Source organism: Capsicum annuum, chromosome 3, assembly GCF_002878395.1.
Source record: "Capsicum annuum cultivar UCD-10X-F1 chromosome 3, UCD10Xv1.1, whole genome shotgun sequence".
In the NCBI taxonomy this organism is placed as follows: domain Eukaryota; kingdom Viridiplantae; phylum Streptophyta; class Magnoliopsida; order Solanales; family Solanaceae; genus Capsicum; species Capsicum annuum.
In genome coordinates this window covers 230,029,250-230,156,106 of record NC_061113.1, presented here as the reverse complement: position 1 = coordinate 230,156,106, position 126,857 = coordinate 230,029,250, and the positions used below count along the sequence as shown (strand labels likewise).

At 34.8% G+C, this 126,857-nt stretch overlaps 5 protein-coding genes, 1 long non-coding RNA gene, 1 other non-coding gene and 1 pseudogene across 7 annotated transcripts; 6 read left to right on the top strand and 2 right to left on the bottom strand.

The window, feature by feature from the left end:
• Nucleotides 1–13,910: 13,910 nt before the first annotated feature.
• TRNAQ-CUG lies at nucleotides 13,911–13,982 on the bottom strand. The gene has a single exon. It is a non-coding gene; the product is annotated as a tRNA-Gln (tRNA).
• Nucleotides 13,983–15,196: 1,214 nt separating this feature from the next.
• On the top strand, nucleotides 15,197–34,455 carry LOC107863125. The gene is made up of 13 exons (XM_016708920.2): nucleotides 15,197–18,495; nucleotides 19,373–19,497; nucleotides 19,664–19,763; nucleotides 19,911–20,043; nucleotides 20,136–20,199; nucleotides 20,997–21,756; nucleotides 27,426–27,755; nucleotides 28,651–29,154; nucleotides 29,233–29,305; nucleotides 29,402–29,487; nucleotides 31,279–31,398; nucleotides 32,857–32,927; nucleotides 34,096–34,455. The coding sequence occupies exons 1-13, from the start codon at nucleotides 15,763–15,765 to the stop codon at nucleotides 34,205–34,207; spliced, it is 5,211 nt and encodes a 1,736-aa protein (XP_016564406.1). The 5' UTR covers nucleotides 15,197–15,762; the 3' UTR covers nucleotides 34,208–34,455.
• Nucleotides 34,456–35,625: 1,170 nt separating this feature from the next.
• On the top strand, nucleotides 35,626–43,807 carry LOC107863124 (CLP protease regulatory subunit CLPX1, mitochondrial). Its single transcript, XM_016708919.2, has 15 exons — nucleotides 35,626–36,538; nucleotides 36,858–36,919; nucleotides 37,038–37,138; nucleotides 37,725–37,804; nucleotides 39,111–39,161; nucleotides 39,783–39,857; nucleotides 39,963–40,040; nucleotides 40,884–40,940; nucleotides 41,633–41,703; nucleotides 41,793–41,892; nucleotides 42,563–42,667; nucleotides 42,893–42,955; nucleotides 43,125–43,247; nucleotides 43,387–43,542; nucleotides 43,642–43,807. Exons 1-15 carry the CDS (start codon nucleotides 36,023–36,025, stop codon nucleotides 43,705–43,707), a joined length of 1,704 nt encoding a protein of 567 aa, XP_016564405.1. The 5' UTR covers nucleotides 35,626–36,022; the 3' UTR covers nucleotides 43,708–43,807.
• Nucleotides 43,808–45,528: 1,721 nt separating this feature from the next.
• Nucleotides 45,529–49,909, top strand: LOC107863122 (E3 ubiquitin-protein ligase SINAT5). Its single transcript, XM_016708918.2, has 3 exons — nucleotides 45,529–46,153; nucleotides 48,297–48,683; nucleotides 49,346–49,909. The coding sequence occupies exons 1-3, from the start codon at nucleotides 45,953–45,955 to the stop codon at nucleotides 49,706–49,708; spliced, it is 951 nt and encodes a 316-aa protein (XP_016564404.1). The 5' UTR covers nucleotides 45,529–45,952; the 3' UTR covers nucleotides 49,709–49,909.
• A 1,429-nt stretch (nucleotides 49,910–51,338) lies between these two features.
• Nucleotides 51,339–53,620, bottom strand: LOC107863121 (pentatricopeptide repeat-containing protein At3g49240, mitochondrial). Its single transcript, XM_016708917.2, has one exon. It carries the CDS (start codon nucleotides 53,517–53,519, stop codon nucleotides 51,543–51,545), a length of 1,977 nt encoding a protein of 658 aa, XP_016564403.1. The 5' UTR covers nucleotides 53,520–53,620; the 3' UTR covers nucleotides 51,339–51,542.
• A 24,831-nt stretch (nucleotides 53,621–78,451) lies between these two features.
• On the top strand, nucleotides 78,452–82,056 carry LOC107863120. Its single transcript, XR_001672093.2, has 3 exons — nucleotides 78,452–81,376; nucleotides 81,521–81,612; nucleotides 81,790–82,056. It is a non-coding gene; the product is annotated as an uncharacterized LOC107863120 (long non-coding RNA).
• An 8,735-nt stretch (nucleotides 82,057–90,791) lies between these two features.
• Nucleotides 90,792–92,169, top strand: LOC124897090 (SUMO-activating enzyme subunit 1B-1-like). The gene is made up of 6 exons (XM_047409438.1): nucleotides 90,792–91,105; nucleotides 91,184–91,300; nucleotides 91,382–91,499; nucleotides 91,577–91,680; nucleotides 91,753–91,851; nucleotides 92,035–92,169. The coding sequence occupies exons 3-6, from the start codon at nucleotides 91,412–91,414 to the stop codon at nucleotides 92,134–92,136; spliced, it is 393 nt and encodes a 130-aa protein (XP_047265394.1). The 5' UTR covers nucleotides 90,792–91,105; nucleotides 91,184–91,300; nucleotides 91,382–91,411; the 3' UTR covers nucleotides 92,137–92,169.
• An 882-nt stretch (nucleotides 92,170–93,051) lies between these two features.
• On the top strand, nucleotides 93,052–93,999 carry LOC124896831 (annotated as a pseudogene).
• The last annotated feature ends 32,858 nt before the right edge of the window (nucleotides 94,000–126,857 follow it).

Below are 126,857 nucleotides of genomic sequence, written 5' to 3'. Positions count from 1 at the left end.
TATATATATATATATATATATATATATTTGCGCGTGTTGTGCTGATACAGGTAATTAGACCTTTCTATATGCAACGAAGTGCTGTCCAATTCTTTGGTGACATGTAAGTGAAAGTACAGGTATTTGAACGGGTTCTCCCGGACCTTCTCGGCTTCGGGTGCCAGTCCGGCCCGATGGGATTTTGGGGCGTGACAAAACCCCTGTTGGCGGGAGCGTCATACTCTTTACCAGGGAGTATGACCTAAAAACTGCAATAATCACAATTGGGTTCTCTGGCCAATAATATCATCATCAAACAACCCTACGGTGGCACATAGGTTTGGGGAAATACCAAATTTCCCTCTCGGTGCTAAGTACTACTCCCCGACAAGCTCAGAACGCGCTAGGAAATCCACCACAACATCACAAGGGTCTATCATAAAGACCAAATCAAATCTCTTTCTCATTTATCAAATCATATCAATTTGTGGATTCCTAACTCAACACATTTTAGCTCAAAATATTTTAATCTTTCTCAACATCAACAAGGTATCAATGCATTGAACCATAACCGACTCGACATTTGGACAAGGATATGAAGACTCAATATGTAATATTTTCAACAATTTAACTCATCAAAACCATCTGGAAAATACCAAGACTCATTGTAACTTCGATATCAATATACCCAATAAATCAAATCGTCATAAGGAAGCTCAAAATTTGACACATGGCTCGAAAATACTTGGAAATACCAATAATTCATTCTTGAACTTAAAACGTGGATACATGTTCAAAATATATCAATTCTTGATAGAAACACCAAGAATCCCAATACTAAATCTCAATTCATAGAACGAAAATAGTCAAATACTCATGTGATTCAAAACTTACAATTCAAATCTTTATAAGTTCATAATCGAATTATTTAGACATAATTCAACTTACAGAACCATATGAATCCATTAAATAATCATAATTGGCAAGCTTGAACAATTTTCATATATACATAATCAAAATCTCATGGTAGGATATCTTGGAAATAAATTCATTTGCCAAACTCATAATAATCCATAATAAAAATTAAAGATACGGGCACAAGAATGGAAGAATTATTCTTGTTCAAAGCCCCACATACCTAAAAATGGAAGATGAATATGAACTTCCGACTCCGGAACTTTATTCACGAAATAAAGGGTGATTCTCGAAGCCCTTAACATGATCAACTCGAATCCCAAATCAATTTGAAATTTCTACGGTTCAATCAAGAGACATAGAAGGATGAAATTTGGAGTAGTAGGGTTGGGGTTTGAGCCTTAGGAAATTTTGGAGAAAAATGAGCTATTGAATGCTCTTAATGGACTTAAATCCATGGTTTACCCGGATGGATTGGAGTGGAAATGACCAAAATACCCTTAAAAATCAAATAATGTCAAATCTGTCCTTTGGTGGACTATTTTGATAAGCTGAAGTAGATCGACCATAACTTTTTGCTCTGATGGACAAATTGTATAAAACCAATTTCATTCGAAAGAGGACTCTCAGAGCTTTCTGTTGATATATAGTAGCTCACCCAGATCATTATGTAAAAGGAGTTATGATCGTTTGAAGTTAACCCTAAAATTTGTCTGGCCTCAGTATTTTTTTCCTGCACATTTACTGTTCACCACTATTCACGGTTAGATCAAAATGATCATAACTCATCGCTCGAGTGTTCGTCTTGGATGATCCACATATCGTTGGAAAGATTATTTGATGCTCTACGCGATGACGGGTCGCATATCGAGAAATTCCATACAGAAAAATTATTAATCACGATAAAGAACAGAATTCAACACATTTTCGTCCGAGATCTTAACGAACTCTTGGAAAGATAAAAAGGCTTTAACGACTCGACACATTTGGGACCGAAATATTTAACGGGAAAACTTGGGGTATCACAAGTACACAACGAACCCATCTGTACCATCAGGTAATGCTAAGACAGGGCTGAAGTGAGTCAAGTCTTCAACTCCTGAAAACTCTTCTCATAAGAATCTGACCACTGAAATCTTAACTTTCTTCTGAGTTAATTTTGTCATGGGAGATACAATGGATGCAAACCCCTTAACAAATCATCTATAATAGCCAGTTAAACCCAAGAAATTTCTAATGTCTGATAGAGAAATGGGTCTAGGCCAGTTTTTTACTGCTTCGGTTTTTTGGGGATCAACTCTAATGCCATCACTGGAAATAATATGATCGAGGAAAGCTATTAACCTTAGCCAAAATTCACACTTATTGAATTTGGTAAATAACTGGTGATCTCCAAAAGTTTTCAACATAATTCTAACATGGTCTGCATAATCATTACGGGAATATACAAGGATATCATCGATAAAGACTATGACAAACATATCTAGGTACTATTTGAACACATAGTTCATCAAATCTATGAAGGCTGCTGGGGCATTTGTTAGCCCAAAATACATGACTAGGAATCCAAAGTGACCATAACGGGTTCTGAAGGTTGTCTTCAAGATGTCACATTCCCTTATTCTAAGCTGATAATAGCTGGATCTAAGGTCTATCTTAGAGAAATAACTTACACCTTGGAGTTGGTCAAATAAGTCATCAATTTTGGGGAGAGGATATTTGTTTTTAACTGTGACTTTATTCAGCTGACGATAGTCAATGCACATTCACAGAGAACCATCTTTCTTACGCACGAATAGGACGAAAGCTCCCCATGGAGAAATACTGGGCCTTATGAAACCCTTATCTAAGAGGCCTTTGAGTTTCTCTTTCAACTCTTTAAGCTCGGCGGGAACCATACTACATAGAGGAATGGATATGGGCTGTGTATCTAGAAGAAGATCAATTCTGAATTCTATTTCCCTTTCGAGAGGTACCCCTGGCAACTCTTTAGGAAAGATTTTTGGAAACTCATTTACTTCCCGGACTGACTGAACGTTTGGAGCCTCAAACTTAGCGTCCTTGACTCAAACTAGATGATAGATACACCCTTTTGATATCAACTTTCTAGCTTTAAGATAGGATATAAAATGACTATTGGGAGATACTGAATTACCTTTCCACTCAAAGACTGGCTCATCAGGAAGCTGAAACTTCATCATTCGGGTACGACAATCTATAGATGCATAACAGGAATGGAACCAAACCATACCAAGAATAAGGTCAAAGTCAACTATGTCTAATTCTATTAAATCTACTAATATGATCTTATGAAGGACAGTGATAGAACACTTTCTATAGATTTGTTTGGAGACAACTAACTCGCCTACTGAGGTAGAAATGGAGAAGGGCTTAGAAAGCTTTTCAGGATCTATCCCAAAATTTACCACAACTAACGGAGTCACATAAGAGAAACTTAACCTAGGGTCTAACATCACATAAACATCAAAATAAAAGACACAAAACATACCAATAACAACATCTGGTGAACTCCCCTGCTCCTGGCGGGATAGTAAAGCATAAAATTGATTCTGGCGTTGACCATTATCGGTACTGAAAGATGTGCCCTGAGGAGGGGCAGGGCGACCTACGGGAGCTAGTACACTAGTAGCCTAAGTTTGGGGATGAATATCCCTGCTTCCTTTCTTAGCATACGGACACCCCTTGATATCGTGGCCCAACTTAACACATCCAAAACAACCTTTCTGACCCAAAAAGCACTCACCAGAATAATTCTTACCACATCTAGCATATGTAGGATAACTAGGTCTTCCACCCACATTATTCTAAGATCTGGACATTGAAGTCTTACCCCCACTGCTCCTACTTAGTTCTGGGTGTGGGAGCATTGGCTGAAGATGGCACCGACAAAGGCGGGCGACTCTGAAACTGTGAGCGATTTCCCCCCGCAAATCTTAATTGACCCAACTCAAATTGCCTAGTTCTAGCCTTCTTATTTCCTCTATCTCTTTCCTTCAACTTTGCTGCCTCAATCTGCCGAGCATGAGTCATCAGCCTAGCAAGATCCATATCTCCAATAAGCATGGCAGTCCTACACTCTTTGACTACCAACCAGACACTCCGGTAATAAACTTACTCATACTAGATCTAGTATCAGCTATAAACTCAGGTGCATACTTGGACAACTGATTGAACTTAAGGTAGTACTCCTTCACTGTCATTGAGCCCTGCCTGAGGTTTATGAACTCCTTAATCTTTGCTTCTCACAACTCCCATAGAAATAAACTATCTAGAAATACATCTTGAAATACCTGCTAACTCATGGGAGCTGCATTTTTACCCCTACCTTTCTTCCACATAATAAACCAATCATAAGCAACATCCTTCAACCTATAATAAACTAATTCTACACTTTTCTCTTTAGTAACATGAATGACTTGAGTGATCTTTTTCACCTCATCAAGATACAACTGTGGGTCCTCACCTACCTTTAACCCAAAGAATTCAGGTGGATTCATCCTCATGAAGTCACAAAGTCTGATTGCAGATAAATCACCCTCTTGCTGACGTAGGACTACAGCCTATTGGTTGCCCTGAACATTGGCAGTCTCAGCTTAGACTAATGCTTGAAAGGCAGCCCAAAATTTGGTATGAGACATGTTCTCATTCAGAAGATTAACAGGCTGGGGTGGCTGGTTATTATTTTTGGGGGCATTAGCTCTGTGATGAGGCATGTTCTATCATGAAAGAGTACAAGTTAAAATTAGATAGTGATGGATATAAGCACGATGGATTATGAAAGAAAAGAGATGATTTCCTAAAACGTTCCGTAGCCTCTTGCTCATAAATGTGGTGCGCTTCATACCTATGATCAAGGCTCTACGTAACGCAGCTTGTATGAATTCATAGGACTCTCTAAACCTTAGGCACTGATACCAAGTTTGTAACACCCCAAAAATGGGTCTTGAGACGTCACATGGTGCTCAAGACTACGAGTAGTCTCAAGCTAACCCTGCAAGCCTTCTACTAGATTTGAAACTCATATCAAGGTAACTAATTAAGTAACACTACTGAATTATGTCAAAACTGAACTGAAATCAACTGAATGTACTGTCTAAATAACTAATACTGAAGTCTGAAAAATAACTAGCAGTTCGACAAGCCTCTATTACTAAAGAACTAAAGAGCCGTTGGGACAAACCCCCAACTGACTTGGACTGAATTGAAAGCAACTAATCAAATACTATGAAAGTTAGAAATCTAAATAAATAGGCCCTCGAATCATGATGACTCTCCAACTGTCGGGATGTAGAAAGAGATGCCCAAAATCACTAACGTTGTTGTGACTGAGCACCTGAACCTATATTATTAAAAAATATAGTACATAGACGTATATGTGGATCAGTACTTTGAGGATGTACTGAGCATGTGAGGGTGAATTCATAAGCAAAAATAATATCTCAATATTATCAAAATTCATAAAATATGCATGCTCGAATGTAATGACTTACATGACTTGAATATTTGAAAGCTGAAAATCATAAATCATGGGTAATAAAACATATTGTGTAAATCTGGTGAGCCATCCCATTTAAAGTCTAAAAACTGAACTATTATCTGTTATTCTTTTCTAGTAGGGAATTCTTTTTAAAAACTGTTCTGTAAGGTTTTTAAGTTGTAGGGAAATTCTGTTTTATTATTTTTACTAGTAGGGAGGTTCTTCTAACTGACATACACTATGTGAGTTGTCATAGTGTCCAAAGTCTAGTTCCCCTAAGGGGAAAATTTCATGTTGGGGAGAGGTGGCATACTCTTGTCAAGGAGTATAACCTGAGCTAAGTGATTACATCTGTAACTCTCATCCATATAGAAATGGAAATAATCTAAAATTGTACCTATGTTGGCTCGTATTTCTAGGAAAGTAGGATGCGCTAAACTCACACTTCCCGCTCGGTGCTAAATACTACTCCCTTTAATATGTATGCTCATTTTGTGGGAAATCCACTTTAGAAGTCATAATAATTCATACTGAAATATAATTGTGCTTCTACTTGTTAAAAAATAAAATTTACCTACAAAGTGGATTTCATATCTATGTTATGACCAAAAGGCCAAATCTTTATCAAAATCTGAGAATGAACAAATCACAGGATGCCTAAAGAATAATCATTCTTGAAATATCAATGTTCAAACTAGGGCTTAATAATCCATGCATCAAATTCATGTCAAAATTTCATAAAGTTCATACTTGATAATGAAAGCATTGATAAATCAAATTCTAAATCTGGAAAATAATGTCATACGCATAAAAATACGAAAATAGTCATGCAAATCAACATCTAATTCTCTTGAAACATCATACTCTTCAAATAACAATATTTGGGTATGAACCCTAAATTGAAATTCATGTATATTTATGTAAAATCATAATTAAAATAAGTTTTGGGCACAAGGATGAAAGAATTATCCTTATTCAAAATCCCACATACCTTAATTGATGAACAAAGGAAGAAACTTGAACTTTGGGTTCCTATTTGTGCTCTTGAGGATTGATTCTTGAATATTTGAATTGAAAATCTTGAATTTTGGGTTACTTTGAAAAAAGAATGGTGGAATTTGGATTTCTTAGGGATTGAGTTTTGCAGATCTAAGGTTTCTTTGAGAGTAATTTGATGAAAAATATGCATAAAGTGCTTAGAATGGGTTTAATTCCCTGTTTTTCACGAATTGGGGATTAGGAAAAAGACTAGATTGCCCCTAAAAAAACCAAGTTCGAAACTGAAATCCCGACTTTGGCCGTGCGATGCGGTGGCAATCGCGGTGCCATACTGAATAAGGTATAATCTCGATTTTGACAAACATCACAATGCAGTGTAATTGCGATGGTCTTATTGGATAAGGGACGAGTCCCATTTTGCACTTCACCGCGACACGGTGATTGTCCTATTAAGGATTTTGGCGCGATACAGGCCAGTCGTGGTAAGTTACTGGAAAAGGGACAAACGGGAATTTGGGCTTCACCACGACGCGGTATGGTGCTTCACTGAAAAATGGACAATTGTGAGCTGGAACTTCACCGCAATGCGGTACTATCGCGGTGTTTTACTGTTTTTTACTAAAAGCGTCATAACTTCTCAACCGAGTATCGAATTAAGGAGAAATTGATATCGTTGAAAAGCTAACTCAATTATCTATACATTGGTTGGTTTAGAAATGGAAAATTTTATGTGTATCAAGAATTATACACTTTTGAAGTTGATCCTTGACACACTAGGAGCTAAACAAGACTAAGAAAAGTATAGGGTATTACACTTTACTAGTGACCTGGGGCAAAAGGGTACTGAGGATGATTTCCTTGATGTGTTAGGAATTTCAAGTCCTATTTCTATACAAATCCCTAATGGTGATAGTGGTATCACCTCTATTGAGAGGACCTTAGGTCATGCTTCTGATGCTTTCGAGGTGATGGATCCAACTATCCTCTAAGAATTTAACCTTGCCTCCTTTGTTAACCCTCCAGCTAATACCATTGGTACAGTTAACCCATTCTTTATGGATATTTTTCCAGGTTCTAAAAGCAATTTTCTTGTTATAGGAGGTTTTACCATTGATATGGTATTTGGAGATGATGTCTTAGCCCCAGAGGCTGTTAGGATTTTTAAAAATCCTCTAAGCAAGCCTGGCATGAAGTGTTGTTCTTAAGCTCACTTTTGTGAAGTCCTGACCCCCCTTTGGATTTAGAGGTAGTGAGCATATCCCATCTAAGGAGATGGAGTTTTCTTTTCTCAGCACTACCTTCCTAGATAAAATCCCTCTGAACTTGTTAAACATATCATTGATTTTACTTTTACCAGGGATCTTAAAGTACTGCATAACATGAGTAGGCATACTACTGAGAGCGGGCTTGACTAGGACACCCCACTACTCTACTAGATAACCCCTTTTTTTATTACAATTTAAAATATAGCTTATTCTAGTTGGTCTTCTGCATCAGACACTTGTATAAATTATATTTTTTAGAAGAAAAAGTAAATGTTGTGATACAATACAGCCTAAGAACACAAGAAAACAAACACCAAAACAGTCCACTAGTTCAAGGAACTATGGACCTCTTTTGGTGACCCCTCTTGGATTCAAGAACACAACAAGAACACCATGTATTTAACACCTAATTTCCAGCAGCAAACCAAACTATATTATGACACTAAAAATGAAGAACAACAATGTTACAACCACAATAACCAAACGGCTTGAACAACAACAACACAAACTACAAGATTAGGACAAGAAACAAAGATAGATAGTTAGACAAGTGTTGATGTAGTCTTTAGAACCCAAGAGCATATTCACTCTTGGACCTTTAACACTTCATACAACAAACACCTAACGCTTACAATGACACAAGAGGGGCATCCATTTCTTAAAGCACCAAAGTCTCAAGCTTTGCAACACACAAGAGAATCCACCCTTATGCTATGCCCTAATTTCAGTTTTGAGAACTCTCTCTCACAAGAGTAGTGTCTTTAATATCAAGCATAAAATAAGAAAATAAACCCTACTAGGTTCTATTTATACAACATTACAAATAATAGAGAAATGACAAAAGAGTTCTCTAGTGACTAGTCTTCAAAAATACTCAAAAGTGTCATGATCATGATCATGATCATACTTGTATCATCCTCTCCATCTTGAGAGGAATTTGACCACAAATTCACGGGCTCACCTCTTTTACAAAGGCACTTCACAATCTCCTTCTTCCGTCCACACATCTTCTCTATACTCTTCATTTTGCACTTGGGCTTCTTTTTACTCTCCATCTTGCGGTTTGTCATCATTCTTAACCAATTCAATGCCCACCTTTTCTCCAAGATAGTACAATCTACCCCTTCTTAGGATTATATTCCGCCGGTTTGGGCACTCACTAACCTTGTGCCCCCACCCTTGACACTTGAAGCATTGAAACCCCTTGGGATTGGAAGTAGAATTTAATTTACCTTCATACCTTGGAGGATGTTTTTGGAAACCCTTAGTAGCCTCGGGTTGGGTAGCCATGAATGATTTCTCTTTGAGCTCCCTCTCAACCTCTAAAGTCGCGTGGAAGATGCCATCTACGGTGTCAAATTTGTGAAGCATCGTGCAAGTGGAGATGTCCTTGTTTAACCCAACCTTAAAGTGCACAATGTCATGACTTACTTGCTCGTCTCCGTGGTCAAGTTTCAACACCAATTGTTGAAATTCATCGTAGTAATCCATGACACTCTTACTCCCTTGCCTCAAATTATACAATTTGGCAAGAAGCTCATGGCTATAAGTCTCGAGAAAGTACAGTTGCCGCATAAGGTTCTTCAACCGAAACCAAGGAGGAGGTTGTCCCCCAATCATCTCATTCCCAAACCGTTTAACATACTCTCACCATGTATTAGCATACCCTTCAAAGTGAGCTATAGCATAACAACTTTTCTTTTCTTCGGTGAGATCATTAAGTTGGAAGATCTTGTCACAAGACGACTTCCATGCAAGGTAGGCTTCAGGATCACTCTCACCTTTGAAAATGGGAAGGCTCACTTTGATGGAATTGAGACTTATATCTCGGTTTGGATGGCCATATCTCACCTCTCGATCTGACTCCCCATGTCTACCCCTTATTCTTTCTTCCCTCAAGTAAACATCATCATATACACCATAACCACCATGTTGTTCTCCCCTACCATAGCCCTCAACATGGATGGGTCTATTTGGGTTAAGTGGAGCTTGTAGTGGCGGGATTGGATTTAGATAGTGAGGTCTTTGGTCAAGTAGAGTTTGGATGAGAGGGTTTGGGTTTGGTGATGGTATTTGGGTTCCAAGCCCTTCTTGTTGGACTTGGTGGAGTGGAGGATGGTTTGGTCTATCTTGTTCTTGGCTTCAAGAGTAGATATTGGTTGGATTTGTGGCAATTGGTGGATATAGCATTTGGTGCATGGTCCCGGGAGTATTAGTTGGGGAATTGTTTTAAGGTGTGGAAGGTCGACTCCTTTGGCTTTCCACACGTTCTAATCTCTCACTTATTGATGCCACATCCGTATCTAATTTCTCAAGACCCACATTCAACCTAGCCACATCTCGGGACATAGTTTCAAGGCGAGCCAAAATGAGTTTGATGGCATTATTATCCATTGTTTGAGCATTTGAAGCCTCGGGTTCCATTGTGGTTATACCAAAAATAACCCTTCAAGTTACTATCCAACAAGACACCCAATCAGTCCAAAACGCCACACACAACAATACTATACAAATTCTACAAAATGAAACACACGTGAGTTCAAAACAACCTCCAACAATGAGATCCCACCTTCAGGTTTCTTCAAACTCAAGCTTAACAATGATGGATGGCTCAAATAACCTCCAATTTAGCTCAAATTCTAACCCTATACTCCTATAGTGTTAGAGAACACAAATCTAACACTAAAAACACAATAAAAACACAAAATCAAAAACTCAAAATTTGACCTAGGGTAAAAAACGGGTTTAGTTTTTTTCTTGGGGGGGGGGAGGGGGGATTTTCAATTTTGACACTTCTTTTTTGTTGAGATTTTTAATTTCTAGACTCTAATAGTGTTAGGGAACAAGGATCTAACACTAGAAACACACAAAACACACAAAAATCAAGTTTTTTTTTAAAGACCCTAAAAACGTGAACAGTAACTTTTTTTCTTTTTCTTTCTTTTCACTTTTTTTTTCAAGATAACAATCCCAAGATTGATTTTGTTGGAATGAAATCAAACCTTACTTTGATACCAAATGATACAAGACAGCCCAAGAACACAAGAAAACAAACACCAAAACAGTCCACTAGTTCAAGGAACTATGGACCTCTTTTGGTGACCCCTCTCGGATTCAAGAACACAACAAGAACAACATGTAATGAGGTGTTTAACACCTAATTTCCAGCAGCAAACCAAACTATATTACGATGATAAAAATGAAGAACAACAATGTTACAACCACAATAACCAAACGGCTTGAACAACAACAACACAAACTACAAGATTAGGACAAGAAACAAAGATAGATAGTTAGACAAGTGTTGATGTAGTTTTAACAACCCAAGAGTATATTCACTCTTGGACCTTTAACACTTTATACAACAAACACCTAACTCTTACAATGACATAAGAGGGGCATCCATCACTCAAAGCACCAAAGTCTCAAGCTTTGCAACATACAAGAGAATCCAAGGTTCTATTTATATCAAGCATAATTAAGAAAATAAACCCTACAAGGTTCTATTTATACAACATTACAAATAATAGAGAAATAACAAAAGAGCCCTTTAGTGACTAGTCTTAAAAAATACTCAAAAGTGTCATGATCAAGATCATACTTGTATCATGTGGCTAATTCAATAATTGATGAACAGAGTTATTAGATATTTGTTGTTGGCGGGAGGTGACAAATATCTCATAAATTTAGTTGAAGTGCACAAAAATTGATCCGAATACAACGGTTATTAAAAACGACCAATTCGAGACCTTCGAATTTAAAGTTAAGCTCTTATAAAACCTAATTTCAGACCCTATATCTATTGAAATTGCATTTAAACTCGGTTCAAATTAAGATATGATGTTGAAAATTAACCTTTGACAAAGGCTAAATTCAAAGTCTAACTTGTCTTCAGGCATGTAAAATTTATAAATTGTGTAAATTTTTACTTCTTTTCTAAATGAAGGTCCTAAAAATAATTATTTGTGTGCTTGCTCCCTCCAATTAAAAAAAAGGTAAAATCAGACTTCATTAACTTTTAAAATGACTAGAAAAGAAAAAGTGCTCCATGACAAGAAAATTGAGACTTTATTTACTAGAGTATCTTACATAAATTATTTGATCACTCCGAAAATGAGGATATATGTTACTCTTTTCCTTTTATAATAACTGACGTTTTTAATTTGGTGACACCTCATTTGAAAATTTCACTTAGATTGTAAGAAGTGTTTTCATTTTAATCAAATGTCTTGAAAAAAAAGTACAACATCCGTCTCATACTAGTTGAGCACTATTTTACACATTGATTAAGATATCATTAATAAAATGATCAATTTTACTACTATATATTTTATATATATTAAGACATAAAGATAATCTGTTTAAACTTTCAAATAGTTTAATTGTAGAGGAAAAATGAATTTTTTTTTACTTAATCCCATCTTAATTTAGCCCTTTTTTATTTGTCTTGGTGATGGATGTGTTAACACGACATATTCAGGGAGGGGTGTCTTGGTATATGTTATTTGCCGATGATGTGGTATTGATTGACGAGACTCGGGGAGAAGTTAATGATAAGTTGGAGATTTGGAGACAGACCCTTGATTCTAAAGGTTTTTGACTGAGCAGGACCAAGACAGAATACTTAGAGTGTAAGTTTGGTGATGTGTCGCAGGAGACTGGTGTGGTTGTGAAGCTGGATTCTTAGGCTATTCAAAAGAAGGGGAGTTTAAAGTATCTGGGGTCTATGATTGAGGGTGATGATGAGATTGACGAGGATGTCATACATCGTATTGGGGTAGGATGGTTTAAATGGAGGCTTGCTTCGGGGGGTTTATGTGATAAGAAGGTGCCCCCAAAGCTTAAAGTTAAGTTCTACAGAGTGGCAGTCCAACCGGCTATGTTGTATGGAGCAGATTGTTGGCCAGTTAAGAAATCCAAGTCCAAAATTTAAAAGTGACGGAGATGAGGATGTTGCGGTGGATGTGTGGTCAGACTATGAAGGATAGGGTGAGGAATGAGATTATTCGAAAAAAGGTGGGAGTGTCTTTAGTGGAGGACAAGATGGGAGAAGTGAGGTTACGTTGGTTCGGGCACGTGATGAGGAGGGGTGCTGATGCGCCTGTGCGGAGGTGTGAGACACCGGTTATGGATAATTTTAGATGGGGGAGAGGTAGGCCAAAGAAATATTGGAGAGAGGTGATTAAACATGATATGGAGAAGTTACAGCTTACGGAGGACATGATCCTCGATAGGAAGGTGCGGAGGATGCGGATTAGGGTAGAGGGTTGGGGGGGGGGGGAGAGTGTCAGTGACAGCAGGGGAGTATTCTGTATTTGTGTCTGAAGTTTCTTGTTCGTAGGCGTTGTGTGCTGTCTATGATTTCAGATGTATAGTTTTAGTATTATCTTGTGGCTAGCATTCTTAGTTTATTTTTGCATACTATACAAGTTTATATACATTTATGTATTATGTCTGTTATATTGTTATTGATTCTAAGCCGGGGGTCTATAACCTCTTTACTTTACCTGAGGTAGTGGTATGAACTGCGTACACTTTACCCTCCCCAGACCCCACTAGGTGGGAATACACTGGGTATGTTGTTGTTGACTAACGAATATGAGAAGGAAGATCTCTTTTGTTGTTTCTTTGTTACGTAAAATTTAATTATTTAAATATGGATAAAATTAGAAGAAAAATCTATAAACCTTTTTGATTTTGTGAAACACTATTTATTTTGAAAATAAAAAAAATACTTATTTCAAGAAAAGATGAAAAATAAGAAAATCTGGGTTCATAAAACTTCAAAACAAAATTAAAAAGAATTGGAAGGTTCCACCGAGATTTGAGAGTGTCGGTGACAGCAAGGAAGTATTCTGTATTTGTGTCTGAAGTTTCTTGACATTTATGTATTATATCTGTTATATTGTTATTGATTCTAAGCCGGGGGTCTATATAACCTCTCTACTTCACCTGAGGTAGTGGTATGGACTGCGTACACTCTACCCTCCCTAGACTCCACTAGGTAGGAATACATTGGGTATGTTGTTGTTGACTAGCAAATATTAGACGAAAGATCTCTTTTGTTGTTTCTTTGTTACGTAAAATCTAATTATTTAGATATGGATAAAATTAGAAGAAAATTTTATAAACCTTTTTGATTTTGTGAAACACTATTTATTTTGAAAATAAAAAAAATACTTATTTTAAGAAAAGATGAAAAATAAGAAAATTTGGGTTCATAAAACTTCAAAGCAAAATTAATAAGAATTGGAAGGTTCCACCGAGATTTGAACTCGGGTTACTGGATTCAGAGTCCAATGTCCTAACCACTAGACCATGGAACCACTAGATACTTATTTCAGGCATAAATTTTTATATATTAATAGTTGTGGTGATATTAACATTCAATTTAGCATGAAATAATTGTTACCACTTATTTTGAAATTAATTTTATGATAATATGTTCAAAATATATGACATTTTTTGACCAACCAACTTCAAACTAATTAATTTGACGTGAAGTCGAACATGAAATTATTAAAATTTTCAAATTAAAATTTACACGTGTAGAAGATATCTAAAACTACTATGAATTATAATACTAATTAATAATTATTTTTGTATTAACTCTCTTTGATTCTTTTAAATTTCTTATCAATACTTACTATCCAAGATCAAAGATTTTATCATTTTATCATGTAAATATCCAAATTACAATATTTCAATATATGAAACAACTACACAATTTTGGAGCCACAATGTGTTATCACAAGTCAAATTAAACATGTACTACTATTTTTTTGCAAAGCTAATTAAACATGTACTATTTTTAGCAAAGCTAATTTATATGCTAACTTCTCATTTCATATATCATATAGTATAGTAAAATAAAAATCATTCTGTAATGAATCAATGTCCCACCTTGGAAAAAAGGAGAAATGCTAGGGGTATAAGCCAATGGGTTCTCCCACTTACTAGGTTAGTCTTTTGGGTTGAGCTTTCCCTTTTGGTTTATAACATGCTTTCATTGAGAGTCCCATGCGTGGGGGCCGTGACTCGGAGTGGTGGCTTATGCGCCAGTAGTGGTGGTCTGGACCCGAGGGGTGTCAGCCGTGACCAACAGGACATAGTCGTGACCAATGAAGAGCCCGTGACTCGGAGTGGTGACCTATGTGCCAGTAGTGATGGCCTGGACCCGAGGGGTGCAGCCGTGACCAACTGGGCATAGTCGTAATCAATGAGGAACAAACCACGTGTGGAGCCGCGTCTCGAAGTGGTGGCCTGGACCCAAGAGGGGTGCCGGCCGTGACCAACTGGGTATAGCCGTGACCAATGAGGTCGTTGATTCTCAAGTGGGGCGATTGTAATGAACCAATGTTCCATATTGAAAAAAAAGAAAAATGCTAAGGGAGTATAAGCCAATGGGTTCTCCCACCTTCTAGACTAGTCTTTTGGTTAGACTCTTTTGTTTGGTTTATAACACATTGTCATATTTCTTTACTATGGATGAGTTGAGATCTAATAAATCATAATTATCTATTCACCCTATCACTAAATTAAAACTATATCACATTATCACATTAATTTGATCTGATAAAATCGCAAATGATACTACTACATAATATTATTAGTATTGTTTTAAAAACCAGGGAAAACATGTAAAATGGACAAAAACAAATCAACACAAAATCATGTTCCCAAGTTTTCAGTCAACAACAGCTTCCCTGCTAATCTTCTCCAACAAAACAACAACAAATACATAAAACCAGGTACTCGTCATTAGTCTGTTTTACTGAAAAAGGGTGAAAGAGAAAAAAATAGAAAAGCAAAATAGAAGTCCATTGGAAAGGTGAGTTCTTGGTTTTGTTCCCAAGAAACAGGCAACATTACTCCTCCATGAATACCCCTTGTGGTCCTTTTATTTTTTGTTCTATTTAAAGGTTGCATTTTTATTGGTGGGGTTCTCTTTTCTTGGAAAATTGAGGGGTTTGTTGAGTTTTATTGGTGATTTTTTTTAGGGTTTATGTAAAAAAATCAAGAAAAGGGTGTTCTATGATGAGTTGAGTTTGAGGTTTCTTGATCAGTAGTTCGTAGAATTGTTTTGTTTCTTGTCAAAAATTGGTTATGGAAGATTTGAATCAGAAGGGGGATGTGGTATTAGATTCTGAGTTTCAGAATCAGGGGAATTTTGATGGTCAGCAAGTAGTGGTACCTTTTTTGGAAAATGTAGTAGCTAATGATGTTAGTGTGGTAAGCTCTAAGAAAAGGGGAAGGGCAAAGGTTTTGAAGATAAGGGGAAGACCAAAGGGTTCTAAGAATGTCAGGAGAAGTGAAGAAAAGGTGGGAAATTCAGATACAGTTAGCATGGTGGATTGCAGTGGAGAAGGCGTTGTTAAGAAGAAGAAGATGCAATTAGGCAGGCCGAAGGGTTCTAAGAGTAACAGGAGTGGTGAAGAAAATGTGGGAATTTCAGGTACAGAGAGTGTGATGGATGGCAGTGGAGAAGGGGTTCTTATGAAGAAGAAGAGACTAGTCAGGCCAAAGGGTTCCAAAAATAACATAAGTGGTGAAGAAAATGTGGGAGTTTCAGGTACAGTTAGCATGATGGATGACAGTGGAGAAGGGGATCTCGTGAAGAAGAAGAAGCGACTAGGCAGGCCGAAGGATTCCAAGAATAACAAGAAGAGAAAGGTTGAAGAAAATGGGGAATTTCCATGTGTAGTTGTTGGCTTAGTCCATGGAAGTAGTGAAATGCTTGTGAAGAAGAAGAAGGTTGGAGGAAGGCCCAAGGGTTCTAAGAACAAAAAGAAAAATATAGAACAAATCGGGGAGTATCAAGAAAGGAGAACCAAGAAGGAGCGCACGGAAAGGAAGAAGGATTGTGGAGAAGAAGGGAGTATCAAGAAGCGAGCTATAGGAAGGCCAAAAGGTTCAACGAATGAGGAAAAAACTGTTACTGGTAATGAAATGGTGGTAGTGTTACCAATAGATGATACTTGTGTTGGAAAGATAAATGCAGATGTTATTGTTGAAAAGGAAATGTCTAAAACCGACACTGTTGCAGTTGGTGATTTCGGAATAAGCGCAAATCAAGTTTTTGGACACAATGAGATAGTCAAGAAGAAAATTGGTCGGCCCAAAGGCTCCAAGAATAAGAAGAAAGTCTTGATAGGTCCTCTGACTGTTCCTTGTCGCAATGGAGTTGGAAGCAAGGATATTGATAGCAATGAAGGGGGTTACACAAAACATTTAGTCAAGCGAGGCCTGCCCAAGGGCTCAAAGACTAAGAAGGAAACCACATTAGGCTATTTGAGTAATGCTAATGCTACTGGTGGACATGAAGTAGATCTTATATGCCAGGGCGAGAATGAGAAAAGAATCACATTAGATGGTCAAACTGGAGTAATTCTGAATGAGGAAGAAGGGATGATAGTCAAGAAGAAGGTCGGACGTGGCAGATCGAGAGGTTCAAAAACCAAGGGAAAAGTTATACCAGGCCATTCAAGTGATACTAATAAGAATAATGGAGATGAATACATGGATGCAGTCAGGAAGGAAGATGATGAAAAGAGAAAATTTGTAGCCGGAGAAGGTGGGGGCAATGAAATAGCTATCAGTGATGGAGAGAGGATATTCAAGAAGAGGCGTGGTCGGCCCAAAGGCTCAAAAAATAAGAAGAGAACTACTGGTGGTAATTTCATTGATGCTAATCTCAATAATAGAGGACAAGATGGGGGTACTATGAGAATAAATGAGGCTGAAAAGGGAATGGTTTTAATTGAAGATAATAAGGGAGACCCGAATGAAGTTGCTTTGGTTTCTGCAGTTAGAGTAGTCAGGAGGAAGGGTGTCCTTGGCCGGCCAAAAGGTTCAAAGAATAAAAAGAAAACTGTTATAAGCAGCTCGAGTGATGTTTATTCTGGTCATGGAGTTGGAGCGATGAATATCAGTAACGAACATGAGAATAAAATGGCCAGCCTGGCAATGGATCACATGGTGGGGATTCCAAGCGAAGATACTATTGCTAAGAAGGATAGCTGCAGCCTGCCCCAAAATGAGAATAAGATTGTTGCATTTGATGAGAATCAGCATGCATTTGTCGATGCTGCTGAAGATGGCACCAGCAAGACGGTTAAGAAGAAGAAATGCCGAGAAGGGATGAAAATTTCAGAGAATAGGAAACAAGCAGCAGTTAGGATTGATCAGGACGTCAAAGCTAATACTGATAGCTTCAATCCTTGTGAGAATGGGGTTACTAAGCTGAAGGGTAGGCGAGCGAGACCCAAGGGCTTGAAAAACAAAAAGGATGTAGTATCTGATGCTGTAGAAATTCAGAGAATGACAGGCGAAATTGCTGCCGATACTAATGGGGTAAATTTGAGCATAAAGCGAAAGAATGGATGTGGACGGCCTAAAGGTTCAAAAAATAAGAAAGCAAAGATTAATAGTGAAGAAAATAACAGAACTCTAGGAGCACTTATAGTGCATGATGACGGAGGAGGTAGTCAAGCTGAGCAGAAAGTGAAATACTGTAGCATGGTTCCTGTTGCCACTGAAAATGGGGGAATATCAGGTGAACATGTTTTGTTGGATGCTTTGGGAGGTTATGGCAGTGAGAGGAGAGCTAGCAGAGGGAGACCAAAAGGTTCAAAGAACAAGAAAAAGACAGTCCCTTTCAATATGGGATTTCCTTGTCAAGTTAGTTATCAGAATGCTGTTAGCAGGATGGTTAAGCGCGGAGGGAGGCCAAAGAGTTTAAATGATGAGAAGAGAATTGCTATTGTCTCTGAATCCACAGGAGAGCAGGAACTTGGTGCTAATGCAGAAACAAATGGACTGACAACACAAGGAGTATTGGTCAGGATCTCTTCTTCCCGAACCTACCTGTCTTCTTGTTATGAATTGTATGGAATTTTATTTGTAAATAACTGAAGCTAAAAAGCCAAATATAAATAGAACTTAAGAGCTGCAAACTGATGTTATAGTTTATCAGAATTTGTTGATCATCTCATTGCAATTAAAGACTTGGGGAAGTTTTTGGGGTTACCATAGCCAACTATATTCAACAAATTGTGTCCGTCCATTTATAAAACCTGTGATTTGGATCAGAGGAAAGAGTTCTTATTATTAATGGTCCAAGCTAGCATAGTGAAGCAGACAATGGATACTGCTGGACGCATCAAAACACAGAGGCCAATGTCCTTAGGGAAGTGAAGAATCTTATTTTCTTTTGCATACTCATTAGCGTGCTATCGGTCCTAAGCCAGGGGTTTATCGGAAACAGCCTCTCTACTTCTTCGGAGGTAGTGGTATGGTTTGCGTACACTCAACCCTCCCCAGACCCCACTATGGGGGAATACACTGGGTATGTTGTTGTCGTTGTACTCATTAGAGTGCTGATAGTGATATCTGGCGTATAATTCTCAATCCAACTTTTAGTCATGCTCGTTCTCAAATAAGTGATACCTGACACTGTTCATGGAGTTAATAAAGCTTGAGTTATGACACTATTATGTAGGTCCATTTGCGACAGATGGTCATTTAAATAATTTGAACCTGAGCTTGAACATGAAAGCTTCTCCCATACTTTTGAAGCATAAAATGAGTGTGCTTTTGGAAAGAGGATTCAAGTGCCACTAAAGTTAATTTTCATTGATATTGTAGGGGATATTGTGGCGGACATAACATGTGGCTTAAATTTGAAACTGTGTCCTAATGAGGTATCTATATGTAGGACGCTATCAGTTGGAAGGATCAGCGGAACTTTTTGTGTCATCAGTGCAAAAATTATAAAGCTTCTATTGTCATCTGTTCAAGATGCAAAAGAAAACGCTATTGCAACGATTGCATTTCGAAGTGGTAATGAAATTAATCTCCTTTCTTCACAAACCAAAAGAGAAAGGATTCTCGGTTTGGTCTTTATTTTTTCCCCTCCTTATAGGTGTATTGTTATAAAAGTTCTAACTATGTTAATTCTAATTGAGATTGCTAGTAATGTTTTCTAAGATGTTGAGATACTGAGCAGGTATCCAGATAGAACAAGCGACGAAGTAGGGGACACCTGTCCTTTCTGTTGTGGGAATTGCAATTGCGGAGCTTGCCTTCAAACAGATGTCTTCTTAAAGGTCTGTGAACATGTTAAATTTACCTCTTGTATTGATCAGGTATTTACAGTACATATGCTGATATTACAAATAAGTATCTGCTTTTTCTTTTGATAAATCAACTAGTCCAAGTTGATATGAAAATGACTAGGTTTTTTGGGGTTACAGGACTGCTGCAAAGAAACTGATGAAAATATGAGATTGGAGGGTTCACTTTATTTGCTATTCAACATTCTGCCCCTCCTCAGGCATATTCAGAAGGAGCAGAGGTTTGAGCTAGATGTTGAAGCAAACATTCGTGGTACTATTTAATTTTTTTTGGATAATTTCAAGTTTGCTTGTGGTTGGTGGCTCAGAATGTTCAGTGATGTTTCTGGTCTCTGTTGTTTTCAGGTGTTCAGCTGACAGAAGAAGACATTACCAAATCAGTCATTGATGATGATGATCGAATGTATTGGTATGGTCCCCCAAATAGTAAATTACTTGTTGCACTATGTATGCTCAGAAACCATGTATGATATTTTATTATTATTATTATTTTTTTTGGGTCAAGTAAACATATTCTCATTCATGAACATGGACAAACTGACTAGTTACCAGGGATATACCAAGAGTAAAGAATCTACAAACAGATATGATTCTCTACAAACTCCTCCCAATCAACTATACAATTCGGGACTTTCTGTTTACACCAAAGAAAATAAGAGAGTGAAGACTACTCTGCAACTGAAAGAAACTCGGCTCTGCTCCTTCCAAAGCTCTCGTATTTCTCATGAGTTATTATAAATTCATCTATAGGGACATAAGATGTAAATTGTTTCTTCATGGGAGTAAACAGCGGGATTGATTGTTCAAATATCTACCTGTTGAAGTAAATTTTGTTTCTGATCTGTTCTTTAAAGTTTACTCCAGCAGCCTTTGCATACATGATCTGTTTGTTGAAGCTGCATTGTTCGTTCCTCCTTATTTTTACCTTCTACTTTGATACCAAAGGATTTCTTCAACCTTTTGATTTACGAACACTGATTGTCTATGGTTAATTACATAAAGAAAAGTAGAGTGTCTGTGGATTGTGGTTGCTCAAAGTTTCAGAAATGCTTTTATTAGTTTGAAATGTAGTTTCTGTTGACCGTCTTTATTTGTTTGTTCTGGAAAACAAAAGGATGTAAGCTTACACAAAATGTTTACTATTTCCAAAGCTCAGTTTTATCATGACACAATAGCTGTAATGATGCATGGTTCCTTATTTGGCAGTGATAATTGCAATACATCCATTGTCAATTTCCATAGAAGCTGCCCAAATCCTGATTGCTCGTATGAGATCTGTGTCAATTGTTGTCGGGAACTCAGAGATGGTGCTCCACTCGGAGCTACTGAAGCCAGTTCATCTCTCAGCAAGTCGGCGGAAGCTACTCCCATCGCAGCTTTGAAGGAAAACAATCCTTCAGATGGCTGGAGAAGTCCAGAGACCCTCCTTGCTAATGGCTGTCCAACTCACATGCCCTTTGATGTTGCTGAGTGGAGAGCCAAACCTGATGGCAGTATACCTTGTCCTCCTAAAGAGCGCGGTGGTTGTGGCTCTTCTTTAATGGCTCTAAGGCGCATCTTCAACGCTAATTGGGTAGACCAACTAATTCAAAGTGCTGAGGCCCTAACATGCGACTACCACCTTGCAGATATAGATTTATCACATGGGTGTTCATTTTGTCTTGCTACCACTTCCGTACAAAACGGTGATAACCACTGTCAAGTAAGACAAGCATCTTTTAGGAACAACAGCCACGATAATTTTCTCTACTGTCCTGATGCTGTTCACATTGACGGTAACGAGTTTGAGCATTTTCAAATGCATTGGAGGACTGGTGAACCTGTAATAGTTAGAAATGCACAAGCTCAGGCCACTGGTCTTAGCTGGGAGCCCATGGTAATGTGGAGGGCCTTCAGAAAAGCAAGTAAAAAGCTGAAAGAGGAGCCTTTCTGTGTTAAGTCCATTGATTGCTTGGATTGGTGTCAGGTATGCATTTGATTTGTGTAAATTACCCCTTTGGGGGAAAAGGAGACAGAGTGCCATCATTTGACTTCTCTAGTTCTTATATGCATCCCCAGTTATGGTCCTAACGCGCGCGCGCGCACACACATATATTAGTAATATATATGTATATATATATTTCTACTATATTTTTACTCTATATTATAAGCCAGAATGTGAGCAACTTGAGGTCAGCTGCTTCGGATGGCATTTTCGAAATTTAATGTAAAATACATGGGCCTTGTTTCATGCCTTTTAACAGCTTTATCTTCTCTTTTGTTTTCTCCTTTTGATGGCGATGTGGTCTCTACTTTGATTTTGATTTTGTGCAGATTTTTACTCCCTCAATTTCATACCTACCTTCATTTTAATTGGCCTAATATTAAATATTACATTGTATTTATCTATTTTAATAAATGAAGAGAGTTTTATTAATTATTTTCATACTATTTTTAGTACATAAATAACTGTTGTCAAATTATGAATTTTAAATCATCATTAATAGGTTAGTTTAGTAAATATTTCTTTAGAAACTTCTTAAGGAATGTGTTAGGTCAACAGAGACCAAGTAATATGAAATACAAACAAGAAACAACAACATATCTAGTGTATTCCCACAAAGTGGGGTTGGGGGTTATACACAGTCCATACCACTACCTCAGGTGAAGTAGAGAGGATGTTTTCGATAGCCCTCGTCTCAGGATAGATAACTGTATAACAAACGAAAAACATAAAAACAAACAACAAAAAAAGATATCATACCGCTAGATAATAAAGGAAACAAGACACCCACAAGGTAATACTATAAACTAACTATTCGAATTGATAGACATCACCAAAACGCCACGAGCAATAGACTACCAGAAACTATAGGCACAGATACAAACAAAACACTCTTCCCTACTATTATGGACGCACTTCTACCTACTAATTCTCTACCCTAATCCGCTTCCTTCGTACCTTCCTATCAAAGGTCATGTTCTCCGTAAGCTGTAACTGCTCCATGCCATGCCTAATCACCTCAGTTCAATATTTCTTCGGCCTACCTGTATCCTGCCTAAAACCATCCATAGCCAGCCTCTCACACCTCCGTACTGGAGCATTCGTGCCCCTCCTCATCGCATGTCCGAACCATCACAACCTCACTTCCCGCATCTTGTCCTCCGCCAAAGCCACTTCTACCTTCTCCTGAATAATCTCATTTCGAATCCTATTCCTCCTGGTAAGTCCACACATCCATTGTAATATCCTCATTTCTGTTCAACTTTTGGATGTGGGAGTTCTTAACAACTGACCAACACTTCGCTCCATACAACATAGTCGGTCGGACTGTCACTCTGTAGAACTTTCCTTTAAGCTTAGAATGCAAGGCACCTTCTTATCACACAAGCTCCCAAAGCGAGTCTCCATTTCAACCACCCTGCACCAATACAGTGCGTGACATCTTCGTTAATTTCATCATTCCCCTGAATCATAGACCAAAGATACTTGAAACTCTCCCTTTTCTGAATGGCCTGAGAATCGAGATTCACTACCACGTCAGCCTCATGCGACAAATCACTAAACTTACATTTCAAGTATTCCGTCTTAACTCTGTAGACCAAGTAATATGAAATAGAGAAAGTATTTATTGAAGAATAAGGAACAACATGATAATATAATTAGACCGGCTTAGTCGGGTGTCGACAAAAATTATGAAATTTGAAAATAGTAGTATTTGTTTTTAAATTGAATATTAGGTTTTGACCATTTAAATTTTAATTTTAAAATATTAATTTTATTTTATTCATTTTCGCATTGGTGATTAGTAAAATTGACAAATAAAAGTGAATGGAAGGAATATATAGTAGTAAAGTATAGTAAAGGTACGCATTTGTAGTATTAACAATAATTAAAGGCCTTTTCAATTACTTTTCACGTTAAATCACAATAATTAGCAATTTAAAATATTTTTAAAAATATATAAAAAATTTCATTGAGTCTTGAAATTTTATCGATATCACATAAATTGAAACCGAAAAGTAACTTATATGGGGCCCATGCTTGCATGGGCTAATGTATCTAGTATAAGAAAGGATATCAATTTTTGGTAGTCCTTACAAATGACATTTTAAGTATTTCACTTTTATTTGTCAAGCACACATGACAATTACTGGTGTATTTTTCTGATATATTTCCATTTTTGCACTTATTATTTTTGTTAAGATCATTCCTACTTGGACTTTTGTTATTTGTCCCTTCTTGTCACTTATTAAATTACCTTTTAATTAAATCTCCATTTATCTTTAATGAACGATTACTTTAGCTCAAAAAATTATGCCAAATAACTTTTAATACAAGATTAAAGTTTGCAATGATTTTCAACTACACTCTAATATTTCTTATTAATATTGTACAATTTTGAAAAAAACATATACTCCCTTTGTTTCAAAAAGAACGTACTTTCCTTTTTAGCCAGTTTAAAAAAGAATGACCCTTTCCTTTTCTGACAATACTTTAGTTTCAACTTTCCACATGTCATGTTTAATACCACAAGATTAAAGGGCATTTTGGTATATTTGACACAAGTTTAATTTAAGGGCACAAGATTCAAAATTCTTCTTTATTTTCTTAAACTCCGTGCCAATTCAAAATAGGTCATTCTTTTTGAAACCGAGAGAGTAATAAATAGGGTTACTTAATACCTTGTATTTATTATTTTTCTTAGCAAGCATGGAAAAAGATAAAGCAATAATTAAAATAGGATGGATAAGGTATTCTTTTTGGGTGTGTGTAAAACATAAACATGACAAGTAAATGGACCGAATAGAGTAATCTATTAATGTAGTTTGATTATTATTTAGTATCCTTCCTTATAGATTATTATGAAGTTAATTTGTGTAAAAGCTCTAAAATACGGTTATAATTATTATAATATAAATTTGAAGTAATTGATATATTTTGTTGTATTAGATGATTCTATAAGATGAAAAAAAATGAATTCTGCAAAAACGCTTGCAACATGAAATAAAGAACGAAATTAAAACTCAATAAATATCAAAATAAATTTATTTCTATTTATAAGTAAACAATTAGATACTCACAAATTCATAGAAATATCAATATTTTTCTATGTATGATCTTCGCCAAATCATAATTATTTAACTATTTTAAATCATGGTATGTTACACATTATCGAATTACTTGTGGTCGTTGATATATTCTAATTCTTTGGTAATACTTTCTTCCTCACAAATATTTTTTTCTTAAAAATTATCTCATTACGTGATTAAAAATTTTAATAATCAGGAAAACTTATTAACAAGACATTCAACCCTAAACAATTAACAAGACATGTTTAACATGTCATTACAACAACAAATTCAGTGTGTTCGCACAAAGTGGGTTTGGGGAGGCTAAGCGTATGCAGTCCATACCATTACCTTGGATGAGTTATAGAGTTTGTTTCCGATAGACTCCCAGCTCAGGACATCAAACAGTATAAAGACATAATAAAAACAAAAATGGAATAGCACACCAATAGATAATAACATAAACAAGATAACAAGACATGTTTAACATGTCATTACAATAATATATTCAGTGTGTTCGCACAAAGTGGGTTTGGGGAGGGTAAGTGTACGTAGTCCATACCATTACCTTGGATGAGGTAGAGAGGTTGTTTTCGATAGACTCCCAGCTCAGGACATCAAACAGTAAAAAGACATAATAAAAACAAAAATGGAATAGCACACCAATATATAATAACATAAACAAGATACCCACAAAGTAGTTATAAGACACTAAGAACAGAAAATTACCAGACACACGCATAGCACGCACGACCAATGGCCCAACTACAAACAAAGCACTCCTACCTACTAGTAAGGACATCCAACCTACTAACCCATTACCCTAATACGCGTCCACTTAACTTTTCTATCTAGGGTCATGTCCTCCATAAGCTGTAACTGTTTTATGTCACGTCTAATCAGCTCCCTCCAATATTTCTTTGGTCAACCTTTACCCCGCCTAAAATCATCCATATCCAACCTTCAAACCGAGGCATCCGTACACCTCCTCATCACATGTCTGAATCATCTCAACCTCATTTCCCCTATCTTGTCTCCATCGAAGTCACTCCCACCTTCTCTCGAATAATCTCATTTATAACCCTATCTCTCCTAGTAAGTCCTCACATCCATCGCAACAACCTCATCTCCGCCACCTTCAACTTTGGATATGAGAGTTGTTAATTGACCAACACTCTGCTCCATACAACATAGCCGGTTGGACTACCACTCTATAGAACTTGCCTTTTAGTTTAGGAGGCACCTTCTTTATCACACAAAAACTCCAGAAGCGAGTCTTCGTTTCATTCATCCTATGTCAATATGGTGTGTGACGTCCTCATCAATCTCTCCATTTCTTTGGATCTTAGAGCTATGATACTTGAAACTATCTCCCTTCCGAATGGCTTGGGAATCTAGCTTCACTACCACGTTCGCTTCATGCTTCAACTCACTGAACTTGTACTCCAAGTATTTCGTTTTCGTCCTTCTCAACCTAAACCCTTTATACTCTTGGGTTTGTCTCCCAACGTCCAACTTAACATTAACACCTCCCCGATTCTCATCAATTAGAACTGCATCATTTGCAAATAATATGCACTAAGGCACCTCCCCTTGAATATGTCGCGTCAATACACCTATTACCAAAGCAAATAAGCACATACTAAGAGTCGATGCAACCTTGTCAAAACAAGAAAGTGTTCCGAATCTCCCCCAACCGTTCTCACCGAAGTCTTCGCTCCATCGTACATGTCCTTAATCGACCTAGTGTATGCCATGGTAACTTTGTCAAATGCCTTCTCTAGATTGATAAACACCATGTGAAGGTGCTTCTTCCTCTCCCTATACTTCCTCTCCCTATACTGTTGCACTAATCTCCTCATGAGATGAATGGCCTCGGTAGTCGAGCGACCTGACATGAATCCAAACTGATTCTCTAAAATAGTCACGATCCTCCTCAACCTCAACCTCAACCTCAACTCTAATGTTTAACATGTCATTACATTATATTAATTATAAAGTAAAAAGTATATAACAAATTATATTTTAAATTAAAATTACTGCTTTTATATCTTGAGATTGGGCCCGGACTTAGGATGGGCCTTGTGGAACTAGTGTGTGTGTGTAATATATATATCATGAGTTGCTAGTTTCCTTTCTCTATTTTTTATTCCCGTCAAGTTTCATTGCATTGTTCATCATGGCTACTTTTTAATCTGAACTCCGCTGGCTGAATGCAGTTGAACCTTTTTTCTATCCAAAATGAATTTGAATCTGGGAAATTATCTTTTGCGTGATTTTACCCCAACATCTGCTAGTTGGTCTCTTGTGTCTTTTGCCGTACCTGACAAAACTGCAGTTTTCCATTTTAGAATTGGAAAATTATCCAAAAAAAAAAATTAAATGAAAGAAGTATAGAGTTGGCATTTACATTTCCTCGCAGTTTGGTGCTAATTTAATATTTTGGTTTGTGTATGTTATTTGCACTTTACAAGGATAACGATTTGCTGGTTTACCTAAAATGAATCTTGTTGTGTTGTTATTATTATTATTACTACTATTTTTTTTAATTATTATTATTAACATTATTATTTTATAATGCAGGTTGAGATAAATATTCATCAGTTCTTCAAGGGCTACTTGGAGGGTCGCAGGCATCACAATGGGTGGCCAGAAATTTTGAAACTGAAGGATTGGCCTCCGGCTAATTCTTTTGAAGAATGTTTGCCAAGGCATGGAGCTGACTTTTTTGCTATGCTTCCCTTCAGCGAATACACTCATCCTAGACAGGGTCTTCTAAATTTGGCCACTAAGCTTCCTGATACTGCCCTGAAGCCAGACTTGGGACCGAAAACTTATATTGCTTATGGATATCAAGAAGAGCTTGGGAGAGGTGATTCTGTCTCAAAGCTGCACTGTGATATCTCTGATGCGGTATGCTCATTCCAACAACTATTCGATGAATCTATTCCATGTTCCTGTTTGACTGATTTTATTTTGCTTTTCATGGGGCTTGCATCCCTTTCCCAAATTCTATACTGACATACATTCTAGTGCAAACTTTCCGTTGAGACCAGAATCTGCCGTTGCTTCAATAGGCAAGTGTACGGTTGGACTAGTACTTTTTATTGATTAGGTATAAACCATAGGACATTATTTTCTCTGAAATGTTACTGATAATCATATACTTTAGAAGTTGCAAATGAAGTTACACTGATAAATAATGTGAAATACTGTACCTAAATGAACAGTAGTTGCCTATATGGAAACAAATCCTATCGTTCAATTAATTTAATTAAAAACTTTCAAATCTTTATGATTTTTCAATCTTAGATTGGGAAGACCTAAAATCCAGATTAATTTTTATATTTTGAGAAGTAATAAGCATGCTGGTTGGGGAAATTTTGTTTTTGGGAAATAAATTTTTTGAGGAGCTGGTAAGGGCAGAATTCCATGGAGCTGGTCAGCTCATCATAACACATCACTGTTTTCCTCTCAGCTAAGTTGCTCAGACTCTCCAAAGATGTTGCCGCAACCGTGTCGGATCCTTCAAAAATATACTATTTTTGGAGGATCCGACATGCACCCAACGGCATTTTTGAAGAGTCCGAGCAGCATAGCCTCTCAGTGCTACTTTATCTGATCAACCTTTTGATCACTTCAAGTTTTGTGCGTGTTGTTTTTTCTTTTTTCTTTTTTTTTTTGGGATTGGTAAAATTTTGGCCTTACTTTCAGGTTGTGTAGTGAGCTTAAAAAGCTTAGCCTCTGTGTCATTTGCAATTGTCATGTTACACCAATAAAACAATAAGTTTTTGTGTATGTTCTTCAGGTCAACATCTTGACTCATACGACCAAAGTAAATGTTGATCACAAGCAACATGAAATCATTGAGAAATTAAGGAAGCAACAAGAAGTTGAAGATTCAAAGGAACTTTGTCCAGGCATAGCTGAGGCACCAGATTCTCAAAGATTTGACAGAACTGAAACTATTGATTTTTATTCTGAGGAAAGCACTGTCAATAACAGAAGTTGCTTGATAGAAACTATGGACAAGGGGAAAGATATTAATAAAGGAGAAAATATAATTTCTGATATGGATTACGTTGATACTTCTGGCAGAACTTCTCCACCTAATGAGATAAACCCAAGTAGCAACGCCTTGGCGATAGTAGAAGCGAATGTAGCTCTCGAAACCAAGCAAGATTGTGCAGAAGTTGAATGTGGGGGTGCAGTATGGGACATCTTTCGCAGACAAGATGTACCCAAGTTAATAGAATACTTGCAGAGGCATTGGAGAGAATTTCGCCATTTTAACAATTCTCCCGTGGCTTCAGTAAGTATCTTGCACTCCAAATTTGATGATATCACAAAGTGCTGAATCATTGAATTTACTCCTTGCTTTCACTCCTAGGTTATTCACCCTATCCATGACCAGACGTTCTATTTGAATGAGAAGCACAAAAGACAGCTCAAGGAGGAGTTCAGTAAGAACCCTCTTTTCCTTAGTTGATTCTGAAAACAGTAGGTAATGTCTTTGGAAGGGTATCTAACCCCACCGTTCTCTCTCTTGTGCTCTACAGACGTTGAGCCCTGGACGTTTGAACAGTACCTTGGTGAAGCTGTTTTTATTCCTGCAGGGTGCCCACATCAAGTGAGAAATAGACAGGTGAAAGTCCCAGTCTTTACTATGCATACTTTGTAGTATCAGAGGTTTTGTATTTCATCAGTAGTATGGTCTGTGTTGGTTATGTTTTCCAATGGATTTATCTTGTTAATCCCCCTTACTTTTAGTTCATTGCAGTGCTAGTTGTTTCTATAGAGTAACTATAGATTCCTTCCTGGCATATCTGATCACCTCCAATTTTCCTGCAAAAGACGGTGCAGTCCAGCAATAAATGAAACTATGTATTCAAACCGAGAAGAGCTAAACTTTTTTTTTGAAAAGCTAACATTTGTACTATGTCACAAAATCAAACCTGCTTTAATACTGCAGGTATCCATGGTTACAAAGGGATTACAGGGAAGATCGCCTAATCCTATATCAAAAACCTACAAGGATCCTAAAACATCCATGATTGAGTCTAGATTTTCCATGTATTCCTGTTTACACCAAAAATAGAACAACACCAATCAATTCATTTTCAGCTTCTGAACAGAATAGTACTTGTCCTCAAAACATCTTGGACTCCTTTTTTTCCACGCTGCTCACCAGATACAAGCAGGGATAATTTTCCATCTTTCCTTCTGGCTAGAGAGGCTGCTGCAGCTATCCCAGATTTACAAAGCATGGACAATTCTCCCAGGCATCATCCAAAACATTCCTTTCCTGTTGATAAATAGCCTCAATAACTGCGGGGTGGTCTTGCAATGTAGGAAAAGATGATTTACTGTCTCCACCTCTTCACCACACAAGTAGCGTCTTGAGCAAAGCTTAAAACCTCTTTTACTAAGGTTTTCGTGGGTTAAGACTGCTTGTTTTGATAAGAGCCAGACAAAGCATGCTACTTTCAACGGGATTTTGGTTTTCCATCTACCAGAATGGTTTATACGACTGCTGAATTCCTTATAGGCCCCCTTTACTGTGAACTTGCCATATTTATTGCCCTGCCATATCAAACAGTCTTTAGTTCCTGATGGCCCTTTGAATTGTTCTAGGATCTTGTAGAATTCTATGACCCTCACCGTTTCCCAGTCATTGAATAATCTTCTGAAACTCAGATTCCATCATTGATTTCTCCAGACCTCACCTAGTGTAGCATCCTTTTGTTGGTTTAACAAATATAGATCTGGAAATAGGTGTTTCAAAGAACCTTGCTCGACCCAAGTATCTTCCCGGAGAGAAGAGCTAAGTTTCAGTCGAATTTCACGGTGTTACACCTCAAACTGGGCCAAAACATGAAGTTTTGGTGCTCCTGCATACTTATTGGGGCTAAAAGCACTATATTCTTCAATTTTATGCAAAAAGGAACATGTTTCAGAATATCAAAACTTGTTATAGTTTGACAGTGCATGATCATGTTATAAGACAATACTTAAAATAGTACAACATTATTTAAGTAATAGAATTTTGAATTTGATTGATGACTTTGAGCCAAATATCTGCTAGCTTTGATAATTTAAGAAGCCTGTGACTGAAGCAAAGTCTGAGCTCTCCCTTCTTGGAATTGGATCTAAGCTGAATCTGACTCTGGCTAGAACAGTTTTGTGTCTTTATACTGTAGCTCATCTCAGGTCCTTACAATTTCTTTCTTTCTCCAACGGGTTCTGGAATTAATACTACTTGAAGTCCCTTATACACATTTTAGTGCTACATGAGATATAGCATCTGCAATATTTCATTTTCTGATTCTTTGTTTGGTAAAATGTTCCTATTGCTGCTTCTATCTGTGTTCAGATCTTGATGTACTGCACTTGGTAATGATTCTTTCATTCATCTACTGCTATTATACTTTGACAGTCATGTATCAAGGTTGCTGTTGACTTTGTATCCCCGGAAAATGTTCAAGAGTGTATTCGTTTGACGGAGGAGTTTCGCTTGCTCCCCAAAACCCACCGATCTAAGCAAGATATATTGGAGGTACATTCATTAATTGCATATCACAGCACAAATGTTATTTTGCATTCTGAATTCAACACTCTTTCGACACTATGCATTAGTAAATCACAGGAAGATACTTCAATCTGCTTAAGAAGATTTTGACCGAGTGTTACTACTTAGTAGAATAGGACCCCATACAAAAAGATGAGTGATGCTAGGACCCCAAACAAAAAGATGAGCGATGCTATGGGATGTTATCCTGAAGCTTTTCTGAAACATATAAATGAAACGTTAATGCATCTCCATCATTCTAATTTTACATTCCATCCTTTACTTTTTCTTCCAAAAAAGGATCTTCAGAAGAATTGTAAATATAAAAAGTATTTTTCTTCTATATGCTGACTTGCAATTCATGCGACTTTGGCAAATGGACTTTATTTGAACAGTTTCAGTAGATTTGTCTGATACATTTCCCATACATCAATATCATAGCTTTGCCATGTTAAATGAAAGTTCTTTCAACATTTGTATCTGCCTTTCTCATAAAGAGTACAGAACTTCCAACTCCGAGTCCTGCCAGTTCGCTAAGTAGACTCGCTCTACCGGGGGTCAACAAAGGCTGGATCTTTCATGCCAAAAACATGGCCACCCACGACCTTGGCTTTTTAGAGAATCCCGCTCTTGGGCCGTAGGACTTGTAGCTCGGCAGTCCACCAGGATCGGAATCAATTTTATAATTGAATAGCTTAACTGGCTACTACATTCCTTTGCTGAAGAAATTAGAAGACATTTGCTAGGAAGTGTAAGAAGGATTATTCATCTCTTCACATAATTAAGCTCAGGTGTTGCATCACTCATTTAGGAAATGCCCGATTTGAGAATCATTTGCTAGCTTGAACTTGTTTTTATGGTTAAATGACGACACTTAATATTGTGCGTGTGTGTTTAGTGTAAAGCTTAAGCATTGAAGGTATCGCTGGCACCATGTTTTTTATGTTTAGGTTCTTTGTCTCCCGCTTTTTGGTTGGTTCAATCTTCATCCACTGGATCTTTACGTGTTCTGTGAGTTTGACCTGGCTTGAAAATCATATTTGACATTTTGCATTTATGATTCAAATCAAGATATTGTCTATCCATTGTCCTTTACCCTGCATTTATGGTGTTTATGATTCAAATCAAGATATTGTCCATCCCTTGTCCTTTACCCTGCATTTACGGTAGTCAAATGTTGGTATCAACGATTGTAGACAAAAAATCTGCACTTTTCAATGTGAAATCAGACTTGATCAGTTAATTCTTTCTGGTTTCTTGATTCACATTTGGCACTTGATGACTAACGGTAAGTGATGGGTATACTATTATGCTACTCCCTGGTACGAAACTGTAAAATGTAAGAAACTATTTTTGGTCAGACACGAGCTTAAAAAATGTGATGAATCATGCTCTTCAAATGTGCTTATCTTTTGTATAAATGATTGTTTGATGATATTGTTATAGGTGAAGAAGTTAGGGCTTTATGCTGCCAGTTCTGCTATTAATGAAGCCACAAACCTGTTGGTAAAACTTAAGTAAGTTTTTTGTTACTTGATCATGTTCTTAGTAAGTTTTTCATTACGTGGTCATGTTCTTCACGGCATTCCCATGTTTCTCTGAAAAGGAAAATTAACACCAGTTTATTTTTCGATTCACCATTTCACGAGAAACAAAGATGTCAGTTTATTGCTGAAAATGATGCATATTAAAGAAGAAATGAACTAAACTATTACACTGGAGAAGTAGGCAGTGCAGATAAAATTTCTAATTTTTTTGAGAGAAGCTACTAATCCTTTTTTTTTTTTGTGTGAGCTTAAATGTTCTATCCTTGTTACCCTTGCATCTTCTTGATGCCTTTTACTGAATCTACTTTAATTAAAAAAAAAAAGTTCTAGAATTTTTTGCCTGGATTTCTCCACAAAATTTCGGCTCTTTTTCTATGGATTTCTTCCCAAAGGATAGGCTGCCTATATCACACCCTTTAGGGGGTGCGGCCCTTCCCCCAACCCTGCATGAATGTGGGATGCTTGGTGCACCGCTCTGAGTTTCAGTCAATGCTTTACATTCCTCAACTGCTTTGACCAACTGGGTTAGAAATTTAATCTGTCACTACTTTGACAGCTGAACTAGTTTAGGTGAAATTAGATGTCACACCATAAGCCACAAATGTCTCCTGAATGGCAGTAATTGATAATAACGCAGAACTTTCAGTTGGAGCTCCAGGCGGACACCTTAAATTAAATGGTTCAAGAGCTCATGGTGATAGAACCACAATGTCTAGGCCTCTAGGCCCATAGGAATGTCAATAGACAAAGTTTTGAAGTTCACAAAAGAATGAATATAAATATCTACTCAATAAGTTGGTCTGAGGAGCGCCGGTTGACCCAATCATCATGTTATTGCTTCTGAGATAAAATGATTTTTCCCCAAATCTCAGGAAAGTGGTAGTTTTTCTTTGCATAGTGGCGAGCCTAAGAATCTTTTGGCCCTTCTCAGAGCTTGTGTTTCTCTTCAACTACTGTCTCTTTGTCCTGAGAAAAGTTGTCAGTAGAGAACCAATGTACATAATTGAAGAATCCCCTACCCCTGCATTTCTGTCGCATATAAAATCTTACCGTTAAATGGTTGATTAGAGGCATCTTGGAATTTGACTCTTCAATATTCATACTCTTGGAATGTACAACTTTGTATTTCATTTGGCAGTGCTCCTCTATCTTGTGATGAATCGCAACTGCGAGAACATGCTGCCGAAACTGGGAACTCTATTGCAGAAGGCCTGGATTTAGGACCCATCAGCTGTAGTAACCAAGAATAAAGGCTGCAGCCCGCTGTTAAATATGAGGATTTTGAAGTTCTATAGAGAATATTTTTTTGATTCTAATCTCTGATAGCATTGTGAGGCATTTCTGTTTTTGTCTTACTTTTTTTCGTCTCTGTAGAATAATCCCTTGAGGCGTTCATTTACAAGTCTTTTTGGCTCATTGAAGCTTGTAACGAACTCATTTTCACAGGAAATGCAAGAGTAGAAAGAACATCTCATTGATGTTCAATCCAAGTGCAATATATTTATCCTCAAGGAAATATGACAAATTCTACTTTATTGGTGGAGGGAAATACAAGAGAATCAAGAAGACTGATATATTTGTTCCAACTCCTTAGGGGGTGGTGGGATTATATGAGATCCTCCATCCTTAACCAGAATTTTCGAGTTAGAGCCTTAAGAGCGGAGGAAGCTTTGATGTTGATCGCTTTCCCTCTTGGGGGATCTTACTTGGTGAGATTTCGGATTAGTCAAGCCAGTGTGTTTCTAATACTTGAATGCATAAAGCAAAAAAAGAAGGATGTTTTTAGCTCACAACTTCTTGATACTCTAGCATGTGTATCATGACAGAGATGTACATTTTCCCTTTTTGTATAGAGTTTCAGTTCACCAAGTTCTCGAATTTGCAGTTGCTGATGGGCGGGCGCCTAGTAAGTTAGAGCATAGATATAATCTTAACGAAAAAATCTTTTGTAGAGATTAATTTCTTTGAAAGTGGGTGAAAATTCCAAGATTTCAACCGATAATTGTTCTTTTTCTTCCTCCGCTCTTGGTCGATACAGTTCTTCAATATAGTATATATGAAAACAATAACATACCACTCGTGTATTCATAGAAAGTGAAGTTTGGAAAGATTATCAGTAGCGGATTCAAAATTTAGACGTCGTGGGTGCTCGTGAGGTTCGAACACATATATTGATGTTCAAAACTTTAAGATTTCGCTAGAAAATTAAAGCATCCAGTTTATCTTCGTGGTTTTCTGAGTGCTTTTTTGAGGCTTCTATCAATTTTTATACTTTTTTTTAATGTAATTAGATCTAGTCTGTATCGGATTTAACGGGTGTTGGAGCACCAAAAAAAGTATAGAGGTTCGCTCCCGTCACTACCTCAGAGGTGAGGTAGATAGATTATTTTCAATAGACTTTGGCTTCAAATAAAAAAATAATTTAGAAAAGATGTAATAGAGTACCAGAAACAATAGAGAGTAACTCAATACAAACGTAGTAATGAAACAACAATAAACTCCAAACATAACACTATGATTGCTAGTTAGGACAAAGTCCTACCCACTAACAGCTGCACATTTGATTTGCTGCTAATCTTCTTTCCTAATCCGAACATGATAATTTTCAAAAGATGTAAAAATCTCAAATTTGATAAAAGAGAGAGAATCTGAATGAAGCTTACAAGTAATGTTTGATTCAAATGAAGATGAACTTACCTACCTTTCAACCCCCCTCGACCCACCAAAAGGAAGGAATGACAAGAAACCAAGTGACTTACGACATCGTTCCTTACTTCATGTAGGACAGTAGGACAGAATGCGCCAAGAATAGATATTCCCCAAAGTAACTTCGACTTCTTTTGCCTTCTTTCACTCTTTTAGATATTATTATTACTCCAATTTAATACCCTTCTCTGTTCCTCTAGAAAAATCCTCAAAATCTCCCTTAGCTAAAATTCCCTCAATTCTCTCTGATGGACACAAAAGTCTCCTCTTTTCCGACAAAAATCCAATCTTGAAATTGTCTTGTCAGAATCTTGAAATTTCACTTTTCTTGTTTTCCCCTTATTGAAGTTTTAGTCAATATGGCAGCAGCTGCACTTAGATCGAAATCATCAGCCTCTATGGCTATTACCCACTTCAGATACTTTATCATCAATGATTTTCACACCGGTCGTTTGTGTAATCGAACCAAATGGGACAATTTGCTTACAAATTCAAATTCTGGTGGTGCTCATACTTCTTCTTTATTCAAGCCTGTTTCGTTTCGCGGTGAATTTGTCGACCGATGTTGTGATAATTTTAAGAATTCCAATAGGAAGAAGAGTTCTAAAGAGAAAATTAGTATGTCTGGTAGTAATTATGGTGAACCTCCTGAGATTTGGCAACAACCTGGTGAAGGAATTGTGGTTCGTCCTGGTGTGAAGTTTGTTCAGGTGGGTGAAGGCGAAGGTACCGGGTCGGGTTCTGGAAGTGGGTTTGGGTCAGGGTCGAAAGATGGGTCTTGGGGTGGGTCCAATTTGGGTACCCAATTTCCTACTCCAAAGCAATTGTGTAAAGGACTTGATAAGTTTGTAATTGGACAGGAGAGAGCTAAAAAGGTAATCTTTTTTGGAGTTCTGGGTACCGTTTGAGTCATAGATAAGATAAATGAAGGGGAGCCTTGGTAACAGGTAAAGTTGCTGCAAGGCTGCGCACGATAGACACTTGTGGTCCGGCCCTTCCTCCGACCCTGCACATAGCGGGAGCTTTAGTGCACACTTGGCTGCCCTTTTATACCTTGATGATTTTATGCTTGCTTTATTGGTTACAACGTGAATAAATGAGCTCAGTTTGTGTCATAGGGTGCTTGAGATCTAGTAAAGGAAACTATTTTTGAGCTGCTAGAGTGACTTTCTTTATCATTTTGTGATTGTGCAGGTTCTGTCTGTCGCTGTATATAATCATTACAAGAGAATATATAATGACTCTTCACATAAGTGGTTAGTTTTGAACTTCCGATATTTTTTCACCAGTCCTCTCCCCGCATAATGAGTTAATGGCTCTTCACTTAAGTGGTTACCTATTCTTCTAATGCTATTGTTAAAATGTGGTACCTAGGCCTGCTGCAAATGACAGTAGTGAAAAAACAGATGGAGTAGAACATGAATCCGTGGAGCTTGAGAAGAGTAACATCCTTTTAATGGGGCCAACAGGTTCAGGTAATCTTTATAATTGTCACTGCTGTTCTTGAGGTCTAAAATGTGGTATAGAAGCATTTTAAATAAACATACCTTTGAAGTATGGTACTTTAGATTCACCGACAGAGAAATCCCCCCCTCCTTCTCCCGCTTTCTTTTTCTTTTTAGTTGTGAAGTTTTTCAGAAGATACTGTGAGGTGCTATTTACTTATAGTGGTGATATGATGGTCTCTAGCTAATGCTCATCATTTGCTTCATAATGTCAAATAACTCTATGCATGTGCACTGATATGTAGATAATATTTGACTGTGTATATGAAAGTGTTTTTTTTTTTGGGTGAAGTATATGAAAGTTAAAACCATGATGAAGAGAGTGCCACGTGAGCTTTGCGTTAAGACCAATGATAAAGTAATTTAAATGCATATTTCTCTTTTATCTTTCATCCTTTTAGCCCATCAAAGTATCTTGGCCCCCTGCTTTTTTCATTGGAGGGGAAGGTGTGAATGGGTAGAGCTCTAACAATGTCATTATCATTGTTAGTAGTGTGATCTTTAGTTTTAATAAAATTACTTTTTCACTTGAGTCTTTGTGTCATATCAAGGACAGGGAAAACTTTACTTGCCAAGACCTTGGCTCGATTGGTGAATGTTCCCTTTGTAATAGCAGATGCTACAACACTAACTCAGGTATGTTGTCATCCTGTCACCTTGGTAGAGATAGGAAACAACTCTCAGCTTAATAATCTTTCAATAGAACCAATATTTCTGTAAATCTCGTTACCTTAATGTAAATTATGTCAAACACTGTCCTTAAAATCCAACTTTCTTATTTCAATATTTTAATACATAATTTCTCCCTTACATATTTGTTACTCTTGCACATATATTGTGTGTGTGAAATTCTTTGAAATTTTCTTAAGCTGAGGATCTTTCAGAAACAACCTATCTACCCCACAAATTGAGGGGGCGGGGGTAAGGTCTGCACACAGCCCACCCTCCCGAGATCACACTTGCGGGAATAGACTGCGTATGTTGTTGTTAACTTGTTTAAAATTTGACCATTGGAGATGGTGAGAAATATAAATTAGCTCTTTTGGAGCTACAGCTGAGCTGGTTTTGCAGTTTGTTTCAGTGTAAATGTAGAATGGAAGAGACCTGTTTTCATCAATTGAAGGTGAGAGTTTATTGAGCAGTAGTGTTGGCATTGAGGACTGTAGTAGATTGGTGCGCATGAGGAACTTTTGTGGGGACAAAATCATGGTAAAGATTCTCCGTAGAAGCTGAACTGAGAAAGATGAAAAAAGAAGTTGATGAAGTGAGGTTGTAAGAAGATGGAGAATAAAGAATAGCTGCTCTAATGATGATTAGGCAAACCCAAATTTCCCGGTTCAACTTTCTGGAGCTGTGGAAGTTCATGAGTAGCCCGAAGACAAAAGTAGATAGGCTGTTCTTGATTTTGACATTCCAAGACTATTGACACCTAAGCATGTGTATAGATCGATGACACTTGGTATCCGAACTTTAGGCTATCATGAAATGAGATGCCACTGTTAGTTAAAGTCTATCTTGAGATCATATAACTAGAATTTCCTGGTGTCTAGGTCAATTTGGTCTGAGCATGTTTACTATTCCTTGCTTTCCCTGTTTGCAGAGCTTAATTGTTGGTGTCTTTCATAAAAGTAGAGTAGCATAAACAACATGATGGTATCATTAAAAGTAGGGATCTATACAGTCCAATGCCTTTGGGTAATCTAGTTTACAAAATAGCCCACAAATGTATAAGTTTCGTATATTTAAGTACAAAATATATAATCAGTGTATAGGTTTTGTCTATTTTAGCCATATTGGTAAATAAGTTTGGCCGAACTGTACATATTGGCAAGTGTCCCATAAAAATAATGTTTCCTTGATAATTGTCCTGAAGCTGTGGGTTTCAGTTTAATGGTATACTTGTTCTTAGAAATCCAGTCAATGATAATACTTTTGTCTGCAGGCAGGATATGTTGGGGAAGATGTGGAATCTATTCTATATAAGCTCCTCACAGTAAGTACTAAACCTGTTAAGCCTATAATCTTAATTTATTGTTCTATTCCTGTTCTCTTTTTCTTTGTCTTGAGCTTTTTTTCTTGGGCGGGGGGGTTATCATTGTTATCGTAGCATCCTTGCCAATTTATATCTCTGCTTTAAAACTTGCTTTTGGGATATAATGCAGATTACTGTCTATCTGATGATTTTGCAGAATGTGACAGATGAAGCTTCTGAATATAAGAAAATGGTCTAGTTTATTTCCTATTTTACCAAAGCTTTTTGAACTTTCTACAACAAAACATTTAGTACAAGGAGTAGATGTAGGATCTTTCGTCCCTTAGCAATGAGGTGGCCAGAAGTTTATAGTACCAGCTGCAACCTTTTTTCTTCTGTTTCTATAATTTCTTCTGTTTTATGCGTCTTAACTATTTCCATATCATACAAAACTCACATTTTCTCCAGAAATCACTGCAATATCTAACTAAGCGAACTTACAAATGGAGGAAAGACAAGGGGTTACTACTTGTGAAGTGCTCTTGCTTCTTAATCAGAACTCGTGACTTTGCGTGTCCTTTCAGTGATTTCTAGCCTTGATATGAGTTATCATTTAATTACTCTTATCTGGTTTTATTGCAGGTTGCTGACTATAATGTAGCAGCTGCTCAGCAAGGCATAGTGTATATTGATGAAGTTGACAAGATCACGAAAAAGGTTAGTCACTTATTGAGAGTTTGTTTTTCTTTTTTTAAGATTAAACTTCTCTAGTGACTTCTCATGAGTCAGTTTAGCTGATTCCTCTTATACTGATATTTCCAGGCAGAAAGCCTCAACATTAGTAGAGATGTCTCCGGAGAGGGCGTCCAGCAGGCATTGTTGAAGATGCTTGAAGGAACAGTAAGTATATAGCCTAGTTTTGCTTGTTAATGTTGAATTGATCGCCACAATCTGTTACCAATGCGGTTATTTTTTAATGTTGGAAATGTAGAAGTAACTTTGAGTACTAACGGGTCATTAAAACTGGATCTAGACAAATACCTTTTGTATATGACAATAACCAGGCTGTTATGAAGGATCACTTGAGAGTTAGAGGCTTAGGGTTGGTTGCTTTATCTGACCAAACTATATTAGCTGCTTTTTTTCAAATGTCCCACTGTCTGGCTGAATGTGGCTCATCAACTATGAAATAACTTTTATCTTGCCGGTGGCCTTGATACTTGTTTCACGTCTCTTTGGCTTCCTGCAACAGTCTGCATGTGCTAACTGCGAGTCCTTTTGCCCTTTCTGCTAGTTTTATTCCAACAGTAGCAATGGTGGTTCTCTTTGGTTTCCTCTTTCTTCTCTACTCTGAAGATATTTATTGGAATTACTTGAATCTTGTGTGTCTAGTGATGGTGGTTTTTTCTTTGGTTTCCTCTTTCTTCTCTATTCTGAAGATATTTATTGGAATTACTTGAATCTTGTGTGTCTAGTGCATTTAGAATAAGAAGGAATGCTTTCTTTTTCTTTTTCTCCTTCCATTTTCACATTTCCTTATTAAAATGACCTTCAAGATGTGCAAAACAATTGTTGTGATCGAAGAATGGTCTGACTATTTAATGACTAGACTTTCTATAGTGGATCATGGTTTGATCTATAGTTCAGTGGTAAAATGAATGGTTACCTTATTTGTTTGTTACTAGAATCAGCATTCTATTACTTATGCCAAAATTAATAATTACAATGAGCTTTCTGTTGCAGATTGTCAATGTGCCGGAGAAGGGAGCTCGGAAGCACCCTAGAGGGGATAATATTCAGGTAGTAGGATACAAAAGCATTTCATTATGGGATTAAGATATTTATTCCACAATTAAGAAGAATTTGAAGTGTCCTGGAAGCAAATATTTTTACTTCTTGTCTCTGTATTGTTAACAGTTTATAAGGATGTCTTCAAATGGATAAAGTAAACCAAATTGGATACCTGATATTCGGTTTGATACCCCGCTACTAATTCTTCTTCCGCTTCTGGTAAATCAGTTCCCAATAAGATAATTAGATATGCTTATACACTTCGGCTTAGGATGAATTAATTTACCTGTGTTATTTACTGATTTCATAACTGATGTATAGTGACTGTTTCATTTAGCCTTCTGTTAGTGGGTGGATGATAGTTGTTCTGGAAGGACAAGTTGAAAGATCTTTGACTAATGCTTTTGTCTAAGTTTATCTGCACGGCTATTTTTTATCTCTTTGCACTTTCATATCTGATAAAGAATGGATCTTGGGCCTAACTCAACCTCAAAAGCTAGTTCATGAGGGGAGGATTTCCCAAGTCCATATAAGGAGATCAGTTACCCATCCCTTTTCCAATGCGGGATACTTAACAATATCGTTGGACGGCCCTTCTTCATTTGCATGCTAGATTTTGCAGTTACTCTGGTGTTTCAGACATATATCTCTGAAGTTCGAACAAAAGGTTTCTCATAGCCTAATTGTTTATGTCATTACAGATTGATACCAAAGATATTCTCTTTATATGCGGTGGTGCCTTCATTGACTTGGAGAAAACAATCTCAGAGAGGTCTTACTACTTTCCCGTAATAGTTTTTTTATCTCTTGCCTTTAGTCTTATATTCACCTTATTCCTGATATACTTGTTTATGTTTTCAGGCGCCAAGATTCTTCTATAGGATTTGGTGCACCAGTTCGCACAAACATGAGGACTGGTGGTGTTACAAGTGCTGTTGTGACGTCATCCTTATTAGAAACAGTAAGTTCCCTTGCAGCTTAGCAAGCCTTCCGGACAACACATACTAAAGAGTATTTTTAACTTGATTGTGGGTGTATGTTGCGTGAACATAGATGTAGCTCCATATTTTTTTGATGAAGAGATTTAGCTCCATATTATCTGCATTGGGAAACTGATTTCTATGGATTGCTCAATGAAATTAGTTGCATGTGCATCAGATGAAATCAAATGTGCGCTACAAGATGAGCTGACATATTAATTTACTGGTGTGCCATGACGTGAAACTGTGTTATTACTGTTAGATATCATTATTCTTCTGCAAATGCAACACCTTTTTCCTGGAATTCCTTTTTTTCCATGCATTTTTAGTTTGAGAATATGCAGAGTTATATGTTTTTTACTAATTAAAAAAAGAGCTGTACGTGCTTGTGTTCCATTTACTTCGTCTGACTTGCTTCATATCAGTTAAATGAAGTGATATTTGCCTGAGATTTTTAAATGTATTAGTTTTTCACTTTAATATGGAAAAAGTTCTGACCCATATAGTAATTCATGTGATTTCTAAATATGTTTTTCTATTTTTTTGAGAGGTGGATAATACTATGACCCCCATTTAGCTCTTTATTCTTAGTTTTTAGGGTATGTTTTGAAGTATTTACTAATCATAGTATGTCATTCTCCTGTTATTCAGGTTGAAAGTAGTGATCTAATATCATATGGTCTGATACCCGAGTTCGTTGGGCGATTCCCCATCCTTGTTAGTCTGTCAGCCTTAACTGAGGATCAACTTGTGCAGGTAATGACTAATGTCCAGTAACGTGGTTCTTTGGCACTAATTGCCTTGGTTCACATTGTTATGATTTGTATGTAATGCTGGGTCTTCCTTTGCTTGAATAAGGAGGAATTTTTGTACATTAGTTATGCCATTGGGTTTACTCTTCCAGAATTTTCATCCAGAATATGAGACTATATGGCAAATTTAGATAGATTTTTCTCTTCTCACTGTTTTGGTTCTTTGCAGGTTCTAACTGAGCCAAAAAATGCGCTAGGGAAGCAATACAAAAAGATGTTCCAGATGAACGGGGTGAGTGTTTGCCTCTCAGGATCTTTCTTCGGCTATGCACAAAGATGCATCCGTTTATCTTTTTAAAATCCTCTCTCATTTGGGCAAGGAGCAAGTTGGAGCTGTTCTAGGTTCCCTTTAATTTTATCAGAATGCTACTTCTCTCATACTTGGGAGACTTCTTTCTCAGGTAAAGCTGCATTTCGCTGAAGACGCACTAAGATTGATAGCTAGGAAAGCAATATCTAAAAATACTGGTGCTCGTGGGTTGCGATCCATATTGGAGAACATTTTGATGGATGCAATGTATGAGGTATGTAGCATGTCTTTTTTTTTCTCTGTGGACCTATAGCGTATAGTGAGAGGCTGTTCATAATCTACGTTGTGTCCTTTATTTTATTTCCTTTTGTCGTTCCTTCTGCTTATATATTTCTGATTTGTATGTCTTGTAGATTCCTGATGTCAGAACAGGTGATGATGTAATAGATGCCGTTATAGTTGATGAGGAGTCTGTAGGAATTGAGGGGCGAGGATGTGGCGGTAAAATCCTTTATGGCAAAGGTGCATTTGACCGCCACTTTTCACAGAATAGATCAAAGGATTCTGAGGTAAGTTTAACCTGGCATGATCTAGTGTTTGATGTTTTATTGCAAATACAGTGCTAAATTATAGTAGTATTTAACGTTTTTCGTGTTGCACTACTACAGAGAAACATGGAGGGGTCTGATGGAGACCATGAGGCGGAACAAGAGCCTTCCATTGTTGCTTTGTAAATGTTCAGTGAGGTGTATTTCTGGTCTCACTTGTGTACAGCAATCTAAATTCAAATAAACAATGTTTATTTAAATAAGCTCAATGTGCTTTCATATTGTATTTTGTTGTGTTCTGCTGTTATCTTGCTATTTATTCTTTGATCTCTCCTGGTTAATGTAATTCTGAAGTTGGAATGTTTTATTTCCTTTGAGCCGAGGGTCTACCTTCAAGCTAGGGGTAGTGTCTGCATACGCTCTAACCTCCGCAGACTCCGCTTTATGGGATTACCCACTTTTCTCAACTTTCCTTTTGATCATTATTTGAACAGATTATGAATCTTATGTTCTACTCATCCTTTACAATTACATACTACTATTATTAAAAAAAAAAAGCTAAGAATTTGGAGGGGACCTTTATTTGGACAAGAGTGATGAGGTGTATAAAATGATGTGTTTGGTACTCACATTCTGCCATTTGTTTAAACCATAAGATTTCATTATTTGTAGAAGTATGGAAAGATGGGCACGCAAAGGTGAGAGAGGTCTTAGTAGTCTTCCCTAGAAAGCAAAAGGTGTAAGCAATTGCATCATTTGAGTGACTATTATTGAACAACCTAGTATACTCATTACTGTAATCTTGAACTCCCACATACTGTAACACTTCAATTCTAACACATGCATAACCATAGGAGCAAACTTGCAAAACATAACATGAATTAATGCTTCTATATTGTATAACTAATGAATAATGTACTTGTAATGTCAGATTACATCTGATACGAAATTTGAGTTGAAATAAGATTTTTTTTTTTAAAAAATAAAATTCTTTTGTCCAATTCTACATCATGGCATCACCTGCTAGCCCACCGGCCATCTCCCATAAATAAATCTCTCTTTAGTAAATTATTTGTTGTTGTATTCTTTACATTTGGGTAATAATAAAAACATTAGATGTACCAAAGTGTGACTATTCCTAATTAATCATAAATGCATTTATATCATGCCGTTATTAAACTTGTACTACTTAGTTCTTAGCGGAGTCAGGTAGGATCAGGGGTTCATTCGAATACATAACGAATTAAATTCTGTTAGGTTTATTCATTCTTTACTTTTTCATATTTTAAACCTCTTTATAAAAATTTAATTCCAATCATGAATATCTACCATTGAGCTACTCATAGGTAATAATAAAATTTAAATGGCAAGTCTACTCTCACATATAAATAACTATGTTATAGTAAGAAACAGGAAGTTTTCTTTTTTGAAGCCGGCGAAATGATTTCCACATTTCCACACTCAAATATCTACAATCAAAAAATATGACGAAATTTATTTTAATTATTATTTAATAAATTGAATGAAAGCATACATTACGTAATTACAATTAAATAATAAGTGTATCTAAGAGCATATGTTCACGCCATCACAATTTATATGATTCAACTTTTATTTTTCAAAAGTAAGTTGACTAATCTTTAAAACTAAATTTTATTATAATTCGGATTGTGCATGATATGTTGTTGTTGTTGCAAATTTGGTTAGCTCAGTACTTGTACACAAAAAGTATGACAAGTTTTAATTTTTTATATTAATATAATAAAAAGTATATTTTAAAACATTAATCAATATTTTTACAAAATTTAAATCTAAAAAACGAGAAGATTGCTAAGTATAACCAGGTTGACCCACCTTTAATTTTTATTTTTTCCAGTTAAATAAAATAAGGATAATAAATCTCTCTCTCTCTCTAATTTATTTTTTTTATATATATATATTTTTTTGCAGAAGACCAAAAAGCAAAAACAAAAAGTGCCAAATATATATATATAGGCAAATAGCTGTATTGGGAATTTTCAGATATATTGAACCCAAAAAATCACATAAAATAATTAAAAAAATCATTAGCCGTCTGATAAAGAATAAACGGTGATCCTCATTTCTCTCTCACAATAAAACTCAATGGCACCCCTAGGTGGTAGGAAGGGGGTGGGGTAAAGAACTTCTTTTTCCGGGAGAAGAGAAAAAGGGTCTGTTTGGTTTGGTTCTTTATGAGAAATCCATTTGAATAACTTCTCCTTTTCCAGTTTTTCTTGTTTTGTCATAAATATCAAGAAATGTGAATTTTGGGAAATGCCATTTGTGACTTGTAATTTATTGGGTGGAGGGAAAAAGATTTAATCTTTTTTCTCTATTTGATTAATTGGGTGAAATTGGGGGGTGGGTTTAGTTTTTAATTCTTGATTTATTTTTTTGTTGGAGGAGCAAAATGGAAATGGAGAATATTGAGTGTGTTTCATCAACTGATGGTGGCATTGAAGATGAAGAGATCCATCATCATCAGCATCATCAATTTTCTTCTGCAAAAACTCATAGTAACATTATTTCTTCCGGAATTGCCCCGACTAGTGTCCATGAATTGCTTGAATGCCCCGTTTGCACCAATTCTATGTATCCACCAATTCATCAGGTCTTTTTCTTTTTGCAGAATTCTTAAAAATTAGTTTGTTTTATTTTTGTTTTTTTCTTGATGGTTCTGTAGATTTCTTTATGTCTTCAGTATTAGTTCTTTACTGTCGTGGTGATGGACAGTGATGTTTAAATGTGTTGGAAATGGTATGTTGATCTTTGTGCTATTTTTACTGTTGAGAGTCCCACGGTCGAAAAAGGATGGGCGATTGGTCTCCTTATATGACTGGGGCAATCCTTCCCTCGCAAACTAGATACTGGGGTAGTTAGGCCTAAGATCCATTTCTTTACATTCACCTTAAAGTTAAAACTGACAGTATGTTAGAACTTTCAAGCTAAATTCCACGGACTCTTCACTTTTGATGATGCCACACCCGTGTCGGATTCTCTAAAAAGACACTACTTGTGGAGAATTTGACAAGCACCTGCTGACATTTTTGAAGATTCCGAGCAACATAGCTTTCAAGCACTCTTTTGACTCTTTAGAAATATTGCAAACTTTGGATTGGGGTAAAAACATGATGGGTTGATAGTTTTGGCTGTGGTATGCCGAGGATAATGAAAGTCTTTTTGGAGAATTTGATTAGGTTTTTATCAATTTCAGAATATTTAAAGAATTGATAATCAACTTGTAACAGCTTGACTCCTTGAAAATAACTTCAGAATTGCTTGGTGATTTCCTCTCCTCGGTCTAAACCTTGGTAGCAGAGTTATTTGATACTTTTAACTGGTGGAGATATAGTAGGTACGCTGTGGAATAGTCTAGATGTGCGCTAAAAGGTCCAAATACCAGTATACCAGCGCTATGAAAAACATAGTCTACTCCCGCTAGTCACTTAGTATAGCAGCTCTGTGCTGGAGCTACACTGTTGTCATATCTGCCGGCTGCGTTGATTGGTTAGAGTCATAATCTGTTTTTTTTCTTTTGATAAAGCGTGTCATACTCTGCTTAGTAATTACACTTTGAGTTTCTCTTTCATTGAGATTTATGCAGCCTTTAGGCTCTTAAAATTGGAGCGTTGTATAGGATCAAACTAGCATAGTTTTGGAAGGTTGCACCAATTTGGTCCTTTAGATGTTCATATATGTGGGATAAGGTTGCCAAGGAAAAGAAATGAGACTTTTGTCAGGAAGGCACTCAATCTATGACAAACCACATAATCCCTACCGCCCTCACTCCATTCAATGATAAATAAATAATTACATGAAATTCCTCCTTGCTGGGCAGTAATTGAGAGTCTTCAGAAGATGGAAAAGAAACTGTATGTGAAAGTTCTATGTGTTGGTATAATGCAATTTAAGAAGGTAACTTATCTTGCTTCACTCTGTAGTCATATGTCCAAATTTTCTTGGATAAGTTATAAATGGTACTCTCGGTGAGAGTAATTCAGTTGTGGATTTCCAAGAAATATCGAATGTCACTAGGAATCGTATGCGCTGAAATTAGAAATTCATCAGCATATAGAGGTATAGTTTTCTAGTTCATTTTTAGGAAGCCTGTCAGTTGGTATGATCGTTAGCCTGTCGGTATAATCTTTTCAGTATTTACAGGTGACTTCACTGCAATTCGAAATTGCTTGATTCTAAATCCACTAGGACTTCTATAAGCAGAAATAGGAACTCCTCAGCATATATAGGTGCTGTATTTTTGTTTCATTTATAGTAAGACTGTTGGTACGACCTGAGAGTGTATTTCAGGCGACTTGATTGAAATTCACATTGCTTGTATGTTGTAAATAAATGTGTGAAGTTCGTTTCCTGTAGAGATCAAGCTGGAAACTTGTCACTGATGCTTTGACGACCAAATTATTATCAACTATTAAAAGAAGGCTTTGCTGGTTGAATCTTATATCCTTATAGCAGCCTGATATCCTACATCAGCTAGAGCGCAAATGCATGTGCTTTGAGAATGTTGGACTTGTGTAATCACTAATGGACATGTGTCTTCTCCTTTCCGCAGAGCTTTTTCATTTCTTAAAATTTGTTTCTTATGATTCTCCTTGCTGCAGGTAAGTTATTTTTTAGATGGTAGTCTGGTGCATAAACAGGGAGACCCATGAGAATCGTCTGTGCATTTGTTCATTTAGTGTATAAAATTAGAGTTCTTACAGTGGTGAAAGACTTAAAGTTTGTTTATTTTGCAGTGTCACAATGGACACACACTTTGTTCTACCTGCAAAACAAGGGTGCATAATCGATGCCCTACGTGTAGACAAGAGCTTGGTGATATAAGGTGCTTAGCACTGGAGAAGGTTGCCGAGTCACTTGAACTGCCTTGCAAATATTTTTCTTTGGGATGCCCAGAAATATTTCCATATTACAGTAAGCTCAAGCATGAGGCACTGTGCAATTTTAGACCATACAATTGCCCATATGCTGGATCAGAGTGCTCAGTGACTGGTGACATCCCTTATCTGGTTACACATTTAAGAGATGACCACAAAGTGGATATGCACACGGGATGCACATTCAACCATCGTTACGTGAAGTCAAATCCCCGAGAAGTAGAAAATGCGACATGGATGCTGACAGTAAGTCCAGCAACTTTTAAACTTTTTGGAGTTCAATGGTGATGCTCAGCATAGCATCATGATTCATGGCTTGTATGTTTTATGCTGTTTTGTATTATGCAAGTTCAAGTATCCTTTTTATTCATCCTAACCACCAGGATGCTGACAAATAGACCTATAAAAGTTCTGTTGAATGAATTATTAAAATGGGAAAATGTGGATAACCAAATTATATTGTGATATTTTTTAAGGTCTTGGGAAATGGGAATAACCTGTATTATCTTATTCTCTCTTTCTGCAATCTTTTCGTTCATGTTTTCTTTGATAGCTTAGATCCTTTCCTAGAGACTCTCTTAAGGAGGAATACATTGGATAGTATTATATCATTCTATTGAAGGTCACACATCTCTCATGTATTGATATTTTCTGAATAACAACGAAGGAAGAAAGGCATCCTTATGACGGTCTTCAAATAAAGAAAATGTCCTTGATGATGTCAATTGTGGCATTTTACTTTAATATATACGAATACAAGATAGTTGGTGATGAGTTTTAAGGCATGACATGTTTTAATTTCTGCCTACATCCTGTGGTTGCCTGTGTTCTACATATATATATATATATATATGTTGACGTATCCCGAGTTCATTCTCATTGACCAACTCTTGTTTCTCCTTTGTCAGGTCTTCCATTGTTTTGGACAGTATTTCTGTCTCCATTTTGAGGCCTTCCAACTTGGTATGGCCCCTGTATATATGGCATTTCTACGATTTATGGGTGATGAATCTGAGGCACGCAATTACAGCTATAGTCTCGAAGTAGGAGCAAATGGTAGAAAGCTCATATGGGAAGGGACACCAAGAAGTGTTCGAGATAGCCACCGCAAAGTCAGGGACAGTCATGATGGTCTAATAATCCAACGCAACATGGCACTGTTCTTTTCTGGAGGGGATCGAAAGGAGCTAAAACTTCGAGTTACTGGAAGGATATGGAAAGAACAGCAAAATCCAGAAGGCGGTGTGTGCATACCAAATCTGTGTAGCTGATTTATTTCTCGGAGTGATTGTTCTTTTTTCCCCTTCTCCTTACTTTTTCCTCCCCTATTTTTTCCCGTGGATGTATGTGCGTGTGACAGTGGGTGTAACAGCAATCTGTTTGTACCATTGTAACTTTATGCTCTGCCCAGCTACATATCATTGCCCCTGAAGATTTAGTCGTATCAATTGTCAATAACCATCTTACAGTTCCTTGTGTTGTAGTGTCATATCTGATTCTCTATCTCCTAATGGCTTTAGTAAAAGATACTAATGATGATGATAAACGAAATGTCAAATTTGCCAGAGTGCACACTATAATAATGTAGGTTGTAGAAGCCAAATAATTCGAAGATGCACGACGACTCCATGAAAATAGCCAACCACAATACATATTTACAAAAAAAAAATTTGAAGTAGGTAACTTTGTATTATCTCTCAAAACTATATTGCACCCCAGGATTGTTTACATTAGGGCTCCTACTCTCCGCTTGAATACTGTTTAGTTCCATGAACACTTGGGCACAGCCAGATTTAATGTCAGACTTTAACTGCACTTAGTTTAGAGAAGTAAATCTATTGGTGGTGAACTCTGGCATACACAGCTTAATCAAGCCGGTCAAAATTTACATATATGGAGCTAGAGAGCAATCTGGAAAGTGAAAAGACACCCCTAAGATAGTTGTTGTGTGGGTGGTTGTCAGAGATCCTGGCACAACAGAAGACAACTTGAAGAGAACAGGAATGTGTTTGTGTTCAAGGTGCTATCTATGTTGGAAGGAGTGAAAGTAGCAGCCATTTATTTATACACCCATGTTAATAGACTCTTATGGCAACTTTTCCCGAATATAAAAGATTGTCATGGATCGAGCCCGAGCCCCCAACTACAGGGGAGCTGCTTGCCTATCGGAACTGTCTGGTGGCCTAGTCAGACACAAAGGAACCAGTCAATTTTTTCACTTTTGGTGCAAGGAACCTTTAGTAAGAGTTAGGGAGCCATGACTTTGTATGCTTTTGTTAACGGTAAAGATGCGCAGTACAGCTACTGTGCTACACATATACTAGCGTTTCCATTCTGAAAAAAAGTGTCTCCACTGTAAGCTTATATGGGAAGCTAATGCTTCATACGATTCAACTACGTAAATGCTTTTATTAAAGGTCAAAAGGTGCAAAATATACTTTATAGCGAAATTTGAAGTTACGCATTCTGAGCTTGCTTTACAGGGGTACTATGACCCCCAGACTATTTTTTATCGTATTTAACTGTCTTATGACCCCCAGACTATTTTTTAGTGTATTTAACAAACATATATTTGAATACAAGTATATATTTGACACTTGAACCACCCCAAACTATTTTTTACCGTATTTAATTGTCTTGACCCCCTAAACTATCTTTTTTTTTTTACTGTATTTAACAAGCATATATTTGACACTTGAACCACTGTGGATTTCAAACACATTGTATGGTAAAAAATAGTTTAGGAGGGGTCATAGGGTAACTGCAAATTTCGCCTAAATACAAATATTTTTCGCACATTTTTCCCCTTTATTAAAATAGCATTCAAGTATAAGTCGCACAGTGCACCCACATAATAACTAGGATAGCAGTGCAACAACAAATGAGACAAGACTCCCCATATTGCTGCATTACAAATTGTTACTCACCATTTACTTTAAAAGAGGATCTAAAAAATCATTCAATTCATTTCCATCTAAATTACAAACAATTTTCCAGTAGCAATTCATCGGAAGAGGATCACAATTCGTGCTTAAAACTGTGGCAGCATGAACAGAAACATAGTATGTTTCTCACTAGTTGTTACCAACATATTATATCACGCGATCAAAGTGCAGCATCACTTCTAGCTTCTGTAGCAACCAGGTTCTCAGATTCTGCACCCTCACCAGTAGAACTAGCCTCGACAGCAGTTTCCCGAGCACTCACCTCTTGTTCAGGGACCGCTTGTTTGTTGTCATCATTGGTGCGGGCAGCCTCAGCAGTTGTTGACTGCTCTTCGGGCTCCTTAATTCCAAACAATTTAGGACTATTTATCAAAGAGGAAACAGCAGCTCTTGCACTGGCCTTTGCTTTTTCGGCAGCTTCAGCCTCTCTGTCTGCAGCTTCTTTCTTCTCCCTTTCGATATCGTCCATCAACTTGGTCAACTCCTCATCTCTACCCTCCTTCCTCAAGGCTTCTCGAACAAACTCTTGCAACTCATCAGAGAAATCCGCAGGATCCTCCCTCAACATTCTATCCACAATCTTAAGCACCTCATCATGCTTTCCAATCTCAAACAACGCATTCATCATAAACTTGTGGCTATCATCATTCATCCTCAGCTTTCCCATCATCAAGTCAAAAAATGATTTTGCTTCATCAACTTTACCAACTTTAACCAAACCATCAACCAACCTATCATAAACCCCAAGATTAGGCCTCAATTTAGACTCAACCATAGTCTTAAAATACGCAGCAGCGTCATCAGGCCTAGATTCTTTAAAGCAAGTATCCATCAACAAAACAAACGTGAACTCATCAGGGCTGACCCCCTTTTCACCCATATCCTTATACAGCTCCTCCGCCTCACCCAACAAGTCATTTTTGCACAACTGCTCAATCAGATTATTGTAAGACAACGTGTCTGGTCTACACCTCTTCTCTCCCATGCTGTTAAAAACATTAATCGCATCTTTAAACCTTCCCAATGCACAATAACCATCCACCATTACATTAAAACTACCCAAATTAACAGTCAATCGTTTTGGAGGATCGTGCTCATTCAGCATCCTGTCAAATAGCTTCAACGCCTCATCAAACTTCCCGTTCTTGCTTAAAGCATCTAGAATATAGTTGAATGCCACAGCACTCATCTTGATCGTACAATTCTCCCCCACAGCTTCCTCGTAACAATCCATCGCCTCTTTCTCCATTTCCTTCAAGAAATATCCTTTCATTAAGCTCCCATAAATCACTCCATCCGAAACACTCCCTCCCAATTTCTCCTTCAATTCTTCATAAAGCTCGAAAATCCCATCTGAATTCAAACTCTTAGCATGTCCAGACATCAAATAACTATACACAATCGGATCAGCAACCAAACCCTTCGATAACATTTCCTCCCTCAACTCCATAGCCTTATCCAACTTGCCATTATCAACAAGCCCTTTAACAAGTATCCGATACGTAGTCGGAGAAGGACTAAACGGAGCATTATTAATAAGCTGCTTATAATGCTCCATCGCCATATCCGTTTTCCTACAATCCATATACGCCGTTAGTAGCAAATTATGCGTTACAATATTCGCCCCGATACCCGCCTGCGTAATAAACCGATGAAGTGAAAGTAAATCCGAATATCTCGACTGCCGGAGTAGCGCCGCCATAACGGCGTTACAAGTGAATATAGTCGGACGACAGTTGGAGTAAACAGAATGGCGCGTGTACAAAGCAGCTTCATCCAAATCATTCTCACGAATCAATTTCAAAATCCGGTTATGTAAATTAAGCCGATTTCCTGATAATGCGGAGACAGTTTCGGGGATTTTCGGGGCGTTAGGGTTGTTAACGGAGCTAGGGCTTTGAGGTGTAGTAGGACGAGGTTGATTCTGCTGACGTAGGGAGGATAACGGAGGTTCAAGACGGAGGCTACGTTTGCGTTTACGGCGTTCGGCGGCAGCTTCTTCAGGGGTTGCGAAGGAGAGAAGACGGAGGGAGATGAAGGAAGGTGGTGATTGTAATTGAGGACGGCGGAGGAAATGGGGTTTGGATAGTAGGGTTTTGAGGTGGTGAGTGAAAAGTGCGTGTTTGGCGAGAGCCATTTTCTTTGTGAAATGGAGAATTAGGGTTTTGCGAGGGTTTAGAAATGGAGGATTGGAGAAGGATAGATCGTGGAAGAGTGTAACGGGCCGGGTTTCTCTTTGGCCCAGAGTTTAGTTCCAAGGCCCAAAAAAAGGGGCTAAGTTCACAAATGGCTGCCTAAAATGGGTTAAAAGCAGGGGAAAGGACAAAAATGACACTTCAAATTAAACTATTTTCATGAAAATGGTCATGAAATTTAAATTTTACTTTATAGCCGTTTCAATTTACTGGCTTATTCTATATCATTTTTTCACACCTTCTATACAGTTTCTATACATATCTTATGCATATAAATCTTCTATACGAAAATTATACAGTTTTGATACACAATTTATACAATAACTACACATTTTTTTACACATTTTATACAACAATTACATAATTTTCATATAATTTCTATATATTTTTTATATATATTTTATACATATACACATTTGATAGAACTATACAATTTTTATACATATATCTTATATAGATACATATTCTATTTAACAATTATATCGTTTTTATATAATTTAATTATTATTTCTAAACATTAAAAAAAGCAGAATATTTGATCAGTTAAAAAATTTATAGCAAAAAAAAATTAAAATATTTTTAAAAGGGTCGAATTGCCTAAGTTGAATATGGTATCAGTATTGTATATAGACTGTATCAATATTGTATATGGACTGTATATGGACTACATAGGCCAAAATGACTTAAATTAGGAAATGGCTATAAAGCGAAAATAGTATATCCGACTGGCCACTTTTTGAAAAGTTTTCAAACTTTGGCTATTTGTTTTAAAAAGTGCTATAGAGTGTCCTTTTCTCTTAAAAGCATTAGGCTTAAATCAACGACAGACATTTTAAGTTGTCCCAAAAAGTTACTTAAACCCCTCAATTAAGGCTTGTACCTATCAGGTCTCTAACCCACCGAATTTTGATCCAATCAAGCCTTTTTTTATCTAATCAGCAAAAGGTATAGAGTGTGTGTAACACACTCGCGTGACGTGGCAAAAATAACCAATTAGAAAAAAACACGTGGTAAAAAAAATAATTAAAAAGTGTCATGTGATCTTGAGGGCCCTGCCTATTATTAAAATTAAATATAATTTTTTTAAAAAAAGGAAAAAAACTGGTCTCCCCCACACGCCCCCTTCCTCTTTTGTAAAGCTAAGTGAAGAAAAAAAATGGCAATTATGGAACTCAAACATTGATCTCTTCATCATTAATTGATTTTCGAAGTATGTCAATAAGATGGTCAAAATGGACATTAGTTGTCTCTTCAATTTTAGCACTAAGAGTTCCTATTATTTTTTTCCCTTAGAACCACCGTTGGTGGGGGGTTAGGAATTTACCCGACCCTTTATATCCTCCAAAAAATCGAGTACATGGAGGAGGATGTAGACCTTTGCCTCCAAGATAATATGAAGAGTGATAGAACTCATTCTTAGATACATCTGAGCACAAAAATTAAGTTTGTTATGGTGGATCTTCCTCGCATAAGAGTAGGGGGTGGGTGGTGAGTAGTTATAATAATACTACTATACATAAAAATTGTTACAATCATTAATAACAAAATGATTCTTCTAATCAGTGATTCTGAAATATGGGATTCCCTCCATATAAGCCTCACCATGTTTTTTATCTTTTTCAACAAGGAGTTCATCGCATGATAGATGATTAGCTTCTTTGAGTCTTCTCGAATGTTGGCCAAGTAATCAACAATTATATTTCCTTCTTAAAAGTATGAATAAAACTGAAATTTCCATACTTGGAGAGGGTGTTAATCTGATCAATGATGTCAGCTACTTTCCAAGGAGCCTTTATTTTGTTGTTAATATTATTCACAATCAATTGGGAATCCGACTCAACAACAATATTCAAGTAGTTATTCTCAAGACACATTTTCATCCCTTGTAAGATGGCTTTAATTTCAGCTATATTATTGCTAATTTGATCATAAAAATACACAAAAGAAAAAAATACAAGAACCTGTATGGTCTCTTAGTATCCCTCCTCCACCGGAGCTTCCTGGCTTGCCTTTAGCGCAACCATCTGTATTGAGCTTCAAGAACCTAAGGATAGGTTTTTCCTATGTAACTATACGACTGATAGTAGCTTGTACTAATCTTTTGATCGTGTTGTACATGTCAATCCAGTTAGCAGAGAGAATGAGCTTAGGCCAGGTAGTTGTCAATAGAAGATGCATATATTTATAGGTTTGATAAATAATGAGTCTGCTAGTTATATGTATGTTTTCGAACCTGGCTTTGCATCTGCTTTTCCACAACTCCCAGCATACTACAATTGGGAGACACTGTAGGGTCGTTTTGTGGATATTGTTCTCAAATTTATGCATCCATCAACACATTACCACTTGTCTAATATCCCCGTATTTGATGTTGATTCCACATGTGTTTCCATAGTATGACCACACCTGTTTTGCAACCTGACTATCATAAAAGAAATGGTTAATGGTTTCCTGGTTTTGATCCCTGCAACAACAACAAATAGAGAATAGGTTTATCTTAAGTTTTTAAACATTGTCATCCGTAGAAAGTTTGTTATGAATAACTCTATACATAAATAAAGAAATTTTATAAGGAAATTTATTTCTCCAGATTATTGTAGCTGTAAAAAATTTGATGTTGTGTTGCCTCATTGTGTGACAAGCCAATTTACTGGAAAATTGTCCACTGGTGTCGGAGATCCAAATAGGGTTATCATCTTTGCCATGTAGAATGTCAATATGCATAATAGACTCCACCAGATTATTAGGTAGAATCAATCTAAACTTTGAAACATTCTATGATCCATTAGAAATAAATTGATGGACCATGGTATTTTTAGAGGTATTTTGACCCTGAGTGAGTTTAGTGATGGCACATTTGCCTGTCTAGTTATTCCACCAGAATGAGACCATCCCTTTACCCACTTGCCAAAGAATAACCTCTTCGACTTTATCCCTGGCATCAATCATTCTTCTCCGATTGTGATATTAGCCATAAGACCACTTTCTACTAACAGGATGAATCCTCTTACAATATTTGGCTTCTAGGACCTCTTTGAGCAAACCTTTTTGAGTCCTAAAATTCCACCAAGCTTTTATAGAGAACGCTTTACACATATCCTTGAGGGCTCTAAAACCAGCTCCACCCTCAATTGTAGGAAAGCGCAAATTTTTCCAAGATTTTCAGTGATGCTTGTTTTTTCCTTATACGTGTCCCCAAAAAAGTTGGTTGTGGTTTTCTCAATTTAAGTTATCATGGTCTTAGGAAGGTATAAGATGATTAAAAGATTAATAGGCATCGCTTGGAGAACTAACTTAATGAGGACAACCTTGCCTCCAAATGATAGAAGCTTTCCTTGCCAACCTTGAAGTCTATTAACATACTTGGCCACCATATTGTTGAAATAAACAACTTTTTTCCTCCCTTGATATATCAGGCAACCCAAATATTGGATAGGAAATTGTAAATGATCAAAGCCAGAGATAAGCTCAATCGCTTTGATATTATCTTCAGTGAGGTTAGCAGACACATAAATGCCACACTTTTTTTTGTTGATTCTTTGGCCAGAGATGTTCTCATAAGCTTTAAGCTTGTTCACATTAAACCAATAGATAATGGGTCCACCGACGAGAATAATATGGTATCATCTGCATAGCAGAGATGATTGACCATAGGGCTACCGTTATCGAGAGAATAAGGAACAAATTCATCTTGTGGTAGACTGTATAATAATCTTGACAAGAGTTCAGCTCCAATAACAAATAAAGTGGAGACAAAGAGTCACCTTGCCTGACCCCCGAGCGAATTTGAAAAATCTATGTCTAGATCTATTCAGATTAATAGAGTACTAAATATTTGAGATAGTTCTCCACACTCTATCGATCCATACTTCTGAAAATTCCAACTTCCTGAGCATTATACATAAGAATTCCCAGTCCACCCTATCATATGCCTTCTGTATATCAAGTTCCATCACTACGTTACCATGTTGAGGAGATTGGTTGATGTTGTGGACCATTTCTTGGGTTAACATAATGTTTTCAGCAATAGACCTGTTCTTTATGAAACTAGTTTGATAAGAGGAGATAATCTTGTGCATGAGGAGGGCTATTCTATTATTCAGAAGTTTAGAAATAATTTTGCAAGAAAAATTTCCTAGGCTGATTAGTCTAAGATCTGTGAACTGCTGTGGGTTTTACACTTTTGGGATCATTACCAAGGATGTATGAGTGAAAGATCTTGGCATTTGTGCACCTGCAAAAAAATCAGTCACCTTTAGAAATAGATCATGCTTAATAATTTCCTAACAAAATTGATAAAATTTCCCAGAACTGCCATCGGGGCCAGGGGCACTCTGGGAATTCATAGAAAAAATAATATTTTTAACTTATTCTATAGTTGAAGGAGCTATAAACTTTCTGTTATCCTCAGTAGTAATCAATTTTAGGATACAGTCCAAAATTGTGAGGTCTTTATGATTGTATTCTTTTGAGAACTATTTCTCAAAGAACTGGATAGCTGCTTACGAGATGTTGTCATTTCCTTCTATCCAAGATCCATCATCACTTTGTATCTTAGTAATAGAAATTCTTCGTTTTTTACCATTCACTACAGAGTGAAAGAATTTAGAATTAACTTTCCCTTCAGTAAACCATTTGATACCGGGTTTTTGTTTCCAAAAGGCTTCTTCTTTTTTGGTACGCTAGAATTATCTCAGCATTGGCTTGATTTAAGGTTGTTCTATTGCTAGTAGAGTTGTCAAAGAAGGAGTTGTTCTCCAATGTTGCAACCTTGTTTTCAAGCAACTTGATCTTGTCAAATATGTTACTAACCGAATATCTGGACCATTCAAAGAACATTTTACTAGTATGTTTGAGTTTGAGGTAAAATTTCCATATTGGCAAGCTATATTGCTCCTTGCTCTATGCTTGTTCCACAGTGGAAAAAAAGTCCTCCTCATTGGTCCAAAAATCTAAGAACCTGAAATATTTGATGGGTTCTATATTGGTTTTTTTTGTATCGACCTGTATAGGTGAGTGATCAGAATCAGTTCTAATGAGGTGGATGACATTAGTGGAATCAAAATTGTTTATCCATTTATGATTAATAAGCACCCTTTCTAGTCTTTGCCAAACTCTTCTGTTCGGGGCCCATTCATTGCACCAAGTATAGTCAGCGCCGCTGTATCCAGCACCAAGTAATTCACAATTCATTATGCATTGGATAAAGTCCAAACTCTTTGACATCCAGTGAGGAGAACCACCTTTTTTTAGCAGGGTCAATAATACAATTAAAACCACCTATAACAAGCTAGGCAGCTTATAATTACTGTTGATAATTCTCAGTTTATCTCACAAGAGATCTCTAAGGTGTTCATCACACTTAGTATAGATAAAAGATACGATAGCTGTACTGTTGACCTTCTTGATGATATGTGAAACTTGTTGATCATCCATGTCCACAATTTGATAATCAAGGTTGTCATTCCAGAATAGCCAAATTTGGCTATTACAGTTGGAATAGGCCTTCTGATAACCTAATATTCTTTTGTATTTTTCCAACTTGTCTTCTTTGTAGAAAGGTTCAATAATAGGATAATGGGATATTTTTCAAAGTTAATCATTTGTTTAAGTCTTTCTAGGGCACCATCAGTATTTATACTCATAATATTCCAATATAGCGACTTAATCATAATACTTATTCAGAGAAAAATTAATTTTGAGAGGTTTTTTCAGGCCTCTGGTTGATGAATTTTCCTCCTCTGCTTCTTGCTGAGGTTGTTCCTCCCCTTCTTGCACCTCTTCCTCTTTTTCTCCCCCTTTCTGTTTCTTTAGAATTTGGAAAGAGAGATACATTTATGTCTGATTTGATGGTAATATCTACAAGTGTTTGCTTATTGAGAGTTTCTTTATCATCACTATTAGCTTCACTGTCGACACTCTCATATTCTCCACTAGCTTCTGATCCCTCATGAATATAGTCCCCATCTCCAGAATCGTTCTCTTCATTAGAAGATCCAGAAATCTGAGTATCATTAGTAGCATAGTCTTCAGTAGTGGTATGCCCTTCTTCAAGGTTGGTACCACTGATAAGTTTAAGATAATTATCGTGTATTATTCCAGGATCAATCCTATGATCCTCCTGTAATATCATAGCCTGAGGGTTCTGCTGGCCCTCTTTTTCTTTGGTGTTACTAGTGTAGTCGGTTTGACAAGTAGCCTCACTTGTATCAGCTTGTTTTCCGGAGTTGTTGATGTTAATCACTTACTTATTTTGGGCCCTAGGTTGGTTGTTGTCGATGCTTTCCTGCTCATGATTTTTCTGACCCTCAGTGATTGAAGGTAAAGTTTTTTAAGAATTGTTGTTTTTGTTTTTCTTCACTTGCTCTTGTTCCTTCCTCTTGCTCTTTTTGTTTTCCTGATAAATGGTTCTAGAATTGATGTCTTTGTCACTGTACTTTGGTAGTTTCCAACTGCTCAGCCACCTTTTCTTTACCCTTTCTCGAAATTTTGTCCACTTCTAAAATCTATTGAACCTCACTTTGTTCATTTATAGATATACCATTGAATCTGTTGTTAATTTGCACAGTATTGGACTGTTGTTTTAGGTTATCGGTCCCTGCTGCATCTGTTTGTTGTTGTTTGTTGATGGTTTTCCTTTTCTTTCTTCTAGAAATAGTATGGAAATCATCAGTATCCTTTTGCACTTTTTCCTGTTTTTCCATTTCTTATTGCTTTTATTTCTCTTCTTTTTTAGCTTTGATTCTCTCGTCCCTGGCATTATTTCTACATTGATTCTCCAAATGACCTTGAAGCTTACAATAAATGCAGTAACCAGGGACTTTTTCATATTCAACATTCAACCATGTTCCATCCTCAAACCCATCCACTTTATTGAAACCAACCCATAATTGATCCAGCCTCGATTTTAGGAGATCAATCTCCACTTTAACCTTAGCGACGTTTCCCCTAGTCTTTGAGAAAGTAGCCTGGTCAAGAGCCACAGCCACTCCTATATCTTAGACCAATTTCGATAATATTTGTCATTTCAAAAAATGCCGCAGTAGTTGATGTATCAAGATCAATACTGGAACGATGGAGATCTCAACCTCAGGTTTGAAGTCAACAGTCCATTTCATAATCTTCATAGGTGATTCTCCAATATCAAAAAATTCTTTGAATTTTATATGATTCTAGTCTACCTCATTAGTGAAATCAATGTAGACATGCCTAAAGTCGAAGTAAGCAATTTTAACATCTCATCTTAGGTGAAACTTACTAATAAACATTTTACTGATTTCTTCCATGGGAGGTTTTCCACGATAGAATTTGCCAATAAGAGTTATTTTGCAATCTTGAGCAAGGCTCATAAAATAATCTTGAGCAGAGAAGAACACCATCGGCTTATCGAGATGGGTGCCATGTCGAATCTCAACGGTCGATTCCATGTTCTTTAGAGCTATCAACTTTAATTGTACCATAGCTACAAACGACGTCTTCGATGGAATTTATCGACATTTTTATTGGCGTTGCCGCTTGTTTTTGCTGGGTACATGTTGGGGTCAATGTTTACAATGGTCTGAGCACCTTTTATGTTGGTATTGGGTAGAACAAGGGCATTAATTTGGTTAGAATTGATGTTTCCCTCCTGGCTTGGAGATTTTTTATGAGTGGGTTTATCAAAATTAGAGAAATTTTTTTGGATTGGAAGATGTGGTTATGGTAGGGGTTAAGGTGGATTGGGTTGTTTGCGTTTCTTTACCAATTTTGGAATTTTCTACGGTTTCAATGATGGTGAAGATTGGGGTTGCGCTGGTAGTGGAAGGGTGGTTCCGGCCGTTAGTGTCCATTGGAATGTAGCTGTTGGTTGTTTGGTGGGTGTTAGGATTGTTTTGATTAGTTAAGGTAGTAGGATCTGGTGGGGCAGGGGGTGGTTTTAGTTGTTGCATAGTAAAGTAAGAGAGAGAATTCAAAGAGAAGCAAGAGAATAACAATAATTTAGTTGAGCAAGGAGTACAAGAGTCCCTATTGTTAATTTAGTAATCCAAAGTCTAAACTAATATCGAAGTTTTCATTGCAATGGAAAGGATTCAATTGAAATGTTTAGTGACTATAAATATACTAAAAACTCATAAACGTGTAAATTCGAACAATCTTAAAATTTTGAAGTTGATTTTTTGGTGAATCTCGCCGAAAAATGCATTCGAAAATGATTAAAGGGGTGGGGAAAGTTGCAACGGCTACGGGGAGGGTGTGTGAAGACGACGACGATGATGGGGGTTGTGAAGAAGAGGATGAATAAGGAGGGTGAAGAAGACGATGAATGGGGGCAGGGAGTTGTAAAGAAGACGATAAAGAGGGGTGAAGAAGACGATGAATAGGGGGTGGGGTGCTTTTCCTTTTTAAAAAAAAATTAAGAAATTAGAATAATTAAAATTATATTAATAAAATAATTTAAATATAATTTTTTTAATTACAAAAAAAGTAAAATATTATTTATTCTACTATTACACACACTTTTCTTGTCAAATCAGCATTTTGTGCCTGATAGGTATCAATTTTAACAGTTGAGGTGCCTGATAGGTACAGATCGTAGTTGGGGATCCAAGTGAATTTTTGTGACAACTTTAAGTGTCTGTCGATGACTTAAGCCAAAGTATTATTATACTTATCAAAATAACTTACATAAATCTCAAAAAGTTTAAGAGTTATAACACTTTATCCCAATAACTTATTAAGTTATATCATGTCCCGAATTTTTAAATTTGTGATACATATTTTTAGCCTTGATACATATGCATTGTGATACATTTATAATTTAGTGGTTAGTTAAATAAGTAAGTAACTAATTTTCAATTATTACGGGGAGTAAAATTAGGCACAAATCGTGGAAATGATACATCTGGTTCCAAATATATCACAATGATACATCTCGTAAAATTACTCATTAATCATTAAAAATTCAATCTCACACCAAAATAAATAACATACATATGTCAAATATATGTTAAATGTATCAAACATTTATAAATAAATTAAAATATGATTCACTATCACAAAATATATGTAATATGTATCACCAGTATTCCGACACCAAATGTATCATACCGATAAATGTATATATTTTGATAACTGATTAACAACACTAATACAAAATTTCATAATATTATATTAGTGTTACACATGTCATTTCTCACAGAATAAAATGTATCAGTGGTGCACGTATAAAACGTATCACGGAATTAAATAAAATACCATATGAAATTAAAATTGCTAAAAGAAAAGTTGTTAAAATTTTTTTAAAAAAGATAATGAAATTAGTGAAGAAGTTGCATTAAAGGAGATGAAAGTTGTATCAATTGATGATAATTTGGTAGAGATTTTAGGGGATGAAATATTTGGAAAAAAAATTCAAAGATAAATATATTGCATGCATTAATTGTGGAGTAAAAGTTGGGGAGAGTTTTTATTCATATGTATCAAGAGTAAAATATAAAATCCAGAATTTTAAGTAATTATTTAAAAGGTAAGGGATTTTGAGTAATAAACTCTCTTAGGTTTATGGTTTTGTGTAATTTATCCTACTTATAAAAAAAGAAAAACAGAATAACTCTCGACAGTTTGAAACTTAATAATTAAAAATCTCGATTTTGGATCTGTCGAGATACATAATTATCTCCCAATATATTCAAAGAAGATATTTTTTTTTTCCTTTGTAAAGATACATAATTAGCTCCCAATATTTTTTCCGATTTTGTGTCTGTCGATATACATAATACATCCAACGAAGATATATTTTTTCTTTTGTAAGGGTACATAGTTAGCTCTAGATATATTTTTCTTATTTTGAATCTGCGAGATATATAATTAGCTCCCGATACATCCAACGAAGATACATAAATAGTTAAACTTTGTAAGGGTGAAAATTTGTGTAGATATGGTAAGTTAAGGTGCATGTTTATGTTATTTTTCCTTATAAAAATGACCTGGTGGTCTTGTTTTTTTTTTTTGCCTGCTTAGTAAATTGTGGCTAAAATGTGGACGTTTTAACTTTTACTTATAAGACACATGTTCATGATATTTCAAGACAATGAACTTACATAATTGATCATTCTACTTTATAAATAAAAATTAGAACTTATAATATGCTCATAAAACAAACATTCATGATGTTTTAAGACAGTGAACCTATTCAAGTCATAAGTTACGTCTTATCTGCAAAAGTTAAAACTTATGAAAGTTTGCTTATCAAATATAAGTTCTTACTTTTATCCCTAAGACAGGCGTTCAGGACAATTTAAAATAAGAAATCTGCTCAATTGAAAAACAAATTCTGCCTTGCCTTATAGATAAATATTAGAGCTTACTTCCTCTGTCCAACAATACTTGTTCATGTTACTAAAAGTAAATATCCAACAATATTTGTTCAGCTTAAAAACTTAATTTATTTCTATTTATTTTTATCTTAAGTATTGTTGAATGGAGGGAGTATTTAGCTGGAAAAAATTTGAAGACCATCCATTTTGATTGACAAAAATTCAACATTGAAAGACAAAACGTTACATATTACATAGTAATACTAAGCAATGAGAATTAATTATGTTTATTACCAATTTAGTTTTGGAGATATCAAACATATACATGTACAATATTATTACGAACCAGATCATTCCATGAAATAAATGGACCTTTGGATGCTATAAATACAGTCACATCAGACGATTCACAACTTAATAACACTTCTCCATTTGCGAAATTGTATCTTGGTAAGGTTGCACAATACTACACAGTTGGCATAATAAGTAGTACTTTAGTCCAAGATTCTTTCACATCATAATGTTTCATTACCCATAAATCGGAAGTGTTTGTACCACAACAAGTATAATAAACACATAACATTTCATCCAACACCGATATGACTGAATCTTCCACCGTTAGGACTAAAAAACATATTTCTATATAAGTTAGGACAAATAAATCCTAAATAGTAATGAATTAAATAAATATTAAATATTAAACAACTATTTTAGGATTTCTACTCTTGATTTAATTCCAACCGACGTCTAGAAGTAAATAGTGATGGGCCTCATTCCAGCTATAGTAATTAGACTATTACTGCTAACCCAAAAAAAAAAAAAAAAAAAAATTAGACTGTCACTGCTTTATGGTTCATAATTGATCATCTCTCTATATAAATCTCTGTTTTGTCTTCACCCCTATTACCATTCATCATCACTTAAAAAGATGTGACTGGTAAATCTTTATTTTAGGCCCTTAATATATTTTTTCTAATATTGAATAGAATAAAAAAAAAAACTATCACAATTTAATAAAAAATATTTTAAAATTTTGAATTTAACTATTCATATCTTTATAATAACTAGTTTAATTGTATGTGTCTCACACTGTAACGTTTGATCATTTAAAATTAAATGATTTTATCTATTGTAAAAATTTTTAATAAAGTGTAAAAATTTAAATAAAAATTATTCACACTTTAATATAATATATTTCCTTGTTTCAAGGTACAGTTACTTGGCTATTACTTTTCTTTTTTTCTACGTTTAAAATATTTGTTTATAAAGTCAAATTTAAATTTAAATAGTATATGTTATGAATAGTGGATGCCATATGGCAAAATGGGAGGCCATGTGGAATGCGAATGCTCTTAATATTGGTTTATTGTCACTAATATCCCACCTCTTTGAAGTGGATATATTTCACCACTTCAAAGTAGGCTATGAATAGCCTTGTATTTATGTAGAAAAGTGAGAGTGTGAAATATTAAAACAAGATTCCCTTTATTTTCATTACCTACGTTTGTTACTTTATATATTTTATTACGTCACGAGCTTCTGCAAAAACTTTTCAACAATACTTAAAGGTTAGTATTTAATTTTCTTAAATAATGTCTTATATTTTCAAACGCGAATTTAGTACCCTAGATATATCGAAAAAAACTTATATATCCTGGACACTAGATGCAGAAAAACATTTAAATATAATGGATCTGGCAGACACCATAATAAATGACAATAAGACATCAAATCAAGATAAGACCAAGGCCATGGTATTTCTTCGTCATCATCTTGACGAAGGTTTAAAAATGGAATACCTCACGATTAAAGATCCCCTTATATTGTGGAACAATTTAAAAGAAAGATAAAACCACCTGGATATGGTCATTCTTCCACAAGCTCGTTATGAATGAACCCATTTAAGATTGCAGGATTTTAAGAATATAACTAATTATAATTTTGCGATGTTTAGAATTAAATCATAGTTTAATTTATGCGAGAAAGATATCACAAATCACGACATGTTAGAGAAAACATTTTCTACCTTTCCCGCCTCGAGTATGCTCCTACAGCAGCAGTACCAAGAAATGAGATTTAAAAAATATTCTGAATTGATTCTCATCTTCTTATTGCTGAGCAACATAACGACCTTTTAATGAAAAATTATGAAAGTCGATCTGCTAGTACTGCTCCATTTCCAGAAGTGAATGCTGCAAATTTTTGCCCAACTAGGCGTAAAGGAAGTCCTGACCCCAGTCATGATCGTGGTTGAGGTTGTGGTCATGACAGGTATTTTAATCAGAGTGATCGTCTTGCAATAAACAATAACCCTCGGCACCAGCAGTGCAAAAAGAAGGGGTAAGCTTCTGAAGCAGTGATAAGGAAGAACTTTGAAAGTAAATGCTATCGATGTGGAGAAAAGGGGCACTGGTCGCGTACCTGTCGTACGCCAAAGCATCTAGTAAAACTCTATCAGGCATCCCTTAAGAAAGCAGAAAATGATGTTGAAGCAAACTTCCTCTTTGAAGATAATGTCGAGCCCCATGGATTTGAAAGTTTCAGATTTCTTTGTAGTTCCTGAAGAACATGTAAATCACCCTGTCAGTGATAATTATGAAATAATTTGATTATTTTACTTTTCTGTTCAAATTGTATTAGTTTACATTTATGTTAATAATATTTCACTAGTATTGTAAATAATTAAAGTTTGTGTAAATACGTTATATACTATTAATGCTGTAATATTTACTTTATTTATATTTTTATTTTATAGAATATGGAATCAATAATCGATCGTGACGATATTTGTGTAATTGATAGTGGAACAACGCACGCAATATTTAAAGATGTAAGATACTTTTCCCACTTAGAATAAAAGCAAATGTTAAAACAATTTCTGGAAATTCAAAATTGATTGAAGGCTCTGGAAGAACTACTATATTTCTGCCTAAGGGGACAAAATTAGTTCTAGAAGATATATTGTTCTCTTCTAAATCCCCAAGAAATTTATTGAGTTTTAAAGGTATCCGCCGAAATGGATATCATATTGAGACAATAAATGAAATGAATGTTGAATATCTTGGCATTACCAAGAATATCTCAAGTCAAAAGAAAATGTTGGAGAAATTACCAACTTTGTATTCCTACTTATACTATGCCGAAATTAGTACAGTTGAAGCACACTCTATCGTAAATCAGAAGTTTATTGATCTAAATATGTTTGTGTTATGGCTTGATCGAATAGTCCATCCTGGCTCAATAATGATGAGACAAATCATTGAAAATTTAAAAGGGCATCCGTTAAAGAACCTGAAGATTCTTACAACTGATGAATTTTCATGTGCTGCTTGTTATCAAGGCAAACTGATAACTAGGCCTCTGTTTCTAGAACGTATACATGGGGATATATGTGGGCCTATTCACCCACCTAGTGGGTCATTTAGATATTTTATAGTCTTAATAGACGCATCTTCAAGATGGTCGCATGTGTGCCTCTTGTCATCTCGCAACCTGGCTTTTGCAAAATTATTGGCACAAATACTATGATTAAGGGTGCTATTTTCATATTATCCCATTAAAACTATTCGCCTCGATAATGCTGGAGAATTTACATCCCAAGCTTTTGATGATTATTGTATGTCAGTTGGGATAAGAGTGAACATCCAATTGCTTATGTTCATACTTAAAATGGCCTTGCTGAGTCATTTATTAAGCGCCTACAATTGATAGCAAGACCACTGCTTATGAAAACGAAATTGCCCACTATTGTTTGGGGTCATGCTATCTTACATGCAACATCACTTATTTGTCTTAGACCAACTCATTATAATAAGTACTCTCCGTTACAATTGGTCCTGGGTCATGAGCCAAATATTTTCCATCTACGAATTTTTGGATGTGCTGTATATGTGCCAGTCGCATCACCTCATCGTACTAAGATGGGCCCCTAAAGAAGGTTAGAAATATATGTTGGGTTCGGGTTTGAATCACCCTCTATAATTTGCTATCTCAAACCATTGACATGAGATTTATTTACTGCTCGATTTGCAGATTGTCGATTTGATGAGACAAATTTTTCACAATTAGGGGGAGAAAAACGTGAACTGAAAAGAGAATCTGAGTGAAAAGTTTCATCATTATCTCATTTTGATCCACGTACCCCCATATGTGAAAATGAGGTCCAGAAGATCATTCACTTACAGAAACTAGCAAATCAAATGCCAAATGCATTTACTTATTCAAAAAAGATAACTAAGTCACATATCCCTGCAGCGAATGTGCATGTCCGAATTGAAGTCCCAAAAGGACCATCTACTAATGTCATAGCTTCTGAATCCCAAGCATGCCTGAAGCATGGTAGGCCATTGGGTTCAAAGGATAAAATTTCTAAAAAAAAAGAAGCGCAAAAAGTGATAAAGATAATATTATAAAAGATTTTCCTGAAGAGGCTCAAAATTTGATTAATCCTGATATTCCTGAAGAAATCAGTGAACCCGAGACTCAAGTGAATGAAGAACTTTCAATAAGTTCCACTAGTAATGAGGTAAATTTAGATCGATCAAAAATTACGGTGGATAATGTATTTGCATATAATGTTGGACTAAATATCATGCAAGACAATGAGGACCTTGAACCTCTATCTGTCGAGGAATATCGACGAAGAAAAGATTGGCCAAAATGACAAGAGGCGATTCATCGAAATTGAACTTACTTGCTAAACGGGAGGTTTTTGGACCTGTAGTCCAAACCCCAGATGGTGTTGTAACGACCCAATTTTTTAGAACCAGAACATCACACATGTTTGTGACCCCAAAGGACCACAAGCTAACCCTCTACTGATATCTGTACCTGAGCACTGCATAATATCTTAAATAAATGTGAAAACTGGCCATAAGGTTTAAAACATCTAAAACTACTCAAAACTGAAAACTGAATACTGATACATCTGTCTGAAAGCCTCTAAATTGTCTGAACTGTGGAGTTGACGGGACATGTCCCCAACTAACTCTATCTACTGAAAATAAATGAAATCTGATGCGATAGTAAAATAAAGATCATCCTCGAATGAAGAGGACTCATTGCTATATCTACTGCCGCTGATTGGGACTGAGCTGCTAAGGGTACTATGGATCTCGCGCCTCTGAACCTATGGTGTAAAATAAGAAACCATAGCGTAAATGCGTCTGTACGTGGGAATGTACTGAGTATGCATATGAGGTAAGGCTAAACGCAAGGTCTTATGCATACATAATTACTTAACTGAATAATCATAAGAGTACTGAATGAGGACAAATGCATGAATGCACAAACCATAACTGAAATCATCATGACTTTGAATACTGAAAATTGGATACTACTTTACTGTCATCTGAACTCACTACTAATACTAAGACATTGAATAACTGATTCTTCTGATATTGATAACTGAGTACTGAAGTTGAGATCAATCTTATCTAGCGAGTGATCTCAAAAACTGATGATACTGAAGTTGATTAACTGAATTTACTCACATCAATAACTGAATTCTGAGCTTACTACTCTCGACTGACTGAATCGGAGATCAAACCTCTCTAACGAAAGATCCCAAATCTACTATCAATGATAAGAAATGATTATGTCTGAGATCAAACCTATCTATCGAAAGATCTTTGAATTTGATAATGAGAATAATCAATTGAATCTGAGAATGAGATTGGGCCTATCTAACGGGTGATCTCTGGATCTGATAATGAGATTACTCAACTGAGATCAAGCCTATCTAACGGGTGATCTCAGGATTTGATGATGAGATTACTCAACTGAATCTGAGACTGAGATCAAGCCTATCTATCAAGTGATCTCTGGATCTAATAATGAGATTACTCAACTGAATCTGAGGTTGAGATCAAGCCTATCTAGCGGGTGATCTCTGGATCTGATAATACTGATACTAAATAACTTTATGTGAGACCAAGACTATCTAGCGGGTGGTCCATAAATCAATGAAACTATCTGAGTTTCTCACTAAGATAGATGACTGTATCTGACAGTCTTAATTTTTAAAGATTGATACTGAAACTGCAACTGTGGAAGTGTTCACTTAACCGACATACACAGAATCTGAACTGGTGGGGTCCAACCTATAACCCCAGTTGGAAGGGTGTAAATATCGTGCCACGGGTAAAGATCTCTCTGGTCAAGCCTCTCTAACGGGTGACCCTCGCAAGAAGTCAAGCCTAAGGTAGTATAATAGTCAAGCCTCTCTAACGAGTGACAAGCCTTTTTCTAACGGGTGACTCCTACAACTTGCACTGCTACGCAGTTCTGGAGTTCAGGGATTTCTCCTAACGGCTCTGCCTCTCTAACGGGGAGCCGCCATCCCTGCACTCGCTCGGTGATAGCTCCTACTCCCAACTGAAAGACTCTAAACTGATTCTCAACTGAACTTAAACTGAGCTGAATCTGATACTGATCATGTTTCTCAAATGACCTGACTGAGTTAAGCTGAATTCACTTGGTTCCGTATCTGATGGAATACTACTGAATCTCGTTACTTGGCTGAACGATACTGAGCTTTGAATAGATTACTCGAATACCACTGAGGTCTGAACTGAACACTTGAATACTACTAGATCTGAGCTGAGTACAAAACTAAGGCTAGAATACTAAAGAAACTGAGATTACTGAGATTTCTTAAGTTCTGTATCTATCCGAGAGTACAGAGTTCTATAACTCACTGAGTTCTGAGGATCATGGCTTGATTGAGATTATCGTGAAAACTGACACGGGCTCTAGACAACAGCTAAATTATCAGGTATAAATACCCCCAGGACTCGATAACATAAAATTAAAATATAACCATTCTTGAATAATCAAGATCATGGACATTCATTCACCATCACAATCACTACGGCATCTCTTCAAGCATTTAGGAATCATAACCATGTGATAGTATAGGGAGACATGTTATTGGCTCATAGTCCATTCAACAAGGTCTTGTATCAAACACATAGAATGCATTAAAGTCTTAGCATGTATCAAAGAGCACATAATTGGGGAATTTCATGCTATCATGTCACAATTCATTCACTAAGGATTTTCAACAAACACTTGGCATGCATGGGCTTGTACACAATTGGGGGTTTTCTAGTCAACATGCTTTAATGGCTCTAATTCCTTCACATAAGCATTTTATCAAATATATGGAGAGCATGCTTTGCTTATTCAACAATTTCTACCCTTAATTGACATGAACTCATAACTTAACAAGTAACTTGAAGAGGGTTTATCATGAACACCATATGAATATCACATACTGGGGTCAAATCTTGAAAACCTTGTAAACAAACATGAATCAAAACTCAATAATAGCATGAACATCAATTTCAACCCACATGAATTATAAAAACTCATAAACATAAAATCTTTGAAATTTAGAAAGGTTTCTTGAGCTTCTTGGATGAAAGGGACCCAAGAATCAACATCTGCATACCTTAGGAAAACTCTTTCTTAAAGGCTCTTGGAGAGATTCTTGATTTCTCTTGATTTTTCTTGAAGAAGAAAGAAAGGTTTTGATTTGTAGCAAACCCTAGTTTTTGAAGTTGAAAAGGAGAAATGAAGTTGTGAGCCTTGATCGGATATAAATAGGGGCTGAAAATAGTGGGAAAAGATCAAAAAATCCTTTTAAAAATGACTTAAAAAATTTTATCGAGACATGCAACGGTGGAGTATGACGGTCCGTCGCAGGGTCGACGGTCCATCGGACTGATCGTCACATAGAACCAGAACTGAGACTTACTGTCTTGGTGCGACGATGGGGTTCGATGGTCCGTCGCATGGCCGACGGTCCGTCGGACCTCTCCGTTGCGCTCAACCAGAGAGTGGGCTCACTGTTTTGATGCGATGGTCCGTCGCTAGCTCGACGGTCCGTCGGACTACTCCATCATACCTGGGAAATGAAGAATCAGACTATTTTCCGTAAAATGGCCATAACTTCCTCGTCTGATGTTAAATTTTGACGAACTTGGTATCGATGGAAAGCTTATTCAATGTTCTGCATGGCAAAAAGTCGATATTAGGGAAATTCTACACGGCTCAAAATATTTCTCACTTGGAAAGGCACTTCTCAATCTTTTAGGGCCGAATTTATACTTCACTTGACACGCTCTAAGGCTCAGACTACGAGAGAATTTTGTGGGGTCTTACAGGTGTAAAACCAGTCAGCTATAAATGCGTCTTCATACATAGAAGAAATGAGAAAAATGAAATTGTAAGATACAAGGCACGCCTTGTTGCACAAGGATTCTCTCAAAGACCCGATGACGACTATGAAGAAATATATTCATCTATTATGGATGGAATAACGTTTTGATACCTCATAGGTCTAGCTGTACATGAAAATTTTAAAATTCATCTAATGTATGTGGTTACAACTTATCTTTATGGTTCACTTGATAACGATATTTACATGAGAATCCCAGAAGGATTAAAAATGCCTGAAGCATATAGTTCAAAGTCACGAGAATTATATTCAATCAGATTACAAAGATCCTTGTACGGTCTAAAACAATCAGGGTGTATGTGGTATAATCGCCTAAGTGAGTACTTGAAAAACGAACGATAAATAAATAAAGTTATTTGTCCTTGTATTTTCATTAAGAAAACGACATCAGGGTTTGTTATACTCACTGTTTATGTGGATGATATAAATCTTATTGGGACTCCAGAAGAGATCCACAAGGCAATTGAATATCTAAAGAAAGAGTTCGAAATGAAAGATCTTGGAAAGACAACTTTGCCTTGGTCTGCAAATTGAACATTTAGCAGACGGAGTCTTCATCCACCAAACTGCCTATACCTAGAAGTTTTTGAAACGATTTTACATGGACAAAGCATATCCATTAAGTACTCCAATCGTTGTTTGATCACTTGAGGTGAGTAAAGATCCATTTCAACCTCTGGAAGAGGATGAAGAGATTTTTGGTCCCGAAGTACCATATCTCAGTGCTATTGGTGCACTTATGTACCTCGCTAATGCAACAAGGCCAGATATAGCATTTTCTGTCAATTTGCTAGCGAGGTATAGTTCTTCTTCTACGCAAAGACACTGGAATGGAGTTAAGCATATATTGAGGTACCTAAAAGGGACTATTGATATGGGTCTATTTTATAATAACAAAGCGAGTCCAGATCTTGTTGGTCATGCAGATGCATGTTATTTATCGGACCCACATAAAGCACGATCTCAAACAGGCTATGCGTTTACATACGGAGGTACTGCAATATCATGGCGATCGACGAAACAGTTCATTGTTGCTACTTCTTCTAATTATGCTGAGATAGTAGTGATCCATGAAGCAAGTAAAGAATACATATGGTTAAGATCAGTGGTACATTCCATCAAAGAAAGATGTGGCTTGAAGCTCGATATCAAGGAAATCACGATCATATTTGAAGACAATGCAGCATGCATAGCTCAATTAAAAGGAGGTTTTATAAAGGAAAATAGAATAAAGCACATCTCGCCAAAGTTATTCTTCACGCACGATCTTCAGAAGAATGGTGATATTGATGTGCAGCAGATCCGCTCCAGCGAAAATTCAGCAGATTTGTTCACTAAGTCTTTACCAACTTCAATATTCGAGAAGATGGTATATAAGATTGAAATACGAAGACTGAATAAGTTGAATCGGAGTCTCCATCAAGGGGAATAAGAATACGCGTCGTACTTCTTTTTCCTTAACCAAGGTTTTTATCCTACTAAATTTTTCCTAGTAAGGTTTTTAATGAGGCAGCACTTAAATGCGTATTCAGTAAATATTTCATAGGCATCCAAGGAGGAGTGTTATGAATAGTGGATGTCATATGACAAAATCGGAGGCCATGTGGAATGCTCTTAATATTGGTTTATTGCCACTAATATCCCACCTCTTTGAAGTGGATATATTTCACCACTTCAAAGTTGGCTATAAATAGCCTTGTATTTCTTTACTATTATATAGAAGAGGTGGTTTCACTCCCCTTATGTAATTACCAAAAAACTTATCTACTTCCACTTAATTACATACCATACCCCAATATATAATGATTTCATTATTTCATCATGACGGTTTAAATATTTAATATATTCTATTGATTTATATTAATTAATTATAACTGTATATTGAAAGTAATTTTTTTTTGTTTATTTAATTGGCTATCATGTTCAAAACTAATTTGTTACCACAAATCACAATAATTAATAACTTAAATTATTTAAAAGACATATAGAAATTTTATTGACTCACATTATTTTAGCAATGCCACATAAATTGAAACAAAAGAAAAAGTACTGCAAATCATAATCATTAACAACTTAAAATATTTAAAAGATATATAAAAATTTTAGTTGACTCTCAAAATTGTATCGAAGCCACATAAATTGGGACACAAAGAGTAAATATATTATTCGATAATTACGTAAAAATTATTATAAATCACAATAATTAACAAGTTAAAATACTTTTTTTAAAATAGATAAAATTTCTATTCAACTCACAAAATTTTATCGGTGCAGCATAAATCATGAAAAAATAAAAAATTATCTTAATTAATTGCAATAAAATATTTAAAGTAAATCAATTTTATTATTTTAATTGACTTTTATATAGAAAATTAAAATTTTTATTTATTTATTTTAGTAAATTTAAATTTTAAAATTATTTTTTTCTTATATAGAAATACTAATATTTAAACTTAACTTTAAATTTTTAAAGTACAAAATTAATAAATTTAATTTAATAAAATAAATTTCTAATGAATATTTTCTTATAATTTGTGTTGGGTCAATATGTATCAAGTTAAAAAAAAATAAAGAAAAATATATAGTAAAATTTTATTATTAAGATAAATATAATGCACTATCCAATAATGTTTAATAACATCATATTTTGCACCTGCAAAATATAGCATCCCGTATTTAATTAATATACTATTCCGGTGAGTTATTGATGATTACTATTAGATATGATAAAATTATATTAATTTTTACAGTAATAACATAATCAATTGCTCTTAATTAATTATTATGGGTCATCTAGGTATTAAGAAAATAAATAATATTTAATAACAAAATAAAATAGACATAAAATGCGAAATTAACTCTTGATGTTTTAAATTAAATTGTCGTCTTTCAAACGATGATTTTACTATATCATCCCTTATTATAAGTCATTTATGTATTAGAAAATTAAGAATAATAAAATGATATGTCAACATAAAATATTTGATTTACTATCAAAATTATATTAGTGCTATATAAATTGGGACGGGACAGAATAAGATATAAAACAACATATATTATTTGAAAATGAAATAAAAATTAATGTAAATAACAATAATTAACTAAAAAATTTAAAAAGTTAACTGATTTCTGCTTCAACTGCTTCAATTGTGATTTTAATGTATCACCCGTAATTAATTATTATAAGTCACTTATGTATTGAAAAATTAATAATATTGAATCTATGATTTTACTATATCACCTATAATTAATTATTATAAGTTATTTATGTATTAAAAAATAAATAATATTTAATTAAAAAATATAAAATAAATATTTTTGACATGTCTGATTAAGTTGCTTCAATCGTGATTTTACTATATCACTCCTAATTAATTATTATAAGTCATTTATTTATTAAAAATTAACAATATTTAATAAAAAAAAAATAGACGTTTATGACATGTCTGCTTCAGCTGATTCAACCATAGTTTTACTAAATATCACCCCTAATTAATTATTATAAGTCATTTAAGTATTAAAAAATTAATAATATTTAATAAAAATAAAACAGATATAAAAATGATAAATTAACTCTTGATGTTTCAAATTAACTTGACGTCTTATATGAGGTCCACTTAAATTTTTCACAAGTATTTTTTATAATAATTTCGTTATGTCACTTCTAATTAGTTGTTGTAAGTCATTTAATACATTTATGCTTCGATGCTTCAGTCGTGATTTTACTGTATCACCCCTAATTAATTATTATGGTCATTTAAGCATTGTGCCACACAAGTTGAAATAGAAAAAATATTATAAATCACAATGATAAAAAATTTAAATTATTTAAAAAATATAATTGGCTACCGTCGATACAAAACTCTAGACAAGGAGAGTAACATATATTATTCAAAAATTACATAAAAAGTATTATAAATTTTGATCGCAGAAGAAAAGTATTATAAATCACAATAATTAAAAACTTAAATTATTTTTAAAATATAATTGGCTATCAATGCCACAAAAATTTAGAACAAAAAAGTAACGTATGTTAATTTAAAAATTACATAAAAATATTATAAATTACAAGAGTTAACAACTTAAATTATCTAAATACATATTAAAATAACATATGTTGAACCCATTCTAGATTCCATATGAATTCTAGAAAACATATGCAATCCTTTTATTAAATTTTTTTATTTAAATATATCAAAATTGAAAAGACAAATAAATATCTTAGGGCCTTTGTTTTCATTCCTTACGTTTTATTACTTTATATATTTAATATCTCAAGTGAAATATAAAAACAAGATTCCCTTTGTTTTCATTACTTACGTTTTATTACTTTATATATTTTATATCAATATAACGTTTTTATAGTTATTTTCAGTTTTTTCGAATCTTTATAAAATCATTAGTTGATTTAGAATTATTAAATTAATGGAAAAAGCATTAACTGTAATTTTTTATAGATATATTTAATTAATTTTCAACCCTTAAATATTAGAAAAAAATAGTGAAAAACGATTTTGTCTAAAACAAAGACTTTTAATGAAGGACAAAAGTTCAAACGATATTTCTAAGGCCTTCACACATTTAATGTATTATAGATTATAGATTACAGATATAGATTATAGATAAATAATATGTTTACAATAATATCCAAGATAATGTATTGAAAACCCATGCTTAACGTATTGTATTAACTTGAATCAATCCCTACTATTATAAATAATAATATTATAATGTGAAATATGATACTACACTAAAAATAATAATTATTATGTATATATGTATAATCTATATCTATATCTATAATCTATATCTTTATTTATATCTATAATCTATATCTTTATTTATATCTATAATCTATATCTATAATATATTAAAAGTGTGAAGACTCTTAAAAAAGTGATTCGAACTTTTGGCCTTTCATTAAAACACTCTGCAATAGGCAAAATCATCTTTTCTCCTATTTCCTTCAATATATGGGAAAACCATGATAAAATAAATATATGGAAAGATTAAGAATCCTAAACTACATAAAATATATGAATCCTAAAATATTTATGAATTCTAAAATATATGAAAATAAATTAACAGTCCTAAAGTAATATATGTAAAGAATCACATTAAATTCTTTTTTACCTTTTTCAACGTTTTTATTTGATTGCAAATAAGTTCGTCTAGCGTTTTAAACTTCTATATTTGATGCCTTTTTATATTTTTTTGTTTAAATTTATCCTCAAAATAAATTCGTCTTTTTTTTATTATTGCTTTAAATTAGACTTAACAAAATTGAAAATCCTTTAACTTTTAAGATAATTTTTTCATAATCTTTTATTATTTGTATTTGCCTTCATAAATAAATCGTTATTGATTGATTCTTTAATATGTTTGTGCAGATGAAGAAAGATTTATGTGAATCATGAGACAAAACTTCTTATCGATTACAAGTGAATTTAAGATATGTTTTTTTTTTCTATTCTAAATTTTATTTTTTATTTATATTAGTTCTACTTCTTATTAAGGCGTAATTCATGTTAATACTCTTTTGTCAAAATCGTACTTACATTAAAAAAAATTATTGAGATAAAAATAAAGTGAAAATTGTGATTTCTCATAATAGCAAACAAATCATAGTGTCAAACAAGTATTAAACAAAGTCATTAGTTGACTGGAAGATAAAATATAATGGTAATTAGAGATTTAATGTGTTAGTAAATCAAATTTATAACCAATTTCATTCTTCCATTAAGGATAATTTGAATTGCTCACTTTACGTTTTAGTATCGTCATCAAGACTCTAAAGTATATTTTTCCTTTCAAAATATAATATTAAATAATTGATATTTAATGTCATATTTTTTTTAATTTTTTGTCCATATCTTTATTTTATAATTTATAATTATTTTTCTTGAATGAGAAGATGCATGAAATAAAATGTGATTTTACCTGCCTTGACGTGAGCAGTATGAAAAGAGAGAAATAAGAGATCTTTTGAAGGGTAAGCTTTTCTTTATCGAGAAATTAGTCTTACGTGACTTTAAATGGATTAAATTCATAAAAATAGTATTTTCAAAGGCGGATCAAGTATATTATTCGATATAAATGATAGATTTTAATTCTTTTATATACACTTATTATTATCTTCATACACACGTGCAAAGCAACAACAACAACAACCCAGTATATTCCCACACAGTGAGATCTGGGGATGAAATATACACAGTTCATACCGCTACCTCCAAAGCACGTACACTTAATTAATATATTTTTAAGGTGTCTAATTAAAATTTAGTTTTAGATTATTAATTTTTAGACCTTATTTTGCATATTTTTGTTTTTTCTCAATACAATCACCACCAATTCTCGGCTTCTCTGTTCCTAAATATTAAATTTGAGAAACCTGCAACGGAAAAAAGCTTCAAAAGAGACAAAGGACACACCTGAGCTATATTCAAATCTTTACTTTTGAGATATCAAAATTTCAATTTTTTGGGCGAATTGTTGGTCAACACACCCAATCTCGTTTGATTGGATCCGATACAGATTCCACACCCTTACCCGATGTAATAGTCGTGTCCACAGCACCAAAATTGCAGAGTCAAAAGAACCTTTCTTCTTCCTCCTCCTGTGTTTATGCCCTGTACCCCTACTAAATTTCGGGCTTTCCAAATTTAAACCCAACGGCAGACCCTCTCCAATCCTAGTTTCCTCTTCACACTTAAGGGTGCATTCACCGCTATTATTGCCGTAAGATTTAGGGCTTATAAACTGTCCAATTCGGAAAGGAAAGATGTTTGCGACTGTGATAAGGTACATAGGGAGGAAACCAAAGCCAAAGATGAAACCAATTGAGCTTAAAACTTCACCTGAACAAGCACAAACTATAACGAGGGCTATCTTCGACATCGTGAAGGAACCTGGGAACGAGTCAAGGATGTTGGCTTGAGAGGCTTGACAAGCAAAAGACACATGAAGATAGTTTTAAGATGGATGAGGGAAAGGCAGAAGCTTAAGCTTATATGCGATCATGTAGGGCCCCAGAAGCAATTTCTGTATACCACTTGGTTCACAAAACCAAATACAATGCATATAAAGCCCGGAACTCATACTTCCTGGCCAAATACTAAGCAGATAATGCCACGAAGTGAGATTTCCCGGCCAAAGTCATCATAAACCCTATAACATGGTATGTGATATGAACCAAAAATTTAATGGGGCTTTCTATTGTCGAATAATAAGAGAAACAAGAGAAGAAGAAATGAGCATAGTATTCCATTCACCGTGTTGTGAAGCTTAATGGCCAAATATGGTGGCTGTTATAGGCTTTTTTAACAGTTTGAATATCACAAGCTAGCTTTTGAGGTTGAGTTAGCACCTAGATCCATTCTTTACATCTTGTTCACCAGATCAGTTAATGCATATTCCATTCCCGGGCCTCTTTTTCCTTTGCAGGATATTCTAAAGGTTAAATTTGGAGAGCAAAAACCAATCAATAACTTCTATCATTTTGATGGGGAAGCGGCCAAAGGGACCTTTCTTCAAATTGGTTATTGATACTTTGATATAATAAAGAAGAAGCTGGAAAGAGCTGATCAATCGAGAAGAGTGAAGCAGTTGTTAGATTTGAACTTCATTTACTATGTTCACAGTCCTAGAAGTAGTATTATTGTACACTGTTAGTTAATAGACAGTTATTCGATCAGATTCCTGTTAGTTGAAAATTGCTCCTTTACTTGTTATAGTAGACTAGTAGTACATTCAAGTCATTTCATTCATGTAGTATAAATAGACATGTTAGCCATAATCATTCATGATAATACAAGTCAAAAAGAGTGTTTGGAGGTCACATTAGTTTGTTGTTGTTCCTATAAGAGCGTCAGAAGAACTCATTTAACAGAAGCATGTAGGACTTTTCTGCAATTCTAGAGTTAATTGCTTGAAGTAGAACCAAACACCACCTGCCTGATAAAGCCTGTACTTCACGACAAACTACTAAAAACAGGTTGTCATTGCCCCAACTATAGAAGTGAAAGGTGCTTGGAGGCTAGAGGTGTACCAGTGCCATACACTAGGTCGATTCAGGACATGTACGATGGAGCAAAGACTAGTGTGAGGATGGTAGGAGGAGATTCGGAGCACTTTTTTGTTTTAACAGGGTTGCACCGGGGATTGTTTCTTAGCCCTTTTTTTGGCATGGTGATGGATGTAACGATAAGTTGGAGGTTTGGCAACAGACCCTAGAATCTAAAAGGGTTGGAGATGAGGTTACTAGAGAGAAGGTGGGAGTGACTTCGGTGGAAGATAAGATGCGGGAAGTGAGGTTGCGATGCAAGTGATGAGGAGGTGCACGGATACTCCAGTACGGAGGTGTGAGAGACTGACTATGGATGGTTCTAGGCGGGTAGAGGTCGAAGAAATATTGGAGGAAGGTGATTGGGCATGACATGGAGTGATTACAACTTATGGAGGACATGACCCTTGATAGGAAAGTGTGGAGGACGCGAATTAAGGTAGAGGTAGTGGGTAGGAGTGCGTCTATAATAGTAGGAAGGAGTGTCAGTATCTTGCTTCTTTTATTATCTAGTCGTGTATTATCTCATTTTGTTGTTTATTTTTATGCTTTTTGTTTGTTATACTATTATCAGTCCTGAGTCGGGGGTCTATCGAAAACAATGTCTATGTCTCTATTTCATCTGAGTTAATGGTATGGACTGTGTACACTTTGCCCTTCCCAGACCCCACTTTTGTGGGAATACACTAATTATGTTGTTGTATTGGATATTGATTTGTGCTTAATTAATTTGTTTTTTTTATTATTTGCTACTTAATATTCCCTTTCTAAGATGCTTGAACTCTCTAAAAATGTTGCCACACCTGTGTCGGCCTCCAAAAATGCACTACTTTTGAAGTATCCGACACGCACCCTGATAACATTTTTAAAGAGTCCGAGCAACATAGTTCCCTTTGACTGTAGAGAGGATGTTGCTGTTGCCAAGACTCCTTCTCAGCACTTGGGAGAGCCCATGGATATTATGACTGCTTTGCAGCTGGTGCTGAGGTCTGAAGAAGTCTAGAGCTCATGGAGGCCTCTCTCGGGGACTGACATGAAGGTGCAAAGGTGATTGAGAAGCATGCTGCACAGCTTTGTGTGTTAGCAGAGGACTGTGACCAGCCAGATTATGTCAAATTGGTCAAAGCACTCTGTGCTGACCACAATGTCAGTTTGATTACGGTCCCGAATGCAAAAGCTCTTGGTGAATGGGCTAGTGTAAGTTTATTTGTGATTGCTACTTTTAGTTCTAAGTCTCGCTCAGTTTTACTGTCTTAAAACTATTACTTCCTGATTTGAAAATGAACTGGAACATGTGTTGTTATGAAAGTGTGCCTCACCAATAAACCTCTCATTGTCTAGTTGTAGGAGCACACCACTTAATATTGCCTGTTCATGCCTTTTTATCAACTTCTCGTCTTCTCTTATGTGGCTGCGGCTGTGTTGTTGTCAAGGTACATACATCAACTGTTGTGTATCATTATCTCTTTCTAGCATATTTATAATTTGGTTCTATAACTTCCTACAATTAAAGGAAATATTTCTTGAAAATGCTGAGATATGAATAGAACCTGATAAGTTGTGAAATGAGAATATCTTACATCATAGTTCATCTTGTGATCGTTTTGCAGGATTATGGGGAAGAGACTGAGGGTCTGCATATTGTCCAAAGAGTACGTGAACTCCCACTAAATTCGCGGTGCATATGAAGACCTCTTTTCTCCCTACCAAAAATGATAATCAGGAAGACATTAGTTGTGTACCTCCAGTTGATTTTCAGTTTTTAAGACTAGCTTAGGTAGAAGCTCTTACGCCTAGCGTCCTTCCAGTTTTGTTTTCTCATCTGAAAAGAATATTTTACTTGCCGGAAATCGGAAGCTCTTCTGGTTTACTAGTTACATCCTTCTTTTACTTTGGTGGCTATCTTCAAATATTTATTTATGAGAAAATACGATTTTTTCAAAAAAACACCTACACTATACTTTGGACCTATTACCTCACGAATCTTAATTATATCGTTGCAAATACACCATTTTAATCCTCTGCATGTATACATGCACAATAGATGCGTGAAAGACTCAAAATTAATTTTATTGACCAATTAAAAGCTGCCACGTATAAATAATTTGATATATAATTTATCTTCTTTTTTTTTTTTAAAAAATCAATATTAATTTTCTTTTTAAAATTATCCCATATCCCCTCCTCCCCGCAACACCCTCCACCCATCATTGTCTTCTTCAACACCTCCATTAAATCTATTTTTTGAAGCTCCATTTTTGAAATACCAGTAAAGTTCCATTGTCTTCTTCAACACCATTCTACTTGAATCATAAAACTCCATTAATAATGGAGTTTTATGATTCGCAATAAAAATAGTTAAATGATTATTTCAAAAAAAAAAAAAAAACTTTAATGAAGGTGTTGAAGAAGATAATTGGGGAGGGGGGGGGGGGGGGGGAGAGGGTGATAAATAAAATAAAAAGGAGAATTTTATTAAAAAATATAAATAAAATATAAAATTAAATGTATTTACACGTGACAGTATCCGATTGGTGTGTGCATTCACTCTTTTTTTGGTCACTAGAATTCAACGAAAAATGGTGTATTTACAAATAATTTAAGTAAGATTCGTGGGGCAATAGGCTGAAAGTATAGTTTAGATATCTTTTTGAAAAAATCGGCCAACATCTGGGGAGGGGGACTTTATGTATTTTCTCTTTATTTATTGACCTTTTCTAATGTTAACATTATTTTTCTGCGTTTGCAATCTATGCATTTGTCAAGGCATTAAATTTATTATATTAAAAGGATAATATAATATAATTACTCCTATTATTTTTTATTTTTTAACCCATGTGGCAAGGTCAACAGTGAACACCTATTATTTGACGGAGTGAGTATTGTTTTATTTCTATATTTTAACGTATTACTTAGATTTTATAAAAGAAAATTATTGTGAAATATTTTTAGAGGAGTAATAGGAAAAATAAAGAATTATAATTAAGAATAAATAAAATAAAATAGGTAATAAAAGGGGTGAAAATGTATAAAAGTGGACCTCTTTATAAATGTGCAATTCTTTACAATAGGTAATTCTTCAAAAAAGTCACCATTCATTAAAAAGGTTATAACCATCAAAGTGAAAAGATGCTTATTCAAATTTATTCTTTCTCTTAATGTCTTTTTGAATAAAACACATATTCATTTTTCATTTACACCTTTTAAAAACCCAACAATAATTGTACTGTTGACCTATAACAGGCTATACATGAACTTGATCCCTGATAGACTGAGGGTTGTCAGAGCTGAGAGGAAAATGAACATCAATCCAAAACTAGGTCCCCAACTAGTTTATCAATTATCAAAATCAAAATTACGACAATGTAGTACTAATCTAATCTTTTTTTTTAATAGTTGATTTAGAATTAAGAGAGATTATTGTCCCTTTCAAAAGATGAAGGTATATTATTTCATAAATCCAATAGGTGGGTTAAGTGGATAATAAACAACTCCCGCTGTTTCACTTTGTTTGCCCCCAACCTAAATCAAGATAAATCATGCTTACATTGAGTTTGTCCCTTTAAATAATATTCCCCCAACCTAAATCAAGATAAATCATGCTTAAATTGAGTTTGTCCCTTTAAATAATATTGTATTAAGTTAGGTCGGGTAGAAATTAATAAGTGGATTTGAATTTGGGTTGGGGTTAATTAGTTTGGATTAATTATTTCTTTAATTAATGCCACATTTAAATGAAAACTCTAATTAAATCAACTGATTGGGTAATAAAAGGTAGTAAAAATTGACTCCATAGTATTATTTTACCAATCCCAATAAATTTAAGGATATTTTAGTCCTTTTACTATATTTTCAATTATCCATCTATGTAATGCTAACTTCGTCCAACAATATTTGTTCACTTATATTAAAAATAGATATTCAACAACACTTTTCTTGTTTGAAAATCAATGGATAATTTATCCCTTTCTACGTATTTTACCCTTCCTATTAAATACTATTTATCTCTTAACGCATTTGTCAAGGAATATGAAAGTAATTCACTTGCTATGCCTTCTCTCACATTGGTCCTGACCATACTACTACTAATACAATTATTGTAGCATAAGGTGTTGTGATTATGTTTGCAAATGCTAGTTTACAAAAAGAGAAGAATATGACAAGCATTGATATGACAACTATGGATAGCTCTGGTAATTTGCTTCAAGCCCTTGGTACCCCAATTCAATTTGTTGGGAAGACCATCATTGCAGAAGCACTTGCAATCCGGAAGCATTGGAAAGCTCAAGAAAATGGATGGACAAAGGTGCAAATCTTATCAGACGCAAAGAATGTAGTAGCTATGGTTCTGAAGAGGAATGTAGCTTAATGGGAGATAGATACCACGTGCGAAGTGTGGGGATCCAACCCCATTATTCATTATGCAGCCTTAGTCAAATTGGTCTTTCTTGGCTAGGAAAGAAAATATTCGGAGTAAAGTACGAGGTAGCAAAATTCAACGGTGATAGTGGTTTCTCAACATGGCAGAGGAGGATGAGAGATCTGCTCATCCAACAAGGATTACACAAGGCACTAAGTGGAAAATTCAAAAAGTCTGAATCCATGAAACGGAGGATTGGGAAGAAATGAATGAAAAGGTTGCTAGTGCAATCAGGTTGCACTTAACAGATGATGTGGTCAATAACATCATTGACGAAGATAGTGCATATGGTATTTGGACAAAGTTAGAAAATCTCTACATGTCCAAAACGTTGACAAATAAATTATACCTAAAGAAGCAGTTGTACGCCCTACATATGAGTGAAGGTACAAATTTCTTATCACATTTAAATGTGCTTAATGGACTGATCACGCAGTTGGCTAACCTCGGTGTAAAGATAGAAGAGAAAGATAAAGGCATCATACTTTTGAACTCATTGTCATCTTCTTATGATACTTTGGAAACAACCATTTTACATGGAAATGACTCTATTGAGATGAAAGATGTCACATCAGCTCTTCTACTCAATGAGAAGATGAGAAAGAAGCCTGAAAATCATAGACAGGCTCTCAACATAGAAAGTAGAGGCAGAAGTCACCAAAAGAGTTCAAATAGCTATGATAGAACCAAAGGTCATGGAAAGTTCAAGGTCCGATCCAAATCAAAAGCCAGAAATTACTACAATTGTAATCAACCAGGTCACTTCAAAAGAGATTGTCCAACTCGAAAAAAGGGGCAAGGGTGAAAGTAGTGGCTAGAAGAATGACGACAACACTATTGCCACTGTGCAGAACAATGATGATGTTGTTCTCTTCATAAATGAGGAAGAGGAGTGCATGCACTTGGCAGGGACAGAGTCAGAATGGATGGTTGACACAACATCTTACCATGCTACACCGGTAAGAGATTTTTTCTGCGAGTATGTAGCAGGTGATTTCGGCACTATGAAAATAGGTAACTCAAGTTATTCAAAAATTGTGGGGATCGGAGACATTAGTATCAAGACTAATGTCGGATGCACATTGGTTCTAAAAGATGTGCGTTATGTACCCGAGTTACGGTTGAACTTGATCTTTAGAATTGCCATGGATCGAGATGGATATGAGAACTATTTTGCAAATCAAAAGTGGAGACTCACTAAGGGAGCATTGGTGATTGCAAAAGGAGTTGCTTGTGGCACGTTATATAGGACAAATGTAGAAATTTGCCAAAGTGATTGAATGCAGTTTGAGAAGAGATTTCTGCAGATTTGTGGCACAAAAGAATGGGTCATATGAGCGAGAAAGGATTCGAAATCCTCGCTAAGAAATCACTCATCTCTTTTTCCAAAGGTATAACGGCAAAATCATATGACTAATGCTTATTCGGTAAGCTGCATAGAGTCTCATTTCAGACATCGTTTGAAAGAAAATTAAATATACTTGATCTGGTATATTCTGATGTTTGTGGTCCAATGGAGGTAGAATTAATGGGCGGTAAAAAATATTTTGTTACTTTTATTGATGATGCTTCACGAAAACTGTGGGTTTATATCTTGAAAACCAAAGATTAGGTATTTCAAGTATTCCAGAAGTTTCATGCTTTGGTAGAAAGGGAGACGGGTCGAAAGCTAAAGCGTATCCGTACTGACAATGGTGGTGAGTATACTTTAAGGAAATTTGAAGAGTATTGTTCAAGTCACGGGATCAGACATGAAAAGATAGTTCCTAAAACCCCACAACATAATGATGTAACTGAGCGAATAAATGCACCATTGTTTAAAAAGTGAGAAGTATGCTCAGAATGGCTAAACTGCCTAAGTCATTCTGGGGTGAAACAATTCAGACGGCCTGTTACCTGATCAATCGAAGTCCATCAGTTCCATTGGAGTTTGACATCCCAGAGAGAGTCTGGACAACAAAGAAACAACCTACTTTTATCTGAAGGTGTTCGATTGCAGAGCTTTTGTACATGTATTGAAGGAGCAAAGAACAAAATTAGATGATAAATTATTTCCCTGCTTATTCATCGGATATGAAGATGAAGAATTTGGGTACAGATTGTGGGATTCTGTAAAAAAGAAGCTCATTAAAAGTAGAGATGTAGTCTTCCGAGAAAGTAAAGTCAGAATTGCTGATGATGTATTAGAGAAGGTAAAGAAATAGAATGGTGTAGTTCCTAATGTTATCACCATTCCTTTTACTTCCGGCCATCCCAGAAGTGCAGAAAGTACAAACGATGAGGTTGCCGAGCAGGGGGAGCAACCTGATGATTATGCCGAGCAGAGGGAGCAACCTGATGCTGAGCAGGTGGAGTACCCTACTCAAGAAGGACAATAATCTCAACCTTTGAGAAGGTCCGAACAACAAAGGGTAGAGTCATCCAAGTAACCTTCCTCAGAGTATGTCTTCATCAATGATGAGGGGGAGCCAGAAAGTCTAAAGGAGGTGTTGGTCCATCCAGAAAAGAACAAGTGGATGAAAACCATGAAAGAATGGCACATACAAGCTTGCTGAACTTCCAAAAGGTAAAAAACTGCTTAAGTTCAAGTGGGTTTTTAAACTCAAGAAAGATGGAAATGGCAAGCTGGTCAGATATAAAGCTCGATTGGTGGTAAAAGGCTTCGAACAGAAGAAAGGTATTGATTTTGATGAAATATTCTCACTTGTTGTCAAAATGACTTCTATTCGAACCATTTTGAGCCTAACAGCTAGCCTGGATCTTGAAGTGGAGCAGTTGGACATGAAAACTGCATTTTTTCACGAAAATTTAAAAGAAGAGATCTATATGGACCAGCCAAAAGGATTTGAAGTAGCTGGATAAAAACACATGGTCTATAAACTGAATAAGAGTCTTTATGGATTGAAGCAGGCACCAAGGCAGTGGTACAAGAAGTTTGACTCATTCATAAAAAGTCAAACCTACAGAAAGACTTATTCTGATCCATGTGTATACTTTAAAAGATTTTCGAACAACTTTATTATTCTATTATTGTATGTGGATGACATGTTGATTGTAGGACAAGACAAGGAGCTGATTGCCAAGTTGAAGAAAGATTTGTCCAAGTCATTTGACATGAAAGACTTGGGCCTAGCACAATAAATTCTGGGGATAAAGATTGTTCGAGAACGAACAAGCAGAAAGTTATGGCTATCTAAGGAGAAGTACATTGAACGTGTACTTGAACGCTTCAACATGAAAAGTGCTAAAGCTTTTAGCATAACTCTTGCTGGTCATCTGAAGTTAAGCAAGAAAATGTGTCCCACAACAAAAGAAGAGAAAGAAAATATGGCTAATATTTCTTATTCTTCAGTAGTCGGGAGTTTGATGTATGCTATGGTGTGTACCAGACCAGATATTGCTCATGCAGTTGGTGTTGTTAGCAGGTTCCTTGAAAATCTTGGAAAAGAACATCGGGAAGTAGTCAAGTAGATACCCAGGTATTTGAGAGGTACCACAAAGATTGCTTATGTTTTGGTGTATCTGATTCAATATTGAAAGGCTATACAGATGCTGATATGACAGGTGATCTTGATAACAGAAAATTCACTACAAAAAATTTGTTTACATTTTCAAGGGGAGCTATATCATGGCATTTGAAGTTGCAGAAGTGTGTCGCACTCTCTACAACTGAAGCAGAGTATATTGCAGCTACTGAAGCTGTCAAGGAGATGGATTGCATCAGAAGGAGTACGTTGTCTATTGTGACAGTCAAAGTGCAATAGACTTAAGCAGAAACACCATATATCACGCAAGAACGAAGAATATCGATGTGAGATATCACTGGATTTGATAAAATATAGAGGACAAATCTATGTTGATCATGAAAATCCTTACAAGTGAGAATCCTTCGGATATGCTGACCAAGGTAGTATTACGAGACAAGTTCGAGTTGTGTAAAGAACTTGTCGTCATGAGCGTTCTCTGAGAAGACGAGAATACCTTCTTCAGGTGCATGGGACTGGAGGGGGAGATTTGTGGGGATCTAACCCCATTATTCATTATGCAACCTTTGTCAAATTGGCCTTTCTTGGCTAGGAAAGGCAAATAAGATGTACCATTTTTATTGGGTTTTGATGTCATTGGTTACATCAACTTGAGCAGTTTTTTGCCTATAAATAGAGACAACTTCAGCTCATTCAAACATACCAACAAAGAGAGAAAGAAAAATAGAGTGAGGCATCACAGAGAGTGTAGTCTGTGAGGAAAAATAGAGAGTGTGAGCGATATTGTAGTGAGGTGGAAAAATCAAAAGAGAGATTTCTTTTGAGTATGTAGTAGTCACTTTGAGTATTGTACTAGTGACTACGGTATAAAATTTCTTACTACAGAGATATCAGTTGCTCCTCTTGATCTGTGGTTTTTCCCTCATTGGATTTCCACGTAAAAATCTTGGTGTCACTATCGCTCTTATTGTTCTTGTTGATTAATCGTCTTATTGTTGTCATATTTATTGCTCTTTATTACCTCAATATTATTATCGTGGCAGGATTTGTTCCCAACACGAAGACATATGAAAGCTAATAAGGATATTTGAAGAAGTTTCAATTACATATATTCCTAGATCTTGAAATATGGTAGCGCACAATATGGCAAAATTTTCTCTTACATTGTTAGACAAATTAGTGTGGACTTGTTGTTTTTCTAGTTGGATTGTAAAAGATGCTTCTGCATCTTTTTAACTCTTTAAGTTCAGTTTTGCATTAATAAAACTAAAGGTAGTGGTTGACAGAAAAAAAAAATTGATGGGCTCGCGTGTAATAAGGGTAATAAAAGATTTGTAAGAGTTGACTCCATAGGTCAATTTTTAACAGAATAATAATATAATAAAATTAATCCTATTATTTATTATTTGTTAATCTGTGTGGCAAGTCAATAGTGAACATTGAACAAGTATTATGACAGAGGAAAAATAAAGAATAAATAAAATAAAATATTGTGAAATTGTGAAAGTGTACATCGGTTGGAGTTTTAACTGCTTTTGACCCAACGATATATTGCCCGTGCTAAAATTTGTAATAATGTCATTTCTCCGGTGAACTATGACTCGTACTTGTAAAAGTTGCCCTGTTTGCCACTCACAAAAAAAGAAATGTGGAACAAAATGCAAGTTTCGGAACCATCTCCCACCACAGAAAGATGAAACATATAAAAATATTGAACAAGTATTTGGCCTTGCAAACTTTGAAAGGTTCTATGATAGAGTTGAACCACAATGGAGGGATGCATTGATCGATTCATACGCCTATGAGGCAAATGAAAGGATCAAGGATCCCATTCATGGAATCACTAAGGATATTACTTTGCTTCAACAACGACTCGCTAACACTAAAAGGTATGTATGTATGTATGTAAGAATTGAGATGATCGATGGCAGTGATTATTTCTTTTTGGATTCCTTACGTGCAATTTTGATGCAGGTTGGGAACCGCAAATGTTCTTGTCAATGGACTGGCCGGCTGTACTGTGGAGGTTTTATTTCTGATATCTTCTCCTATTTTACTCCGTATATTGAATTTATTTTGTTCTGCGTATTTGTTTTATTCGGTATATTTGCTTTATTAGGCTTTGATATTTACCACTCTTGCTTTGTGGTGTTATTTTATCAGGCATAGTCAACCATTATTCTCTGCTTGTATTTAGCATTCTTGCTGGTATTTTCTTGTTTTGTTTGGGTATATTGAAATTATGTTGTTTTGCCTGTTTTGTTACGCATACTGAAATTATTTTGATCTGACTGTTTTATCAGTTTTTTCTTTTTGAATTTACCATTCTTGTTTTGTATTGCTGTTTTATTAGGCCTAGTGAAGCATTACTCTCTGTTTGTATTTATGCATTGTGTTTCAGTTAATCCACAAGTTAGCTTTATATTCGTGTTGCTTGAGCTGTTTATTCCAGTAGACTGGAATGCTGCTCATCTAGACTTGTAACTGTCAACACATGTGCAAAGGTCTTTCTAGTTAAGGTTGATTAGAAAGTAGTTGAATTCCTTCCTAATGTTAGTGCTTGCTTACAAGGGGTTTTTTCATGTCATCTTCTGGGTAAACTTTGGGTGGCTTTCAGTTTGGTCGGGAGACTATAGCTTTAACATTAGTCATGGACTGAAGAGTATGTTTTCTATTGCAGTTTTGTAAACACATTGTGGTTGCCGGTGTGAAATCCCTAACTTTGAATGACGATCGAATGATCACACAAGATTTGCTGTATGGTAATTCATTAATCAAGCCAAATGAAGAGTTTCACCGAGATAAGACCATTGCCCAAGTGTGTAGCAAATCGTTATCAAAGTTCAATTCCAAGGCTTCGATTCATGTATTACAGGGTTAGCTTTTCTCTGTACTTTGTTTAATTGTATTGCTTGCAATTTCTCATGGGATTACTTTTTAGGAGACATCTTAAACCTCAGTGCCGCTGATTTTGAAAAGTTCGATACAGTTATAATCAGTTGTTGCTCGAAGATAAAAAGAGTAAGAGATAATCAGATCTTTTGAAAGTAAGTGTTGTCCGATTGACATATTCAACTGATAATTTCTTTCTTCTAACAGAGAGAAGTAAATTCAAGATGCCGACAATTAACAGATCCTATAGCCTTCTATAGCGTACAATGCAGGGGATCTTTGGCTGAGATATTTGTCGATTTGAAAAGTCACACAGTATGTGAGGTAAACCAGTTGCTCCCCACCCACCTTATCCCTGATGAAATGATTGAAGTTGCATATATAATACAATTTCTTCCTTTGCAGAGATTATTTGGACAAGATTTGAAAAGCATTATGGAGTTCTGTAGTTTCGAGGAGGCCATTGCAGTTCCTTGGAAAACACTTCCTAAAGGAGTGTCGGAGATATTCTTAGCCATGAGCGGTTTTTCTTTATAAATTGGTTTCACAATATTACAAGAATGTTGTATCAAATATGAACTCTTTTTTTCTTTCTTGCAGTTGCTGAAAATTTTGAAGCAACACATAGGAGGAATGTAGGAAAGTTGTCTGCCACCGACTTCCAAAATTTAAAGACATTTAAGGACGTCTTATGTGATAAACAGGTAGTCTATTTTACACATATAAAGTTTGATTTTTTGGTTCTTGTCTCTAACTTTTTAGCCAAAAAAATGCAGCAATTCAATCACAATCATATTTCCAGTGCTACGTTGGAAAAACTTACAGGAATTACAGCTTGCAACATCCATTCCATAGTTGGGGCTATTTTGGCACAGGTAATATGCCTTGGGGCATCTTATTAATCTGCTAATGTGTATTTTTAATTTTTTGGTAACTATGAGACTTATGAACACTATAAGAGTATTCACAAACTTTGTATATTAGTCTGAAAATTTGAGCATCCTGAAATCAGTTGATAGATGTATCTTCTATTTTCTGGGCCTCTTTTTCTTTTGCAGGATATTCTAAAGGTTAAATTTGGAGAGCAAAAACCAATCCATAACTTCTACCATTTTGATGGGGAAGCGGCCGAAGGGACCCTTCTTCAAATTGGTTGTTGATAAAGAAGAAGCTGGAAAGAGCGGATCAATCGAGAAGAGTGAAGCAGCTGATCTGTTTGTTAGTAGGCAGTTATTCGGTTAGATTCTTGTTAGTTGAAGATTGCTCCTATTCATAATAATACAAGTCCTTTGTTTTCTTCTTCCTCTATTCTTCTCATTTTCTTCGAGGGTTTCTTCCTAGAAATAACTACTTTACACTCGAATTCCTATCTTTGAAATGTCAGGAAACAAGAAAAAGAGTGTGTTTGGAGGTCACATTAGTTTGTTGTTGTTCATACAAGAGCTTCAAAAGAACTCATTTAATAGAACTGTGTAGTACTTTGCTGCATTGCTATCGTTAATTGCTTGAAGCAGAACCAACTACCCACCTGCATGATAAAGCCTGTACTTCACGACAAACCACCAAAAACCTGTTGTCATTGCCCAATATATAGACGTGAAAGGTATAGCAAGTCTTTTGTCCATAAGTTATTCCTGAATGAATGATTAATGATGTGGATACACAAGACCATAATTCTTCACAATAAGAAATGTTTTATTTTATAAGTTGAAGTATGGAAGATGAAAAATATAATGTTGTGTTTTTTCAATGAACAAATGGGAAATTCCTAGTGTAGGGAACATATCAAGTATCGTTAATGACTTGAACTAATCATTAGTTCTCCGGGAAATTCTTTTGTTTCTTTTTTCCTTTTCCTTCTTTGTTCTCCTCCCTCCGTAATCATCTCTTTATCTGTCTCCTTGATTTTACATGAATATAATGAGATTGCCTTCCTGGTATTAAGACATTTTAAGTGTCATGTCAACCTTTTAGTTTAGTCCAAAATTTTGAGATACATCTTATGTTTTGGAACTTCAAGCCACGGGAGGTATTTTGTTAAGCTGTCTCCCAAATTTCATTGAACGTGACGCTTAATGGTTCTTTCAGTTTGCCTTCGCTGGAAACTGGACTTTTGATTTTTTCACATTTCTATTACCTTGAACTTTTGCCAGAGGTTTCTCTACTTAATATATATTCCCTTCAACTGTAGAGATGATGTTGTTGTTGCTGTTGCTGAGACTCCTGCTCCAGCACTTGAAGAGCCCATGGACATCATGACTGCTTTGCAGCTGATGCTGAGGAAGTCTAGAGCTAATGGAGGTCTCTTTTGGGAACTAAATGAAGGTGCAAAGGTAATTGAGAATCATGCTGCACAGCTTTGTGTTTTAAGCAAAGGACTGTGACCAGCCAGATTATATCAAATTGGTCAAAGCACTCTGTGCTGATCATAATGTCAGTTTGTAACAGTCCCGAATGCAAAAACTCTTGGCGAATGGGCTGGCGTAAGTTTACTTGTTTACTTGAGGTTGTTACTTTCTACTTTTAGTTCTATGGCTCTCTTAGTTTTAATTTCTACCACTATTACCTTCTGATTTGAAATGAACTGGAATGTGTGTGGTTATGAAAGTGCCTCACCAATAAACCTACTGATTGTCTCATGGTACGAGCACAACACGTAATCTTGTGTGTGTTAGGAACACACCTTGCTGAGAAAGAAACTTGTTATTTAAGTGGAGAAAGAGTAGAGAGGCAGGCCCATTATTCACTGAGTTTTGAATTGTGTGCTATTAGTCCGGGGATTTCTTAGTTACCAAAAAAATAGACGTATTGGTTGTTGCTTTTAAGGGAGTTGGCTGCATAAGAGGGTGATATTATCAACTTCTTGACTTCTCTTGATGTGCATTTTCATGTGACATGTGTACCTGCGGTTGATCTTTAGTTTTTAATACTAGGTAGAAACTATTAAGCATTTTCTCCTTCCAGTTTTGTCTCTCATCGGAAACTCATCTGGATTTGCTTGTTACATTGTTCTTTTACTTTGATGCCTAAAATATAATCTTCAAAAGATTTTAGATATACTATTAAGTGCAATTAAATTGGATATTGCAGGTTTTATTCTTAGGTTGCTATATCAAATTTGTTATGAGAAGTGTGTGAATTTTCTGTCAGTGCATAGAATTTAAATCCTACCCACGATATAACATCTATTTGAAAATGTTCAGGGTCCTAGAAACACAGAGCTTTGGGCTCTAGGTGACAAAAGAGTTTTAAAATAAAGCTTAGGTGACACAAGTCTTAATAATTAAGTAGAGGTGACAATTACTTTATTAAGGATTAAGAAAGAAAGAAAAATTTGAAAATAACCCACAAATTTTTTAATTTACACTTTGATCCAATGTAAAACCTAATATAAGTAGAAATGGAGGGAAAAAAGCCACGTTTCTCTCTCTTCTCATTTATTGGAGTTTTCTCTCTCTTCGTGATTTTTGTTGTTCATTGTTGTTGTTGCTTTATTCATCATCTTCTTCTTCATTATCATCATCTTGTTCTTCATTATCATCTCTTCTTGTTCGTCATCATCATCTTCTTGTTGTTGAACATTGTTGTTACCGCTACTATTGCTACTTGATCAAATTTTTTTAGGTCAAATTTTATTCGTATATCACTTGGGAATTACTTATAGGTGATTTTAGTAAGTAAAATTATAATTTTTAGTTGAATTTCTCATCTGAGTGTATCTGCTACTGTTGTTTTTCCAACAGTAGATAAAACATGTAACGTGAATCCAACAGATGAGTAATCTGTTGCACAGATGTGTAATCTGTTGCAACATATTGACTAATCTGTTGCAACATATTGACTAATCTGTTGCAACATATGAGTAATTTGTTGCAACATACATGACTAATCTGTTGCAACAGATTACTCATCTGTTGGATTTGTTTTATAGTGTTGTAACATGAATCCAACATATGGGTCATCTGTTGCAACAGATTAGTCATACGTTGCAACAGATTACTCACTTGTTGCAATAAATGACTCATATATTGAATTCATGTTGCAGGTTCTATCCATTATAACAGTAGCAAATATACCAAATAAAAAATTCAACAAAAATCATAATTATACTTACAAAATCACCTATGAAGTAATGTCCAAGTGATATACGAACAAAATTTGACTTAAAAAAAATTCTAAAAATTTCAACAAGGGCACAACGAATAAGTGAAACACATGAAAAATTTCATGAAACAGGTAAAGAAGACAAAAATAGTGTATCATACATCAAATGCAAAAGGATCGAGGGGACAAACGTTTGAGTTCTCCTAAAAACATTAAAGTTCCCTAGTGTTTTAATTGCTTTCTAATGGATAACCCATCTATTATAACAAATTTTCTATCTATTTGATAATTTTCAACAGATGAACCATCTGTTGCAACATGTTAGTCATCTGTTGATTCAAATTAAGCAATTATTAGTAATAACTAAATTGATTTAGTTAAAATTAAGGACAAGTCTTTAAGACAATGGAACAAAAATTTGAGTTCTCCTAAAAATGTTTGAGTTTCCTAGTATTTTAATTATTTTTCAACAGATCACCTATTTGTTGCAACAAGTTAGTCATCTGTTGCAACAAATGCTTATAACAGGTTAGTCATTTGTTGATTCAAATTAAACAATTATTAATAATAATTAAACTGATTTAACTAAAATTGAAGACAAACCCTTAGACAAGGGGGAAAACGTTTGAGTTCTCCTAAAAAACATTTTAGCTTTAGTATTTTAAATTGTTTTTCAACACATATTTTGTCTATTTAGTAATTTTCAACAGGTGAGTCATATGTTGCAACAACTTAGTCATATGTTGCAACAGATGTCTATATCTGTTTGATAATTTTCAAAAGATGAATTAGTTGTTGCAACAAGTGAGTCATTTGTTGCAACAAATGTCTATATCTGTTTAGTCATTTTCAACAGATATTTTTATTTGTTTGGTCATTTCCAATAGATTACTCATCTGTTGTAACATGTTAGTCATCTATTGATTCACATTAAGTCATTATTAGTAATAACTAAATTAATTACTAAAATAAAATATGAATTAATAAGTTCAATTACAGTTTCAATTAATATCATGGTAATTACACGATCAATTAAGTATGTTCGTCCTGAGTAGAGTGATCAATTGACCAATTTTATTTGAAATAATTCAAACTAAGTCATCATTAGAAATAACTATATTGATTTAACTAAAATTAAAGATGAATTAGTAAGTTCAATTACGATTTCAATTAATTTCATAGTAATTACATGATCAATTAAGTGTTTCATATTGAGTAGAATGATTAATTGACAAATTTTATGTGAAATAATTCAAATTAAACCATTATTAGAAATAACTACATTGATTTAACTAAAATTAAAGATGAATTAGTAAGTTCAATTACGATTTCAATTAATCTCAGTAATTAAATGATCAATTAAGTGTTTCATCCTTAGTAAAATAATTAATTGACCAATTTTATTTTAAATGATTCAAATTAAGTCATTATTAGTAATAACTATGTTGATTTAACTAAAATTAAACATGAATTAATGAGTTCACTTACAATTTCAATTAGTCTCATCGTAATTACATGATTAACTAAGTGTATTCGTCCCGAGTAGAGTGATCAATCAACCAATTTTATTTGAAATAATTCAAATTAAGATATTATTAGTAATAATTAAATTGATTTAACTAAAATTAACGGTAAACTTACAATTTTAATTAATCTCAAAGTAATTAAATTATCAACTAAGTGTATTCGTCATGATTAGAGTGATCAATATTGACCAATTTTATTTAAAATGAATCAAATTAAGCCATTATTCGTAATAACTAAATTGATATAACTAAAATTAAAGATGAATTGGTAAGTTCACTTATAATTTCAATTAATCTCATAGCAATTACATGATCAACTATGTGTATTCGTCTCGAGAAGAGTGATCAATCGACCAATTTTATTTCAAATGATTCAAATTAAGTCATTATTAGTAATAAATAAATTGATTTTGACTAAATTAAAGATGAATTGATAAGTTCACTTACAATTTCAATTAATGTAGTCGTCCTTAATAGAATTATCAATTGATAAATTTTATTTAAAATGATTCAAATTAAGTAATTATTAGTAATAACTAAATTGATTTAGCTAAAATTAAAGACAAGACCTTAGACAAGGGGACAAATATTTGAGTTCTCTTAAAAACATCTGAGCTTTAGTATTTTAAATTATTTTCCAACATATATCCTATATGTTTGATAATTTTCAACAAATAAGTCATTTGTTACAACAACTTAGTCATCTGTTGCAACAGATATCTATATTTATTTGATAATTTTCAATAGATGAGTCATTTATTGCAACAGGTTAGTCATCTGTTACAACATATGTCTATATTTGTTTGGTTATTTCCAACAGATATCTTTATCTGTTTGGTCATTTCCAACAGATGTCTTTATCTGTTTAGTCATTTTCAACAGATTACTCATCTTTTGGAACATGTTAGTCATCTATTGATTCATATTAAGTCATTATATTAGTAATAACTAAATTATTTAACTAGAATTAAACATGAATTAATAAGTTCAATTACAGTTTCAATTAATCTCATGGTAATTACACTATCAACTAAGTGTGTTCGTCCTGAGTAGAGTGATCAATTGATCAATTTTATTTGAAATGATTAAAACCAAACCATAATTAGAAATAACTATATTGATTTAACTAAAATTAAAGATGAATTAGTAAGTTGACTTACAATATTAATTAATTTTATAGTAAGTACATGATCAACTAAGTGTTTCGTCTTAAGTAAAATGATCAATTGACCAATTTTATTTGAATGATTAAAATCAAACAATTATTAGTAATAATTAAATTAATTTAACTAAATTAAAGATGAATTGATAATTTTAATTATGATTTTAATTAATCTCATAGTAATTACATGATCATCTAAGTGTATTCATCTTGAGTAAAGTGTTAATTGATCAATTTTATTTGAAATGATTCAAATTAAGATATTATTACTAATAACTACATTGATATAACTAAAATTAAAGATGAATTGATAAGTTCAATTACGATTTCAGTTATTCTCATATTAATTACACGATCATCTTAGTGTGTTCGTTCTGAGTAGAGTGATCAATTGACTAATTTTATTTGAAATGATTCAAATTAAGCCATTATTAGTAATAGCCAAATTGAATTAATAATTACAGTTTCAATTAATCTCATAGTACTTACATGATCATTTAAGTGTATAACCTATTGCAACGGATTTAATCTGTTGCAACAGATGAGTCATTTGTTGAAAATTATCAAACAAATATACACATATGTTGCAATAGATCAGTCATCTATTGTAACAAATGTCTTTATCTGTTGGTCATTTCCAACAGATGACTAATCTATTGCAACATATGACTTTATCTGTTTGTTATTTTCAATAGATTACTAATTTGTTGCAATAGGTAACTAATCTGTTGCAACAGATGTCTTTATCTATTTGGTCATTTTCAACAGATTACTCGTCTTTTGCAACATCTTAGTCATATATTGATTCATATTAAGCCATTATATTAGTAATAACTAAATTAATTTAACTAGTATTAATAAGTTCAATTACTGTTTCAATTAATCTCATGGTAATTACACGATCAGCTAAGTGTGTTTGTTCTGAGTAAAGTGATCAATTGATCAATTTTATTTGAAATGATTTAAACCAAGCCATAATTAGAAATAACTATATTGATTTAACTAAAATTAAAGACTAATGTTCACTTACAATTTCAATTAAATTTATAGTAATTACATGATCAACTAAGTGTTTCATCTTAAGTAGAATGATCAATTGACCAATTTGATTTGAAATAATTAAAATTAAGTAATTATTAGTAATAACTAAATTGATTTAACTAAAATTAAAGATGAATTGATAATTTAATTACGATTTCAATTAATCTCATAGTAATTAAATGATCATCTAAGTGTATTTGTCTTGAGTAAAGTGTTAATTGACCAATTTTATTTGAAATGATTCGAATTAAGACATTATTAGTAATAACAATATTGATTTAACTAAAATTAAAGATGAATTGATAAGTTCAATTACGATTTCAATTAACATGTTGCAATAGATGAGTAATCTGTTGGAAAATACCAAACAATTAAAGACATTTGTTGAAAACGACCAAACATATATAGACATCTGTTGCAACAGATGACTAACCTGTTGCAATAGCTAACTCATCTATTGAAAATTATCCAACAAATATAGACATCTGTTGCAACAGATGACTAAATTGTTGCAACATATGACTCATCTATTGAAAATTATTAAATAGACAAGATATATGCGAACTCAGAACCAAAATGAGCCACAGAATTTAAAAAGTGACCAAAATAGGTCACCTATTTAAAAAGTTACCAAAATAGGCTAAACATAATAATTTATTACGTTTTCTATTTTTTTTCTTAACGATCAACTAACGGAGTTGATTTTTACAAAAACGCAATAATTTCTTACGTTTTACATTTTTTTTTTTGTAAAACGTAAAAATTTCTTACGTTTTATAAAAAAAATATAAAACGTAAGAATTTCTTACGTTTTACACGATAACCAAGGAAAAAAATGCAGTGAATTATCAAATCAATTAAAAAGATACTAAAAAACGAGTTGTTCAACATAACAAAAAGTTACATTCTTAATTTTTTTATAGCAGTGGTCCCCCACCCACAATTCCTTTTTCTATAAATGTTCCATCACTTCTACTTTTTCCTCTTTTTACATATGATAATTATGAATTTTTTGATTAGTTAAATTTATTTATATTTTATATGTAGTTCAAATAATTTATTTTTTCCTCTGTGTAATAAATTTTTACGTTTTACATAAAAAATTTTAAAAATAGAAGTATCAATTACCTCATTAACTTAACAATTTTCTTATATTTATTCTATATCAAAAAATAATCACTTCTATCCTTAATTATCCGATTTCTCTCTAAAAAAAATTATACTTTTGAGTTTTCCTCTACTCCAAAATAGTGAAATTTTGAATTATTGTCGATCAAATATGCTACTATATAGAAGAGTTATATTTTTTTGGTGTGTTAAAAATATGAAATTAATTTTTTTGGATAGTGATTCATCGTAGTTTTCGATTAGTGTTTCGATTAGGATATTGAGGAAACTCACATGCACAAATACGTTTCATATTATAATTAATGGAGTAAAAAATCACAATTTAATTTAGGAACACTCCTAAATTAATATAAGAAAATATATTTTTTTAGGAACACTCCTAAAAAAATATAATTCTTGTATATAGTAGCATATTTGATCGACGATAATTCAACATTTCACTATTTTGGAGTAAACTCAAAAGTATAATTTTTTTAATGAGAATCGGATAATTAAGGATAGAAGTAATTATTTTTTTATATAGAATAAATATAAAAAAATTGTTAAGTTAATGAGGTAATTGATACTTCTTTTTTTAATTATTTTTTATGTAAAACGTAAAAATTTATTAGAAAAAAAATTATTTGAACTACATCTAAAATATAAATAAATTTAACTAATAAAAAAATTCATAATTATCATATGTAAAAGAGGAAAAAGTAGAAGTGATGGGACATTTGTGGAAAAAGAAAGTGTGGGTGGGGACCACTGCTATAAAAAAGTTAAGAACGTAACTTTTTGTTACGTTGAACAACTCTTTTTTTTAGTACCTTTTTAATTAATTTGATAATTCATTGTATTTTTTCCTCGGTTATCGTGTAAAACGAAAGAAATTCTTACTTTTTATATTTTTTTTTATAAAATGTAAGAATTTCTTACGTTTTACAAAAAAAAATGTAAAACGTAAGAAATTGTTACGTTTTTGTAAAAGTCAACTCCATTAGTTGACCGTTAAGAGAAAAGTAGAAAATGTAATAAATTATTACGTTTAGCCTATTTTAGTAACTTTTTAAATAGGTGACCTATTTTGGTCACTTTTTTAATTATGTGGCTCATTTTGGTTCCGAGTTCGATATATGTTGAAAAGCAATTTAAAATACTAAAGCTCAAATATTTTTAAGAGAACTCAAACATTTGTCCCCTTATCTAAGGTCTTGTATTAAAGAATTGTCTTCAATTTTAATTAAATTAATTTAGTTATTATTAATAATTGCTTAATTTGAATAAACAAATGACTAACCTTTTATAAACATTTGTTGCAATAGATGACTAACTTGTTGCAACAAATAGATAATCTGTTGGAAAATAATTAAAATACTAGGGAACTCAAATATTTTTAGGAGAACACGAATGTTTATCCCATTACCGTAGAGACGTCTTTAATTGTAGCTAAATCAATTTAGTTATTACTAATAATTGCTTAATTTGAATCAACAGATGACTAGCATGTTGAATCAGATGATTCATTTGTTGGAAATTATCAAACAGATAAAAAATCTGTTGTAACAGATGGGTCAACTATTAGAAAGCAATTAAAATATTAGGGAACTTAAACGTTTTTAGGAGAACTCAAATGTTTGTCCCCTTGATCCTTTTGCATTTGATGTATGGTATATTATTTTTGTCTTCTTTACCTGTTTCATAATAATTTTCATGTGTTTTACTTATTCGTTGTGCTCCTGTTGAAATTTTTTAAAAAAATTTTAGGTCAAATTTTGTTCGTATATCACTTGGACATTACTTCATAGCTTATTTTGTAAGTAAAATTATAATTTTTGTTGAATTTCTTATTTGGTGTATCTACTACTACTACAATGGATAGAACCTGCAACATGAATCTAACATATGAGTCATCTATTGCAACAAGTGAGTAATTTGTTGTACTATATAACTAATTTGTTGCAACAGATGACCCATATGTTGGATTCATATTACAACACTATAAAATGAATCCAACAGATGAGTAATCTGTTGCAACAGATTAGTCATATATATTGCAACAGATTAGTCATATATGTTGCAACAAATTACTCATTTGTTGAAACAAATTAGTCATATATGTTGCAACAGATTAGTCATATATGTGGCAACATATTACTTAGCTGTGCAACAGATTAGTCATATATGTTGCAAAAGATTACTAATATGTGCAACAGATTAGTCATATATATTGCAACAAATATTTATCTGTTGGATTCACGTTACATGTTTTATCCATTATTAAAAAACAGCAGTAGCAGATACATCCAGATGAGAAATTCAACTAAAAAATAACAACATTAAAAAAAATAACAAAAAACATAAAAAAAATAACAAACACTAATAAATCAAGTTCCTCATTTTCGTCATAACTTAAAAGCCCTAATTTTTTAGTTGTGAAAATCGAAAAGAAACGATGAAGAACTCAAAGTTGTTGTCGCCGGAGAAAGTTGTCACGTCGACTGACGGTTGAAAGTAAAAAAGAAACAGACAAGAACTCAAAATTATTTGTTGCCAGAGGTTGAAGTTGCACAAGATTGAAGGGAGAAATTTGAAAAGTTGTTGGTTGGGAGAAGTTAGAGAGAGAAACTATCAAGAGAAAGAGAGAAGAGAGAGAGAGATTGATTTGCAGAGGGAGGAAAGTTTTGTGGATGTGGGTTAATTTGTATTTTTGAAAAGATTTAAAAGTTTAGAAAATATTAATTAAGTTCACAATTAACCTAATCAAGTTTTTAAATTATGTTTGACCCTTTAAATTGGTCAATGTCACCAATCCTTCATTCAAGACTTAAAAGACACCTTTCCTTCAATTTTCTCTAGAAACACATGAGTAACATTTGTTTTACTCCAAATCACTTGGCCCTGCTATATAAATATCTAATTTAAAAAAAAAATTAAAAAAATTATGTATTTATTTGTTCGTCTTTGCTAGCGTCTGTTTCATTCTAATACTTGCTTCTCTGCCTCCACGAGGTAGTGGTAAGGTCTTCGTACAATCTACCTCCCAAACTCCACCTTGTGGGAATTCATTGGTATGTTGTTGTTGTAAAAATTTGGCAAGAAGTGACTCCAATTTGGCTTTTAAAGGCAGATTTGAGTATTTGTTTGGTACCTTATATATATCTATTAGTATTATCTATTATACTAATATATAAGTGAGGATAAGTTGTTGAAGCAGGCTGTGGACGACATGCCTGCTTCAGCAGCTTCAACAATGATTTTTACTATATCATCCTTAATTAATTATTATAAATTATTTTCATATTAGAAAATTAATAGTATTTAATTAAAAAAGTAAAGTAGATATTTATGACGTGTCTGCTTTAGCTGTTTCTATCGTGATTTTACTATATCATCCTTAATTAATTATTATAAATTATTTATATATTAAAAAATTAATAATACATAATTAAAAAATTAAATTAATATTTATGACGTCTGCTTCAGCTGCTCCAACCGTGATTTTACTATATCATTCCTAATTAATTACTATAATTAATTTACGTATTAAAAAACTAATAATATTTAATTTAAAAAATATAATAAACATTCATGACATGTCTTCTTCAATTGATTCAATTGTGATTTTATTATATCACCCCTAATTAATTATTATAGATCATCTAAGCATTAAAAAATTAATAATATTTTATATAAAAAAGGTAAAATAGACACAAATTCTAAGTTAACTCTTGATGTTTTAAATTAATTTAACGACTTATATGGAGTCCACTTAAAAAATTTTCTACAAGTACTTTTTATAGTAATTTTATTGTATAGCTTCTAAGTAGTTGACCGTTGATGTTTTAAATTAATTTGACGACTTATACGGGGTCCACTTTACAAAAAAAATCACAAGTAACTTTTATAGTAATTTGATTATATCATTTCTAGATAGTTAATATAAGTCATTTAAGTATTAGATAATTAATTATTATAAGTCATTTACATATTGAAAAATTAATATTATTTAATTAAAAAAATTAAATAGATATATATCACATGTCTGCTTCAGCTACTTCAATCGTGATTTTACTATATCATCCCTAATTAATTATATATATCATTTATGTAGTAGAAAATTAATAATATATAATAAAAAAGTAAAATAAATATTTATGACATGCCTATTTTAGCTGCTTCAACTGTGAATTTATTATATCATTCCTAATTAATTGTTATAAGTCATTTACGTATTAAAAAATTAATAATATTTAATTAAAAAATACAATAGACATTTATGACATGCCTGATTCAGCTACTTCAATCGTAATTTTATTATATCACACCTAATTAATTATTATAGATCATCTAAGCATTAGAAAATTGATAATATTTCATTAAAAAAAGATAAAATAGACACAAAATTATAAGTTAACACTTGATATTGTAAATTAACTGGACGACTTATATGAAGTCCACTTAAATTTTTTTCCACAAATACTTTTTATAGTAATTTTCTTATATCGCTTCTAATTAGTTAACGATTGATGTTTTAAATTAACTTGACGACTTATACGGGGTTCACTTAAAAAAATTTCACAAGTAACTTTTATAGTAATTTTATTATATCACTTCTAAATAGTCATTATAAGTCATTTAAGTATTAGATTATAAATAATATAACAAGGATAAAATATATAATTTTTTTTAAAAAATGATCGGATAAAGTACATTGTAATAGTAATATCTGTATCCAAAAAAAGATGTGGAAATAGTACACCTATTGAGATCTAAATAATTAGATTCAAACAAAAAATTAAATACATACATAGTTACGATGTAAGATCTGAGTGATTAAAATGTCAATTTTTATTAGCAACAATTAAATGAAGCATAAAATACATAACAAGAAAATTAATTTTATTTTTTTTAACAAATTTTTTGTTTCGGTGATTGACATGCTTGTCGACCACTGTTTGCTTCGTAATTTTACTATATCACCCTTAATTATTATATGTCATTTATGTATTAGAAAATTAATAATAATTAATAAAATAAATAAGTAAAATAGACATTTATGACATGTCTGCTTCAGCTGCTTCAACCATAATTTACTACATCACCTCTAATTATAAATATTTAAGTATTAAAAAGTTAATAAATTTGATAGAAAAGGTAAAATAAACATAAAATGATTAATTAACTCTTTATGTTTTAAATTAACTTGACATCTTATATGAGGCTCACTTAAATTATTCTTACAAGTATTTTTCATAGAAATTTTGCTATATCACTTCTAATTAGTTATTATAAGTCATTTAAGACATGTCTGATTCGCTACTTTAATCGTGATATTTGCTTTAACTCTCAAAATTATATCAATGTCGCTTAAAATAGAATAGATAAAAAAATATTATAAATTAAAATAATTTAAAATTTTAATTATTTAAAATATTTTTTTATAATAACAATTTATTTCACTATTTTTATAATAATTTTAAAAATTAAAGCTTAGCATGGGCCTGTGGCACGGGCCTATCGCCACTAGTAGCCAAATAAGTGATAAATACTACTCTACTATATAAAATGAGTCCATGCTGGATACATTTCAAAAGATGCAATTCTCATCGAGATGAGTGGCAATATACATGAATTATAGTTTATTATTATGATTTCAGTTGTGCTCTTCTCAATTATGATACCGTCATAATGATTTATTTACTTATTGACCCCTTTTTAATGTTAATACTGTCTTTCAGCAATTAAGAGTTGCATTAGGAATGTTGAGAAAAAGAATTTCAAATTTTATGTTTAGAGTTAAATAATACTTCCTTTATTTCAATTTATGTGACATGTTTTAATTTTTAAGATTAAAATATGTCTATATTTGACCGTAATTTTTCATATATATTTCAAATATTTTGAATAGTTAATTACTGTGGCTTATTATAATACTTTTTACGTAATTTTCAAATATATAAATTTTATTTCACAAAAATTTAAAATTTCATGTCTAAATTCATGTTAAGTTTTAACTTGTTTGAATCTTTGAAAGCGAAATATGCCATATAAATTAGAAAAGAGAGAATAGTAAATTTTATTTTTTAATATTTTAGAATTTTGAAACCACTTCAAATTTATTATCTACCAATAACATTTTTTAAATAAAAATCAAAGATATTGTATTGTAATAAATGACCACCGTTTTATTAACTTGAAGGATATTTCACAAGTCATAGAATAAGAATTTGGTTCTTTAAATTGGCATAAATAGAGTTATAAACTATAAACACGCATAGTCACTAGTTACATAATAAAAATAAATTTTAGTTATATAATAAAAATGAAAAAGGTACAAATATACTCTTGAACTATGTAAATGGTATATATATGTCCCTCGTTATACTTTGGATATATTTATATTTTTCTTGTCAATATTTAGTTTGTATAAATCCTGGACTTAACAGAGGGACACATGTCCAAATTCCGATCCATTTTTTTAATTATATTTAACCTAAATAATTAAATTATTCAAATCAAATCTCTTACCCCACCCACACCCATTTTTTAAATTATATTTAACCTAAATAATTAAATTATCCAAATCAAATTTTCTGGCCCCCTCCATGGAACATTAGTAAGAAGCACAAAACGCCTCACTCTCACTTTCCCACTTTCTCTTTCTCAAAAAAAAAAAAAAATTACAAAAAATGCTAACGAAAGCTTTGAATTCTGGTTTTGGAGAACCTTTAACCGCAAATATTTTACAGATAAGAATCGAATTGACAGAGAGTTACAAGTAGTAGACTTGAAACTACATCCGTCAAATTTCCATTGCTATGTGCAGGAATTTTAAAGCTTTGTGCTAAGTACTATTTCCTAGATTATCAGATGTCAATTAGTGCGTGAAAACAATGCTGCAAGTGTCAAGCTCTTAGTCCAATGTTCCAACATGAGACCGGGGAGAATGCCACTTGCAGGGCTTCCTTAATGGTCCAATATGGGACCAAAGGTCAATTTCCGGAGTTCATCATCTACCTTGGACAAGGTCATTTTTGACGGCATCATCTACCTTGTACAAGATCATTTTTGACGGGTAGTGTAATGACTGTATATGGAAAAGAGGATTAGGATTAGAACAAATTGTGAAAGTACTTATGCATTAGAAATGGAAAATAGTAGTAATGGAAATGTCTGAAAAAGGAGTCAGTAGTGCAATATACTTGGACTCGGCTGAAACAAGAATTGCGATTAACAAAGGGCACTTGCAAGTCATGCTCCACACGCAATTACAGCGGGCATGATCAATGGCCCTAATTAGCCTAGCAGTTAAGAAACTGTATAATATTCTCAATTGAAGGAAAAAAGCAGTTCAGTGAAATACTAGTACTCATTTTACCTTCCTCCCATTTTCTTCTTCTTTTCTCTTCTCCCTCTGCATGTTTCTCGCTCTTTTCTATCCTAATTCTACAGGTAATCACTTTGACCTTAAGTTCTACCATGGAAGCTTAGTTCAATTCTTGTTGTATTAGAATCTTGTAATAGACCCCAATTGATCAATAAAATCTCCAATTTCTTGATTGTCAATTTTGCGAATTCCAATTGAGTTACATTAGCAAATAACCATTACATTAGATTACGTTATTGTTGAGGCAAGAAAGCATAAAATTCAATTAATCTCCTCAGCCTTGTAAACAATTTAAAAGCTTATGGTGGCACCTCAATATTTGCGGTAACTACTAACCAGCTACAAGCACACAGGGATGAAAAGTTAAGGACAAGAAAAGAAGATTGTGTCATTAGTTTTAGATCTTATATCTGTTTTAAGTCTCTTTAGGTTTATTTTGAGTTTGTTTTTAGTGACTATTCAGGAGGTTTTTTGGGTCTATTTTGGTGACTAATTTTGCTAATGTTTTGGACATTTTTTTGGGCCTGTTTTGGGTCTAATATAGACAACGCTATGGCTATCTTGTATTCAATATATATTTTGTTCTAGATTTTACTCATTTCCTAGCTGAGTTAGTTATCTTGTACATGGAACATAAATTGAGAGCAGATTCTTGTATTTTGATTCACTGTTAGCAATGTTAGCAGTTCTACTGATACTGGATTCTGATGTCTGTGCAATCATCTATATGGTGTGATTCTGGACATATATGGATGCATATATGGTTGACTTGAGCATACCCCTTGTCATCTGCTTTCATTTAAATTTAGTAGTTGGTAAGAACCAATACCAAGCTGGTTGAATGTAGAGTAACACAATCAGTCCTGTGGTTTCGAGAGTTGTTTTTACTCTACTGCAGGAACTGTTTCACAGTAAGCATATTAGCTTTTATCTGCTCGGCCTTTGAGAGCTGTTTTTACTCTACTGTAGGTACTGCTTCATTCGCTGCAGATAGATATTTCAAAAACATGAATTCTCATAAGTAGAATCTTTTACAGTTGGCAGGTTACCTGATACAAGAAAATCCAAGGAACACGAGAAAAGGCTCAAAACAATCCACACAATATGGAGAACCCAAAAGCTCCCCTTGGACAAGTTTCGGCCAACAACAAGGATCACAAGAATGACAAGATTACAGGGGCGGACCCACGTGTAATTTTGGGGTGCTTCGGTACCTATTAAACTCGACGTAGATTAGGTATAATTATATAAAAACACATAATAAATGGTATAATTTATTAAAAAACACCTAGAGAACAAACAAATAGTTAGGTGTAGTGGCTTGAGGATGTGACTCCCTTGTCCAACTTTTTGGGTTTGAATCCCTACAGCAACATACTATTTTTTATAAATGTTTTTTGAGCACCCACAACCTTAAAATCCTGGGTTCGCCACTACAAGATTACGAGGTGTTCAACACCTTATTTGCAGCAAACAACCAAACTAACAATGAGATTAACAAGATGACAACACAATAAGAGAATAACAACAACAAACGGAACAAGATACAATAACAAGAATAACCAACGGTTTTACTAGAACAACACAAACTAGTACATGATATATAAAGATAGGAAGTGAGACATACACTATTACAAGATTAAGAACCCAAAGATGTATTAAATCTAAGGACCTCTAAGAGTTACAATAGCAGCACCACACTCTTACGTGACACAAAAGGGATTCCAATGCCCAAGCACCAACGCTTCCAAGCAATACACAATCACAAGTGAATTCACACTTGTTCATGTTCTACTTTCGGCCTAGAGACACTCTCTCTCAAGAGATGTGTTTCTTTAACAATATTCAATAACTAATGAACTAAAACCCTATCATGTTCTATTTATAGACTTACTACAATAAGAGGTAAAAAGAAAAAAGAGTCCTTTAATGAAAAGGGCACAAAATAGGCGCTCATGGAGTATGTCTTGGGGCGGCTTTGTGCACACCAAGACCCTTCTTCACATTTCAATTCGCACACTCCCTCGGTTGCATTCAAAATACTAAAAAAAGTCCATCATCATGATCATGCCTATATCATCCTCTCCATCTTGAGAGAAATTTGACCTCAAATTCACGGCAAAACTAAACCAAAATAGTCCACAAAATAAGAAAAAATCGAGAACAAAACAATTTCAAGTCTCAGCCAACGTCTTCATTTTGGGCTTCCTCTCCATCTTGAGATTTACCTTTAATCTTATCCGGCTCAATCGAGTTTAGCCAAGAAGTTTCACTACAAAACAACAAATGAGTTAGTTGTAAAAGAAAGGTTCTCACTCTCTCTTCATTTCTTTGTTCTCGGATTCCTCATACTTAATCCCACAAGTGTTGTTTGCTTGATTGTACTCCGTGACGTGTTGAGAGGTGAACCAAATGTTTACAACGACTCCAAAGAATAATAAAAACACCCAAGGACGTAAATACGAAGAACGGTTTCAAAACCAACTCACAATCTAGTAAGTGGTCACTAACTTATAAGTTAGTATTGGAATCAACAAACGAAACTAAAGAACACAACAAAATGAAACTAAGAGATCAAAATTTGAGCTTAAAATATGTTACGTGAACAGTAAAAGTGATAACGTGGCAGCACACCATTGGTCACGGTTTTGACGCCATTTTATTCACCAATTTGAAGTCTTGATCATTTTACAATTTAAAATTAGTGGGAATTGGTTAAGGAAGAAAATATAAGTCTTGGAATCCCTTTTCAAATTTCAAAAAGGAAGACTTGACTTTCTTTGTACTTTTCCTTAAAACAAGGGTCCTTAAATCATGAAAAAGTGATTGAAAAGTTGTTGTCAAGTCAAGAGTGATGTGAACTAGGCCTTTCACCAACAAATACTACATCTTGTCTTTCATCTTTTGTAGATCTAAAGTTAACTTTTCTTGTTTTAACAAAAGATGAATGGGTGAAGAATCAACAAGAACACAACAACAACTTCCAAGAACACCAACAACACAACCAACATCCAACTCCAAATTCCACAACAACAAAGTTAACCATACGGCCAAGGCTTCGACAATTTCAACAACAATACGGTTAAGGATCAAGTTCACGTCAACAACACCAACAAATATAAGCTCAAATCAAGATCGACTCAAAGGTGTTAGTGAATAAGAACTAACACTAGAAACAACAAAACAAAAACAAAGGGACTCCAAGATCTAAGACTCTAATATTTTCGGCCAAGATGAACATCAACAAGAACAACAATTGTCCTTGGCCAAGAACAATAATAACAACAAGGAACTCTCGGCCAAGAACACAACAACAAGAACACTCTTCTTGGCCAAGATCCAAGCTCAAGAATATTTTTTTTTGATTTTTTTCAATTTTCAAGCCCAAGATTGATCTTGTTAGAACAAGATCAAGCCACACTCTGATACCAAATGATACGATAAAATCTAAGAAACACGAGAAAAGGCTCAAAATAGTCCACACAATATGGAGAACCCGAGAGCTCCCCTTGGACAAGTTTTGGCCAACAACAAAGATCACAAGTATGATAAGATTACAAGGTGTTCAACACCTTATTTGCAGCGAACAACCGAATTAACAATGAGATTAATAAGATGACAACATAATAAGAGAATAACAACAACAAACGGAACAAGATACAATAACAAGAACAACCAACGGTTTCACTAGAACAACACAAACTAGTACATGATATGTAAAGATAGGAAGTGAGACATACACTATTACAAGTTTAAGAACCCAAAGATGTATTAAATCTAAGAACTCCTAAGACTTAAAATAGCAACACCACACTCTTACGTGACACAACAGGAATTCCACCGCTCAAGCACCAATGTTTCCAAGTAATACACAATCACAAGTGAATCCACATTTGTTCATGTCCTAGTTTCGGCCTAGAGACCCTCTCTCTCAAGAAATGTGTTCATTCAACAATATTCAATAACTAATGAACTAAAACCCTATCATGTTCTATTTATATACTTATTACAATAAGAGGTAAAAAGACAAAAGAGTCCTTTAATGAAAAGGGCATAAAATAGGCGCCCATGGAGTATGTCTTGGGACGGCCTTGTGCACACCAAGGCCCTTCTTCACACGTTAATTCTCACACTACCTCGGTTGCATTCAAAATACTAAAAAAAGTCCATCATCATGATCGTGCCTGTATCATTACCTCCTTGTGTCATCTTCTTCAGTAACTATATTTGTCATTCAACAGATGGATGGACATACCTTTCATTTCATTTCTTTCAAATTTAGTAATTTCATTTCTTTTAAATTTTGGTCTTTCAGAATCAACCTCTCTATCTCCACGAGGATAAGGAATAGATAAGACACTTAATTACACTCCTACCAAAAATATGCAAGTGAAATTTTGTAAGCGTATTTGTACAAAAGTTGTTTTTTGCAGAATCATTTTTCCCAATAGACCATATATATATGTCGCATCAAATTGTTAGCTATAATGCTTAACCTCAATTGTGCAATGTCATCTAATATTCATGACAATGACAGTGCAATTTTTGGCTTGTCGTTTCAAATATACGAAGAATGTACCTTTGATTTTGCAGAAATATTGATCTGCATGTTTAATGCTTTACATTGTTTAGGATTGATTACCAACCCTATACTGTCTGGTATAAGTTGCAACTCTATGTTCTAGTTTATGTGCTAATGAATCATGGATATTTTATCAACTTTCCTTTGCGTAAAAGTTGTGCATTTCTCACATACTCAGTTCATGTGTAATTTACATGATTTAAGCATAAATGGAATAGTGAAGATTCATATAGATGATATCCAACTTGTTTGGAATAGGAGAAAACTAGAATCTGGATTAATATAACAAAGTAATACTAACAAGATTGCTAAACCAGAAAAATAATCACAAGAATTTGGAAAATATCTGATTATTTCATTGAAAATGAGCAGATCACTCACATTGCTATTGCTATTGTATAATATATGTACAACTGATCAGATCATTATACAACACAATTTTGATTTCACATGTATACTTGAAAAAAAAATTTGTTCTTACACTCATCCAGAACTTCAAACTTGTGTTTGGCTCGTTGCTAACATCAGAAAGATGGTCAGCCAAAGCACATTTCATTGTTTCACCTGTAATGTCCGTTTACTCAAAAGACATTTATATTTAAGATGTATTAGCTATATAAGGATACTTTTAATTGAGTTTTTTTTGTGTGAGACCTTAAGTAGATGTATTCAATAGTCAGCAAGATTGTTGTATCATCAGTTTATAGGTCGAGGGATGGTTTCAGGCTATAAACGAGAACTTGTCATCATATCGTTCTATTCCTTCTACTAATAGTTGCCAAACTAAGGCTCCTGCACCGGTTTTTCTCTTATTTGTTGACATGTAAATCTTGTCATAGACTATTTTCAGAAAAATATTTCTACAAGTTCACGAAGTATGATAGTTAAAATCTTCAAATGACCAGTGCATATAAGTTGAAGTCTTTATATTCACAAAGTCTTCATGTTGGAGCTTTCAAGTTACCATATTGGAGCTTGCAAGTTCACAAAGTCTGATAGTTGAAGTCTTCAAATATCCTATGCATATAAGTTGAAGTCTTCAAATTCACTAAGTCTTCATGTTGGAGCCTGCAAGTTCACAAATTTTGATAGTTGAAGTCTTCAAATGACCTATGCATATAAGTTTAAGTCTTCAAATTCACTAAGTCTTTATGTTGGAAATTTCAACTTCACCATATTGAAACCTACAAGTTCACGAAGTCTACAAATTGAAGTCTTCAGATGCTATGCGACTATAAGCTGAAGTCTTCAAGTCTAACATATTGAAGCTTTTAGAGTTTGAAAGTTGGAGTCATCTGGTTCTTCGATCTATAAGTTGAAGTCTTTAAATCCTTCAAACCTTCTTGAGTTTACCTTCCAATCTTCATGAAATTACTTTTTCTTATTGCAGGAACTACCCTTTTCTTATGGCGGGGACGAGTAGTTATCCCGATGCGCCATAAGACTACCGTGAAGTTATCTTTACCTTTTACCTTTGCCATAAGACTACCATGAAGTTACCTTTTATCTTTGCCATAAAATTATCATAAAGTTACCTTTCTTATGGTGGAGATGAGTAGTCATCCCTTTGCACCATGTGGTTATCGCCTTTGCATGAAAGACGCTATTTGAGCGAGAAGTATAAATCTTGCATGAGCTGTTAAAAAAAAGGAATGATAAAAGAATAAAATAAATAAGAGAAGAAGAAATTACCCTCTTGTTGATTCAAACAAGCCACAAGCTGCTGCCGAGAATACTACAGAATGCGATGCAAACAATGAAGAACATGAGTATTTATAACTGTTGAGAGGCGGTGATAGCAATTGTTGTTTTCTGCTCAAATAAGGCTTATTGGGGCGGTGCTGCACCAATTAGAATCCTAACCTGGGTCAAAGTGCCATTAGTATGTTTGCATGACTTAAAAGGATAAGCACTTACACGTGATTAGTTTATAGTAAAAAAGAAAAAATGATTGGAATTTTCTTTATTAAACTATAATGGGCCAGGAAACATAATGGAAAGAATAATTGAACTTTCTTAATATGGAATGTATAGTGGGCCACGGGTTAAAGGTCTTGGAAACATATAGCTTTTACTACAATTGGTTAAAAAATAAATTAAAGTCAACCATTTGTAAAAAGTTGTAATTCGTGGCAGTGAATGGCTCCATGTAACTATTGGATTGCTTTCTAAGATATATATATATATATAATGATTTTTTTCAGTTGCACCAAATCCAATGCAGTGCTCCGTCAATACTTCAAACCTAGTCTTCAAATATCTAAATATTCTGACTAGTGTTGAAGTAGGGGCACTTTGTAAGCAATAAAATTTTATCCGCACAAAATTTGGATAGTATTAAATTTAAAATATATTAATCCAAAATAAATATTGTGGATTAATTATTTAAACCTAAACATGTATGGATTTAATTAAAGTCCAATTTTATTGGGCTAACCCATTAATTTGGGCTACAAATAAGTGAATAACTAAGCCCACTTTATCAAACCCAAGATGTCATCATGTTCTAGAGGCCCAATCTGGTGCCACATGTCAAATGATGTGGTATGCCAAGTCAAGTGAAGGAGCCAATAGGACCATGCCACGTATCAAAATGATGTAGTAAATTAAAAGCCCATAAGAAATGCCATGTCATTTAAATCTGATTGGTCAAAGGAAGTTTATGTTTATCATGACTCTTTACTTCCTACAACTATAAATAGGGGCCTCATAATTCAGAAAAGAAGGAACAAGTTTAACAAGAAGCAACAGAGAGCTCGTGGATCAAAGCATCAGATTTCTCTATAAATTCAAGAATTCAAGATCAGTTCATCAAGCTTCAAGATTTCAAGATCAAGAGTTCAAGGTTTGATAACAAGTTCAAGCTTCAAGATCAAGACTTCAAGATTCAAGAACAAGCTCAAAGGCCCTTGAATTCAAGTAAAAGTTGAGATCAAGATCATCAAACCCGCAAATCAAGCTCAAGTTCAAGATCAAGACTGCAAGATTCAAGAACAAACTACCAAGCCCTTTGATTCATGCACAAGTTAAGATCAAATCCGTCAAGTTCAAGTTAAAGTTCAAGATCAAGCTTGAAGCCCTTGAATTTATAGTTGAAAAGGCGAATCAGAGCAATCATAGAGATTGTAGCACTCGCATTGAAATCAATAAATTGATTGTTGCAGTATTTTTCTTGTATCAATTATTATTTTTGATCTCGAGAATTTTATTGTTCAATAAATTCTGGCATGCCCAGTGGGACGATCTCTACCTCTCATCTCAATTTTTTAGACTTTAAAGATTAAGAACGCTGAAATGACTTCCAAGAAGATCAACTCTCAATCAACTGCTTCCAAGGCTGCTGATTCAAGGTTCTCTGGCGAAGTGGAAAACATCCTTGGTGTTACTTTCAAAAGTTCAGGAGCTGTCACGGGAGCAAGGCAGGCTTGCTAGGACAACAAACACATCTAGTGTCGTCCGCGCCAACTTCAATTTTTGGATCTTCAACCCCAAAAGGAACGAAGTCCAATACAAGTGCTTTGGAAGGAGGAAGCAGTGTCACGAAATCGCTTAAGAAGGCTCTTGCTCTACTTGAGCATTCTGGTTCCAAATACTCTAGTGCAAAGAGCGATGGTCGTTCAACAAATGCGTCATCTCCACTTACACCGCATAAGTTAAGCACTTCAAAGATTAACCTACGCAATAATCCATGTTATTTTCTGACGTCTTTGGTGATTATGAAAGCAATGGTAACTGATGCCTCATCTATGGAGGAGCAACTTGGGAATCTAACAAAGGCAATTGAAGGCCTGACCAACTATGTTCAGAATCAAGAGGCTAGTATTGATAATATAGTAGATAGGGTGGAAAGCTTCAGAGGTTTATGAGATAGAAAATCCTGTAAAACAAACACCACTGACTAAAGAGGTGCAAGTTTCTGTTGAAGGAATGATCCCGATTGGGCCATTGAGGGAATTTATTGAAGGGACCCTCAAAGACAAGTATGATGTTGTCACCAAGTCTTTCCTTGCATATGCCAAGCCCTGCATTGAGAGAATAGATAGCCTCAAACTGCCTGCCGACTATTAACCCCTCAAATTTCAACAATTTGAGGGAAAGGTAATCCAAAACAACATGTCGTACACTTTGTCGAGACATGTAATAATGCTGGAACTTACGATAACTATCTTGTCAAACAGTTTGTTCGTTCCCTAAAAAAAAATGCCTTTGATTGGTATACGGACCTCAATCCTAACTCTATCAATAGTTGGGAATAATTGGAACACGAGTTCCTAAATTAGTTTTATAGCACAAGGCGTACAGTGAGCATGATAGAGTTCACAAACACTCGGCAAAGAAAGGATGAACCAGTCATTGACTTCATCAATTGATGGAGAAATGCTAGCCTAAACTACAAAGATAGGCTCAGCGAAGCTTCTGCAATAGAGATGTACGTCCAAGGAATGCACTGGGAGCTTCTCTACATCTTGCAAGGCATTAAGCCTAAATTCTTTGAAGAGGTAGCTACCCGTGCTCATGATATGGAGTTGAGCATGTCTTCTGCTGGAAAGGGGGCAACGCCTATTCATGACCTCCGAAGGGGAAAAGATAAGCAGGAACTCAAAATATGGGGCAAGTTTGTTCCCAAAAATGAAAACAAGGAGTCCATGAATGTTGATGTGTCTCTTGTGAAGGTCACCACAAAGGTAAGCAAGAAGCAAAGTGTGAAGACAACTTTTGGAGCACGTCCGAATCAGAAAACTTTAAAGGAGATGCAAGAAAAGGAATATCCCTTCCTTGATTCTGATGTTGCTGAGATTTTTGAAGAACTCCTTGAGCATAAGATCATTGAACTCCCAGAGATGAAGCATCCCAACAAAGCTGGAAGGACCAATGACCCTAATTATTGCAAATATCATAGGCTCATAAGTCATCCTCTGGAAAAGTGCTTTGTCTTTAAAGATAAAGTCATGCAACTGGCAAAAGAAAAGAAGATCTTCTTTGACGATGAAATGGACAGTTCTCATTAAATCTCTATTACTTTTGGCTCGCTCGACCCAGTCCAACTATGTGTCAAAGAGCAGAATGAGAAAATATTAGAGCCTGACAGGTCTTCAGTTGATGAAGAAAATGATGAAGGTTGGACTCTGGTGATGAGGCGCAGATGTAGGAGGATGAGTTTGCGAAAGGAGTCATCCAAGCAGCCAACCAGAAGAAGAATGGTAAAGAAACCAAGGAAACAAAAGTTGGTTGAATTCCCAAAAAGGATGAGGGTGATGGAGATTCACCACCAAAAACCTCGACGTACAGTGACTTTAGAGGAATTCTTACCGAGTTGGTTTCAGACTACCCAAGTCAACCTTGAGGCATCTTGTTTTAATACCGCCAAAGAGGGGGCAAAGGGTGAGAATCTACCCATGGAGGTTCATTCACCTTCCGAAAAGCTTGTTGAAACTCTTGGCAAAGAGGCACATGTGTGTGATACAAAAATCAAATTTAAAAATAACGATCTTCTGCTTGGTGAGGCCCTACATAACCGTCCCTTATACATGGTGGGTCAAATATAGGAAAGAAGATCAATAGAATCTTGATAGATGAGGGATATGGAGTCAACATCCTGCCTATCCACACGATGAAGGAAATTGGCATCACTACTAGCGAATTGGATGAAAGTCATATAATAATCCAAGGCTTCAACCAAGGGGGCCAGAGGGCCATGGGATGTATCAAATTGGGGATTCATATGGATGATTTTCAATCAAACCCATTGATGCATGTAATCGATGCTGAAACTTCATACAATATATTGCTTAGTAGGCCTTGGGTGCACAGGAACAAAATTATCTCATCCTCTTATTATCAATGCTTGAAGTACCTCGAAGGCGGAGTGGAAAAAAAGATAGTTGCCGATGATAAGCCATTCACTGAAGCTGAGTCACATTTTGTTGATGCAAAATTCTACTTAAAGAAGCATGTTGTGGATGAGAAAAGGGTTGATGATGTCACCAATACCAAGTGTGATAATATTGTAGCCAAGAAGGCCATGGTGACTATTGAAAAGGTCACCACCAAGAGGCCTCTCTCCACTTCAAATGAAGAAAGCGTCGCTCCTATGAAAAAAAGACAACTCCTGTTCTTCGCTACGTGCCAAAGGTAAAAAAAGAGAAAGATCACCCATTGATGTCCAAGATAATGTGCTAAATGGGCTAATTTTACCTATTAGAAAGATTGGCGCGATAAATCCATCCTCAAGGCTAGCTGTGGCTCAAAATCCACCACAAGATATAACACTCCCTATGAAGTGGACAAAGGAGGGCTTCGATCTAAATGCATATAAGTTATTTGTAAAGGCTGGATATAATCCTAATGAGCTATCAAGGTTAGGTAAACTTCCGTTGGAAGGTACAAAAAGGCAGGCATATGAAGGCCTAGGATACACACAGCTACCTCCAATTTGCATCTCCATAAGAAGGGCGGTTAGTAACTACATCACTGTAGAAGAGGAGTCTACCGCATCCAATAAAAGGCCTTCTATCTTTGACCGACTTGGAGAATCAACCGTAAGAACTTCTATATTTGAGAGGTTGGGTCCTTTAAATAAGAAGAGAAGTAACAAGCGTCGGAGAAGTCATCAAAATATGATAGTGCACTCCTCGCCTAAGATTCAGAAGGATTTCCAAAGTTTGATTCCTTCTAGAATGAAGCGACAGACGAAACTGGTAGTTTCATGCAACAAGATGTTAAAAGCAAAGGCTCATAATATGGTTTATAACAAGGAACGTGAGGAAGATAAAGAAAGTGTTGGCTCCTCATATCATATTACAACCCAGAATGAGAATGAGGCCTCATCTCAAATGAAGGTTGATGAAGAGATGGAAGATACTTTCTAGTTTCACCACATATCCATCAATGACGACGATCCTCAAGAGGAGGAAGATGCTGGAGATGCTTCATCTCAACTTGAAGAAGGAGTGAAGGCCACAATAGATCCCTTGAAAGAAGTTAACCTTGGAACCGATGAAGTCCCAAGACCAACTTACTTGAGTGCTTTTATAGAGATGGGGGAAGAAATCGTGTATATGAATATACTCAAAGAATAAATGGATGTCTTCATTTGGATTTATAAGGAAATGCCTGGCTTAGATTCGAAAGTAGTGGTCCATCAGTTGGCGGTCAAGAATGGTGCCATCTTGTTAAGCAAGCTCAAAGGTGCTTTAGGCCAGAGTTAGTTCCACTGATTGAAAATGAAGTTAACAAACTCATTAAAGCTGGCTTTATTCATGAAGTTAAATATCCCACGTGGATTTCAAGTATTGTTCCAGTACGGAAGAAGAATGGCCAAATTCGAGTTTGTGTCGACTTTCGAGATCTCAATAATGCATATCCTAAGGATGATTTCCCAATCCCCATACCAGAGTTGATGATTGATGCCACCACTGTTATAAGGTAATGTCCTTCATGGATGGTTCATCTAGTTACAACCAAATCTTCATGGCACCAAAAGATGAAGAGCTCACTGCATTTCGTACACCCAAAGGAATTTATTGCTACAAGGTGATGCCTTTTGGTTTGAAAAATGTGGCACCACTTATCAAAGGGCTATGCAAAACATCTTTGATGGACTACTCCACAAGAATGTTGAATGCTACGTGGATGATCTAGTGGTGAAGTCAAGAAAGAGAGATAACCACTTAAAAGATCTAAGAATGGTGTTCGAGTTACTTCGAAGATATCAACTTAGGATGAATCTATTGAAGTGTTCCTTTAGAGTTACTTTTAAAAAGTTTCTTGGCTTCATTGTGCAACACCGAGGAATTAAAATTGATCAAGACAAGGTCGATGCAATTTTAAAGATGCCCGAGCCTCGAAACATTCATGAGTTAAAAAGCCTTCAAGGAAGGCTAGCATATTTAAGGAGGTTCATCTCAAACTTGGCTGAAAAATGTCAACCATTTAGCCATCTCATGAAGAAGGACACTCCCTTCAAATGGGACCAAGCTTGTAGTAATGCCTTTGAGAGTATCAAATCGTACTTAATGAAGCCACCAGTTCTTGCGGCACCCATACCTGGGAAACCACTGATACTCTAAATCACGGTACAAGAAAGTTCAGTCAGAGCACTATTGGCTCAAGAAAATAGTGAAGGTAAAGAAAACTCTCTGTACTATTTGAGAGAATGATGACACCAAATGAGCTAAAATATTCTTCGATCAAAAAGTTATGTCTGGCATTGGCTTTCTCTATCCAAAATATGAAATACTACTTTTAAGCTCACGTTGTTCGTCTTGTGTCTAAGGCAAATTCCATCAAGTTTGTGATGTCAAAACCAATCCTCAGTGACCGACTTGCAAGGTGGTACCTCCAATTTCAGCAGTTTGAGATCGTGTACATCCCCCAAAAGGTTGTAAAAGGACAAGCATTGACTGACTTCTTGGCAGATCACCCAATACCTGATGACTGAAAACTGAGCGATGAACTTCCTGATGAAGATGCAATGGCTGTTGAAGTTAGATCCCCATGGAAGATGTACTTTGATAGTGCTGCACATCGAGACGTAGTTGGTGCTGGCGTAGTATTTGTCTCTCCACAAGAAGAGGTCATCCCCTACTCTTTTGCCTTGATGAATCATTGCTCCAATAATGTTGCTGAGTATCAAGCGCTCATACTCGGGCTAGAGATAGCTGTCGAGATGAAGCAACTGCAATTATAAGTTTTTGGTGACTCCCAATTAGTAATAAAGCAGTTGTTGGGAAGTTATGAATTCAAGAAGCCTGAGTTAAGACCATATCATAATTATGCACGAAAGTTGATGGGATGGCTTAGAGAAGTAACCCTCCAACATGTGCCAAGGAAAGAAAATAAGCAAGCTGATGCCCTAGCTGCTTTGGCCTCAACTCTAACTCTTCCAAATCAGACACGAGTTATTATCCACTAAGAATAGGTAGTATCACCATCAAATGAGTATGAGGACATAAAAGGTAAGGTTGAATACCTCATCGCAGTTTCCAAAGATGTAAAGAAAGATTGGCGACAACCTATCATCGACTACCTGTGTTATGGGATACTTTCAAAAGATCCAAGGAGAAAGACTGACATTCGTCGTCGTGCGCCTTGCTTTCTTTACTACAAAGACACACCGTACTGAAGATCATTTGAAGGAGTACTCTTATGGTGTTTGGCAAAGAAAGAAGCTTGCAAGAAGCGCACTCGAGAGTTTGTGGATCACATCAGTCTGGACCAAACCTCCATTTTCACATTAAAAGAATGGGATATTATTAGCCAACGATGGTGAAAGATTTCTTGGACTATGCTAGAAGATGCAAAGTTGCAAATTTCATACATCAACCTTCAGAGATACTACACCCAACTGTAGCATCTTGGCAATTCAATACTTGGGGAATGGATGTTGTTGGTCCACTACCAAAATCTTCTGGGGGACGCCTATACATCTTGGCCGTAATAGATTACTTCTTGAAATGGGCTGAAGCTGTTACTCTTAAGGAAGTAAAGAAAGAAAATATTGCAAACTTCATCCGAGTGAATATCGTCTACCGCTTTGGAATTCCTCAGTACATAATAACTGACAATGGCAAGCCATTTGATAATAAGTTGATGAACAAAATTTGCGATCTCTTTGATTTTAAGCAGCACAAGTCTTCTATGTACGATGCTGCCGCCAATGGTCTAGCCAAAGCGTTCAATAAGTCTTTATGTAACTTTCTGGAGAAAGTCATCTCCAAATTCAAATGAGACTGGCATGAGTGAATGGAAGAAGCTTTATGGGCGTATAGGACAACTTACCGTACACCGACGCAAGCAACTCCATACTCACTTGCTTTTGGAGTTGAAGCAGTCCTGCCACTTGAGCATCAAATACCTTCTTTGAGACTGTCTATTCAAGAAGGGCTCACCGATGAAAAAAATTCTAAGTTGAATCTTGCGGAGTTAGAAGCTCTTGATGAGAAGAGGTTGGAGGCTCAATAAAATCTTAAATGTTACCAAGCCTGGCTATCTCATTCTTTCAACAAAAGGGTTCGCTTGAGGTGCTTCCAAGTTGGAGATCAAGTCTTTGCAGTAAGAAAACCCATTATCACTTCTCATAAGTCTGGGGGTAAATTCACCCCGAAGTGGGATGGACCATATGTTGTACAAGAGGCATATTCAAATGGTGCTTACAAGCTTGTTGATGCAGATGGTGTGAGGATTGGCCCTATCAATGCCAAGTTCTTGAAGAAGTACTATCCTTGAAGGAAGATGACACTCCTTAAGGCACGAGCATAAACTGCATGTCCACTCCTGGCTTGCAAGAGTATAAACTATGAACAACTCAAAAAAAAATATCCGGTAGGTTGAAAACCTCGAAAGAGGCGGCCTAGGCAAAAGTTAAGACGCAAAATAAATAAATAAATAAAAAATAAAAAAAAGAAAAAAAGAAAAAAACACTCTCCCCAGAACTACGTTGTGACTTGATCCTCTTCATTGAGGTACGTAGGTGCTTGAAATTTTATTCTGAGTTCAGTTGCATAAGTGTCAAAAAAAATATATGTTCGTCCTTATATAAAAAAAAATCAGTCTTCAAGAGTCTTTTAACTTTATCAATCTCTAGACTTGCATCAAGTGTTGGTGACTCAATGGGGGCAAACCCCTATGAAGTATAAGCTCCTTTGACATAAATTGGAGTCTTCAGATTCACTAAGTCTTCATGTTGGAGCTTTCAAGTTACCATATTGGAGCCTGCAAGTTCACGAAGTCTGATAGTTGAGGTCTTCAAATGACCTATGTATAAAAGTTGAAGTCTTCAGATTCACTAAGTCTTCATGTTGGAGCTTTCAAGTTACCATATTGGAGCCTGCAAGTTCACGAAGTCTGATAGTTAAAGTCTTCAAATGACCTATGTATATAAATTGAAGTCTTTAAATTTACTAAGTCTTCATGTTGGAGCTTTCAAGTTACCATATTGGAGCTTGCAAGTTTATGATGTCTGATAGTTGAAGTCTTCAAATGACCTATGCATATAAGTTGAATCTTCAAATTTAGTAAGTCTTCATGTTGGAGCTTTCAAGTTACCATATTAGAGCGTACAAGTTCACGAAGTTTGATAGTTGAAATCTTCAAATAACCTATACATATAAGTTGAAGTCTTCAAATTCACTAAGTCTTCATGTTGGAGATTTCAAGTTACCATATTGGAGCCTGCAAGTTCACAAAGTCTGATAGTTGAAGTCTTCAAATGACCTATGCATATAAGTTGAAGTCTTCAAATTCACTAAGTCTTCATGTTGGAGCTTTCAAGTTACCTTATTGGAGCATGCAAGTTCATGATGTCTGATAGTTGAAGTCTTCAAATGACCTATGCATATAAGTTAAAGTCTTCAAATTCACTAAGTCTTTATGTTGGAGATTTCAACTTTACCATATTAAAACCTGCAAGTTCATGAAGTCTACAAGTTGAAGTCTTCAGATGCTATGCGACTATAAGTTAAAGTCTTCAAGTCTGCCATATTGAAGCTTTCAGCGTTTGAAAGTTAGAGTTATCGGGTTCTTTGATCTGTAAGTTGAAGTCTTTAAATCCTTCAAACCTTCTTGAGTTTACCTTCCAATCTTCATGAAATTACCTTTTCTTATGGCAGGAACTACCCTTTTTCTTATGCAGGGACGAGTAGTCATCCCGATGCACCATAAGATTACCATAAAGTTACCTTTTACCTTTTCTTATGGCAGAAACGAGTAGTCATCCCGATACGCTGTGAGACTATCGTGAAGTTACCTTTATCTTTTTACCTTTTCCATAAGACTACCGTGAAGTTACCTTTACCTTTTACCTTTGCCATAAGACTACCATGAAGTTACTTTTTATCTTTGCCATAAAATTATCATAAAGTTACCTTTCTTATGGTGGAGATAGGTAGTCATCCCTTCGCACCATGTGGTTATCACCTTTGCATGAAAGATGTTATTTGAGTGAGAAGTATAAATCTTGCATGAGATGTTAAAAAAAAGAAATGATAAAAGAATAAAATAAATAAGAGGATAAGAAATTACCTTCTGGTTGATTCAAACAAGCCACAAGCTGCTGCCGAGAATACTACAGAATGCAATGCAAACAATGAAGAGCATGGGTATTTATAACTGCTGAGAGGCGGTGATAGCAGTTGTTGTTTTCATCTCAAATAAGGCTTATTGGGGCGGTGCTGCACCAATTAGAATCCTAACCTGGGTCGAAGTGCCATTAGTATGTTTGCATGACTTAAAAGGATAAGCACTTACACGTGATTAGTTTACAGTAAAAAAAGAAAAAATGATTGGAATTTTCTTTATTAAACTATAATGGGCCAGGAAACATAATGGAAAGAATAATTGAACTTTCTCAGTATGGAAAGTATAGTGGGCCATGGGTTAAAGGTCTTGGCAACATATAGTTTTTACTACAATTGGTTAAAAAAATAAATTAAAGTTAACCATTTGTAAAAAGTTGTAATTCGTGGCAGTGAATGGCGTCATGTAACTATTAGATTGCTTTCTAAAATATATATATATATATATATATATATATATATATATATATATAATGATTTTTTTTAGTTGCACCAAATTCAATGCAATGCTCCGTCAATACTTCAAACCTAGTCTTCAAATATCTAAATATTCTGACTAGTGTTGAAGTAGGGGCACTTTGTAAGCAATAAAATTTTATCCGTACAAAATTCGGATAATATTAAATTTAAAATATATTAATCTAAAATAAATATTGTGGATTAATGTAATTGGATTAATTATTTAAACTCAAACATGTATGGATTTGATTAAAGTCTAATTTTATTGGGCTAACACATTAATTTGGGCTACAAATAAGTGAATAACTAAGCCCACTTTATCAAACCCAAGATGTCATCATGTTCTAGAGGCCCAATCTGGTGCCACATGTCAAATAATGTGGCATGCCAAGTCAAGTGAAGGAGCCAATAGGACCATGCCTCATGTCAAAATGATGCAGTAAATTAAAAGCCCATAAGAAATGCCATGTCATTTAAACCTGATTGGTCAAAGGAAGTTCATGTTTATCATGACTCTCCACTTTCTACAACTATAAATACGGGCCTCATAATTCAGAAAAGGAGGAACAAGTTTAACAAGAAGCAACAGAGAGCTCATGGATCAAAGTAGCATATTTCTCTACAAATTCAAGAATTCAAGATCAGTTCATCAAGCTTCAAAATCAAGAGTTCAAGGTTCAAGAACATGCTCAAGATTTCAAGATCAAGAGTTTAAGGTTCAAGCTTCAAGATCAAGAGTTCAAGGTTCAAGAACATGCTCAAGATTTCAAGATCAAGAGTTCAAGGTTCAAGAACAAGTTCAAGCTTCAAGATTAAGACTTCAAGATTCAAGAACAAGCTCAAAGGCCCTTGAATTCAAGTACAAGTCGAGATCAAGCTCATCAAACCCGCAAATCAAGCTCAAGTTCAAGATCAAGACCACAAGATTCAAGAACAAGCTACCAAGCCTTTGGATTCAAGCACAAGTCAAGATCAAATCCGTCAAGTTCAAGTTAAAGTTCAAGATCAAGCTCGAAGCCCTTGAATTTATAGTTGAAAAGGTGAATCAGAGGAATCATAGAGATTGTAACACTCGCATTGAAATCAATAAATTGATTGTTGCAGTATTTTTCTTGTCTCGATTATTATTTTCGGTCTCGAGAATTTTATTATCCAACCACCTTGGATACTTTCACAACAGTGTTGAACCTTCTAAATGATTTTGCTTAATTTGAACATACCTTGACAAAAGAATTGTAATATGCTTTGACCGTTGGGTTGGTAAAGAATGCATCTCTTGACGAAGACACGTTTGTACCTGCTTCTTGCGACCACCTCATATATTGAGCAATGCCACCATAAGCTTTTAAATTGTTTACAAGGCTGAGGATCAATCGAATTTTATGCTTTCTTGTCTCAACAATAACGTAATCTAATCCCTAAAATTATTTATAGATGGAGCACAAATCACAGAATCAACAACAACAAACATCTTTATTCAGACTCAAAAAATGATTCTTTAGAAACTTTGATGTTTTGATGAAATCAAAAAACGCACCCAGTTTATTACGATTTTCAGAATAAGAAAATAATTTTTTCTAAATAAGAAAAAGAGTAATGAAAGGGTGAAGCTTTCATTAAGATTTTTTTTTTTATTTAGAGAAAGAGAGGGTGAGAAGTGAGAGAGTGGCGTGAGTTTTGTGGGGTTCTCCTGAATAGGTTAGGTGTGGGCCGGATAGGAGATTTGATTTGGATAATTTAATTATTTAGGTTAAATATAATTAAAAAATGAGTCGGACGCTAGGATTTGGACATGTGTTCCTCCGTTAAGTCCAAGGGTATATACAATCCTAAACATTAACGGGAAAAGTATCAATGTAACCAAAGTATAACGAGGAGCATCTCTATACCATTTATCATAGTTCATGGATATATTTGTACCTTTTCCGTAGTAAAAATAAAGTCTAGTTATTGAATAAGAAATTGGTTCTTTAAATTGGCATATAGAGTTATAAACTATAAATAAGCATAGTGACTAGTTACATAATAAAAAAAAGTCTAGTCACATAATAAAAATAAAAATTTTGGGGGAGTGATTGACTTTTGGGGACATAAAGCAAATGTTTTAATGGTTTTAACTTTCGATAGACCCATAGTTATGAGTCCTACTCGGAGATAACAAAAGTAAGAGAAAATTAATTTTTTGTAAATAAGTATTGTCTGATTGACATAATTTCCTTCTTCTAACATAGAGAGGAAAATTCAAGGTGCCGGCAATTAACAAATCATATAGGCTTCTACAGTGTACAATGCAGGGGATTTTTAGCTGAGATATTTATAAATTTGAAAAATCACATAGTATGTGAGGTAAATTAGTTGCGCTCCACCCACCTACCTCCCGATGAAATGATTAAAGTTGTACATATAATACATTTTTCTTCCTTTGCAGAGATTATT

Bases quoted from the DNA above. Each gene is read 5' to 3' on its own strand.
- LOC107863125 (XM_016708920.2), top strand. From the start codon at position 15,763: ATGGAAGATTTGAATCAGAAGGGGGATGTGGTATTAGATTCTGAGTTT. The intron at 29,155-29,232 runs GTAAGTATCTTG...TTTCACTCCTAG, and splicing joins ACAATTCTCCCGTGGCTTCA to GTTATTCACCCTATCCATGA. The intron at 32,928-34,095 runs GTAAGTTTTTTG...TTCATTTGGCAG, and splicing joins AACCTGTTGGTAAAACTTAA to TGCTCCTCTATCTTGTGATG.
- LOC107863124 (XM_016708919.2), top strand. From the start codon at position 36,023: ATGGCAGCAGCTGCACTTAGATCGAAATCATCAGCCTCTATGGCTATT. The intron at 36,920-37,037 runs GTTAGTTTTGAA...TGTGGTACCTAG, and splicing joins AATGACTCTTCACATAAGTG to GCCTGCTGCAAATGACAGTA. The intron at 40,041-40,883 runs GTAAGTATATAG...TTTCTGTTGCAG, and splicing joins TGAAGATGCTTGAAGGAACA to ATTGTCAATGTGCCGGAGAA.
- LOC107863122 (XM_016708918.2), top strand. From the start codon at position 45,953: ATGGAAATGGAGAATATTGAGTGTGTTTCATCAACTGATGGTGGCATT. The intron at 46,154-48,296 runs GTCTTTTTCTTT...TTTATTTTGCAG, and splicing joins TGTATCCACCAATTCATCAG to TGTCACAATGGACACACACT. The intron at 48,684-49,345 runs GTAAGTCCAGCA...CTCCTTTGTCAG, and splicing joins ATGCGACATGGATGCTGACA to GTCTTCCATTGTTTTGGACA.
- LOC107863121 (XM_016708917.2), bottom strand. From the start codon at position 53,519: ATGGCTCTCGCCAAACACGCACTTTTCACTCACCACCTCAAAACCCTA.
- LOC124897090 (XM_047409438.1), top strand. From the start codon at position 91,412: ATGGAGTTCTGTAGTTTCGAGGAGGCCATTGCAGTTCCTTGGAAAACA. The intron at 91,500-91,576 runs GTTTTTCTTTAT...TCTTTCTTGCAG, and splicing joins GATATTCTTAGCCATGAGCG to TTGCTGAAAATTTTGAAGCA. The intron at 91,681-91,752 runs GTAGTCTATTTT...AAAAAAATGCAG, and splicing joins ACGTCTTATGTGATAAACAG to CAATTCAATCACAATCATAT.